The sequence below is a fragment of the Alnus glutinosa genome, chromosome 13 (genome assembly GCF_958979055.1).
Source record: "Alnus glutinosa chromosome 13, dhAlnGlut1.1, whole genome shotgun sequence".
NCBI lineage: Eukaryota > Viridiplantae > Streptophyta > Magnoliopsida > Fagales > Betulaceae > Alnus > Alnus glutinosa.
The window spans coordinates 18,473,462-18,614,123 of NC_084898.1; the positions used below are offsets into that span (position 1 = coordinate 18,473,462).

Here is a 140,662-nt window from a genome sequence, read left to right on the forward strand (position 1 = left end):
TGAATTTTTCTTCTTTTGTTGTTTTAGTCAGTTTTATTTTGAAGGAAAGAAATGCTTACATCATTAGATCAGATCGAATAAATGCCAGTTCTGTTCCACAGGAAATAACTCATTGTGTTAGAAACAAGCTGTGTACCATAAAAAGGGTGTCTACCAATCAGTAGAAGGTTTGGCCACAAAGAACCTGGAAGATTCTTGATTCTGTTTTTTTTGTTGTTGACAGTGGGATTTGTTCATTTTGTTAGTTGTAGATGTTGTTCAATGAGCAGCCCTTTTAGTATTTGGTTTAGTTGTTTTGCTATTTGAGCTTGTTTTGCAGTCTGGAATATGCCCCTGGGCTTTCAATTTTAGCTTTTCTTTAACACATTTTCCAGCCAAAAAAAAAAAACAACAACAACAACATAAAACAAAAACACTAAGATGGTTCCTTTAAAGCTGATTGGAAGGGCTGTTTGATGGCTTAAGGTCATGGAAAGTTTTGGGTTTAAAGGGTCTCAAGGCATATAAGAGAAGAGGAAGGGTTTGAGGGTGTAGTAAAAGAGGTATGCTGTAACGCCCCCAAACCGCTAAGGGTTAGGTTCGTCCATTTTTATACACCAAACTGTAAAGATTCTTAAGGTCTGCCAACAACCTAACTAATATGCTGAATTACATAAATTAATTAAAGAGAATAATAATAATTTTAAAATTCAGAGCTTTAATAAATGCGGAAACGTTTATTTCGAAAAGAGTAATACTGTTTGATACCATAAATGAAAATGCAAAGGAAAATTGGATTTATTGTGCGAGTGCACTTATTAAGGTAACATAAAAATAATATCCTACTGCTAGCCTAGATCCCATCCCGGCCGCCTAGGTCTCTCTGTTCATAACCTGAAAACAAAACAAAAATAAGGGGTGAGCGAGAAATGCTCAGTAAGACAACCCTCAACCATAAAACAGTTGAGTTAACTTCATTTTCTTTAAAACAATTATTAAAATACACTTGAAATCTAAATTTCTAGAACACAAATCAAAATTCGACATTTTACTTAACACATAAAATACCTGTTAACAATTAAGACTTCTCATATATAGGGCCCATGTACACTATTACGCCTTGTGTACTAGGGTTGCGCAGTCTACTGCGACCTCAGGCAGGTAAACTGTGGCCACAGGCCTGCCCCGTCAGCTAATTAATTGAAGTGCACTTAGCATGACATAGGGATGGATTACCGCCTTCTCTAAGTCCTTCAGCGGTTGTGCTTCCATCCAAACAACGGTATCGAGCTTAAACTCTGCAAATCTCTGTGAATATATCTAAGGCCAAAATAATAGTCTCCTCCACACACGTGCCTCATTTATAAAAATCTCATTCTCATAAATTATTCTTATTCCTTTGATAACTCTTGAGGCAACGTGTGGGAGGGTTTTTACTCTCTTTTTCTCATTAATTTCAAAAAGTTGTAACTTCCCGTCTCGGGAACCAACTAAACAATTTACTAATAATTAGAAAATCATTTATAACCAAAGCTTCTTTTAAAACAGTGATTTCAAGATTAACATTTATACCGACAATTTGAAGCTTCATGCATCAATATAATTTGAAATATAGAACAAGAACAATTAATTGCAAATATGCTTAAAAGAAAGGATAAAATAATATGACATAAAACAATTTGAGAAAGGGTAGAGGATCCCTTACCTCTCTGATTGCAATAAGTCGCTGGACTATCTTGACTGCTAACTAGTCACCTGGTACAGGTTTAAATAAATTAAAAACTTGTGCTAATCACTAGACTACACACTGACACCACTAAGATCCGTCTTGCTAACCTACTGAGAATGGATTCTCTAGGTATGTTTAACAACATTAATTATTCAAATAATAATTAAATAATTAAATAAGTAATAACACGTTTTCTTTTATTGACATTAGAAATACGACTCCATAAAGGTAATTGTCATCAGAAATATTTTATCTTATAATTATAGAGTTTAATAAATTCCGATATCACAAACTATACCCTTAAATAAAGTAATTTATAAAAATGATCCATGATTTTTGAGAAATTTACAAGAAGGTTTGAATGTTTACATTAAATTACTTTGTACCAAAAATAGAATTTTTAGGACTATATATCTTTTTGTGGAAGAATTTAGGGCAAACCCAAATCTATACATAAAAGTAAAAAGAAAAGAAACAAAACAAAATAAACAACAATTTATCATTTTCCCAAAATAGCCTGGCTGAATTGAAAAGTGAGAGGATTTCATAATCTAACAATTCTGAATTGAGTTCGGCCAAGACAAAGAGAAGAAAATATATATATATATATATATATATATATATATATATATATATATATATATATATATATATAGATATTTATACCTCTCGGTGGTATTAGAAAAAGGAAAGAATAGGGAAAAACAAAAAAAAAAAAACAAAAGAAAAGGAAGACAATATGTTATGGGCCTGGTTTAGGGATTGTGTTTGTGATCGTGTGAGGGGTTTGGAGAGGGGCAGAGCCGCCGGGTTGGTTTTCCTAGGGTTGCCTATGGTGGAATTGCGGATTGGATATGGGGTATTCGAGGTACCCCTGCCTCCTACAACTTAGAAGTTGTTTGTTGGTTAATTTCTGCCTGTCTTATTCCTCCTCAATAACCCCTATAAATAGGGTACAAATAATTATAGAAAGAGTACAGAAATAACCTATTCTAGGGAAAGTATAATTCCCTTATTTGATCTCCTAAAAGTCTGCTGCAAATCTGCTACTAAATGGGAAATATAATCCCTTATTCTTAGGCTGCTAATGGGCATTATCATCCCTTATTTCTAGGAACTTCCAAACCTGAAATCGTGCTCCCCAAGTACACGATCTCCTCCCTTACATTCCATACATATCTCAGCCGCCACCCTGATTTACTGCTAGGGTTTTGTTCCGTCTAGTATAGGTGCGTAACACAATACAATAAGGCATGTGACGTTGGTATTTGGAGAAAGACAAAGGAGAGAGAAAAAGGACAATTGATGCTACATCTCATGGTTAGAAAAGAGAAGAAAAAAAAAATATATATATATATTGAACATGAGGCACACGTTTTGAGAGGAAGGAGTCTAAAAGAAAAAGTAGCAATCCTTTTACTTGATTGTTATGCTGACATGATGGACAATAAAACAAAATAAGGTACACAAATGAAGGACAACAAGACAAAATACAATAAACAATGGTTATATCAACAAATGAATGCTACGGTTTCACCAGAAAAAGAGAACTAAGGAGAAGAAATAGGAGGTAAGAAGGTACCTTGTCCACAGAGCCGAAAACTGTGCAAGGGAGAGGAAGCTTGAAATCTCTTCTAAGACGATAGAAGAGAGCGACAGTTAAAATATTTATTTATAGGAGTAAGGTTTCATTTTTTGGTTGCTAGGATTTTATATACTAAAATAGATATTTTAATAATAATAAATCAGATATCTAATATTTTTAATATAAAATCTGATCCTCATATTTTAATATAAATATAAAATATAAAAGTGGAACTTAAATTGATATAAATTTATTAAATTTAAAAGTAGGTGTTTTAATAAAATATAGGAGTGGTTATTTAATATCAAGAAATATGAATTAATATCAAGAAATAAAAATTCATATGTAAAATTAGGTGTTTATTAATCCCGTCTAGTTATCCATTCTTATAGGTGGTAAAGACTATTCTACCCTCGAAAAGGGGCCGGGGTTATTACATATGCTTTGGGCTTGCAGAGAAGGAAGGATAGATTCAAGGACTGTTCTTTTGTTGTGAAAAGTAACCAATGAACAGCACACCAAAGGAGAGGAAGAAGAAAGAGGGAGAGAGAAGGAAGCACAAAGTAGGCACTCTTGTATCAAAGTCAAAACACTCAATATCTCATCATCAGAGTCCAAATTCTCGAGTACACGAGGCATTTTCATACAACTTTTTTACTTTTTCGTAACCGACTAGGACTAGGACTAAAATGTTGACTTTACGTGACAGATTAACAAGTCCTCACTCTTGGGGCTTGTTCTCTCTAGCATAGCCAAGAGGTGAGTGCGATAGTCCCTGGCATCTTCGTGCTGCTAGGAGATTATAGTCGTCTTCGGCCGGGTCAAGACCTCTGTCTTGATCAAGCCAGAGATGGAGGAGTTAGTTGAAAAGTTAGGGGAGGGTATGAGATTATTGGAGGGTGAGAAGGCGAGTATAGTGATCACAGAGGATGACACGGCTGACCAGAGACTAAGAAACGGTCGGTGTCTGGTTGGGCGCATTATGTCCGAAAGAAGAGTCCAAAAGGAGGCTTTCAAGGCCTTTATGGCTCGGCTTTGGAAAACTACAGGGAGAGTGGCTTTCAAGGAACTAGAGGACAACTTTTGGCTTTTAGAGTTCTCCTCAGAAGCAGACAAAAAGAGGGTCCAGGAGGGATGCCCGTGGCTTTTTGACAGGAATATCCTGGTCCTCAAAGAAGTGGAAGAAAGTACCCCGCCAGCCCAAATGGACTTTTCCAAGTCCCCGTGTTGGATTCAGGTTAGAGATATCCCTCTTATTTGCATGAATAAGGAGGTGGGAAACAAGATTGGTGAGACCATAGGGAAAGTCGAGGAGGTGGATGTCTCTGGAGAAGGATCAGGAAGGGGGAGTAGTCTACGGATCAAGGTACACATTGATATCACCAAACCTCTGGATAGAGGTCGTGCCCTTTGGCTGAACGGGAAAATGGTCTGGGTCAATTTTAGATATGAAAAGCTCCCACATTTCTGCTTCAACTGTGGGCGCATCTTCCACAACATGGAGCAGTGCAGTGAGAATAAGGGATCCAGACAGGAAGGCGAGGAAGCTCCAAAACGATGGGGAACCTGGCTCCGAGCGGAAGAGGTGCGGTCTACACAGGGAAGAATGTGGATTGGCAACGGGAGAGTGAGTAGTCCCCTCCGGCAGGAGGTTATCGATCAGAGGGGCGCGGATGGCGGAGGAGACGTAGCGTCAGACGAACAACAAGAGGTGAAGAGGGGAGAGACACCGGACCATCAAGGTGGGGATCCCAACAAATCTGTCAGGTTACACAGCATTGGGAATGACATCGAAAAGCAGGTCTTGCAGTCAATTTTGAGGAAAGAAGTGCGGGACACGAAGGCTGCTGAGACAGGACAACCACAGAGTCCTAATCGGCGATGTGATTTCATGGAGTTAATGCCCACTTCTGACCAGCTGGATAAGGTGATTTACCCTTCGGTCACTGAGGGTATCACTACGAAGACAATTGGAGACAAACCTCAGGTAGGTATCGAGGGAGACTCTACTCATAATGGGCCAAAGTGTGGGCTGATTGAAGGAAAGGCGGGCAATCCGCACTCAGAGGATGGGCCTGGGACGGATCTGGACCCTCAGGGGCTAGACAGTGGTTATGTTATGGATGAAAACAGAGGAGATAATCATGGGCATGGAAACGGGCCTATCCGCAGGTGGAAACGAAGGTTCCGTTCTCCTTCCCTGAGCCCAGACCAGACGAAGGGGGGAAAAAGAGACCCTGTGCAAGCAAGGCTAGGCGGAGAGGAGGACTCCTCTGAGGGTGGAAAAAAGGTGAGACTGGATGCTGAGACGGTGTTTGATATGGCTTGGGCGGAGGCTGGGCACCAGCCCCGCCAGCCACAATGAGTCTCCTAAGCTGGAACTGCCGGGGACTTGGGCAACCCCGGAAAGTTCGAGACCTTCACCAAATGGTGAAGGAGAGACGGCCCACTTTTGTGTTCTTGATGGAAACCATTAGCTCCAAACAGTATTTGGAAGACATTTGTAAGAAGATCGGTTTTGATAGGGTCTTTGTGGTCGATCCGATAGGGAGGAGTGGGGGATTGGCCTTTTTGTGGAATTCGGAGTCTATGGTAGAAGTGTATAACTACTCCAGACGCCACATAAATATTGTGGTTAAGGATGGAAATAACAACCCTTGGTGGAAGCTCACTGGTTTTTACGGTAATCCGGTTTGCGCCAAGCGGGCCGACTCGTGGGAGTTGCTAAAGTTTATGAGCACCTGCCATCTGATTCCTTGGATGTGTGCGGGGGACTTCAACGAGGTGGTCATGCAGGAAGAAAAGGAGGGCTCAAACCTCAGGAAGGAGTCCCAAATGACAGGCTTCAGGGAGGCTCTGGAGGTCTGCAGGTTAGGGGACCTGGGGTTTTCCAGCTCTCCTTTCACTTGGAGTAACCGGAGGTCAGATGGCACCTTCACAAAGGAGAGGCTTGATCGGGCGGTGGCCAATCCGGAATGGTGCTCTCTCTTTCCTTCCTTCTCTGTTGAGGTTTTAGCAGCGAGAACTTCTGACCACAGCCCCATTTTGGTTTCCTTCTCTTCCAACCAAAGAAGAAGCCAGAGCCGAGGTTCGGCGGGAAGTGGTTTCAAACTTGAAGCTAGCTGGTTAAACGATACTGAGTGTGGAGACATCATCCGCTCGGCCTGGCACAGTTTCCCGAGCATTGACTCCCCGAGTGAGGGGATCCAGCAGAGGCTCGCAGCCTGCCGTAGGGCCCTTCTGGATTGGGGGGGACATAAATTTGGGAAGGAGGAGGAGATTGTAAAGGAAAAAACCACCCAGTTGGCCGCTCTCCAAAGCAACGAATGTCCGGCTGTGGCTTCTCAGATAAAATCTCTACAAAGGGAGATAGACGACTTAATGGAGTTTGAGGACATGAAGTGGAAGCAGCGGGCGAAACAACATTGGCTTCGGAATGGGGACTGAAACACAGCCTTCTACCATTCCTGGGTTCAGCATAGAAGGAAAATAAACCGAATTAGGAGTGTCACAGATGAGCAGGGCAGAACGTGGAGGAAGAATAAAGATATTGGCAAGGTTTTCATCAAGTTCTATGAGGAGTTGTTTACCTCCCAAGGGACTGTCAGGGTGGAGGAGTGCATTAGTGGGGTTGATACAAGGGTCACGGAGGACATGAAGAGGAGGCTTCTTCACAGTTTCTCTGAGGAGGAAATCAAGAAAGCCTTGTTTCAGATGCATCCCCTCAAGGCTCCGGGACCGGATGGTTTCCCTGCTACCTTCTATCAAAGGAACTGGCCCACGGTGGGCAGTGAGGTGTGCAAAGCAGTTTTATCCTTCCTCAACGATGGGCAGATGGACATGGGGATCAACTCTACCAACATTGTTCTTATCCCTAAGGTGAACTCCCCCTCTAAGCCCTCTGAGTATAGGCCTATCAGTTTGTGTAATGTTTTTTACAAACTGATTTCCAAAGTCCTAGCAAATAGATTAAAGCCTATTCTCCCGTACATTGTCTCTCCGGAGCAAAGTGCTTTTGTTTTCGGCCGTTTAATTTCGGACAATATTCAGGTTGCTTTTGAGACTCTCCACACTAGGGCTTCTAGACTCTTGGGGAAGGAGGGGTACATGGCTCTAAAGCTAGACATGAGTAAAGCCTACAATAGATTGGAATGGGATTTCCTTGAGGCAATGCTTCAAAAGCTCGGCTTTGCGACTAGATGGATCAATCTCCTAATGGCGTGTGTCCGGTATGTTACCTATTCCATCCTCATCAACGGTAGACCTTTTGGGAGAATCTTCCCCTCGCGAGGTCTGAGGCAAGGAGACCCTCTCTCTCCCTACCTGTTCATTCTTTGCGCAGAGGCCCTGAGCTCTTCACTTCGTAATGCTGAAAGGGACAGAGGGATTACAGGGGTTCTGATCTCCAGGGGAGGCATCCGGATACACCATCTGTTCTTTGCAGACGACAGTCTATTATTCTGCAAAGCTAATATTAGAGAGCTGAGTCAGGTTGAGTCTATCCTAGACTGCTATGAGAAGGCTTCCGGCCAGAAAATCAACAAGGAGAAGACGTCCATCTTCTTTAGTAGAAATACCCCATCAGTAGCCAGAGATGAGATCCTTTCCAGAGCAGGGGCAGGGCAGGTTCAGTGCTTCGAGCGGTATCTTGGTCTTCCAGCCCTTATAGGGAGGTCTAGGGTCTCCTCTTTCAACTTCATCAAAGGGAGAATCTGGGCTAAGCTAAATGGATGGAAGGAGAAGTTCCTCACGCACGCAGGGAAGGAGGTGTTGCTGAAGGCAGTCATCCAAGCGATCCCGACGTACACGATGAATGTGTTCCGTATTCCAAAAGCTCTGACCAAAGATATCAATGCTATGATGGGGAAGTTCTGGTGGAGTTTCAAGGACAATTCAAACAAGATTGCCTGGATGGCTTGGAGGAGAATGGGCAGAAGTAAGGACTTGGGGGGTCTAGGCTATAGAGACATTGACTGCTTCAACACGGCTTTGTTGGCCAAACAATGCTGGAGGCCATTGAAGAGGCCGGACTCCCTGGCAGCTCGAGTGATGCGCGAAAAATACTTCCCCAATTTGGACTTTTTAGGCTCTAATCTGGGGAAGAAGGCCTCCTTTGCCTGGAGAAGCATCTGGCAGGCGAAGGGCCTCCTCCAGGAAGGGCTATTGTGGAGGGTGGGAAATGGCCACAGTATCATCCTGTGGGATGACAAGTGGATCCCTGACCCCCCTCACAAAGTTCTTGACCCAGTAAGGGAGCTTCCTAGAGAAGCAACAGTGGCCGACATTATCAACAGGGAAGCTAATTGGTGGGGTATTCCCCTCATTAAAAGTATTTTCTCGGAGGACACTGTGGATAAGATTTGTAGTATCCCCATCAACCCTAGGTTCCATGAGGACAAGCTAATTTGGAGAGGGACCAAAAATGGGGGATTTTCGGTCCGCAGTGCCTATCACCTCGAAATGGAGAGAAGAGATAGGGATTATGGGAGTTCTTCTTCGGTGTACTCTGCTTCCCACCTATGGCGGCGTCTATGGAGCCTAAAACTACCCCGACATATCCTTCTATTCCTATGGAGAGCATGCAATGAAATTTTACCTACGAAAAACAATTTATATAAGAGGAAAGTGGTCATTGACCAGTTATGCCCTATGTGCGGCGCCGAGGCAGAATCCGTCAGCCACGCTCTATGGAGTTGCGGCTCGGCTCAGGTGGTTTGGGGCTCCTGCAGGGGACCCATCCAGAAGTGCTCGGCCGGGGCGGAGGAGTTCGTTGGGGTCTTCGCCGCTCTCTGTGACAAGCTGGAAGATAGGGACCTTAAGCGTTTCGCTGCGGTCGCCCACAAGATTTGGTCCCGGCGAAACAGAGTGGTTTTCGGAGGTGCGGTTCTGCCTCCGAACATCCTGATCAGAGAGGCCTTTGATCTGGTGGAGGAATTCCGAAATGCTAATTTGCGCGCTGAAGACCTAGGGCAAGGGGAGCAGGCCCCCAGGGGTGGATGGAGCAAACCAGCGCCAAACTGTATCAAGATCAACTGGGACGCTGCTCTAGATGGGGGGAAAAAACTGATGGGGATTGGGATCATTGCCAGGGATGACCAAGGTGGAGTGAAGGCAGCCAAGTGTGAAGTCTTTCCCCACATCAGGGACCCAGTTGCTGCGGAAGCCATCGGCGCTCGGAGTGCTATCTCTTTCGGCCGTTTTATGGGGTATCAATCGGTTGAATTAGAAGGTGATGCCCGAGAGATCATTCTGGCTCTCAGCAATCCGGAGGAAGTCGATTCCGTCCACGGGCATTTTTTGACCGAGACAAGGCAGATGTTGGGGTCGTTGGCGTCCTGGAAGGTCTCCCACGTGAGACGAGAAGGAAACAAGGTCGCTCATAGTCTAGCGAAATTAGCGTTGTCCAAGCAGTGTAATCGGGTGTGGATTAACTCTTGTCCCAGTGAGTTGTTGTATGCAGTCAATGCTGACACTTATTAATGGAAGCTCATGTTTCCCTTCAAAAAAAAATAAAAATAAAAATAAATAAATAAATGTTGACTTTACAAAATAATAATAATAACAGAAAAGAGATATCCTATAAATATAGACCCATTTATGAAACTTCTTATATATCTTATAGACTAGATGGTCGAGATTTCATTGAAAACTTTATTTTATTTCGATAGATTTTTGTGAAAAGAAGAGCCACCGACTCCAACTAGCATCCATGCATGATCCTACTAGATCTGACCAACTGCCCATCCTACCTCCTCTGTGTTTCTATTTTGTGAACGGAATGGGGGGAGGGGGGGGATACAAAAAATAATAAAACTCAATAAAGATCTCTTAATACTATTAGACCAAACACAATCAAGAAAATGGCCCTAAAAGCAAAGTTTTATGCTGGACTTCCTGTAGAATTCCAGATCTGTCCATACACATAAAAACAGCTACGACTTTGAAACAAGTGACCCTAATTAAAAATTGTTTTACCCTAGACTCCTAATGACATGACCTTCAAAATCATATAAGACTAGTCTCAATACTGCGTTGCACATAAGCCCCATATATGACAAGCTTTAAGTTGTCAAAACTGAAAATTACTAAGGACAGCAACTTCACCCTTATTCCTTGGCTGCATCAATGAGTTTTGACTTCACATGCACATACCACCATATATGCAGCCCCAAAGTTCTCCACAGAATCACAGGATGAGAGACAAGATTTGTAGAGAGTTGGAAGGAAAGGAAAAGGCATAAATTACAACAGAATGAAATGCACTAAAGTAAATTCATGTCTCCAATTTTGCGTCAGGCAAACAGGACTCCGAAAATTACTTACCAATTGAAGTACCATGGAGATACTCATATGAAGATGCTCCCAATTCGAAAGGTTATCTCCTGTCCATGTTGCAGCATACCTTTGGCTACCAATAAATCCAGCTCTGGTCAGGACAAAAGGACGCTTATTTTCATTGGCTAACTTCATGCCTTCATATGTTGATCGTGCCATCAGCACGCCATACACCTAGAATGGGCAAAAAATTAAATGAGAAAACCTCATCATTTATTATGGCAGTCTAGTTCCTAGAAAGGATCCTGTAGGACCAAAGCGAACTCAGCTAGTATATATCATCTATGTCCAGAAATTATTATAAAAAACATTTTAACAGTAAAAACTCATCAAAAAGAGACTAGGTTAGCAACAAACATAATAAGAAAAAAAACATAAGACTAGGGTTACAGAGTAATGCGTTGTGGTAATAAGAGTGATTTTGACAACCTCCTAGTTCATCATCTCCCCTATGGATATTGCTCTCAGGCATCGTTTTCGTTACAGCCTGAAAAGAAAAATAATTAGATCAAATAAAAATGTAAAAAAGGGCAAAGTACCAACACAGAATTATTGAATTACCTTAAAAATAGCTGGTTCATTCATATCATTCCATATACCATCAACACCATTAGATATAAAATCTTTAACTAATCCAGCCCACCAGGAACGAACTTTTGACTGCGTAAAGTCAGGGAAAACACAAGGCCCAGGCCACAACGCCCTTGAAGACGGATTGGAAATATTGTAACACATCAACTATCAGAATTAAGTACCAGTGCATAAAGAAGATATACCAACAAAAGGATTTCCATCTGCTTTTTGAATCCAGACATCACTTTCTGAACCACTATCATAGACAGAATAACCCCCTTCATTTTCTATCCCTGGGTCAAGCATCCAGATAGCTTTGAAACCATTTTCGTGGAGATCATTTACCAAAGATTTTGGATCTGGGAAACGGTCCTGAAAGATATCATAATCGTTTATTTTCAGTGTCAAGAATTATGTTAAAGATTTAATAGAAGATGGCTAATTCATTCCCAAGCTCACAAGGAACTCTCTTTTGTAACTAAAAATTCTTCATCCTCAGTATGGAACACAACATAGAACCTAATATGAAAACACTTGATGTAATCTGTTGATGTGTTCATTTTATGTTATTTCATTATTATAATATTGGGGCATTTATGTACTTTCGTGTTCACTTTTGAGATTCTTTTCTCTCTATCTATTGTTTTTCTTCTCTCTTTTCTTCTAACTTCGTATCAAAGCAAAAGTTCTGAATTCTAATTCTGCCTTCATAATTCACCTCTCATTTCAATTAAATATTACACGTATTGACCCTCACTCATTAAATGTTTCATTATGCGAGTTTGAACCCACACATAAAGAGTGTTAAAGTGTTAATTAAATAATTAAATTTACCATTTCCTATAAGCTTAAGATTTTGGAACAATGGGTGGTTCCTTTATCTAATTATCAATGGTTCGTTTCTTTTATTGATGATTTTTCTCGAGATACCTGGGTTTATTGTTAAAGGATAAAAGTGATGTGTTCTTTGTGTTTCAAATGTTTCACAAAATGATTTAGACCCAATTTAATACCTCTATCAAATTGTCGATTTTGACAATGGGGGTGAGTATAAGTTTGGTGATCTTGGTACATATTTTGTGAACATGACATTATCCATCAAATCACTTGTGTCGATACTCCCCAGCAGAACGGAGCTACTACGTGGAAAAATCAACATTTTCTTGAGGTAACTCGATCCTTAAGGCTTGATATGCATGTTCCCAAATCTTATTGGGGTGATGCATTACTCACCATTGCATATCTCATCAATAGGATGCCCTCTCGTGTCTTGGATTTCAAAATACCTGTTGAGGTGTTGTCCGCCTGTCCTCACCATTTTCTACTTACATAGGTGTCTTCCCAAAGGTGTTTGGTTATGTTTGTTTTGTTCACATTCATGGTCCAACTTGGGGTAAAGTAGATCCCAGTGCTATCAAATGTATCTTTGTGGGTTATTCTCCTACTCAGAAGGGTAATAACTGTTATCATCTCCCATCGTGGAAGCATTTTGTTTCAATAAATGTTACCTTTTCGGAAATGCAACCATATTTTTCATCCACCAAAACTTCTCTTTACGAGGAGAGTCTGATTGAAGAGAAGTTTTCTATGAGTAGTCCTTCACCTATCCCTTCTCCTGTGCTAGAGCAGGACAAACAGCAACCGCTTACTAATGAGTCTCCTACTGATCCTATTGATGAGTGGTATAAGCAACCTATGAAGGAGTTGAAAGTTTACTCCAGATGCCAAAAAAGTAAAATTATTCCTCATGCTACTCGCCAAATATCTGACCATGACTCATGTAATACTATTTCTATCCCTGATTAAACTCTTCAATGCCTATTGACAATGATATGAATCTTATTATTGCAGAACGCAAAGGAGTTCTTTTTTTTTTTTTTTTTTTTTTTTTTATATTAGTAATTAAGTTACACATGCACACGGTGAGACTTAAACCCACGACCTCACCCTCCACCTTGCTACAAAGAGAGGAAGTACCATTTGAGCTAATGCTCACTGGCAAGCAAAGGAGTTAGGTCATGTACTCACCATCCTATATCTGATTTTGTTTCCTATTAGCATCTTTCACCATCATATTGTTTCTTTGTGTCCAAATTATCATCTGTGTCTATTCCTTAAACTCAATAGGAGGCACTTAGTGATCCAAAGTGGAGGGAAGAGATGCAAGAAAAGATGAAAGCCCTCACAAAAATAATAAATGGGATCCTGTTGAATTGCGTAATGGGATGCAAGTGAGTGTTTATTGTCAAGCATAAAGCCAATGGTTTCGTGGAATGATACAAAACCAGATTGGTTGCAAAAGGTTTTACACAAACCTATGGAATTGACTATGGGGAAATATTTGCTCCGGTAGCAAAGACGGACTCAATTCAAGTTCTACTTTTGGTGGCAGCAAAATTGGATTCTGCACCAATTTGATGTGAAAAATGCTTTCCTTCATAGAGATCTCAAAGAAGTATATATGAAAGTTCCTCCCGGACTTGAATGTTCATCTAAAACAATCTACAGTAGCATGTTTTGAGCAGTTTTTCAAGTTAAGCAAATATTTTATTACAAACAAAGCCAAGTTGATCATACACTCTTTATCAAACATTTCTCTCGAGGAAAGGTAATGGTTCTGATTGTGTATGTAGATTATATTGTAGTGACAGGAAATGATAAGGAGGAGATACAAAACTTTAAAAAGTCTCTTGCGGATGAATTTGAAATAAAAGACTTAGGCAGTTTAAGTATTTCTCTAGTCATTAAAGTAGCAAGGTCGAAAGATGGAATATTCTCTTAACGAAAATGTATTCTTGACCTTCTCAAACAAACAGGGATGCTTGGATGTACAGCCATTGATAATCAAGCGAAGGCGAATATTAAGCTGGGTGAAAAATAGAAAATGGTCATCTGGGGGATAAAGGTAGACATCAGCTGTAACGCCCCCAAACCGCTAAGGGTTAGGTTGTCCATTTTCATACACCAATCCGCAAAGATACATAAGGTCTACTAGGTAACCTAGCTAATATGCTGAATTAAATAAATTAAATAAAGAGAATAATAATAATTTTAAAACTCAGAGCTTTAATAAATGCGGAAACGTTTATTTCGAAAAGAGTAATACTATTTGATACCATAAATGAAAATGCAAAGGAAAACTGGATTTATTGTGCAAGTGCACTTATTAAGGTAACTGAAATGCAATGTCCTAATGCTAGCCTAGATCCCATCCCGGCCGCCTAGGTCTCTCTACTCATAACCTGAAAACAAAACAAAATAAGGGGTGAGCGAAAAATGCTCAGTAAGGTAACCCTCAACCATAAAACGGTTGAGTTAACTTCATTTTTTTTTATAACAATTATTAAAATACACTTGAAATCTAAATTTCTAAAACACAAATCAAAATTCGGCATTTTACTTAACACATAAAATACCCGTTAACGATTAAGACTTCTCATATATAGGGCCCATGCACACTATTACGCCCTGTGTACTAGGGTTGCGCGGTCTACTGCGACCTCAGGCAGGTAAACTGTGGCCACAGGCCCTGCCCCGTCAGCTAATTAATTGAAGTGCACTTAGCATGACATAGGGATGGATTCCGCCTTCTCTAAGTCCTTCCGCGGTTGCACTTCCATCCAAGCAACGGTACCGAGCTTAAACTCTGTAAATCTCTGTGAATATATCTGGGGCCAAAATAATAGTCTCCTCTACACACGTGCCTCATTTGCAAAAATTTCATTCTCACAAATTATTCTTATTCCTTTGATAACTTTTGAGGCAACGTGTGGGAGGGTTTTTACTCTCATTTTCTCATTAATTTCAAAAAGCTGTAACTTCCCGTCTCGGGAACCAACTACACAATTTACGAATAACTAGAAAATCCTTTATAACTAAAGCTTCTTTTAAAACAGTGATTTCAAGATTAACATTTATACCGACAATTTTCATCTCAAAACTATTTTTAAAACAGTCCTTCATGCATCAATATAATTTGAAATATAGAACAAGAACAATTAATTGCAAATATGTTTAAAAAATGATAAAGTAATATGACATAAAACAATTTGAAAAGGGGTAGAGGATCCCTTACCTCGATACTGTTACTAAAGGACTGATTTGAACTATCACACACCTGGATCGATAAAACTTAACTACGTTAGCCCTAGGCTAGAACGCAAATCATAATGAGAATCGGACTTAACGCATCCCAGATTTTCGATCTCTACATATACCATATATTGCTATTATAAAATTATTAAACTGTCTTTGAGTGTGCATGTTTTGGGTTTCATGAAATCTATTGGATCATAGCCATAAAATAGTATATTAGCACACTGTGAAAGATGTTCTCAAAAATTATTATTTGTTCAAGTCAAAAAAATCAAGAAGAGGTATTATAGTTGAGATACTAAAATACTATTGTTTGACAAAGTAGCTCCATAAAATTATAATTAATAGAAAATGATCAATTATATATGTCCAAAAGTGAAGAACAGGAAAGGAGCATAAAATCTTGGACAAGGAAAGAAAATTAAACAAGTAGGAGACCTGTATACTGTTGAAAAAAAATAGAAAAAAATAAATAAATAAAAGTGAAGAATGGGAAGACCATGCTGTCCTATAGAACCAAGGAGAAAAAAATCAATGAACACTATTCCTCCTATCTTTACGGCTATAAGAGAGAAAAGAAGAAAAAGAAATATATATATAATCAGCCAAACTTGCTGTAAAGAATGGCTCAAGGACAAGAAAAGAAGTATTGCGGAAAGAAAAGGAACAGTGCGGATCAGTCACGTGTGCCACGGAAATTCAGCAGTGAAAGAAAAAGAAAAGAAAACACAATAAGCAGGGTATGTTTGTGACGTCGGTATAGAAGAAAAGAAAAGAAGAGAACCAAATTCATACAAAGGCTACGACTAATCAATAAAAGAGAAGACAAGAAAAATGAAAAAGTACCTGCAAATAGAAGTGAAGGCAACTGAAAATTCTTGTACGTACAACGCGAGGGATAGAAGGCTTGAAAACTTTTTTTTTTGTGATGAGAGGAGAGAGTGACGGCTAAAAGATTTATTTATAAGAGTAGGGTTTCAATCTTTGGCTGCTAGGGTTTTATATACTAAAACAGGTATTTTAATAATAATAAATCAGATATCTAATATTTTTAATATAAAATCTGGTCCTCATATTTTAATATAAATATAAAATATAAAAGTGGAACTTAAATTGATATAAATTTATTCAATTTAAAAGCAGGTGTTTTAATAAAATATAGGAGTGGTTATTTAATATAAAAAAATATGAATTAATATCAAGAAATAAAAATTCATATGTAAAATCAGGTGTTTATTAATCCCGTCTAGTTATCCATTCTCATAGGTAGTAAAGACTATTCTACCCTCGAAAGGGGATCGGGGTTATTACATCAGCAATTGGTTGGCCAATTGATTTATTTCTCACGTTGTCCCGGCATTGCATATGTTGCTTGTGTGGCGAGTCACTTTGCATTTGCCAAATGAGTTTGATATGGAAGCAATTTTTCAAAATCTTCAGTACTTAAAATCCTCACCAAGTAAGGGACTGATGTTTTCACAATATGATCACTGGAAAATAGAAGCATATACAGATGCACATTGGGTTGGTTCTATTATGGATTGACGGTCCATGTTAGAATATTGCACACTTGTGAGTGGTAATTTGGTTATTTTGACCTAGTGAGAAACAATCAACGGTTGCTAGATCCAGTGCGGAAACAAAATTTAGAGCCATGGCTCATGGAGTGTGTGAATTGCCATGGTTGAAGATACAATTGAAAGAGCTTGGCTTTGATTCTAAAGATTTCACGAGACTGTATTGTGACAACAAAGTTGAAATTAGCATTGCTCACAATCCAGTCCAATATGATTGAACCAAACATATTGAAATTGACTAACATTTTATTAAAGAAAAACTACGAGTCAGTAGAATCTGCACATCATATGTGAAAACAGCGGAACAATTTGTTGATATTCTAACAAAAGGAGTGTCAAGTAGCGCCTTTCATGCAATTTTAAGCAAGTTGGGCATGCTAGATATCTTTGCTCAGCTTGAAAGAGAGTGTCGATGTGTTTATTTTATGTTATTTCATTATTATAATATTGAGGAAATTTAGGTACTTTTACAATATGCGGCAGCTATAAATAAAATATAAGCAAGAGGAAAATCCTAACTCTGGTGCTCTTTTCTCAAACTCATTTCCCTCTGTCTTCTGTTTTTCTTTGCTCTCTTTTTTTCCAACTTAAGCCTCAATGAAGATTAGATATTTGTAAATAAAACATGCAAAGAAGGTAAAAGCAATGGAACACTCAAGTAGAGAACATTGATTACTGATTAAACGAAAAGAAAGAACTGTAAACTTCAAAATCTTTGTTAAGGAGAAAAACCAAAGAAAGTAAAAGAAAAATAACTATTCAAATTGCCTTAGCAAGAACGATGACATGGATTTAATATGAAATGGCTCATCCATTTCCAAGTCACAACAAAGTATTTCCAATTTATTGTTCTTCATAATTTGAGTATCTAGCAAAATATAGACCCTAACATGAAACAAATTAAGTATTGCATTCTTCAAAGAAGAGTAGATAATTGTAAACCACACATTAACTATTCCATTTGAATTCATAAAACAAACAATCATAATCCTGGATTATATTACTAAAAAATATTACCAAAAAAAAAAAGTGATGGAACTTTATCAAACTATGATTTTGGTCCCTGATTTAAGTTCAGATTTCAATCCATGAACTATTGATGGTTTTAGTTTAGTTCTTGAAATCTTAAAAATATCTTAATTTTACATCTACCTTACCTTACAATATTGTGCCAACGATAATTACTTATCTGGTCTAGTCTAAAAACATTAGAATATATTGAGACCAATGAATTCATTATTTAAAGAAAAAGTAAAATAAATAACGAAATATTGTGGTTTCAAACATGTGTGTTACATGTCTTTACATATATTGATCTTTTTACGTCACCCTATGGCCTATTAGCATAGAAACAAATTATACCAATGATGACATTAAAATGGGGTAAGGGTAATACTAAGTCATTTTTAAAATTTCAAGTCCAAATGACCAAATTGAATAAATCAATAGTTCAAGGAAATATTGAAACTAACATAATTTAGGAATATATTAACCTAGAACTTTTGCTGAAGGGAAAACAAAAACAAATAACAAAAAAAAAAAAAACTCTGTGATTAAATTAAATTGAAATGGCCAAGAATTTGTGTCTTTTGGGATTGTCTTATGGAAAGACCATTCAAAGAGGACATGCCTTGTCAAATGTGAAACAACGAAAACCATCCATGTAATCGATATATATCCATCCATATGACATCACAAGGTAAACCTTTCTCCCGGAATGTTTTGGCAATCTGCAAAAATAAGTTGTACAATAATTAAGAAAAGTAAAGGATAAATACTACTTAAACTAGAATTGTTTGTAGATAGCCCAAAATTATAACACAATGAACTATTCCCTCCTTCCCACAACAGGTGAAAATTTGTGAAATGACAAGTATTTTAAAAAATGAACAGAAAACTGTTCCTTAAATGCCCAATATCAAGTGGCCAACACTACCAAACATACATGGTCCATCTAAAGGTTCTTTAGAAAGACGTTTATGTTTATTTTATTTCATTAAAAATCTCATCATTTTTAAAATCTCATCTATAATGGGCCGGCAGGAGTGACAACGATCAGCATTTTGCTTTCTCCTTATCAAAGAAATAGAGAACAAATTAAAAAAATCTGTCCATATTATATTTGTCAACATATAGTCAACCTTATTCACATATTGATCCAAAGAAAAAAATAGAAAATGGTGGGATTTTTTTTTTTTTGATGAAAAATAATTTATTAAAAGCGAAAGACGCCCTTGAATACACGAGCAGCATACACAAGAGGCTCCGAAACGAGCAAAAAACCTAAACCCTCCAACCCAAGACCCACAAACCTAAAACCCGACAAACCCTCTAACCCAAACCCCACGAAACAGCAAAAGCCCCCCCAAAAAAAACCCCAAAGCCCTCAACGCAAAACAGCTTGAAATTTGCCTTTCTCCTCGCCTATTGGATACACCCTTTGTATCATAGTTGATGGAGCACTCCAAGTTGTGAATCTCCCGTTTACCCTTTACCTTATGAGGGGTACACACAGCCTCTGCTTGCACTGTGTTAGAAGTCCCAGCTACGGATGGGCGAGGAAGCCAAATCTACCTTCCGAAACCAACCCAGAAACATTCAAGTGGACAGAGGGGGAAGAAGCCATACTTGGAGCTTTACCCATAACTACCGACTGCCGAGAATTAAGAAAGCCTCGTTGGAAAGTACTTACAACCGGTTTGTGTATCCCCCCATCACTGAGTCTCGTCGTCACTGTGGAAGGATAGACCAAGTCTTGAGATTCCAGCGTTGTCTGGCTGAAAACCGCCAACGAGGTGGATCCAACGACACCATTGGACCTCAACGGACCAGACCCATTCGAAGTACCCTCCAGATTTACCGAAGCTACACCAACCATCGGAGAGACCTCCAGCAGATGCTCCATCGACATCTCCAGTATTCTCAAAACCTGATCTGAAAGCTCCGGCGATTCCTCCAACAACTCCTTCGGCTTAGACCCATCCCTAAAGTTGGGATTGGGCTTACAAGTCCGTTTGGAAAAAATTCGACAAGCTAAGGCTTGCGGATGGTAACAGGCTTGCGCATGACCCAACCCATACTGCAACTCAAACCTTACTAGGCTAGGCCAAAATGAAGCCATGGTCCGGTCCAATTCCCCTAGAACCTTCTCGAATTTTCCCTTCCACGCCCACAAGAGAGAGAGCAGTACCTTCTTCTTGCTCTGAACCACCCTACACCCTTCCTCAACAGCTGAAGGAATGGCTTCAGCATGACCGTCTCCACCCCAGGACCAGGACCAGAAAAGGGAGGACCTTTCATGACTTCCAAAAAAGTCAAAACCTTGCTTGGCTCCCCAGGGAATCTACCCCATCCATGCCCATCTAGCAGCATGATAAACCCTTTCCGGCCCCCCTCCTTGAACCGCCATATCCAGAAAATGATCAACCATGTTACCTCCCCTCTTGATGATGACGACATTTACCTCCCTTATTTATTTTGATTGTAATATTATCTTTATTTCTTTTCATATTAGTCTATAGGTTTCTTCTATTTAAACCTATGCAATTATATGAAACGAACACAAGCAATAAGAATTTCTTTCTTTCTTGTTTGTTCGTTATTTTCTACTGATTTTCTGTGGGGCAGACCCTAATCAGCTTCGTAATCTACGGGGCTTATTCTTATGCTTTGAAGTTGTGTCAGGTTTGAAGACGAACTTAGCCAAGTCGGAATTGGTTCTCATTCGAAACGTTGATAATGTGCTTGAGCTAACAGGGATTTTGGGCTATGGGGTTGTGTCGTTTCCTTTGAAATATCTTGGTCTTCCATTTAGGGCTTCTCATAAGGCCAAGCAAATTTGGGATGGCTTTATTGAGAAGATAGAATGTTGACTAGCTAGTTTGAAAAGGTTGTACCTGTCTAAGGGTGGTAGGCTTACCCTTATCAAGAGCACCCTTTCCAATTTACCTACATATTTTATGACACTCTTTCCTATCCCCAAGGATGTTGCAAACCATATTAGCTTCAATGTGATTTCTTATGGGGTAGGCTAGGCAAAAAGTTCAAATATCACTTGGTGAGATGGTCTACGGCGTGTTTGCCGATCTCTAAGGCAGGGTTGGGGATTAGAAACTTGTTGAGGTTCAATCATGCTCTCTCAGGCAATGACTTTGGTGCTATGGGCTTGAGAGAAAGGCTTGGTGGAAAGTGGTGGTAGACGCAAAATATGGGAGTTCTTGAGGAGGTTGTTGCTTTAGGGAACCTGTTGGAGTGTATGGGGTGGGGTTATGGAAGAATATTATGAGGGTTTAGGAGAAGTTTTCAAGTCTTACTAGATTTGAGGTGGGAGATGACTCCAAGGTTAGATTATGGCAAGATCTATGGTGTGGGGATATGGTCCTTAAGGAAGCCTATCTGAATTTATTTAGTATTGCGCCCGCAAAAGATTCTTTTGTTGCGGATCACATGGAAATTCCTGGAGGTTCCATTCAGTGGAACATGAGCTTTGCTAGAATGGCTCATGATTGGGAGGTGGATGTCTTTGCCTTGTTATTCCAAGTGTTGTATTTAGGGAAAGTGAGATGGGAATGCGAAGATAAGCTGTGGTGGGTCCCTTCCAAAAAAAGGTCAGTTGGTATTAAATCCTTTAGAGTGTCATGACTTGTAGTGAAAGTTTTTGCTTCTCCAGGAGAGTGTTTGGCAGACTAAGTTTCTATTGAGGGTAGCATTTTTTGGTTGGTCGACGGCCCCTAGGAAAGATCCTTACTATGAACAATCTTCGGAAGCGGTGCATCATTGTAATCGATAGATGTTGCATGTGCGAAAAAAATTGGGAGTTTGTGAATCATCTTCTTCTTTATTGTAAGGTTGCTTGTGTTATGTGAGTAGAAAATAAAGAACGAAAAGAGTGAAATTCTTATTGCTTGTAATAGTTTCATACAATTGCATACGTTTAAATAGAAGAAACCTATAGACTGATACAGAAAGAAATAAAGACAATATTACACTCAGAATAACTAAAGAAGAATCATAGTACTAGACATTCTCTTTGTCAACATATCTGTCAGTTGTACTCCTGTCTTCACATATGGTGTGCATATGATACCTTCTCGGAGTTTTTCTTTAATAAAGTGTCAATCAATTTCAACATGCTTGGTTTAATCATGTTGGACTGGATTATGAGCAATATTGAATGCCGCTTAATTGTCACAATACAATCGCATTGAGTCCTTGGAGTCAAACCCAAGCTCTGTCAAGAATATTTTCAACCATAATGTTTCACACACTCCTTGAGCCATAGCTCTAAATTCTGCCTTTGCACTAGATCTGGCAACCACAGACTGTTTCTAACTCCGCCATGTAACCAAATTACCTCCCACAAATGTGCAATAACCTATCGTGGACGGTCGATCCATAATCGAGCCAGCCCAATCTGCATTTCTATAGCCTTCTATCTTGCATGCACCATGTGTACCTGGGGGCGCCTTACGCTTTTAATGATATCTTGATTACTTGTCAAAAAAAAAAATAGACAATGTAGCACTTGAACATACATTACCACAAATATATATATATATATATATATATATATATATATATGCATGCTAGAGGAGGGGGAGAGAGAGAGAGAGAGAGACTAGCATTCATTTGAGATATAACTAAAAAGTACCTACCTCAAGAACTCTCTTATCTGAATCATAACTCCAACGACATTGGTGATAGCCCAGGGACCACTTTGGTGGCATAAATATGGATCCTGATGAGAAATCACCAATTATTCAGCATAAAGCACTGATAAAATGATAAACTTCAAGAATAAAGAACGTTCAATACAAATCGATTATAGTGATTCATAGTCAGATTGTTCATTTTGACAATGTGATAATCCAAAAAGAATGAATATTCCAAAACCCTTGAAGTCTTAATGTCTTACACACAAATTTCGGCATGGCCAAATATGTGTTCAAAATTAAAAAATGATTTCAAATTTCAAACATAATCATGACGTAGGAAGAGAACTGCTACCACTTCAAATAAAATAAATAAATAAATAAAACTCACAATTGTGACCCAAAATTTCCTAAATGTATCTCACTCTTTGTTTCTTTATCCTAGTCGCACCATCAAAATTATCTCTTACAAATCGATTGTGGCTATCTCTCTCACAATCAATCGTGGCCCATGGTTTCAAAAAGCTTTGTTCTAGTGGGTCAATTAAGGCTTGTCATAAGGCATCTTGTTCGGGATCATGCATTGTTCTAGCCAATTTAGCTAAATGACAATCTAGACACACTATTCAGAAATAATAAAATTGGGCAGAAATTCTCCATCGGAAAAGGCGCTCGTTGAAGTTTGAGAGAATCTAAACTGTGAATTTGCTAAGACATTCTATTCTAGTGGCCTTACCAACCCGGTGGTCCTTCAACAGGTGTCCCAGGCAAGGCCAATTTGTAGTATTGCAAGCAGTCGTCGTCATGTGGGGAGGGAAGCTTGGTAAGGCCAAAACTCACCCATAGTTCTTCCTCCGATAAGGAATTTGTCAGCGGTCCTTCCCAGACATTGTCTCATCCCCATGTTCCAAACCCCGCTAAAGAGGTGGAAACGTCGGTTGGGCACCCAGAACTCGACAGTAGTTCTTCCTCTGATAAGGACTTCACCGATGGTCCTTCCCAAACGTTGTCTCATCCCCGTGTTCTAGACCCTACTGAGGAGTGGCAGCGTCGGTTGGGCAGACACTCAGGCTACCTGGTTCTGAAGTTGTCAGGGGAGGGTTGTAGGTGGTAATTTATGAAGCCCAAATTGCTATCATGGAATGTAAGAAGGTTGAATGAGGGTTACAAGCACTTGAGAGATCAAATATTTGATTAGATAGTGGAATTCGGATTTTATTTATCTAAAAATATAAATTGGAGCTCATTCTAGTAATGTGGTGTGTGGCTTGTGGGGGTGTCATCATGTGGATTGGTGCTACTAAAGGGGCCCCAGTGGTATCTTGCTCGTGTGGGATAGGAGGGTTGTGGAGAAAATCACAGAGTGTGGGGGATTTTTCTATTGCCTGCTCGTTTAGAACGTCGAAGATGGGTTTTCTTGGGCTTTTGCGGGGGGTTTTTGGGCCTAAATCAGATGGTGACAGAAGATTACAATTGGAGGAATTGGCCAGCTTGCTTAGTTGGTAGAATTTGTTGTGATGCATTGGGGATGCATTTGGGAGGGACTTCAACGGCACCCATTTTCTTAGTGAAAGATCGGGCGAAGCTCGTCTTAGTCCTACTATGATGCAATTCTTTGATTTTATCTTTGAGCAGCGTCTCATGGACCTTCCCCTTGTAAGAGAAAGTTTTACGTGGTCTAATAATCAAGAGTCCCATTTTTAGTCTAGAATTTATAGGTTTCTTGTTTCTCCGAATTGAGAAGCTAAATTTCCTGATTTATCTCAGAAAATGATGCATAGATTATGCTTAGACCACTTCCCCATTTTTCTTGATGGTGGTGGTATTTGGGGGGCAAAAGATCCTTTATAAAAGAACTTTACTTCTCTTTCGAATTATTTCAACTGTATCTCTATCGGGTGCTTGCACTTGTATTTATAATCTATGATTACAAGAGTTTGTTATAGGTATGACTTCTACCTATGAGAGTTACAAAGATGGAGATATATTCTAACTATGAGATATACATAGGTGAGGATATACATAGGTATAGGTTTAATCTATATCATATTCTGTTACAATTCAAGCTATCTCTTTTTACACTTTGATAAAGAGATATTTGAAGTATTTAATTGTGTGCTCTTATCTTTGGTTGTTGATAAGAGTCCTTCAATATCCGAACTCTTGGATAAAAGTCTGTGTGATTTAACATCTCCCCTTAAGATCAACGGGGGAGGATGCACGTTGAGCTTGGAACAGAACTATTGAAATTGATTAGAGACAATTGGTTTGGTTAGGACATCAACTAGTTGGTCCTTGCACAGGATGAATAAAATTTGCAGAGACTTGTCAGCAACATGGTCACGAACGAAGTGGAAATCAATTTCCACGTGTTTGGTTTGGGCATGGAACACGGGATTTACTGCTAAATATGTTGCCCCAATGTTATCACACCACAACTTTGGGAGGGAAGCAAGCTGCACACCAAGATCACGAATGAGAGACTGGACCCATAACAGTTCAACAGTGGTATTTGCAACAGATTTGTACTCGAACTCCGTACTTGACCTGGACACCACATGATGTTTCTCAAAGCTCCATGAGAATAAGTTGGATCCCAGAAATACGCAATAGCCGCCAATGGATTTTTGATCATCGGGGCACCCCGCCAAATCTGCATCTGAGAAGGCTTCAAGTGTGGATACACGTGAGCGAGTAAGTAGTAGTCCAGGAGAAATTGTGTTCTTCAGGTAGCGGAGGATTCTTTTGACTGCTTGCCAATAGAGTTTAGACGGTTTGTGCATGAATTGACCCACACGGTTTACTGCAAAGGCTAAGTCAGGTCTTGTGAGAGATAAATACTGTAAGTGTTAAAGTGTCCCACATTGCTAAGAGATCCTTGTCTTGTAGACTTTATAAGCCATGGACACCCTTCCTATCTCAAGGCGTCTTTTGAGAGTGAGTAAGGCTCATGGACTTTTACATGGTATCAGAGCAAGTTCCTTTGACAATGATGAGCCTTTCCCTCTCGTTGTTGAGCACGTGTTTGACCAAAGATGCCACACGTGAGGGGGTGTGTTAAAGTGTCCCACATTGCTAAGAGATCCTTGTCTTGTAGACTTTATAAGCCATGGACAACCCTCCTCTCTCAAGGCGTCTTTTGAGAGTGAGTAAGGCCCATGGACTTTTACAGTAAGGAACCCACCGTGTTATGATAAATCGCAGCATTCTCCATGAGGTTTCCAGCAAATCCCGATAAGGAGCTGGAAGATGACATCGGTGAAAAGATGGGCTTAGCTTAAGCATGTCCGTACGCTTAAGTAGATCCATAATATATTGGCGTTGAGAGAGTACAAGACCAAAGTGCAGTGGAATGACTTCCACGCCAAGGAAAAAGTTCACCCCACCGAGATCTTTTACTACAAAGGACGTCCGTAGTTTGCTGCAAGAGATCAATAATAGCTGCTGGAGTAGAGGCAATGATGATTATATCATCAACATAAACCAAGATAAACATAGTTAGTGATGTAAAGCGTAAAATAAAGAGGAAGAATCCGCCGTAGAGCCAACAAATCCCAGTTCACACAGTTTAGTGCTAAGGTACGAAATCATGCCCTTGATGCTTGCTTCAAGCCACATAAGACCTTGTGTAGCTTGCATACATGATTCGGTAGAGAGGGATGAGAGAATCCTAGTGGTTGTGACATATACACTGCTTCATCTAGAAATCCATGCAAAAATGCATTTTGAATATTGATTTGTCGCATTTCCCAACCATGGGAGTAAGCAATGGACAACACAGTCCGTATGGTGGTAAGTTTGACGACCAGGTTGAAAGTCTCTCCATAGTCGAGACCAACCAGTTGATGGAACCCTTTAGCGACAAGCCGAGCTTTATGCCTTTCAATAGATCCATCCACCTTACGTTTTAGTTTGAACACCCATTTGCTTCCTACAGGATTGGTAGCAGTTTGTGGAGGAACCAAGGTCCATGTATGGTTTTGGAGTAGTGCATTGAATTCAACTTTCATGGCCTTTCGCCTCTTAGGGATTTTGATAGCATTAGAGTAGCATGTAGGTTCATCAAGAGCTAAATCTGTCACAGCCAGCAGAGCACGAGAGACAAGATATTTTACTCTACCATCATGAAAGATTCGAGGCTTACCAATCTAGTTTTATGCAAGAGTAACCATGGGGTGAGTCCGAGAGGGTGAAGGGCAGGCATGTGGTGACAAAGAATGTAGAGGATCTAACACAGAGGTGGACTCATCGAGGACAAGGTGGACAAAGGCAAGTGGAGCAACAATAGAGGTGAAATTTGGTGTTGTAGGAGTAGGAGTAACATACTGAGGCAAATGCAAGGAGGAAGGTAACCAGGTAGAAGGAGACTGGGTAGATGGGATGGAGAAAGAGCAAGTTGATTTAAAAGGGAATTTAGATTCATGGAAAACAACATCACGAAAGATATACAACTTGAGAGTTGGAATATGATAGCATTTGTAACCTTTGTGATTACTGCTATAACCGAGGACCACACATTCTTTGGAACGAAAATCAAATTTGTGTTGATTATAATGACATAGATTGGGGAAGCATGCACAACCAAAAAAACGTAAAAACTTGTAATCGGGGCTGCAATGAAAAAGTTTCTGAAAGGGAGATTTGTTTTGTAAGATTGGTGTAGAGAGATGATTGATCAAATAACAGGAGGTTTGACATGCTTCATCCCGATAGGTTTTAAGAACATTGCTTTCAGTAAGAAGAACAAGGTAAGTGTCAATGATGTGACGATGTTTTCGTTCAACACAGCCTTGTTGATGCGTATAAGGACATGAGACCCAATGAACAATTCCAATTTTGTGAAAGAAAGTGGTGAGAGAGCGAAATTCCCCACCATAATCTGTTCGGACCTGTTTTATTTTAGTGTTGAAAAGGCGTTCAACCATAGTGTGAAATTTAAGGAAAACTGATAAAACATCAGATTTGCATTGGATTGGAAATAACCATATAAATTGACTAAAAGCATCAATGAAAGAAACATAATACTTATTTCCATTAGATGAAACAACAGGGGAAGGACACCATACATCCGAGAAAAGTATTTCTAGAAGACTACAAACATAGGTGGATGTCGTGAAGGGGAACTAATGACCTTTGGCTTGCTGACAGGAAGCACAAGGAACATCCAGCTTATTTGAGAAGACTGGAAGAGAACACTTGGAAATCACATGCTTAACAATGTGGAGAGTAGGGTGACCCAAGTGTTTATGCCAATGATCAGGGGAAGTCCTTTCACCAACAAGAGAATACCGAGAGGGAGAAGGGGTGGAGGTAGGCAAAAGCTAATAGAGGCCATTCTTAAGAGGACCCTAGTGGAGGATTGATCTGGTGTGGCAGTTCTTAATCACAAAGAAAGTTGAGTGAAACTCAAAGAAAATAGAGTGATCATGAGCAAAGTGACGGACAGAGAGTAGATTCTTACAAATAGAGGGAACATGAAGTAATTGATTTAGAATAAAGGATCGACGAGAAGAAGAAACAAGGACAGAACCAATATGATAAATTGACAAACTTGTGCCATTACCCACATGAATCTGGTCAGAACCCGTGTATGCATTAGAGGTCAAGTTGAGGTTGTGCAAATCACTTGTGAGATGGTGAGTAGCCCCTGTATTTGGGTACCAACTGTCATCAGTCGATAAACTAGGAGGGGAGTAGAGAACCTACAAGGAGGACTGAGGGTCATGCGGAGAGGACTGATCAAACCTCTGATAGCAAGAGATTGCATTGTGTCCCAGCTTGTTTCAAATCTAATAGATGAGACGTGAGGAGCATGAAGAATGAGAATTGAAATACTGGACACAACCATGTGCACCAGAGGAGGGACCACGTCTGCCAGAAAAAGAACCACGATAGCCACAGCCATTGGGAAAACCACGACCACAACCACGAGCAGCATTGAAACCTCTACCACGCTGACCAGAATTACCAGGAGTGCATGCAGTGAGATGAGCAGAGGGATTTGAGATATTAGTGGTAGCCAGTTGTTGCTCAAGACGCATCTCATGGGCGAGTAAGAGCCCATAAATATCACCATGGGAGATAGGATCCACCCGAGTAGTTACAGAGGTGACCAAAGGATCAAACTCTGAACCTACTCCAGCCAGCAGAAAAGAGACAGTCTCAAAGTCATTGAGAGGCTGCCCACACACAGCTAGGGTGTCACTGAGAGTCTTCATAGTATGAAAATAGTCAGTAACAGAGAAGTTACCTTTCTTCAAGGTAGCAAGTTGGAAGTGAACTTGCATGATTCGAACATCTTTTCCAGCGATTCCCACAATGCACGAGATGTGGTACAACCCACAGCATGAGAGACATACAAGTCTAATAATGTAGAGACAAGAACACTGATGATTTATTGATCCCATTGATACCATGAGAGGTAGTCAGGATTGGCGATCATTGTGGGAGCTCCAGGAGTAGTGGAGGGATTGAGAATCAATTGGATAGGAGGGAGGGTCGTGCCATCCATAAACTCATACACATCTTGCCCTCGAAGATACGCAAGAAGCTAGAACTGCCAAGCCATGTAATTGTCCTTGGCCAGTTTCATGGAAGGAGAGTGATTCATATGTGGGATAGAGGAAACAAGGGATTGCAATGTAGAACTCGAATTAGTAGTGACAGAGGACTCGGCCATTGAGAAGAGCAGACGTTAGTCTTTTAGAAGCTTTGATACCATAAAAAAACTTTACTTCTCTTTTGAATATTATTTCAACCGTATCTCTATCGGTTGCTTGCACTTGTATTTATAATCTAGCATTACAAGAGTTTGTTATAGGTATGACTTCTACCTATGAGAGTTACAGAGATGGAGATATATTCTAACTATGATATATACATGAGTGAGGATATACATAGGTTAGGTTTAATCTTTATCCTATTCTTTTACAATTCAAGCTAAGTTATCTCTTTATACTTTGATAAAGAGTTATTTGAAGTATTTGATTGTGTGCTCTTATCTTCGATTGTTGATAAGAGTCCTTCAATATTCGAACTCTTGAATAAGAAGTCTGTGTGCTTTAACACTTTAAGTTTGAGAATATGTGGCTGAAGGCCGATGGTTTTGTGGATAGGGTGAGGAAGTGGTGGTCTTCTTATCGGTTTCGAGGTTCTCCTAGCTTTATTCTAGCTCATAAACTTAAGGCCTTGAAAGCTAATTTAAGAGTCTAGAATGAGCAGGTGTTTGGTAACGTAGAGTCCCAAAAAAAAATCTCTTTTGGAGGAGTTGAGTGTTCTTAATGGTTTAGAGGAAAAGAGAGTATTTAAGTGTTGAAGAGAAATTGAGGAAGACCAATGTCCTTGGGGAATTGGAGAAAGCTAGATTATTGGAGGAGATTAGTTGGTGGCAAAAATCTAGGGCTCTTTGGTTAAAAGATGGTGATAAATGCATGCAATTTTTTCCATCGGGTAGCCAACTCAAATAAGATAAACAACTCCATTGAATCATTGTCAGTCACTAGCTCAGTATCTTCTAATCAACTGACAAACAAAGACCACATTGTACAATTCTATAACAGCCTTTTTTAAAAATAGTTTAGCTGGCGTCCCAAGCTGGATGGCCTTGATTTCGATTCCATTAATGTGGAGGAGGCTTCCTAATTAGAGAGACCATTTAAGGAGAGTGAGGTCCTTGAGGTGGTGAAAATTATGAACGAGAAGGCGCTAGGCCCTAATGGTTTTTCTATGGCAATCCATGTGGTTTCTTCAGTAGCTCTCGTGGTCTGAAATAGGGAGACCCTTTGTCGCCTTTACTCTTTGTCGTTGTTATGGAGAATAGAAATGAACACGCCAAGGCCCACTAAAGATTGGACCCTCCCTGTTAGGTTTTATGTTTTGGCCTATTTCGGTGATCAAACAAAGGTTGGAACTTTTTAAACACCTAAGTGTTTTGGTGTAAAAGTTAGGTCTAGTTAGCTTTACTCCTATGGGCTTATGAACTTTTGGGTCCGAGGTTAAAGCGCATGAAGAAGGTGATATGAGCGGGGCCTTAACCTTAGTCCGAGGCTCCTTCGCATGGTCAGCCTTAATCTCGGACCCATTTACCAGGTCCACCTCTAAACACTCTAAGCAATGCTCCACATCCATTTTACTAAAGATGCCTTCAGTCGTAGTTCTCCAAATTTTCCCCCAAAACATTGTTGATTTTCTCCGTACTAACACAGCCGAAAGGAATGGATTTGCCAGCTAGCCCAAATGCCCCTCTTCCACTATCATCCCTTCCCCACCCGACCAAGGTACCATTTTTGTTCTTATGCAATATGGCAAAGTCCAAAAGTTACCCCACCCCTAACATACTCCATGTAGGACCTTCGACCCCCACCCTCCACCAAACATGTACACATTCGCTCCGATGATGTGCCACCCAATATGAGTTACAGTGACCCACCGAAAGATTTTCAGTTCTGCAGCCTTACATCGCTAAAAGACACCTCGAAGAAGGCTAATACCTTTCACAACTCGACGGCACGACTCTTCCATCCCCTCCCTCAATGACCCTCTGGATGATAACAAGGCCTCTCCAACCACCGTCCCTGTACTACGCCAACGCCAGGAACCGTCCATGACTATTCGAGCACCTCTGTGCTAAGCTCTACATCCAACTCTAGAGGATTTAATAAACTTGTTCGGCCACTCCCCTTGAAACAACGCCTCCACACTAGCCAACAACCACTCCACAGTCACCTTGCCCATGTGCACCGCTTGGGAAACCCCTTTACTTCTCACAACAAACCACAACACCGAACGCCTCTCTACGGCTGAAAGCTCAAAGACCTTAGCTTCAGCATAGAACCACCTCAAAAATCTCATCACTGAAACCCACAACAAATTCTAGCAAGAAACCAAAACACCAATCATGTTGGGATTTGTTACGACCCAGCAGAGGAAGATCGTCTAGGTATAATGATGTCTCGGTCTTATCAAACCCGGTAACGGTATGAAATATCCTGAGATCTCCTAGTCTGATTGGAGCGAACATATCTTGGATATTTATGCCTCGGAGATTTGATAGAAGTTACGAGACCATTCGGGAAGTTGAATCACAACCCGGTATACAAAGATTGCCTCGGTGATAACACCTCGGATAAGATGGCCTCGGTATGATAACACCTCGGATCTTCCACAACCCTGTTACGGTGCGGCAATATTCCAAGATCTCCTAATCCTTTCGGAGCGAACATGTCTCGGATATTGTCACCTCGGGGGTTGGTCGAAGTGTGTTACAATTGTCTTAGAGTGAGATAAGGCCAGTATCCCGGAAGATCAGGGATAAGCCAAGATCAGGGATAAGCCTCTACCCCATTATTAACAGGATAAGATAGCTAGTAACGTGGAAATCAAGATTAAAGAGGTACGAATGCAATTCAATTTGGACTATGTAGCCTTATTCAAATTAACTGAAGATAAGGTTAAGGTTCAACCAGACTAGGACTCAAACTCCTAGTTCAACTAGGCTTTAAGTATTCCAGTAGGACTGCAACTACCAGCCTATAAATAAGACCATCATACCAGGTATTACATAGATTCTCTTTGAGCTTTTGAGATTACAAATACTTTCCAGGAAATTGATTTGCACTAACTTAGGCATCGGAGTGAGCGTTGTCGGCACCCCCGACTAGTTGTTTGTTGTTTTACAGGAATTAAGGTTGTGCGTTTGAGGTAGGCAGCGAATCAATTGGCAACACGTCACCATACTGGAAACTGTACCAACAGTTTGGCGCCGTCTGTGGGAACGAAGAATTGTTCTTACGAAAAATAAATCCGTAATGGTGACTACGAGACGTTCTAATCCGATTCAAAATGAAACCCAAGAAGAAGCGCGACGCCCTAATCAAGATGATGTCCACGGAGAAGCAGAGTCTGCCGGTTCAGAGGCCAGAATAACCCAGCTAAGCCAACAGCTGGCTCAGGCGCAGAAGAATGTGGAGGACTTGCTTGCTCAGAATGCTTTGCTGATAGCTGCTCATACTCCACCACCATTGAATCACGATGCAGTTGAAGGAACAAATCCTAATGGAAACCAGGAAGAGTCAGGGGAGAGAGTCGAGCCGCGGATCGAGGACCGTGTGGAGCCTATTAATCTGGCTCCACCTCCACAAACAGACTCCGAAAGAAGGCTGTAGCAGATGGTCCTGGACTTGGGCATAAAGTATGATGCACTATCAAGAACTATGGATCAGAAGCGAGATGGGAAGGAGTCTCTCGTGGACAACCTCTTTCAGCATAAGGAGTCTATATTTACCGAAGAAGTATCCAACTTCGACCTGCCAGGAAGGTTTAAGGTACCTGATATCCCTATTTTTTCAGGTAGTGAAGATTCCGGTGGAGCATTTGGATAATTTCCAATCTCACGTATCCTTGCACAAGACACCTGACGCTGTGGCGTGCTGAGCTTTTCCCCTCACCTTGTCAGGAAAGGCCCGAGACTGGCTCAGGAACCTTCCCCCAAGGTCGATTGATAATTTCGACACCCTTGGAAGGAAATTCCTGGCCTAGTTTGTGTCCGGAAGAGCCAGAAGGAAACCCAGAGGGTATCTACTCTCTGTGCAGCAGGGACCAAACGAGTCTTTAAAGGATTATTTATGGAGATTCAACCAGGAAAAGTTGGAGACAGAAAGTGCACCAGACGACTTTATTTATGGTGCAATTTTCCAAGGATTGAAGAAAGACGGACCGTTGATGGCAGACTTGGCGTTAAAACCACCGAAGGATCTTCATACTTTTATGGTAAAAATGGACAGGTACATTAATCAGGACGAAACACTCCGAGCCCTTCTCGGTAATTCCCAGCAGTAACAACAGCCTTCCACCGAGAAGCCCAAGAAGAAGAAAAATCCTGAGCCCACATAGGATGCTGGTCCCGGGGAGTACAAGAAGGTGAAGAAGAATTTCAGATATTACAAGTGGATTCCATTAAATGCCTCTCTCACCGAGGTGCTTATGGAACTCAAAAAAGATCCGAATTACCAGAGGACGAGACCCATTCCAGGAGATCCGCCTCCATGCCTGGCTCACAAATAATGTGCCTTCCATGATTCATATGGTCACCTGACCGAGCAGTGTGTATCACTGAGACAGTTGATTGAGAAATTTATCGAGAATGGGAAGCTAGTTCGATTTCTCGTTAATGAGAGAAACCCAAAAGGAGCGGGACCAATATCCGCGACCTAGAAGAGAAGAAGATCGGAATGAAAGGAGAAACTATAGACCGAGGTAGGAAGAAAGAAGAGGTAAAAGCAGAGAACCAGCACCTCGGCCTCGAGGAGAAGAAAGAAGAGAAAGGAGCAGGAGTAGAGCTCGGGTGGAGCAGCAAGGCAACCTTCCTAATATCCACACCATCTCGGGAGGATTTAGAGGAGGAGGCGAGTCCAATTCGGCTCGGAAGGCATATGCCAGGTAGCTAGATGATTTTGAAGTATATTCGGTCCAAAAACCCCCAAAGTCTCGGAAATGTAACCCTCTGATTATAGGGTTCTCGGATGATGATTATGCTGGAGTCTCACTTCCGCACACAGACGCCCTTGTGGTCACCCTAACAATAGCAAATTATCAGACTCGACGGATCCTTGTTGACACAGGGAGCTCGGCTGATATTCTGTTTAAGTCAGCCTTTGATTACATGGGAGTTCCACGGGAGAAGATGGTCCCGGTTTCATGCCAATTACAGGGTTTCGCTGGAGAAAAGGTGCTGCCTCTCGATTCTATCGATCTCCCTGTGACGACGGGGACTTATCCGAAGCAAAAGATCATCATGGTGAAATTCTTGATAGTTGATAGAGTCTCGGCCTATAATGCCATTATCGGAAGGACAGCTCTCCACGACTTAAAAGCTGTGACCTCAACACCGCATCTTAGTATGAAGTTCCCGACAGAAGAAGGAGTTGGAGTGGTTAAGGGAGACCAGAAGGAGGCTAGGAGTTGTTACAACTTATCCCTGAAAGACACCCCGAGGCAGCACAATCTGGGTGAGAAAGCTAAGGAGGACGGGAAATAGCAGTCACCGTTGGGGGAGCCTGTGGAAGGCTTGGAAGAGTTTGAAATAGGTGATCCGGGAAAGAAAGTTCGTATAGGATTACAACTCCCCCAACTCGTGAAGGAAGATATGGTGGCGTTCTTAAGGCGTAATAGTGATGTATTCGCCTGGAGCCATGAAGATATGCCAGGGATTGATCCCTCGGTCATTGTCCATAAGCTGAATGTGGACCCCAATCATCGGCTAGTGAAGTAGAGAAGAAGGACTTTTGCCGCCGAACGAAATCAAGTTGTTGCATAAGAGGTAGAGAAGTTATTGAAAGCCGGATTTATCCAGGAGGTGGATTACCCCAAGTGGTTGGCCAATGTGGTAGTGGTGAAGAAGTCTAATGGCAAGTGGAAGATGTGCATAGATTTCACTGACTTGAATAAGGCATGCCCGAAGGATAGTTTTCCTTTACCTCGGATCGACTTGTTGGTCGACTCAATGTCTGGACATGAGCTCCTAAGCTTTATGGATGCTTTCTTGGGATACAACCAGATCTACATGGAAGAAGCAGATCAAGAGAAAACTGCTTTCATCCCAGACCGAGGACTCTACTGTTATAAGATGATTCCCTTCGGTTTGAAGAATGCGGGAGCCACTTATCAGCGATTGGTGAACAGGATGTTTCGGAATCAAATTGGCAAAAACGTTGAGGTATACGTAGATGATATGCTGGTTAAAATTATTTGGGCAACCGAACACATAGAAGACCTTCGAGAAAATTTCCGAACTCTGAGAAAATACAAGATGAAGCTTAACCCTATGAAGTGTGCCTTCGGAGTTTCTTCAAGAAAATTTTTTAGGTTCATGGTATCACAAAGGGGCATCGAAGCAAACCCAGAGAAGGTCAAGGCTGTCCTCGAGATGGAGGCATCGAGAACAACAAAACAACTCCAACGGCTGACAGGAAGGATTGCGGCCCTAAACCGTTTCATATCACGGTCAACAGATAAGTACCTTCCCTTCTTTAAAATTTTGAGAAAAACATTTATGTGGAGTGAGGAATGTGAGGAAGCTTTCAGAAAGTTGAAGGAATACTTAACGAACCCTCCCTTGTTGAGCCGCCCTACTGAAGGGGAGATACTCTATCTCTATTTGGCAGTATCCCCCTCGGCGGTAAGCTCGGCACTAGTCAGAGAAGATTCGGGAATTCAGAAACCTGTTTACTTCACGAGTAAAGCACTTCATGGAGCAGAGGAAAGATATCCCTGGATCAAAAAACTGGCATTCGCTTTGGTTATCTCAGCCAGAAGATTGAGCCGTACTTTCAGGCTCATGTTGTTAGAGTCTTAAACGAATATCCGATGAAGAAGGTTCTGTAAAAGCCTGACCTCTCGGGAAGGTTAGTCAACTGGGCAATGGAACTCGAACAATTTGATATCGAGTTTCATCCTCCGACGGCTATCAAAGGACAGGTTCTGGCAGATTTCTTGGTGGAGTTTTGCAACATTCCCGAAGCGGAAGAACTTCCAAAAGAATTAACCTGGGTCGTGTTTGTGGATGGCTCCTCAGCACATGGTAGAAGCGGGGTAGGTGTTCTCCTCAAGAATCCTGAAGGACAAGAGTTCAGTTTTGCTGTAAAAATGGACTTTGTCACAACAAATAATGAAGCTGAATATGAAGCCGTAATAGCAGGTCTGGCATTGTCCCGAGAGATGGGAGCAACTAATGTTGAAATCTAAAGTGACTCTCAAGTAGTGGTGGGCCAAGTTCAAGGACAATTTGAAACACAAGAAGATCGAATGGCCAGATATTTGGAACAGGTGCGCCGATTCCAATCTTATTTCAAAAGGGTTGTCATCACGAAGATACCTCAGGATGAAAATATCTGAGCCGATGAATTCTCAAAGATTGCATCAGGAACAGATGAAGAGATTGAAGCATCTAGAAGGCAGATTATTGTTTTGACCGAGCCATCGATAACCCCAAGGACTGATGTCATGGAAGCAGATCCAACACAGGATGAACCAGAATGGGCTATGGAGATTATTCAATTCTTGAGAAACGGGTTGCTGCCCGAAGATAAGGTTGCGGCTCGGAAGGTAAAGATACAAGCAACACGGTTTTGCCTCCTCGGAGAAGTACTATATAAAAGAGGATACTCCGAACCCCTGCTCAAATGCCTCTCTAAGACAGAGGCGGATTATGTTTTCAAGGAAATCCATGAAGGTGTGTGTGGAGACCATTCGGGTGGAAGGATGCTGGCACAAAAAACCATCAGAGCAGGTTATTATTGGCCTACAATCAGAAAGGATTCGGCTCTTCTCGTCAAGACATGTGACAAATGCCAGAGGTTCTCAAGAATTATGAAATCAAGTCCCGAGAAGCTTACTTCTCTCACTTCTCCATGGCCATTTGCGAAATGGGGGGTAGACATTGTCAGCCCAATGCCTGTAGGGAAAGGGGGTCGGAAGTTCTTAGTTGTAGCTGTAGACAATTTTACTAAATGGGCAGAAGCAAAAGCATTAGCAGCTATAACCACAACAAATATCACAGGTTTCCTTTGGAAATCGGTGGTGTGTCGGTTCGGGATCCCTCATGCTTTTGTCAGAGACAATGGGAAGCAGTTTGACTGTGACCCATTCCAGAGGTGGTGTTCAGAACTTCGTATCCGAAACTATTATGCCTCGGTACTTTATCCAAAGGCGAATGGTCAAGTAGAGGCGACAAATAAGACCCTGGTAAGGACATTGAAGAAAAAGCTCGATAAGAAGAAAGGAGCATGGGTTGAATATGTTCCAGAGGTGCTCTGGTCGTACCGAACCACAAGAAGAACTCCAACAAGCGAGACGCCATTCTCACTTACATACGGGGCTGAGGCTGTGATACCAGTCGAAGTGGGATCCCCGAGCTTTCATGTAGCTTACTACAATCCTGGGCTTAACGACGAAAAGGCCAAGGTATATCTAGATCTTTTGCAGGAGAAAAGAAATTACGCTCAAGTTACATGGGCAACATATCAGAGTCGAACAGCTCAGTATTTTAATAAACAGGTGGTCCCTAAAAAGTTCCAGCTCGGAGATTGGGTACTCAGGAAAGTGAGCTTAATGACAAAAGATCCAACGGAAGGCAAAATGGGACCCAAATGGGAAGGCCCCTATAAGGTAGTAGGATGCCATCAGAAAGGGGCTTATCACCTGATGACCGAGACAAGGAAGATACTCCCGAGATCATGGAACGCCGAGCACTTGAAGAAATATTATATGTAATTCTTTGTTTTTCTTCACAATTTTATATTCAATAAAGAAGATCTCTTTTCAATTCATATCAACAATTGTAGAAGTCTAAGAACTAGCCCGATATCCCCCCTCGAACGACTCGAAAGAGTTATGGGGGGATACCCAGAAAAGAATCCACCTGCATCTTTTCCTCGGACAACCCGAAAGGGTTATGGAAAGGATGCAGTGGGAGAAACCCCTCATTTAGGGGTTACTAAAAGTATAACACTAAGAATGCCCGATTCCTTTCCTCGAATGACCCAAAAGGGTTATGGGAAGGATATCAAGGCAAGAAACTTCTCAGTTAGTCCAACACCAAAAGCAAGGAAGAACAGATAGCCCCCAGGTGTCGATTGATCTCTACTAAGAATAAAGCAGCAGTCTAAGACAGAATGGAAGCACTTCTTCATCAAACTTCTCCAAAGATGATCAAGCTACATCAACGTCCACCCGACTCCTCCCCTCGAACGACTCGAAAGAGTTATGGTGGGGATGCTTGGGGAAGAATCCGCCCGAATCCTTTCCTCGAACAACCCGAAATGGTCATGGCAAGGATTCAATGGGAAGAAACCCCTCGGTTGGGGGTTTCCGAAGGGATGAGGACTAGAATCTGCCTGATTCCTTTCCTCGAACAACCCGAAAGGGTCATGGAAAGGATACAAAGGGTTGAAACCTCCCGGTTGGGGGTTTCCGAAGGATAAGACTAAGGATATCCAAAAGAATCCTCCCGAATCCTTTTCTCGAACAACCCGAAAGGGTCATGGAAAGGATACAAAGGGTTGAAACCTCCCGGTTAGAGGTTTCCGAAGGATAAGGTTATGGATATCCCGATTAGAATCCGCCCGAATCCTTTCCTCGGACAACCCGAAAGGGTCATGGAAAGGATAAAAAGGGTTGAAACCTCCCGGTTGGGGGTTTCCGAAGGATAAGGTTAAGGATATCCCGAATCCTTTCCTCGAACGACCCAAAAGGGTTATGGAAAGGATACGACTGCGCGATTGGAGGTTTCTGGAAGGACAAGAACATTCAAGATAGAATCGGCCCAAGTCCCTTCCTCGAACGCCCCGAAAGGGTTATGGAAAGGATACCAAGACAAGAAACCCCTCGGTTGGGGGTCTCTAGATGCTATGAGTATGGATCATCTAAATTCAGAAGATGAGGAATTGAAAGGTTAAGATTACAATTCAATAATTTCATTTCAGTAATATATAAAGTCTTTTACAGGTTACAAAGATTTCAGAAAGAAAGAAAGGAAAAATTCATGCCCGAGAACAACCCTTAGCCTGCAGTTTCTTCAAGAGGATCCTCTCGGGGATCCGGTGTGTCGGCACCCCAACTCGGAATGTCTGGCATGAATTCTTTACCGAATTCTTCAATTCCTTGGACTGCTTTGTCAGGAAATCCTACCAGTTGCGGCCCAACAGTTTCAGGGTCAAACTTATATTTAGGGTTCGTCACCAAAGTTTGAAAGTTTTTGAACCCCAGTTGAATCTGCGAGCCCAGCTCTGGTCTTGAAGCAATGGCACATAGCTTAGCTGCTTCAGATAGCACTTCAGTTTTGCCTGGCCCGCGTCATATCTAGTTCTGAGCCTGATCAAAAGACTCTTCGAACGGTCCTGTGCCTTAACAGCTTTGTCCCTTTCAGCCTCGAGTCTTTCAACTTCAGCCTTCAGCTTCTCATTTTCTGTTTCGGCATTTTCGGCATTCTTGCACGCTTCGAAGCACTCGTTCTGCACGGCCGACAAGCGAGAGGCTAGTTGATCTGTACGATCAAGTTCAGCAGAAAGACTCGCGACAAAGCAAGTATACCGCTCATTTGCCTCAAGTACTTCCTTTTTTTAAACGAGCATTGGCAGAACGCTCCTCGGATATAATCAGGTCTCGGGAAGCAAGCTCTTCATCTCTAGATTGAAGGAGAGCTTTCAAAGTTGCCACTTCCTTCTCTAGGTTCGAGATTCGAGCTTGCACTTTGGGAGCTGGAGCAGTAGGCTGCACTTAACGATTTTCATATCTTTGCCAGAAGGCTGTCATCTTCACCAGAAGCTATAAAGAGGAAGGTAGGCAAATTTAAAATGAAGTGCTAAAAATTGGTTAAAACAAAGGTTTGTTTTCAGAAACTAAAACTCACCTGGTAATGGGAAATAAGAATGCCTTGAGCAATTTTCTCGGGGGAGGAAACCCCTGCTTTTCCCAAAAACCCTTCGGGGATTAGATTTTTTATGGCCTCCATTGGATGACCAAGAAGGCCTCTGCCCAAGACTTCAAAACCCGCTGAAACCCTAGAAGAAGAGCTAGGGCACACAGAAGGAGCGGCTTCCGTATTCGGGGCTGCCTCAGATTCATTTGGCCTTAATTCAGAAGTGCTGGCCTCAGTATGGGATCTATCCCTATCAGAAGCTTCGGGATACAAATCTGCCTCGGGAGTGGAGGCCTCGGTATTGACCCTATGTCCTTCAGGCTCTCCGAGATGTTGGCTCACTTCAGATTGATCCACATTTCTTACTTCAAGACCAGCACCCGGTGTATCCTGAACACCCACTTGCCGAGAACTTCCTGGCTCTTCGGTATTTACCCTCTCGGTTGTTCCCATTTGGGGCTCGGTTTGGTCAGGAGCTGTACATGGTTCTTGGGGGGTGGCATGCCCCATTTCGCAGTCACACTTGGGGGGTGGTGGAGTTCCAGGACGCTCTGATGAAGGAGTCCGAGGAGTTCCTTCTTCCACCAAGTCTTCGACGAAAGCTTCATCTCGGGGGGTGCTAACGTCCTCATCCCTCTCTTCAACAAATTCTTCACCCGAAGGGGCAGACTCTTGCCGTACCTCATCGGCATCAGAAGGCCTTATGACCGGCTTACCCCACATCCGCTCAGCCTCTGAAATTATTTCAACCAGACGATCTCGGACACCGAATTTCTTTTTCCTTACCGGATGCTTCACCCAACGTGTGACTTGCACGTTGTGGGCCTCAAGTATCGATTCGCCCTCCTCTTCAGATCTCTCTGGTGCCGGACTTGTTACTGTGGAGGCTCCAGCATTGGATTCCTCAAAAGGAGTATCTGGGCCCTGATATGATGGCTCAGAGCCAGACTCATCTCTTAAGACAAAAGGGGGCGTAGAACCAGCTTCTTGTGTAGGGGAGACTTCCGGAACGAAACCCCGAAAGCTCGCTGATCCCTCTTCAGTGTTGGTTCCAGCCATGGACACCCTCCGAGGGGTTCTCTTCACACCTGAGGCGGCCAGAGGGATTTTCTGCTTCTTCCTCAAAGGAACATCCTCAGGAATTTCTTCGGCTCGGCCAAAAGGTCTCTTCTTGATGACAGGCCTCGGAGATGGAGGCGCATCATTTCATTTCTTGACCGCCCCTCTTTTGGTGATCGTCCTCTTGTCTCTCGGAATATTGTATCCAAAAAATTGCCTTAGATTCTCCTCGGTCACAAGGTTGTCGAAATCAACTTCATCAAACTTCTTGGCTTTAACCCTGACTGCAGACCAGTCGCTTATCTTCTTGACATCTTCCTGGTCAGATATGCTAAGTGAAGGGGGTTCACTTCGGTCAGGCCGCAACAATTTCCAAGTCCGAGACATCCTACGGTTCTCGGGCAAAAGATTACCTTCGGGGCATTCCCATTCTCCAGATACTCGAAAGAATTGCTGCTCCCATAATTTATTATTTGTCAACCCACTCTTAAGTTTGATGAAAATAGGGGGGTGGCGGACGGACAATTCGATCATTCCCTCCGAAGTCTGCCTCGGCCTGTAAATGTTTAAGAATTGGAGAATCTTCATCTCTTTTTTCAACACAAGCCTCCAAAGGATATACGAAGCGAACAGATATCTCCAAGCGTTGGGCATGATTTGACTTGGAACAACCATCAGAAAGAGGACGAAATCCCGGGCAATCTCTGAAAAACGTAGCTGGAGTTCGGCCAAGAACATCCTTTTCAAACAGAGTGGTGTTGCCACCATCAATAAGTCGAGCTCCAGGTGTTTGATAAAACATCCTCACTGTCGGAGGAATGTCGTAGTTCAGACGCAGAACACCTTCATGCCTTTCAAAGAGGGCGGTTTCCACCCTGCTCTCCAGGGGAGAAAGGTCTACGTAGCCGTCGGCCCTTTTGGTTCGAGCCAGAGAGGTGGGAGGAATATTCGAGGTGGTCTTCTTGGGAGCCATTTCAGAAAGAGAAAGGAAGAGTAGAAGTTTCAGAGAAAGAAAAGAAACTCAGGAAGATGGCGACAATGGAGGATAAAGAAAGAATATGAGAATATGTCAAAGGATGAATAGTGAAAGTAGTCCAAACATTAAATACTCCCCCCACGAGTCCGAAATATGAAGAGGCGCCATCATTTCAGTATCTCTGAAAACCGAAGGGGCGTACGATTCAGATCCAGAAATTAAATGATATAACCTCGAGAATATCGCGTCATGATTATAAAGGAATAGCACGGCGTCAGGGCTTACGTCATTAGCAAAAAAAGAAGTGGTAAGATTCAAACATTCAAACTGTTGAAAAGACGCGCCATTTATGACAAAAGCAATAGCAGATACAGGTTGGCAGGCAATAAATAATTCCCTTAATTTCAATTTATTTTTGAAATTAGAGAATTAGGGGGGTAACTGATTGGGATAAAATTAACCCCGAGGACACGTGGATCCTAATCTTGAATCATCTCGGTGTTACATCTCGGAGTTACATCTCGACCATTTGTTACGACCCAGCAGAGGAAGATCGTCTAGGTATAATGACGTCTCGGTCTTATCAAACTTGGTAACGGTATGAAATATCCCGAGATCTCCTAGTCTGATCGGAGCGAACATATCTCGGATATTTATGCCTCGGAGATTTGATAGAAGCTACGAGACCATTCGGGAAGTTGAATCACAACCCGGTATACAAAGATTGTCTCGGTATGATAACACCTCGGATAAGATGGCCTCGGTATGATAACACCTCGGATCTTCCACAACCCTATTACGGTGCGGCAATATTCCGAGATCTCCTAATCCTTTCGGAGCGAACATGTCTCGGATATTATCACCTCGGGGGTTGGTCGAAGTGTGTTACAATTGTCTTAGAGTGAGATAAGGCTAGTATCTCGGAAGATCAGGGATAAGCCAAGATCAGGGATAAGCCTCTACCCCATTATTAACGGGATAAAATGGCTAGTAACGTGGAAATTAAGATTAAAGAGGTACGAATGCAATTCAATTTGGACTTTGTAGCCTTATTCAAATTCCCTGAAGATAAGGTTAAGGTTCAACCAGACTAGGACTCAAACTCCTAGTTCAACTGGGCTTTAAGAATTCCAGTAGGACTGCAACTACCTGCCTATAAATAAGACCATCACACCAGGTATTACATAGATTCTCTTTGAGCTTTTGAGATTACAGATACTTTCCAGGGAATTGATTTGCACTGACTTAGGCATCGGAGTGGGCGTAGTCGGCACCCCCGACTAGTTGTTTGTTGTTTTACAGGAATCAAGGTTGTGCGTTTAAGGGAGGCAGCGAATCAATTGGCGACACGTCACCATACCGGAAACTATACCAACAAATCAGATTAGTGAACTAGGAATAAAAAGCTCTCACACGCGCTGATGGGGAGGAAAAAGAGAGGGAGAGAAGGAGAGGTTTAACAGATTGGCCCATAGCATTAAAGAGTCTGAATAGGCATGACAAAGCATTTCGGGGGCGAAGAAAATGGGCACATTACAACATTTGAATTGATACATGGGCACATTCAATCATATAAGACCCTTCAATCAACAAATTTTAGGCCATTTTAAAGAATTTTTTTATCATGGGCACATTACAATATTTGATTTCATGGGCACATTTTTTTTTATAAGTAATAAACCGATCTCCTTAAAAGCATAAGGCGCCCCTTAGTTATCAAATTCAATCGTATAAGACCCTTCAATCAACAAATTTTCGGTTCCTTTGGATTAATTTAATTATCATGAGCACATTAAAATATTTGAATTGATACAGAAAGGGACTAAAGAAACAAAAGCTAGGATGGTTTAGGAAATTACCAATTGCATGAGATAAAGATATCAAGACCGCAATGGGTGAAGAAAATGGACCAAATGTAATAACAGGATATGAGGATGGAGCAATAAATCGTATTCCTGATTCCTTCTTGAGGTCAATTTGCTCATGAAAAGATAAATGTAACCACTAAATGAGTGAAAATATAAAGGTTTCTAAAAGGTAAATCTCATATGATTCATTTGTCACAGCGTCGTGCTGTGTCAGCAAGAACCCCCAGTGCCACTCCATTGGGAAGAATAGCTAGCACCCAAGGATGAGACTGGTATAAAGATGTTGTTTCAGGACCATAACCCCATGCAATCGTGTTCCAAGTAAAAACCTAAAACAAATGGAACCGCTCAATATTTAGAGAGCAAGGATAAAGCTTTCATGGATGGAATATCAAAAAAAGAAAACATTGCATACTCTCTTTCCTGTCCGCTCAAGTTGTCCACTAACTTCTCCAGTTCCATAGAAGGAGGTACCAGCAGGAAGCTAAATTATAAACAGATTCCATGGCATCAGTTAAGAGGGAAGCATGCTACACTTGAAATTGCAGCCATATATAAATTAGAATCTAATGGATAACAAATATTACTCAGGAGGTGAAGGACCAAATAAAACTTTTTTTATTGCTTATCAAAAAGCAAAAACAATGCAGCAACTGACCTCAATTTTAACGATCTACTGCCTAGAAAGACATTCAAATGTTGGGGTATATACGGGCACCTTGTGTGTCATAATTGGCACGTCCCTATCCTTGGTGTTTATGAAAGATAAACTAGGATATGCTGCATCTCTATCATTTGCAGAAGAATCAAATCGAAAGACTCCATCTTCCAATATAGGTTGAAAAATCATGTCCCCTGAGATGACATTTGCAGTGAGTGGCTTTTCTTTAGAACCAGCCATCTTAGATATCACCCTCTTCTTTCTGCATGCCAAAACTAGGATTAGGAATCCTTCTCTAACATAACATGTAGCATTCTCCTAAATTCTCTAATCTCTACTCCACTTGTTGTCATTCAAAACACAGTAGAAAATGATATTGAAAGTGAAAGTGACATTTACAAATACAGAAGCACGAGATCAGTGGCGCAGCCAGGAACTCATAATTGAGGGGGCCGAACCAAAATTTAATGATAAGATGATTTTTCTCTCTTTATATACTATATTTTTACAATAAACACAAAAAAAAAAAAAAAAAAAAAAAAAAAAAAAAAAAAGTTTGACAAATACAAGTCAAAAGAAATAAAGTATTTTGTACCACAATATGTGCATCACAAAATGTATATTTATCAAATTTCATAAATATTTTTTTTTATGAATAATAATAATTTTATTAAAAGATGTAAATTTCTCGTACGCGAAAAGTACACAAGAGAACCAAAATTCTAACTACTACTGCAATCTAGAAAACAAATCAAATCTACCAAATTTCCTAATGGAAAGTTAGGAACATGAACAATAGTCCAATCCAGAAGAGAACTCATAAAATAGGATTTAAAAAGAAGCACATTGATCTCGTTATCCTCAAAGAGCCAACGATTCATTTTTCTCCAAATGCTCCACATTAAAAAGGCAGGAATAACTTTCCATATAGCTTCTCTATGTGTCAAAATTAATAGATCAATAGGGTAACATGTGTCATGTAGGCACTAGTTCAAAAAGAAACAAAAATACAAAAACAAAGTGTTTAAAATTGTAGAATACATTCTTTTGGAGAACTAACATCATCAAGTTTCGAGTCTGAATTGAAGTTGTTAGCAAATTCTCTTTCAATATAGACAACTAAATTTAAATTTGCAAGAAACTCTTCCTCGTTTTATTTTTGCGAAGCCTTGTTTTTTGAATTTTCATTATTGAAAATGCCTGATCAGTAATGACTATACTTTAAAAGTCAAAACAAGACAAATCAATCTATTAATAAGATGGTATGCCTTTGATTTTTTTGTCTCTATCAGTCATCGACATAAATTCGCAAGGGAAGACAAATTTTATAATTCTGGATGATTAAGCACATCACATTGAAAACAAGTACGAATTTTGCTTTGGCTATGTGATTCAAAACGGCTATGTAACTCAAGTTTCCTGTATAAATACCCCATCATGTCGACATATTATAATCAAGTAAATACATAGAAATAAAAGTGTATTCTTCTCCATTTATCTATCACTAGCTATACCTAGTTTTCTCAAAACCAAAATTAATCTTACAAAATATTTCAACCAGCGTACGCATTTCCGTTAAAATCAAATACCGATCGGGAAGCAGTAAGAACCTGATGGAGCGAAACGGAGATGGCGATGATGAAAAAAAGAGGGCCTCAAGAGCAGCACCAGGAAGCTTCTTCAACCTCACCAGTGATGATGGTCCACTCCCAGTGTCGCATCTTTTATAGGTACTGTCCTGTTGATGCCCATGCATGAATCCGATGCTCCTCCACCAACCCTGTTACTCCATACTTGTACTTCTCCCATTGGACGGAGTACTACTCCTTTCCCTACTTTATTAGTTCCACCATTTTGTTATCGTTATTTTAATTGCAAGGTAAATAGTTGGACATATGGATGGATGAAGGATAGAAGCTCAGAAGCACGTGCGCCTTGTATCTCTTTTATGGAGCCCATGCACTGAGCTTCGACCACAGGGGCCAAATAAGACAAGCGGAGAGCACGTGAGTTGTTGGGATTGGTCGATAATTTTTTAAATAATTCGCAAATTCAATACAAATTCACCACAACCTTCGTAACCCATCAGTAGGCCTATAGTCAGGAGATCGAAGGCTTGAGTGAAGGAAGAATGGTTCCTGACTCCATGGAGATAGCTCCCTTACTCTTAGAGAGAGAAGGGTGTGTGTGTTAGAACATACCTGAGTCGGGGAGAGAGAATGAGACCTTTTATTAGGTTTCTCGAGCCCTCTTGGGCTCTTGTGCTGATGAGCCTCATATCATGCTCCTTTGGGCTCCTTTTGGGCCCTAGCAAGAGTGGTCCTTTAACCTACAGGTCGTGTCCCAAGTCTTAAGCCCATTTCTATCAATTGCCCCCATTCACATTTGGTCGGCTAGGATGGCTAGTCAGGCAGTGGAAATGTTGTTATTGACTTGCTCTTTTAGCATACAAGATTTTCGCTCGATCCCTCATTTCCCAATGCTTCTGTAACACCCTCATGTTTCTGGTTAGGAAATTTTGACCAAGGTCTTGAGTCTAAACTTAAGAATCATGTTATTAGGCCTAATAAATTTAATAAAAATGGGATCGAGCCTTATAAGCTTAATAAAGATGGGATCGAGCCTTATAAAAGAGATCATGAAAAATACTTGATTTCATAAATTAAGGATTAATTGATAACATATGCCATATAAAACAATATAAAATAAAACCTTATGATTTTAATGTAACATGACATCTTTTAATTATATGCATTAACTACTTCTAATCATGTTTAATTATAGATGACCCTTATTAGTTAAATTGTCTTGGAATCACAAACCACCTTATGCATAAGATCACCTATGTAGAAAGAAAAGTATGCTTTACATATGATCAACTAGTTAATAGGAGCAATTTTTCTTCATTTGGAAGAGCACGACTTCTTTTTAACTTCCTCAAAGTAAGGAAGCTTGTTCCTTGCCTTCAAATCCTTATACCACGTGTCTATGCCTCTGATTTTTCATCTCATCTCCTCTTGCATTTTCCTCACACTCTCAACTCTTCAAAGAGCTCATCCCACTCCTTCTTCATTAAAGAAGCCTTTCACTTCTAGTGTGATTTTGCCTTAACTTTGTAAGTAACCCATCTTCTCCTCTTTCAAGCTATTATTTATGTTATGCTTTAACTTGTATGTTATATTTTATTTGGGTGTTTAAAACTATGTAATATAATGCTTCAACCTAGATGAGATATTTTGCCTATGTTGTATAAATCTTTTCTTAAACCATGAAAATGTGACTATACTATTTTATTAGGTAACTTAACCCATAAATCGCCAAATTTCTTTTATATCATGAAAGCACCTGTTAGGAAGACCTCATAAAAGCATGTGTTGTATCCAAACCTTTGTACCTTATTTTTTATTTTCTTAAATCACATCTACATTATCTTAGATGACCAAGAGTTTTGTAAATGACCAAATGTATGAGCTTATGAACATCACATTGCTATAAAGAAGACTTCATAATGACCATTTAATAATATTCTTCATGGAAATGACCTAAGATTCATACCAAAAGTCCACAGTTGTAAAATGATGTGAAAAATAGTTTTAAAAATGAGTAGTGAGTTTGGATTTTAGATTAGCTCATGATCTTTTATAACCAAAAAGTCTTATAGTATGGTTCTTTTGAGTGATAAATTATTTCTAAATATTAACACTTAAAGTGATGTTAAACTATTTTAATAAAATATGTTATTTATTTATGCCATCAAGAACTGTTTTGATTTAAATCTGTAAAATTTATTTCCATGGCATGTTTAAGTGGGTGTTTGATCCAAAATTTATTTAGTGAATAGCTTTAGATGTGTTTTGGGCCAATGGGCCAAGTAGGCTATGTGAATAGCACTAGTTTAGACCAATTTTGTGAGTTTTGGGCCTTAGTACTTAACTTAGTTAGGAGGATGTCCAAATGGCCAATTCTTGACCCAAGCCCCCATAAAAACAATTTTGAGATTCTTGAAGAAAAAAAATAATAATAATAATAATTAATTAAAAAATATATTATTTTTTTTAAACAAACAAAAATCTCTTTGGAAGGATCAGAAAGGTTGTGTAAGAGACGACAAACTCCTAATTAGGGTCTTTGAGTAGCTAACTCTGGGCTAACCTAGATGAACCTTGTAATGTTCAATAAAATATTTAATGGATTTATTATGATCAAATAAAAAAAAGTCTATTTAGTGTGGTAAAATAAAATAATGTGTTTTATTTTTATCTTATGAACTTGTAAATGGAAGTCATGAAATAAAATATGAGTGATATTTCTAGGTCCAAAGAAAATATAAAAGAAAGGAAATAGAAAAGAAAAAGAAAGTAGAAAAGAAATAGAAAATAAAAGAAACAGAAAAAGAAGACGAAATTAAAAGTCCCTTTGATTTTTCACTTTGAAACGCCGATCTACAAAGATCCAACCATCTACACTCAAATTTGACTTCGGAAACGTGATCTACGCATAAAAATCTACGTTCCTACCGTTATTTTGAAGTAAATCATTAAACTCGTGTTTTAGAGATTTTGGTTAAACCTTGTAAATGTGAGTTTAATCTAGTGTTTTCTTTAGGTATTGGGTTATTTGGAACTTGCTTGAGGCTACCCAAACCTTGGGTATTGGTTTGACCAATTTTAGTGAGTTTTCCCTAAACCCTAAGTTTTGGGTATTTTAATTAAATGATGTTTTATGTGATTAACCCTAAGTAAATACTCATGGGTTAATATTATTGTGGTTAGATTAGTATTTTATAATTATGGGTATGTGTTTAGAAACCCTAAGTTTGATGGGTTGAATTAATTTAGGGCAAACTTGCTTGAGGCTACCCAAACCTTGGGCATTGGTTTGACGAATTTTGGTGAGTTTTCCCTAAATCTTAACTTTTTGGTGTTTTAATTAAATGGTGTTTTATGTGATTAACCATAAGTAAATACTCATGGGTTAATATTATTGAGGTAATGGTCCGTTTGGGTGTTGAATCCGAATATTATTCGAATTCACTGCACGAATTACGAGGTTTGACTTTGTGAGATAAAATTTGAAAAATTTTGAAAAAGTTGAATAAAATATAATTTGTTTTTGAAAAAAGTTGAATATTATTCAAAACAAACACACCATTTTATGATTATGGGTGTGTTTAGAAACCCTAAGTTTGATGGGTTGAATTAATTTTGGGCTTTTAGGTGCTTAAACTCTATAATGTTAATTTGTGGATTGATTGCATTTAAAGTGTTGATTAATCCCAAATTATCTATGGCTTCCATGAAAAATAGGTATTTATGAAATGAGGTCATAATGTTAGCAATTTGTATAAATTTGAGATTTTAATTGTAAACCTCAGAATATATCCATGTATAGGTCTAGTTAATTAATGGGTGACAAAGTAAACTCTATAATTTTATGGGTAACTTAATGATGTAACCTTTGAGCGATTCAAAGTGCTACTTAGTGTGGTTATTGGTTAGGAAACTAAATGGTGCAATGTGTTGTGTTTTAGCGACACTTTGCGAGTTTGACTTAGAGTCGTTGGAGTTCGGTGTACACGCGGCTTAAGGTGAGTATTTTACTCACTGAGAAAATACTATTTTCATATATTATATAATTGTAAAATATATGTGTTTTATAAATTCAAACCGACTGTATGTTGAAATATATGTTTTGGATGTTTTGAGTAGTTTCTCATTATGTTGAAATATATCAATGATTTTAATGAAATTGAAGTATGAATGAAAAGTATTATTTGAATTGTTTTAAGGTGCTTGATTGCCTGCTGTTGTTGGGATTTAAATTGTACAAATTGTGATTTAGAAATTGACATATTGGATTGTTTACTATTTTAAAGAACATTGTTTAAGAAAGCATGTGTTAAAGGCATAGTTATTAAAAAGCAAAAGTATATTGTTTTGAGCATAAAGTGAGTTGTAAAAGACCAATGGGCTTGCGTTTCCCTATGACAATTGTTTCTATAGACCAATGGGCTAGCATTCTCCTATGGCAATTGTTTGTAAAGACCAATGGGCTAGCGTTCCCCTATGGTAGTTGTTTGTAAAGACCAATAAGATAGCGTTCCACTGGGGCACTAAAGGCCAATGGGTTAGCGTTCCCCTACGGCATTAAAAGACCAAAGGGCTGGCGTTCCCCTAGGGCACTAAAAGCCACTAGGCTAGCAGTTTTCCCATTGGCATACCTTGTGGTTGTAGACCGTTGGGCTCGCGTCCCCAACCAGCATCTTTGTTGTATTGAATAGAATGCATGTATTTTATTGAGTGCATAATAGTGTTGGTTTTTTTGGGTTTTCTATAGTTGGTCATAATGATATCTTAGTATTGAAGAGTAAGATGCCATGTTTTCCTGCTTAAGACTTATCTGTAGGTGTAAATCCTATAATAAGGTGATCGTATGCACATATGTCCAAGCCACCGATCAAAGTAATATATTGTAGATGGGTCGATATATAGAAGCTTCCAAGGCAGGATTACTGTAACTTCTATATATGTTCACAGCTACATAATATGCTTTAAATGTTTTCTATTAGTTTGTGTTTGTTGTATCTGCTATTGGGATTTTTAAACAAAAGTTTATAAAATTGGTAGTTGTTACAGTGTATGCAAGACTAGAAAGAAAAGTCGGTTATTTGCGAAAACTCAGTCAGTTTAATATCACCGAGGTCTTAGTATTATGTACTGAGACAGTGAACTCATCATTTCACCTATACGAATGTGGCAAACCCCCTCCACAACAGTATAAATGATGTTCCTTTCGTTACATGTACTCCAGAGTTAGATGACGATCCAGTAGCACTGTATCTGAGATATTACGACTAGAGCTCGATGCGACAGTTGTAATGTGATGGACCACGGGTTATCTATTCTTTTGGGAATTTTTTGTATGGCTCGTGACATGTGTGTCACTTATTTTTTTGTATAGCCATTCTTTTGTGATAGTTATAACATTATTAAGCCTTAAACAGATAGAAATGTGTATAGCTCTTTTTGTGTAAACAACAGGTTTATTTTTAGATATGCTTTTCCGCTGAGTTAATGATTGTATCATTATGTTTTTCGCTGCATAGATATAACTCTGATTATCAGGTGCATGTTATGGGGCATGTGCCATATGTTGGTTGAACAGCATGTAGTTGTGCCACTGTGAAAATCCGTTTGTATGATTTCAAAAAAAAAAAGGGTCTTCACAAACCTTATTATTCAGGTCTTAGCAGATCCTCGCATACCTTACTGCAATAACGAGGTAAGTGGTACTCTTTATCCCTTCCAAATGCATTTCAATTCCAAGGACCTTCAATTTCATGCTATACATGTTATAATGGATTATTTTGAAAGTTTAATTACCCTACAAAGCAATGCTTCATTCTTACCTTAAATATTTTAATGACGTATACTTATTATGACATTTATCATAATTTGTTAGTGCTTTATATATGTTTTTTTTTTTTTAAGTTGTCACTCAACAGTGGATATAAATGCTCAGTATCAAAAGGACGATTTCAAATAAGGGAAGTTTCTATTTTAGTGATTTTTCCCAAATGAATAAAAGTTCCATTTATGGATAGTTTCTAAATAAGGAAAGTTTATATTTTATGAAACTTGCCGAATAAGGAAATTTTTACGTAAAGAAGTGGTACCATTTTTCACATGCTAAGTTATATGATTATTGAAAGTTTAAGGAAGTAAAGAATAAGCACGTGTAAGGTAAAACCAAAATATGTAAATGAATGTTTTAAGGCACTTGACATAAGGAAAAGTAACACGGTACCGCGTTAGGATGGAGTGCACCATACTATAGTTACAGTTGCGTGAATGTGTAGCTTTAGTGGTGTAGCCATCACTAAGTTGTCATGCTAAGTGCACCCATAAATTAACAGTTGACTTTGGCACCTCGCAGCCATGGGTGTTGCTTGATTCTCGAAAGTTGAATCACACAACTCCATGCATACTGTATGCGAGGCTATAAATGACAAGTGAAAAGATAAATTTTTACTCATTCAAGAATCACGTCTTTATATCAAGTTTGATGAAAGATAATGATTTATGAAATATTTCTAAACATATTTTTTTTTCAGTAAAACTAAGAAAAATGTTTTGAGGATAGAAAAATAAAGTTTAACCCAAGTAATTACTTTATGTTATATGCTTAAAGTCTCACATTCAAAATTGTAATGTTACTTTATTTCAAAAAGTTCCAACCTCAACCGTTTTAACTTGGTTGAGAATATTACTTACTAAGCCTTTCACTCACCCCTTACTTTCTCCCCCTTTTCAAGTTTTGAGGCAGATGGGTAGGTGGCCAGAATGCTTAGGCTTTTGGGGGTCATCATATCATCTACTATGCTACTTTATTGTATTTATATTCTGTCAAACTATGTTTTATGTTAGTAAGTGCATCAGGCACAGACAAAAAAAAAAAAGAAAGATAGATCACTTAACTTGTTAAGTCGTGTTGTTGTGTACTCTTTATGTTAAAAACTTATGCTTCCGCAAAAATATTATTTTCTCATTGTAGTAGTTTACAAGTCCTATGGCGTCCTAATATATAACCTTGTGCCTCTTAAGCTTTATGGCTAATGGACTATACTCTTTTGGGTCTTGGCGTTACAGAAATAATGGAAGATGTACAGTAATGCATTTTTTTTTATTTTTTTTTATTTTTTTATTTTTTTTTTTTATAGATACTTGAAAAGAAAATTACATCAAAACAAGGGCTAGTCAACCTAAAATAAACACTAAGAGTATAAGTATGTGAATGCAATGCATCATAAGACACAGGCTTATTAGTTTTTGATACGGATCCCAATGACTCAAACCACCAACAAAGAGGTTTAAAGGTGTACAGAGTTCATAGGACCCTAACACAGTTTGCGTAGCAACAATTACAGGGCATACAAAGGGGATACAGAAAATTAATAGCCTAGAAATACAAAAGCGGAAAACTAAAACCAACAACAACAACACAGCAGTTGTTGGACCTGGAGAAAGCACTAAACATAAATGAACGACAACCGCACAATGACGGTTTCTCGCCTAGCCAGAGACTCAGGCCAACGGTAGCTTTGGGGGTGGGGGGGGGGAGGAAACTGCGAGAAAGAAAGCCCCAAGCCCCAAGCCCCAAGCCCCAAGTGAACTAGCCGACATACTCTAGGTGCTTCAATTATTTTGTTAATTTTTTTATGCAGTGTTATGCGTACGTCGAAGTCAGAAGAGTTGAAGAGAAAAAGAGAAACTCTTTTATGTCCTTCCTGGAGAACAGGGGAAAAAGGGAAAGGGAGGAGAGACTTTGAAGGAGAAAGAGAAGGCTATCAAGGAGAGAGCGACCAAATAAACAAAGGAACCAAAGACTTGCCGTTACAGTTTGAGTTTAGAGGCCAATAATGCTTAAATGTATTGACTTGCATAAACACAGGATTATCTACTGATGCGATATAAACTTATTGGTCAACCAAGTTTGATACTCCCTTTCATTTCAGCAATAATTAGTAGTTATTAATGGACAGAATTGCTTTTACTTTCTTTTTTTTTTTTTTTTTCCACTAGTTTTGCTTGTAGTTTTCCTTTCTTAATAACAGTTGTTTATTTTCAAATTTACAAAAAAAAAAACAAAAACAATTATTCATGAAAACAACCTGATTTCAAAGCAAATTAATTATTCCTATAACTGCTTTTTGTTCAGTGTAGGAAAAAATAGTACTGAAACAACATATATTTAAGTTCTATATTAACATTTTTAAATTTATTTCCAGAACCACCATTTTGACTTTTCTTCAGCTCCTCAAGTATAGAAGTATATCTATAGCTCTTCAGATATAGAAGGATATCAGGTGTGAAAGTGAAAAAAAAAAATTGCTAAAAAGGTAGTTACAATATAAGATACATTCTTCAGGGGATGCAAGTTAAGTTTCAAGCTCATTAAGAGACATACCAGCTTAGAATCTCTAATCTACATATCTGATTACAAATTAAGGGATTTCTATCACCTCGTACACATGGGAGATCTGGAGAGGTGATTGCTTTGAAACAGGTCTATTTTCCGACCACAACTCCAAATTAACTGTCCCTGTTCCCCAATGGATGAGACACTTGAAAACCTCATTAACATTAAATCGATTGACAAGGCCCAAGCTCAGACATTTATCAATGAGCAGCCATTCACCTGAAACAAGAACCGCAATGAAAACCAACTTGATCAATGAGATAGGCAAATACACGTTAAAGTTTTAAAAAGGTTCCAAGATCACCTTTGTACGAATAATTCCTACAAACCAAGTTAAATAATGAATAACTTAGGCCTGGTTGGGGCTTTTTGTGGTTTCTTGAGGAGCGCTTCAGCTTTTGTAAGCTACCCTATACTCCGGCTGAAACTTAAATGGTTCTTTAGCTGTACAACATTTTTGTGAGGAAGTTTCGGCTTTTCTGTTAGCCTTTGAGAAGCAACCCATGGTAGCTTTTCAAAGTAGCTACAGCTTCTCATAGTTTGCAAAGTTACTGCCTTGCCATATTGGCCCTTAATACAAAGCCAACAGAAACTTAAATGTGAATGAAAAACATGCTTCTAGAAAGAAGACAAAGGATTAACTTGTATGACTTGTGTAAGCCATCTTTGGATATGATAGTAACATCAGCTATTAACTATAGATATTGAGTATTTGGGACACATCATAACATGCGGAAATGAACAGCATGTCCAACTTCTACTAGGACATTGTCACTCAATTTCATCAACCAAGTAATGAGTTTCTATCTTGGTAAGCATTAGCTAATACTTTCAAACCCCTTTTGATGCTGAGATGACATAAAGACCTGCACTTTTGATGGTTTTCATATTGTTCTTTGTTAAAACAGATTGGGGATTATGTCATCCCCAACAACGGATTTAAATCTTCTCTTACTGGATCACAAAATATCCGTTTGCCAAGCCACTTTCTGGACAACTACTGGTTAGTAAGAACTAAAAGGAAGCAAGCAAACACATTGCTAATCCACTACAATTTCTGTTATTTTCTTCGTTTTCTACAGCCATTTGCATGAATGTGTTAAACATTCAAACCCTAGGAAAGAATCCTAGTAACCCTAGAGCAAAGCTACACTTTACCTTGCCGTCTTCGCTTTCCCTTCTTTATTTTTCTGGTTATAGACGGTCTAATAAACCCACAAGTCCAACATTTTCAGCCCCCACCAGATTTTTAATCTATTTATTATATATATTAAATCTATATTAATTTCTTCATTTATTATACATTTATAAAATCCAAACCCGTAAATTTTATTTTGATTCCTTCATTAAGATCCCAGCATCTCCACCATGGAGACTGAGAAAAACTATTCCTAACACCCTTTCATCAAGTTAATTTTCTCATTAATCTGATAATGCAGCTCTATTCATAGACTGATGGGAGGTTTAGTATTTTTCATCAGGAAAAAGCTATGAATAATGGGACTTGGACCCCTCTAAAACAAGAAAATATAAAAGGTTTACAAAAAAGATTTTAGTGATCCATCTAAAATCTAATGATGATTTTCATGGGCACGTTAGGGAGTGTGCACTTGGAAGTGTAGGAGTGGGAGTATGTGTAGCTATTCTCTACAAAAAGAGCCATTACGAAGGAGGTCAAAATGCATGAGCACACAAATGATTGTGAACCTGTTCCTGCTTTAGGAAATTTGGATTTTATTGACAAAAAAAGGGCTATAAGCAAAAGGGCATTAATAAGTTCCTTAAAGTTCTACTTTAGGTTTGGAAATCCCAGCTTCTAACATTGCCAAAAAAGTAACTATGGTATAACAATTCTAGGACCTGGAAGACATCTATTTGTTTAGTTGTTTGTTTGTTTAAAAGCTTGAGCATAATTTAATAGTTTTAACAAATTGATAAATTAAGAAAAAGAATTAGCTAACAGTTTTTACATGGAAAGATCAATTTCCCATTCTTCAGGACAATCATCTTATGTCTCCTGGAAAACTTATTGGAGGAAGGACAAATATGTAATGACGATACTGTGAAGTGATGCAGTTTTAGGGCTAGTCTGGGGGTTTTTCCTTTGAGGGTTCAAGGAACAAAATGAAATCAATTGACTGCCAGATCTTTAAGGAAATAAAAAATAAAAGATAAATAGAGAGAGAGAGAGAGAGAGAGAGAGAGAGAGAGAGAGTTTGTCCAAGTTCGTCTTCATGCCCTCAATTTCTTGGTTTCTCAAGAGATTTTTTTACCTTCTCATCGTAGTAAACTAGCTTTGACTATGATGGCAATGAAGATTCTAAAGAAGTGAAAACAAAAAATTTACCATTAGGCAGTAGATTCCCTTCATAAACCTGCTCCCCAGATTCTGGCCACACTTCATGCTTTGACCCATCAATGGATGTGAATGACACAAAAGATTCTGTGGGGTGCAAGAGGTTGAACATCGGGTGTACTCTCAAGCAAACAAGTCTACAGCACAAAAGCATAACAAAAAATTATGTATGAATTTCAAAGAGGGAAATAAAGTAAAAAGGCAGAAGCAGAGTCAAAGTTAGAAAGACAAAGTATATGAAATAAAGTTAGTATGATGCAAAAGGCGAAGCAACGTTGTTAATATTTAATTTTATGTTTTATTAATTTTTAAGAGTCAATGGTGTTGTTTTTGGTAATTCAATAAATAGGTGATTACCCTAGATTATTTTGGGTAATTCAATAATGGGCATTGCCCTAGATCATGTTAGATAAGTCAATAAATGGGTGTTGCCCTAGGGTTTAGTCTGTTAGTCTATTTAAGTTTCTTGTACTCCAATGAAGACAAACTTTAATGAAATAAAATTATGAGAAATTGATTCTCTTCTCTCTGTTACTCTCCCCTAGCTTCTTCTCTCTTCTCTCTCTTTCCCAGACTTCTCACTTTCTACCTTCTTCCTTCTCTTCTTTAGCTTCTTGCCCCTACTTTATCTATTTTCACAGTGTGAGTTCTGTGTTTATTGTTTCTCCCACATCAGCTTCACTTTGCATAAACGGATCAGTCATGGGCACCTCCTTTTACTAGTTCAAGTGTCTTGAAATGAGAGTTTCCAAACAGAATTAACAATTGTAGAAAAGAGTGGATCATGGGCAACCTCTAACAAAGGATAGAGTTAGAGAATCTGTTGTCACCGGAAGAAAATGAATATTTCCAAAAAATGACAGAAAATAACTTAAAATAAGGATTCAGAGGTGAAAACGATTGGATTTTGGGCCTGAAAACTCACATTGAGCGTAGCTGTGTGGCCATGACGTGCACGCCAAAAAAAAGATTTTCAAATTTGGGTCATATGCGCGATTCTGATACTTGTAGCAAAAGTTATGCCTAATTTACTTCCACATGCGCAAGCTGTAGCATTTTTCGTTTGGACGAGGATCTCGTTCAAACGAAAAGAGTTTCGTATGAACAAGAGGTGTTTTTCATTGGAACGCCACATGTTAGATGCCACAACAACGTATCACGTCAGCATGCCGCGTCCGATGCCATGTTTTAGGTCAAATGTTGCACCAGATGCCATGTGTCATGCGCTGAAAACTTCCTTAATGGCTAAGAAATGAATCTCGTTGAAATGAATCTCATTCGAATGAGACATGTGTCACGCATTGAAGCTATGGAGTTGGAACTCACTACCTGCATGGATGCCACGTAACATTCAAACGAGCCCAAAATTTTCCAATAAATACCTCCACTCAGAATGTGAAATTTCATATTCGCCATTTCCTTGTCTTCTAGTTTCCATAGAGAGATTTTAGACTGTTTTATAGTGAGGGAAAAGGAGAAAACCTTAAAAGAGGAAATCCGAGAAGGAAAGCTTGGAGGAATTCATAGAGGTAAGGTTCTACCCAGTTTTCTCTCTATTTATCTTGAGTTATAGTTTAGTTCTATTGATGCAATTTGGAAGATGATTCTATCTTGCCTAATGTGGTGTCTATGGAGGGAAAGAAATAGTTGTAGTTTTGAGGACCGCGATAGGACCTTAGTGAAATTAAGGGATTTATTCTTTAAGACTCTTTCTTTGGCAACTACCTCAGATTGTAGTTTTCGAATTTTCATGCTTTTTTAGATATCTTCTCTGCTACTAGCTAGGATTCCCTCTTAAATACTTCCTGTGTACTTGGGTTGCGCCTTTGCACTTTTTAATGAATTTGCGGTTACTTATAAAGAAAAAAGAATATCGATGACTAGAGGTTATGATGATTATTTGCATTATGCTTATTGATAGATGAATAAGAAGGGAAAATTAGGTTTTTGATTCATATGAGTAATTTTGACGATACATTGGATATTTTAGAATGCATGTTCAGTTAATTATGATTGTATGGTATGGAGGAAAAGATTGGTGATAAGAAAATTAGGGTTCAGGTGATTTTGTACGTGAAAATCTCGAGGCAAGAAGTTTACATTCGAACGAGAATGGTTCTTGTTCGAACAAGGTAAGAACAATATGTCTCATTCGAATGAGAAAATTAGGTTTTTGATTCATATGAGTAATTTTGACGATAAATTGGATATTTTAGAACGCATGTTCAGTTAATTATGATTGAATGGTATGGAGGAAAAGATTGGTGATAAGAAAATTAGGATTCAGGTGATTTTGTACATGAAAATCTCGAGGCAAGAAGTTTTCATTCGAACGAGAATGGTTCTTGTTCAAACAAGGCAAGAACAATATGTCTCGTTCGAATGAGAAAGTTACAGAGTGTCTTGGTCTAACCTCGGTGAGGGCTGTTCGAACAAGACAATCCAGAAGTGGAGAATTAGGGTTTTCTCGAGGAAAAGATGATGTTTAAGGTTTAGACAGAGTGTTAGGGTTTTCAAAGAAGGGGAATCCTAAATAATAAGCATAATGTGTTGCAGACGAATACGTGATACGGGGTTGAACGTGTTAGCCAAGATTTAAGCAAAGCAAGTAAATATTCTTACCATTTGGATTGTTAAGTATGTAAGTAAACCTCTATCATGTGTAGTTAAATTTTAGTGCATGATTTATGCAAATAAACTCATTTCTCGAGTAAGTAAATATTTATTACATGATTTATTTTATATGAAAGAAAAGGTTTTCCTTGAAAATGAAAGCATATGATTTTTGACATGTGAGCCTAAGCTGCTATGAACTATTTTGAGTTATTATATTATGATTGAGATATGAAATTATGTAGGGAAATATGTTAATCTGCCCCGTTACCTTCTTAGAACACCAACCTCCCCATAGACTATCTTATTTAGTCTCTATCACCAATCTCCATAAAGCCTCTCACTCCATAGCATACCGCCACAACCATTTTCCCAAAAGAGCTCAATTAAACTGATTACATTGCAGTGCAAATTCTTGACCTGATCACTAAATGAAATTTAAACTCATCCCCAATTCCACCCCATAAAAATTCCCTTTGAAGTTTCTCAATCTTATTAGCCACACCCACTGAAATAGGGAAAAGAGACAAATAATAAATAAGTTGGAAAGCGTACTCTTGATCAGAGTAAATCTACCACCCTTAGATAAATAAAGTTTTTTCCATCTAGCCAACCGACGTTCCATTTTTTTCAATAATGTCATTCCAAATAGACATAGCCATATAAGAAGCACCCAATGGCAAACCCAAATACTTCATCGGCAAAGAAGATACTCTACAACCAAGAATACGGGCCAACCCTTCTACATCTCCCACTTCGCCTACAGAAACGATTTTTGATTTTGCTTAACTAATCTCCAATCCCGAAATAGATTCAAAAATATAAGAAAATACACCGCAAGTGTCGTAGTTGTTCAGAATTTGAATCACAAAAAATCAAAGTATTATCGGCAAACAGTACATGATACACTAACAGCTCTTCATTGTTCCTCGAACCCATTGAAAAATCCAGACAAAAGTCTCATTTCCACTGTAGAAACCATCATCCTACTCAATGCCTCCATAACCACCACAAACAGTACCGGTGATAACATATCCCCCTATCTCAATCCATGAGAACTAGTAAAAAATCCAAACGGTGAACCATTAACAAGAATGGAAAACCCCACACTATAGTAATACAATGCGCAATCCAATCCCTCCATTTCTCCCCAAATCCACATCTCTTCAACAAATAAAGCAAGAACTCCCAATTTACATGATCATGCACCTTCTCCAAATCAAATTTACCCAACACTCCAAGTTCCCCAGATCTAATCCACCTATCCAAATATTCATTAGCAATCAGCAATGAATCTAAAATTTATGTACTGTCAATGACCACATTTTGTAAATTAGAAATAATCTTTCCCAACACTGCTTTTAGCCTGTTCACTAAGACCATAATAATTTTATAAACCCCACCCACTAAGCTAATTGGATGGAAGTCCTTAATGTCCACAGAACCAACATATTGCACTAGGTAGTAGACTTTATGCAGGTTATCTTGTACTATGAATGTTATCGTTGAGAAACAGTCGTGGCCTTCAAATTTTAAACATTTGAGTCATGCATGCCTGTTCACAAAATGAGAATGCACATTAGCACTTGTGTTCACAGCACCATGACACCCACAATGAAATGCTATGAAAACTGCAAATGCTATCACAGAGATGGTTATTAGAACTACAACACCATGACAGGTCTAGATTGTTAGTGTGTACTTTAATACACATTAATAGCTCACTTCCAAAGGTTTTAGGCTTGATAGTCTGTGACTAGTATCAGAGTTTTAGTTGTACAACAAGTCTTGTGTTTGACTACTGGGAAACCCCACATGTTTTGGAATTTTTATTTCGTTGTTGTGTTTGCTTCTATTTCCATTTCAACAGCACCATGACACCCTTTTGTGGTAAATATGTAGTCAGGCCTACACCGGAGATGGGGTGTTAGTGTGTGCTTGATACATTGTTGGTGCACTCCAAACAGCCCTATTATTTTGGGATTGAATTTGTGATTTTAGATGCATGTCAGTAAAAGTGGACTGGGGAACTCTACCAATGGGTCTTATAACAATGAAGCCCAAAGGCAAACATGGTGTGCCCAAGAAAGCACCTAGATGCAAACTTGATATTGTTGAAGTAAATTAGATAATATTTGTCAATGGACAGCTGTGCTGTCCATAATTGTTTATTGTTTCCTTACGTTTCAGCCTCCGATTCTTTCCTTATTTCTCCATCTCTTATTTTGTATAGTTGGCATATATTTGACCGAATATAGTTTATATGTATAGGGCTAAAATCATGCGGGACTTTATTTTCTTTCCATGTATGGCATTCGTGTAAAGCTTTTATAATAGACAGAACTCAAGGCTCAAAGGCAGCCATTCTCATAATATTTTGTCAATATTTTGGTATTAAAATTAACTCCAAAGGGTTGACTCAAGTGATAAGGGCCTTGGTCTTGGTGCCATTTCCATCAGGCCTAAGGTTCGAATCTTCTTGGGTGCAAACAATTCTTGGGGTCAGCCCGCTGGCGAAACCAGAGTATTATTTGATCCGTGTGAAGGGAATGCTTTACACAGGTCTAAGGTTTAACCAACAGGGGTGAACACACAAAGTGACCCTGCCTTGGAGGGGTTCCTCATCATCAAAAAATATTTTGGCATTAAAATCAAGCAGTCGACATTAGTCTACTTAAGTAGGATGATAAGTAGCTCAAAAACTTCAAGACAAGACAACATATGCATATTCACAATTGCAATTGGTATAGTATTAGAAAAGCTACCAGCCTTCTTAACAGGCCAAAAAGGAGAAAAGAGTTGGAGAGAGAGAGAGAGAGTAGTTGTAGGACCAAACCTTGAAAAGCCACCAGAACCAGCACCAACTTGGCGGGCAATAATGCTAGAGTCAATTTGGAAATACTTGGGATAATTAGTTGGAATATATATTTTCCTTTGAAGAACCAACCCACCACCAATATCACCTTCTAACATAATTGACTCGTCCTCTCCTGCATGCTCAAGATTACGCCTACAAGGAAAGAGAACTCAAGAGAATAAATTTGTAGAAGTACTCAAGGAGCACAAAAGAAAATAAAAGGAAGAACTGTTGCAATAATGCTATTACTGCCATTCCTCCCTTTGAGGCAGTCATAACAAGTTTATTAGTCTTGAAATTTTCAATTTAAAATATATATATACAGCTACAGTGTAGCTATCCATCCAGACCATTAACTTCGATATCATGCAAGACTGTTGGTAATAAAAACAGAAGAATGAGAATCACCAGAGTGGGTGGAACCACTTTATGTATATTATTGCTTAACTTGAAGTACATAATTGTCCCTGACTAACACAACTCTCTTCAGATTTTCTCTAAAATAATCAAGAATCTCATGCATAAGAAACACATTAGAAACCACACTGCCCAAGAACCAAATTGTGTATTTCACCCACTGAATACGTAAAAGAGTATTTTTCAGAATACCAGCTTGGAAAGACCCACAGTATTGGTTTTGAGCCCTTCTGAAAATAATAATTTCTTCCCCTTGATCGTATAACCTGTGTCCATGGATTTCGGAAAGGAAAGGGAAAAAAAAAAAAAAAAAAAACCAAAAAAAGAAGAGGAAGAAGAAGCAACGAGTTCACCTCATGACCTTCAATACCCAATTGATATGCTTTCCTTTCAGAGCTCGAGCAAAATTTGAGTTTGAAACAATTTTGGGATAATTTTTTGGGTACCCTAAAACTAGAGATTTATTATCTATAGTTCCAACTTCAACCACGTTGCCTATCTTCCTATAACCTCTTGTGCTATTTCTGGAAATTCTTCGTAACGCCTCTGTTAATTTCAGTTAGCCAGAAGGGTGACACCTTCCTGAACCATAGCCATATCTAAGCTTCACCATGTCAAGTGATATCAAAGCAAGAGATCCTAGATCAATGAGAAGAATATCTAGATCTATGAAAAAAAATCACGGATCTGAGCTTGATGGGCCAGATAAAAGCAAAAGATCCAACATCTAAGCTATCTTAACCAAATCACACAAGCAGGCTACCTCATGTAATTATCGGTGTACAGTGTATTCAAACATTACAATGGCTGACCTTATTTTTTTGTTATATTATTTTAACCACAAAAGGTGAGATGGTGAATGCTAAATCACTAGAAAGATAGTTTTCTACTTCAAATATTCACCCAGCTTCTGCCCCACTCCCAACCTCCCCCCTCCCTCTTTGCTGGACATACTAAAAGAAAAAAGTAAAAAGAGCAGGTAGACAAACATAGCATTAGTCGTATAAAATAAAATAAAATAAAATAAGCTGAGTCATAGATCCCCTTGACAAACTTTGGAGTGAATTTCTATGTTTGATAAGTTAATGTAAGGATGTATTTATCAGATTCTATATCGTTTTGTTAAAATTATGCTTCTCCAATAAATATTTTGGTGCTAACAAGTAATTCAGCAACTCACTCAATGACATTGTATTCCTCAGAACAACCAGCAGATCGGTACTCAATGCCACTAAATTCTTCATACCCATTGATATCAACCCTGCTGTGAAGCCACTGTGTTCCTGCATCCATCATTACATGGAAAAACAAAGCATTGACCATGAAGAACAGATAATGCAGATTACATTCTTAAAAAGTAGTTCATTCGGGGTGCTGAACAATGATTGCAGTATCTCAAATGAACAATTTGATGGGTATTGATTGTTCTCTCCACTTAATAAGCTACTTTAATCAGTTGAAAGTGCGAACACAGCTTGGGTTGGGGAGACCATGATTGAAGTTTCATATAAACCAATTACAATTTACAAAATTGCTATTTGGAAAAAGTAAAATAAAATGGACTATTTGATGCAAACGTTATGTAACGATTCAGGGAAAAATGTTAGCCACATTGGCGCTATCACTCCAAAAGGACTAGTCAATTTGAAGCTTTCCTATAATCCATTATAAAGCCAGTTTCACTTAGTAACTAGGCAATGTGGGACTCAACACTCGTGATTATCTTTATCAACTACCCACTCTATGTGGATTACTCCTCATCTTCCCAATGAAGGATAAGGGTGTTACAAACTATCCCTCTTAAACCCTTGACGTCCTCGTCAGATCCACATCATGCAGTACTCCAGTACCACATGGTCTGGCGTTACTAAATGGCTTTGATACCATTTGTAACGCTAGAGCCCACACGGGTAGTGCCTTGTGGTTAATCTTCTGCTCATAGTGTCACCGGAAAACATATCAAGCGAAGAAGAAAAAAATCTAGTTTACCTTGTTCTCGTTGGTGGTTTCTTGTGTTTTTCAGTGTTGGTATTTTCAATATTTTCTCAGTGGTTGTACCGGTGCTTTTTTGTGATTTTCGTGGATTTCGGTGGGTGGCATCAATAGATGCTTTCCTAGTGGTCGTTGGCCTGTTCTCTTCGTTTTCTGGCGTGTTCTGATCGTTTCCAGCAAGGTTAGCCTCTCTCTGGCAACATATGTGGTCTTCTGTGGCGTCTTGGGGTGTGAAATCAAATGCCCTAATATATTCTAATAGATAGTGCCAAGCAATCAGATAAACATGTAATAATTTTAATTGAAATGGCTACTAAAAGGGGCAACTAAGATGGTGACAGGTGGTCTCATGGTTTGAGATAGGGTAGCTGCAACGGTGACTACTGTAAAGGAGATAGTGACAATTATGACATTATCACTTTCCTCTTCTTCTGTAAGTATATTGATATAAACATCTCTTTCCAAATTCTGGATTGCACCCAAAAGACAAAGTCAGATTGCTGGATTGCAACCGAAACACAAATTCAGATTAAGGCTGCCATACCAAATTCCTACCCCAAATCAATCCCTTTGACACATTGTGATTAGGGATGACAATTTTTTACACGACCCACGAATCCGACACGAACATGACACAAAGTTTGGGTAAACCCGTTTGTGACAAGTTTATTAATAGGTCAACCCAAATTTTTTTATTTTTTATTTTAAAAAAAAAAAAAAGAAAGAAAAAAAAAAGAAAAAAAGAAGAAGATGAAAGTGTGAAACTGAAACATCAAACAACCCTAAGCCGAGCATCATTTTCTTTTCTTCCAACTTTTGATTTTTTCACTCCAACAGGGCCGCTCTCCACCGCCGTTCGTGACTCTCCTCTCCCATATAAAAGAAAGAGAACGAGCAACAGAGAGAAAGATTTTGATTTCTTGCTTTACGCCTTGGGCAGGCAAGTCATCGAAGCTAACTAGTGAAAGAAAAATGTGGGCTATCGTAACGGGCAGGGATTGAAGGACTTCCCACTGAGCTTTAGGGGGATGATGTAATCTTTTCTTGGGAGTTAAGTTAGAGACTAATAAGGAGTAAATCTCCATTTATTTGGTAGCCTAGTCTAATAAGGAATAGATATTCCAAATAAGGTTATAGGCTATTCGTGAGTATTCTTTCTTATTAGGGTCTAAGTCAATGACGGCTAAATCTAACCTTGTAACATGTAGCTATTATTCCTCTAGGGTTCCTGCATGATGTAAATGACGACTAGATCGACCTAATGGTTATGTCTTATGACCTAACCGTCTCCTATTTAAACATAATCCTAATGAATAAAATATCATGTTTGAGTATTATCAAAACCTAGAACATCTTTTGATGTCTTGGAGGTCACGGCTCCCTCGAAGTAGCCCATATCATTTTTCCTTAGTTCTTGTGCTATTTGATTGCATAAGGGGAGGGCCGAAGCTGGGAAGGACCCGACATGACCCGTTAGCTAAAAGGGTCAATCGTGTCGGGTTACCGGCTCATAAACGTGTCGTGTTCGGGTTTAGGGTGGCAACCCATTTAGCTAATCATGTTGGATTCAAGTTGGCGGGTCAACCCGAACCCGACACACCAACCCGTTTTGCCAACCCTAAATTTGTGATCTAGGTTATACCTCCAAAACGTACAAATCCTTTAAAAGACGTCCACCATATTTCGCAATACAAACATTAGTTATTATGTCAGCTTATCTCAGAAGTGACATTAAAACAATCAATAATATAAGCAAAACTTCCATTCTCAAATATTTTCATGAAGGAAGGTGCATCATAAAATGCTTGTGGAAATAATTCCATTCAAATGAATTACCTGAAGGAAGGTGCATCATGGAAATAATTCTTCCCCCAATCCAAGGAACTATTTTCAGAATCCAGTCACCACTTTTCAGTTCAATAGGAGCCCTTGAAAGTTCTACTCCCCTTTGTCCAGAAACCTCTTCTACATCTGGAATTCGCTTAGCACTTTCTGCAGTTAACAACTTCATTAGCAAAAAGCATGATAATCTAAATATTAACAAATTGCATTCAAGGAAACTTAAATTAATGATCAATGTTGTTCAACCTATCAAGTTTATGGATAAAAGAAAAGCATAAAGACATAAGAAATCATATTGAATGGATTATGTACTGTAGAAAGAACTGCAATTCATCGGAGAAAGATGAATAAGCTACTAAATAAAAATCAAATCAAATAACCTATGCGGAAGGTTTCAGTAAAGACATTGAGGTCAAAACAAATTAGAATATAGCCAGATTAATATGTAAACGTAACCAGAAAAAAAAAATAATAATTGCAAGCTAGCACAGAGCCTTGAAGAAGCTGTATTACCCAAACTAGTCCTGTAATGCTTTTCCGTGGTAGAAACCAACTTATTTACTTCCTCTTCTGAAGGCATTATAATTTGCAGAACTTCTCCATCCATGCCCCACATATCAAGCTGTTAGAGGTACCCAGATTTCATATGAAAATTTTGAAAACAGAGAACAAAGTATCTTAATTTACTACAATATGCTGTCTTAGACTCTTCAACATTGTCCCTCAAAAAAATATGACATACCATTGCGCCTCCACCAAGCAATAACTGCACATGCAGACGACGCTTTGCCCTCTTCCATAATCCTTCAGTTTCGGAAACTCTAACAGTAACAACTGATGAATGAAGTTCAGCAACATAGTGTGTCAACAGATATTCACCTCTAGTGAATTCATATCCATCACCAACATCTTCAAAGAGAACACCTTCAGCTTTTCCTGCAAATAAAAATAGAAGTATGTGATGCAGCGGGGTGTAGTGGGAAGCTGAAGCTACAAACACAATAACTCACAACTCTTCCAAAAATCCAAGAAAAATCAAGGAAATGTGGGAAAACTGAAAAATCACTCCTTGAGTGTTTCTTATTGAGAAAACTGAAAAATAAAAAGTTCGGACAGCCAGACCGTCCTTATTAAACTTAAATAGGAGTGGGGTCGCAGCCCTAAAAACCAAAATATGAAAATACCCTTATCGTAGGTTCGATTAATTGAACATTAATTCCAATTGATAAAAAGAAAAATTGCATTCTCGATTGAACCTCTCTAAATTACGACTGAAGGACCTCATCACTTCGACCGATCGAGTTACAATTGAACTGGCAATCGAAGCTCTCGAGAATTAGTATTGTGCAGCATCTCATCCTTTCGATCACTCAGACCTTGCCTTTCGATCGATCGAACTCTCCATCTCAAACTTCATGAAATTATTGCCTATCTGATCTACATCAGTATGTCCCTAGAGCAGGCAATTATTTTTAAAGCCAACCTAGCATCTTAAACAATCCGTGCAAGACTGTAAATATGGTGGGCAGAAAATCCAGACCAAAAACAGTTCAGGCAACCAATCATGCTTCAAAATATGACCTGAATTTGGTATAATGAGTTCATTGGCATCAACAACTGAAAAATTAAAGTCTATTCTGAAGAATACTGAAAGCATCAAACTTACCATGTTCATCTAAAGCCACAAGAAGTGTCAAGTCATCTGAAGGATTGGCTTCACCAACATGCTGATGAGGAGGACCCAAAGGTATAATTGATCCACCTTGTAAATATAAAGCTGGCAAATCCTGACATGTCCAAAAAAAAATAGAGAAAACAAAGAATAAAAAGTATTAATAATCGGTAAACATTGACTTTCAAAAAGCAAAGCAAAATGTGCAGTATAGATACCGGATGTGAATCATCAAAGTCAAAGCGTAGCCAAATTCCCTTAGGAAAGGTACAGTCCAATTTATCCAACCCTTGACCACGCTTAGTGCTAATCACGATCGCAAGGATATTAGCACAAATTCCATATGTCAAATCAATGTATAGCTTGAATGCAATGAAATCAGACAGCACCAAACAGACATTTATTCTATACAGGCTTATGATTACATATTCAAATTCAAGGGGGTTATAACATCATATGTGCACTTTATTTTTACTTGCCTCAGTAATGCCAATAGTATACATTGCACAATGTGGAATAAACTTATGTGCGAGATACAAGAATTAGAGGAATCACAACAATCTGATAATGGAAAGGCTAGTAATTTCTCATTGTAATGGCTTGAATACAATAAGGCTTCACTTTTTTCATTAAAAGATGAACTCTTGAAAAAGAGGGTTGACATTGTTGGAAGGAAGGAGATCATCTTTAAAAAGAAATTGAAATTTGTATGGTATGCCACTGGATAGATACATTAATGAGAAAATGAGAAGACGTTGGCCATCCTACTTCCTGAAGACAGCTACTGAACAATATATGCAGAAATTGCTTTCACTAGGTTCACAGATTCTAGAAGTTATAAAAATTAGTTCGATCTTAAACCGCAACAAAAAAATAAAAAAGTAATGCCAGAGGAAACCAAGCCATATAAACACATATGAAGTTCTACAATCACCTAGTACTTTATCTGTGAAGGAATTGAATGAGAACCTTGCATATACTAAAATTGAACCCAAAAGAAAAGAATTTTCAAGCTTCCTTAAGCTGGGATCTTCTGGATCTGCAAAAGAAATTAACATAACTTTACGAACCCCATAAAAAAAAAAAAATAATACATTCATGAAATCAATCAAATGGAATTTGATTATTCAACAGCAGGAAAACCCACCAGCAAAAAACGTAGGTGTTGCCACTGGAGTACCCTTTGTATGAGCCATATAAAAAAGAGTGTATATATGTGGTATAAGGCGGTAGCGCCTTTTCAATGCTCGGCGGCAAACTTCTTCACACTAACAAATAAAACTGGATTAAGTTCTAAACTAATTGTGGGTAGAACAGAAAGAGAACATTTTAACAGGGGCAATCAGTAATGATTTAATATAAGTAATACTGCAAAGAGTCATTTCTACTCATTCAGTATAGAACAATTTAAGCTAATCTAGTACAGTATTCAAAAATGCATGCACTCTAAATAATTCCAACTATATAGTATAGCAGTCATTTAATGTTCAAGAGAAAACTGTGGCATGCTAAGACAATTATACATCATGTGCAAATTATTAACTACGCTTCATATGGGATGACATTTATACAATTCATACCACTTTGTATTGCAGAAAATGCTAAATTCTCTTTTCAATTCTTGAAAGTAAGAAAATATTATTGGTAAGTTTTTATACTTGTATGGAATATTGAATATATATATATATATATATATATACGATTTGTCGTATCTGATAGGGGTATGACACCCTTTTTGAATTACAGATTCTGAATATTTAGTGTTTTTCTATACCTCGCATGTACTAACACTCTAGCATATCAATGAAGAAGGAGAAGGACGTTGAGTATCTTCATTCGTGGAAAAAGCTATTGGATCAAATTAAGAAAGTGGATCGGGCCATTGGGTGTGTGGTCGAAGGGATGAAAGGTTTTGGGCTGGGCCAGAAGCCCAAATTTGTTACTAACCGCAAGAAAGGTTTTTGGGTTCGGGCTGGATCTGGTCGGTTAGTTTTTAAGCCCAATGCCAAGAGGGACAATTATGTGGGTTCAAGTAAGGGCCTTGGGCCTGTTGCGGGCTTTGCGGACATGGGCCCTGGCCTTTTAACAGGTTCTGACGCAGGTCTTGGGCCTTCAATGGGTTCTGATTTGGGTCGTAGTTACCCGAATCCTTTCGTCTCTCCGGAGGTGTCGTCGTCGGCAGTCAAGGATGGTGTCTTCTAGTATGAGGGGGTATGATCCAACTAGGCCAAAGATGCCAGATGTCGCCGATGGTTATGTCCAGGCATCTCCTAGGTCTTGTTCGCCAGTAGGTATGGTTACGATGTATTCGTCGGCAGAAATCTCCCAGAATACACCTAAGCCCAAGAACTTCTATAATTGCAAGCACAAGGCTAAGAGGGCTTTGAAGTTGGATATGCGTCTTCTTGCGGGAGAGGCTTTCAATGTCCCCCCCGGTGTTTTGCCTTTGGTAGGCGGTCAGTGCACGGTTCCAGGTGGGTTTTCTGGGCTTTTTTCAGCGTTTGAGCCGAATGGCTTGCCCGTGGTCATGCCGGCGGATGTCTTGGTTTCTGTCCCGACGATTTCGTCTAATGAGGTCCGGCATGTTGGGTCTTCTCCGGCAAGCCTAAATGACGTCGGTGTGTTCCCTCCAAGGCTGGAAGTCCAGCCAGTTGTGGTCTAGAGTCCGTCGTCTGTTACCATCGTAGCCCAGTCTAATGTTCGGCTCGAGGGGTCTTCTCCGACGAGGGGTTTTTTCTCAGTCCGAGTTGTCCTCTGTTGCGGTTCATGGTTGTTCTCCTAAGTTGGCCCATCCCTAGTCCTCGAAGGTAGCACTAGGCTTGGCTTGTTGCCAGATTTTGCCGTTTTGTTAGTCCCCTACGGCAGCTTTCTCCGCGATGGATAAAGGAGGTGACATAAGTCTAATAGGATTGGCTCATGCCCAGAAATTGCCAGTTAATTTTGTTTTGATGGCATTGATTGTGAAGGATAAGGGAGGTGATCAAAGGGATGAGGAGGATGGGGAGGATGGGGATTTTCCCTCCCCTTGAGGTTTTTTTTCCCTTGCCACTCCTTTGGATTGGCTCTGTTTTGTGTTCAAGACATTTGTCCTGTGGTGGGGATCTCATGTGAAGGGCATGAGGATCAGACTGTAGCTCTCTTAACAGTCATTGAAGAGGGTCATCTTCGGGAGGAAAAGGGTGCTTGCTCTAAGTCAAGAGGAAAAAGGGTGCTTTTGAATTTAGAATGCACCATAAACTTTGAGACTTCAGGCATGGGAAAGGCAAGGCTCACGTTCTTTAGCATCAAACATTTTGTGGGTTTCGGGTTTTAGGTGTTTTGTGGTGTTTCTTGTTTGGGTTTTGTATGGTGCTGGGTTGTTTGGGTCTTTCTTTTGCTCATTTTAGTTAGGTGTTTCCTGTAGGCAGTATACTGCTTGTATACTTAGGGGCGCTTTTTGCCTTTTATGAAATTCTCCTTTACTTATAAAAAAAACACTTTAGCACCCTTTTTCTTCAATAAGATTACTTAGATAGTACATAGATCATTTAATGTTCAAGGTCCCATCCTATTTTTAATGCACGTCAACATTCTGTTCAAGGTGCTTTGATGCATTGGCACTTGCCCAGGAGTATCCATGACATACTACGTAAGTTTTCTAACTTAAAAATATCATTCTAAAATTATGGGCACGTCTATGAAATTGTAGTATCCAAGAGGTATCAGTTTTTGTTATAGATATTTTATCAATATGGCTCCCTTTATAAGTATCAGAACTAAAGTGGTACAGTGCTCCATGATCAATAAGTTAATATGCTCATTCACATACATACCACAAGTTGAAAATTAGTATAATGTTATTGTTGTATTGCTAAAGGAGGACAAACCTCTTCCCCAAAAGACCAGGGTTCATGGTCAATGGTGTCAATTTCAGAATGTCCACGGCAAAAAGGAAACATAGCACCTACGCCCATCCACCTTCCAAAAAGCTTTGGCGTTGCATTTCCAGCAAACCCACCAATATCAGGTCCTGAAAGTGGCTGACCACTAAGTCCCTGAACAATAAGTAAAACCCAAATTAGCCCAGACTTACACTGAAAACTGAGCATGAACACATATCTCTAAAGTTACTAATCGGGAAAAGAAAAACATTTCACTACTCCCAAAACCGAACAGAGTCAAGGAAGAATTTAGAAAAAATATCTAAAAGAAAGTTAGGATAAGTGAAGGAAGCTATACAGGAAAGTAGAAAACACAAGAAAACAGAAATAGCACAACTCTCACTTTTTTTTTTCAAATGAAAAAGAAAACAAGGCCTAGTACAACACAGAAAAGCGTGACAATGTTTGCAGAAGTTTGAACAAGAAGGTCAAGAGAAACAAACGTCACTACAAATGTCATTGCTTCCTTCTTTCCATGTGGGACAAACATAAACACGGCTGTCAGTATTCAAAAAAGGAACTGTTTCACAGGCAGTCAACGGCACTATCACCATACCCACACAAAGGTGAGTTACAATCTACCCTAGGTAATAATTACATTCACCTCCTTCTAATTGCCAAACACACGGCCTGAATTTGGCCACTATTATACTCTTTCGGAGAAAAATTCTATTGTAAGATACCATAGAGTAATTTTTATTGGCTGCTATGTCTAATCCAAGTTGCATGGGTCCTACTTTGTTAAGGTAATCTTTTAGAGCTTCATCCATTTTACTTTCCGCTAAAAAGACTCGATCTAATTATGGAACAGTAGATATAAAGCAATCTCTTGATATTTTCAACCATGAAGCATTCCCTGAAACAGGCAGCGAGAAACTCTGGACTGATTCCATTAATGGCTTTCCACCGTTTAAGGCTATGTGGGAGCTTATTAGAGCAAGGGGAAGGCATGTGGCTCGGTCTACTTTTGTCTGGTTTCACATGGCAATCCATAGACAGTAGACATGCTATGATTCTATGGTTGGCTATCAGGAGAGGCTTATTTAGGATCAACTTTTGAGTCACGGCATCATCTCTAGTAATTGTTGCTCTTTGTGCCACATACACATGGAGTCAAAGCCCCATGTATTTGTAGGGGCTGGAAGGACTATCCAATGGATATGCCATACTCAGAAAGGGAAGAATCTAAAATCCTCTGAATTTTTCTTCTTTTTTTGCTGTTTTAGTCTGTTTTATTTTGAAGGAAAGAAATGCTTACATCATTAGATCAGATCGAATAAATGCCAGTAATTGTTGCTCTTTGTGCCACATACACATGGAGTCAAAGCCCCATGTATTTGTAGGGGCTGGAAGGACTATCCAATGGATATGCCATACTCAGAAAGGGAAGAATCTAAAATCCTCTGAATTTTTCTTCTTTTTTTGCTGTTTTAGTCTGTTTTATTTTGAAGGAAAGAAATGCTTACATCATTAGATCAGATCGAATAAATGCCAGTTCTGTTCAACAGGAAATAACTCATTGGCTGTGTACCATAAAAAGGGTGTCTACCAATCAGTAGAAGGTTAGGCCACAAAGAACCTGGAAGATTCTTGATTCTATTTTTTTGTTGTTGACAGTGGGATTTGTTCATTTTGTTAGTTGTAGATGTTGTTCCATGAGCAGCCCTTTTAGTATTTGGTTTAGTTGTTTTGCTATTTGAGCTTGTTCTGCAGTCTGGAATATGCCCCTGGGCTTTCAATTTTAGCTTTTCTTTAACACACTTTCCAGCCAAAGGAAATACAAAACAAAACAAAAAAAACCAAAAAACCAAAACAAAAACAAAAACACTAAGATGGTTCCTTTAAAGCTGATTGGAAGGGCTGTTTGATGGCGTAAGGTCATGGAAAGTTTTGGGTTTAAAGGGTTTCAAGGTATATAAGAGAAGAGGAAGGGTTTGAGGGTGTAGTAAAAGAGGTATGCTTTGGGCTTGCAGAGAAGGAAAGATAGATTCAAGGACTGTTCTTTTGTGGTGAAAAGTAACCAATGAACAGCACACCAAAGGAGAGGAAGAAGAAAGAGGGAGAGAGAAGGAAGCACAGAGTAGGCACTCTTGTATCAAAGTCAAATCACTCAATATCTCATAATCAGAGTCCAAATTCTCGAGTACACGAGGCATTTTCATACAACTTTTTTACTTTTTCGTAACCGACTAGGACTAGGACTAAAAAGTTGACTTTACAAAATAATAATAATAACAGAAAAGAGATGACACTATAAATATAGACCCATTTATGAAACTTCTTATATATCTTATAGATTAGATGGTCGAGATTTCATTGAAAACTTTATTTTATTTCGATTGATTTTTGTGAAAAGAAGAGCCACCGACTCCAACTAGCGTCCATGTACGATCCTACTAGATCTGACCAACTGCCCATCCTACCTCGGGGGGGGGGATCAAGAAAATGGCCCAAAAAGTAAAGTTTTATGCTGGACTTCCTGTAGAATTCCAGATCTGTCCCTACACATAAAAACAGCTACGACTTTGAAACAAGTGACCCTAATTAAAAATTGTTTTACCCTAGACTCCTAACAACATGATCTTCAAAATCATATAAGACTAGTCTCAATACTGCATTGCACATAAGCCCCATATATGAAAAGCTTTAAGTTGTCAAAACTGAAAATTACTGAGGACAGCAACTTCACCCTTATTTTATTTTTATTTTTTGATAAGTAATTGCAATTTACAAAAATAGCGCAGAGAGGCGCAACCCTTATACACGGGAAGTATACAAGAGAACCCCAAAAAGGGACGAACAGAGAATAATTTTAAAAAGTATACATAAGTAAAGACACTCAAGCTATGATAGGACGCTATTCAAATATATAACGTATTGAGCAACCGCTTCCGTAGCTCCACCATAGATGTCTCTACATCTTCAAATAGCTGTGCATTCTGCTCCCTCTAAATACACCACAATAAGCACAAAGGAGCTAACTGCCAAGCTTCTTTAGCACGACCACACCCAATCGCCGCCCCCCAACTATTCAACAACTCTAACACCATTCGTGGCATAACCCACTGTACCCCAAATAAAATAAGAATGTAGCTCCAAAGATCCCGAGTGATTTCGCAGTGAAGCAACAAATGATCAATAGACTCCCCACTCTTCTTACACAAACAACACCCCTCAATCACTATAACATTCCTCTTACGCAAGTTATCATGTGTCAATATTTTGCCCAAAGCAGCTGACCAAACGAAGAAAGCCACCCTTGTTGGAGCCTTAATATGCCATATATTTTTCCAGGGAAAAGAAGGAAAAGGTGGGCCATCTTTCCTAATAAGCTCTTCATAGAAGGATCTCACCTCAAATAAACATTTTTTATAGGGATTCCACACAAACCTGTTACCCTCTCCATGTCGAGCCGAAATGGAGTATAGTCGATTGAAGAAAGAAAGGACCATATCCATCTCCCAATCCTGGATTTGTCACGTAAAAAGAACATTCCACTGAATTACATCATTATGAACAACCAAATTATCCCCCACCATCGCATCTTCGTTCCTCACTATACTAAAAAGAGCTGGAAAGCATTGCTTCAATGATCTATCCCCACAACACCAATCATGCCAAAAACTAATATTTGATCCATTCCCCACTTCTTTTTTTGATAAGTAATTGCAATTATATAAAAAGCGCAGAGGGGCGCAACCCTTATACACGGGAAGTATACAAGAGAACCCCTAACAGGGACGAACAGAGAATAAATTTAAAAATTCTACATAAGTAAAAGAACTCAAACTATGATGGGGCGCTATCCAAAAATATAAAGTATTGAGCAACCGCTTCCGAAGCTCCACCATGGATGTCTCTACATCTTCAAACAGCCTAGCATTCCGCTCCCTCCAGATACACCACAGCAAGCATAAAGGAGCTAACCGCCAAGCCTCAATAGCAAGACCACCCCCAAGCGCCGCCCCCCAACTATTCAGCAACTCCAACACCGTACGTGGCATAACCCACTCGACCCCAAATAAAGTAAGGACAAAGCTCCAAAGAGCCTGGGCTACCTCGCAGTGAAGCAACAAGTGATCAATAGACTCCCCACTCTTCTTACATAAACAACACCACTCAATTACTATCACCTTCCTCTTACGCAAGTTATCATGCGTCAAAATTTTGCCCAAAGCAGCTGACCAAACGAAGAAGGCCACCCTAGTTGGAGCCTTAACACGCCAAATATTCTTCCAAGGAAAACACGGGACAACAGGGCCACCTTTCCTAATAAGCTCTTTGTAGAAGGATCTCACCTCAAATAGACATTTTCTAGAGGGATTCCACACTAACCTGTCACCCTCCCCATGTCGAGCCGAACTGGAGTATAGACGATCGAAGAAAGAAAAGACCATATCCAACTCCCAATCCTGAATATGTCGCGTGAATAGAACATTCCACTGAATAGCACCATTATGAACCACCAAATTATCTTCTACTGTCGCGGCTTTATTCCTTGCTATATTAAAAAGAGCTGGAAAGCATTGCTCCAAGGATCTATCCCCACACCACCAATCTTGCCAAAAGCTAATATTTGATCCATTCCCCAGTTCAAACCGAACAAAATTACGAAATTCCTCCCACCCCCTCCTAATATGCTTCCATACACCTACTCCAAATGAACCCGAAGCCTCTTTCGAACACCACCCCCCCTTTAAACTCTCAAACTTGGCATCAATCACCAAACGCCATAAAGCCTCTCTCTCCCTACCATATCTCCACAGCCACTTACCCAAGAGAGCTCGATTGAGCTGGATGAAATTGTGAACTCCCAACCCACCTGTAGGCAAAGGTGTGCAAATCTTGTTCCAATTAACTAGATGAAATTTGGTCTCGTCACCAATGCCACCCCAAAGAAAATCCTTTCGAATTTTATCAAGACGATTAGCCACCCTCACTGGAATAGGAAACAAGATAAATAATAAATGGGGATGTTGGAGAGCGTACTATTAATAAGAGTCAACCGAGCACCCTTCGACAAGTACATCCGCTTCCAACCCGCCAACCTCCTTTCCATTTTTTTAATAACACCATTCCAAATAGAGGTGGACTTGTAAGAAGCACCCAACGGCAAACCCAAATAAGTCATAGGCAGAGAAGCAACCCTACATCCAAGAAGATTAGCCAGCCTTTCGACATCCTCTACTCCACCAATAGGGACGATTTCTGATTTTTCTAAATTAATTCTCAAGCCAGAAACTGCCTCAAAGCATAAGAAAATACATCTTAGATGTCGAATCTGTTCTTCTTGAGCGCCACAAAAGATCAAAGTGTCATCCGCAAACAGCAGGTGATTCACAACTACGGCCTCGGAATCCCTGGAGCCCACTGAGAACCCAGTCAAATTACCCTGATCCAAAGCGGCAGTCAACATCCGACTCAAAGCCTCCATAACCACCACAAACAACAGAGGAGAAAGAGGATCTCCTTGTCGCAACCCACGAGAGCTACTAAAAAAACCGGCTGGGGTTCCATTTACAAGAATAGAAAATCTCACTGTAGAAATACAAAAGCGTATCCACTTCCTCCATTTTTCCCCCAAACCACATCTCTGCAACAAATAAAGCAAGAAGTCCCAGTTCACATGATCATAAGCCTTCTCCAAATCCAACTTACACAGAAGTCCAGGTTCCCCCGATCGAATATGACTATCCACACATTCATTAGCAATAAGCACAGAGTCTAATATTTGTCTACCACCAATAAACGCATTCTGAGTGTTGGAGATAATCTTGCCCACAACGGACTTAAATCTGTTTGCAAGAACCTTTGAAATAATCTTGTAAATCCCCCCAATCAAGCTAATAGGGCGAAAATCTCTCACATCCATGGCACCAGTCTTCTTGGGAATCAAAGTGACAAAAGTAGTATTCAGACTCTTTTCAAGCTTGCCTCGAGCATGAAATTCTGCAAAAACATTCATAATGTCAGATTTTAAAAAGCCCCAACACTTTTGAAAGAAAGCCGCAGTGAATCCGTCAGGGCCCGGCACCTTATCTCCATTCAAGTCCCTAATAACATCCCACACCTCCTTCTCCTCAAAAGCTCTTTCTAGCCAGGTGCTCTCCTCCTCATCAATGGATAAAAAAGATAGGCCCTCCACCCTAGGCCGCCAGGAACAGTTCTCTGAGTACAGCTTGTTGTAAAAGTTAACTAAATGCTCCTTAATCTCCGTAGGATTTCTTGAAATTATACCGTTAATATTCAAAGAATCCACTTGATTGAATTTGCGATGTGAGTTGGCCACCCTGTGAAAAAATTTTGTATTCTTATCCCCCTCCTTTAACCACAACGCTCTAGACTTTTGCCTCCAGCTCATTTCCTAAAAAAGAAGGGTCTTCTCCATCTCTCTCGCCATATCCACCCTACGAATTTTTTCGTCCTCCTCAAGACAGCGGCATTCTTCGATTAAATCCAGCTCTCGAATACCCTCCAATAATTCTTTCTTCTTTTTCCCTAGATCACCAAACACTTCTTCATTCCATTTCCTCAAGTCAGCTTTCAAAGCCTTCAATTTATTGGCCAAAACGAAGCTTGGCAAACCAGAAAAATCATAAGACATCCACCACTTTTGAACCTGCTCAACAAAACCCTCGTATTTCAGCCACATGTTTTCAAACTTAAAATACCTGTTTCCTCCTCTATTTGTCCCACAATCCAATAACAAGGGAAAATGATCAGAGAAAAGCCTTGTCAATCTCTTCTGAGACACATCAGGATAGCGTTCCTCCCACTCCGAAGAAATTAAGAATCTATCAATTCTAGACCAAATAAGATCTTCCTGACCATTAGACCAAGTAAACTGACCATCCTCCAGGGGTAAGTCCACCAGATTATGCAAGAAAATGAAGTCTGAGAACTCTTCCATAGCTGCCGAGAAGCTAGCACCACTAGATCTCTCACTGGGAAAGCGAACCACATTAAAATCTCCCCCAACACACCAAGGCATCTCCCACCAACTCATCAATCCAGCTAACTCATCCCACAACACCCTCCTCTCCCTGTCATCATTCGGACCATAAACACCCCCAAACGCCCAAATTACATTATCACCAGTGTTGCGCAAAGAACAAGCAACAGAGTATCTACCTATACACTCCTCCACTTTCTCCACCACCCTTCTATCCCACATTAGCAGAATCCCACCCGATGCTCCGTTGGCACCTAAATAACACCAATCAACGTGAATGCAGCCCCAAAGACTTTGCACCACCTCTCTAGAAATAACTGCCATCTTCGTCTCCACCAAGCAAACAATATCCGCCTTCCAAACCTTTAGAAGCCCTCTAATCTCCAATCTTTTCTCGATCGCATTAATCCCTCTAACATTCCACGACAAAATTTTAGGCGTCATAATATCGAGATGTGCCCCTACCCTTCTGCCTACCTCTCTCAGACTGAGCCCCTTTCTTCTCATAATTAACAGACCAAGTCAGCCTATTTAATTCTCTCTTCCCCTTCACCCCTTTAGCAGGCGTAAACTTAGACTTGGAATCTGCCAAAGAGAGGTCTCTAGCCACTTCAATTTCCTCAAACAAAGCCAACAATCTGTCCTCAAAGTAACCACAAGAAAGCCCAATGCTTGGATAATACCTCTTAATTCTTTCCAACACCCATCTAGGTGATACTCTCTGCCTGTCTGCATCTTCCACTGCCAGTGGAGCAATAACTAACGGCTCATAGCTCTGAAATTCCCCCTCAAAACGAACAAAATTGCGAAACTTCTCACATCCCCTCCTAATATGTTTCCATACACCCACTCCAAAAAATCCCGACACCTCTTTCGAGCACCACCCACCCTTTAGACTCTAAAATTTGGCATCAATCACCAATCGCCATAAAGCCTCTCTCTCCCTGCCATATCTCCACAACCACTTACCCAAGAGTGCTCGATTGAACTGGATGAAATTGTGAGCTCCCAACCCGCCTGCATGCAAAGGAGTACAAATCTTGTTCCAATTTACTAGATGAAATTTGGCCTCGTTACCAATGCCACCCCAAAGAAAATCCTTTTGAATTTTATCAAGACGATTAGCCACCCTCAGTGGAATAGGAAACAATGATAAGTAATACGTAGGAATATTGGAGAGCATACTATTAATTTTTTTTGATAAGTAATAATCTGACTTTATTAAAAGCGTCAGGCGCCCCTTAGTACACCGGCAGTATACAAGACAACGCATTGCTTGAAAATAAAAAAACAGCCCTAAAAAAGGAAGAGAGAACCCACCCAAGCCATCCCACGATAGCATCAAACCCCAACCCAAACCCTCAAAGAGCACACCACATACCCATCCAAGAACCCTCAAAACCCAACACCCTAAGACACGACACCCGAACCCCACCTCCGACCCACACACTACAGAACCTGAGCCTTTCCTCTCCTACTCCAAGGACGCACACTCGCACCGTCATAGTTAATGGAGCACTTCAGATTCTGCAGTTCCCTCCTCCCTTTGTTCTTCTGCCGCTTCCCCATAGTATCCCGATGGAAATCCTCCTCAATGGCATCCAACAATGCCAGGGCCGAATCTTCATCCTCAGCACCATCGGACTCCCACTCCAAAAGTAGATCAGGAGGAATTACGCCCAAGGGGTAAGGAGAATCACCTATCTCTCCCTGATCCCACAATACAATCTCCCCGGTTGGGCTAAACCCAACCGGCCACTCCTGAGATTGGATTAATCCATTCACTTTGGGATTCTCACCCTTGACTTCTGTCTTTGATATACAGTCGCTCAAAGGATTTCTCGGGAGAAGGAACCCTCGCCGAAGGCCCACTCCCCCATTTGGCTTCGGCAATTTCTGACCCACAGACCCGTCCAACGCCTGGGATCATCGGCGAACACAAAGCAGTCACTGCCTCTTCAATCAAGGGAATATCCAGCTTACTCGCTTTGGCTTTCCGCTGATACCTCATGACTGATTTTGTTTCGGACGGGTAAATGAGCGACCCACTGTCCGTCATCACTGGAAGAGACAATCGAATCCTCTCTCCCAACTCATCCGCCCCCACAGAGGGAAACTCAAATCCTTTAGGGCCCGGCTCCATTCCCCCAAGCTTACCCGAGGATAAGCCACACCCATACCTTTCTAGACGCTTGATGGGCTTCACCGCACACACTGAGATATCTTCAACCATCGCCGTGCACCCGCTAGGAAGCTCTCCATTTTCCGACATCCCCCCATCCACGCCAATCGTCATCTTCTTCGGCCTAGACCCATCTTGCCAGTCCAAAACGTGATGAGCGGAAAGAGCCGTAGTCTCCACCGGGGCAGCACCCTCCATCGACGACGAACCTCCCTTGAGCCCCCCACCGGTAGAACTCGACCCGTCCACGGCTTCCGGCGCCAAAGAGCCCAGTCCCGAAGATCCAGATTCCAATCTCGCTTCGTCGAGACCACAAATCTGCTCCGGGGAAGTCCTCTTAGCCTTCTTGAGCTTGGGCTTAGAGCCCAACTTCTTATAACCAACCTTCCAACGTGGCCTACTAACTGAGGATATCTTGCACTGGCCCATTTTCAGCCCAACAGAAGATCTCCTTCTCCAGCCCACGTTTGACCCACTCACCCAATCCAGCCAAACTCCAACCTGTTCAAGAATCTTTCTACAGACTCTGACATCGCTGTCCCTGCTACTGCACTTTCTGACTTTTCGCACGTTGAAACCATCGCCACCGAGGTCTTTCCCGGCCGGAACCAAACGGCTCTTCTCCCAGACGTAACAGTCCACCGCCTGCCGAATAATCTCGCAGGACCGGTCCTTTAACGTGAGCTGCTCCTCGCACCAGGCCGCCTCCTCCTGCGCGACCTTATTCCTGCCACCAGATGCAGAGATGGATGGCGACGAGCGAACCGCCTCCGCGAAAGACAGAGATCCCGCAGCCTTCCCGAACCAAACCCCCACCTTCTTCCCCCTTAACTTCTCTTCCGGCGAGGAACCACCGGGCCCGCGCCCAGCCGCATACTATTAATAAGAGTCAACCGGGCACCCTTTGACAAATACATTCGCTTCCATCCCGCCAACCTCCTTTCCATTTTTTCAATAACACCATTTCAAATAGAAGTGGACTTGTAAGAGGCACCCAAAGGCAAACCCAGGTAAGTCATAGGAAAATATGCAACCCAAAATCCAAGAAGATTAGCCAACCCTACGACATCCTCTACTTCACCAATTGGAACAATTTCTGATTTTCCTAAGTTAATTCTCAAACCAGAAGCTGCCTCAAAGCATAAGAAGATACAACTCAGATGTCGAATTTGTTCTTCTTGAGCACCACAAAAGATCAATGTGTCATCAGCAAACAGAAGGTGATTCACAACTAAGGCCTCGGAATCCCTGGAACCCACTGAAAACCCTGTCAAGTTACCTTGATCCAATGCGGCAGCCAGCATCCGACTCAAAGCCTCCATAACCACCACAAACAACAAAGGAAAAAGAGGATCTCCTTGTCGCAAACCACGAGAACTACTAAAAAAACCAGACGGGGTTCCATTTACAAGAATAGAAAATCTCACCGTAGAAATACAAAAACGTATCCAATCCCTCCATTTTTTCCCCAAACCACATCTTTGCAACAAATAAAGCAAGAAGTCCCAGTTCACATAATCATATGCCTTCTCCAAGTCTAGCTTACACAGGAGTCCTGGGTCCCTCGATCGAATATGACTATCCACACATTCATTTGCAATAAGCACAGAGTCTAATATTTGTCGACCACCAATAAACGCATTTTGAGTTTTGGAGATAATCTTGCCCAAAACTGATTTAAATCTGTTCGCAAGGACCTTTGAAATAATCTTGTAAATCCCCCCTACCAAACTAATAGGGCGAAAATCTCTCACATCCATGGCATCAGTCTTCTTAGGAATCAAAGAGACAAAAGTAGCATTCAAACTCTTTTCAAACTTGCCTCGAGCATGAAATTCTACAATAACATCCATAATGTAAGTTTTTAAAAAATCCAACACTTCTGAAAGAAAGCCAAAGTGAATCCGTCAGGACCCGGCGCCTTATCTCCATTCAAATTCCTGATTACATCCCACACCTCCTTCTCCTCAAACACTCTTTCTAGCCAAATGCTCTCATCCACATCAATGGATGAAAAAGATAGGCCCTCCACCCTAGGCCGCCAAGAACAATTCTCAAAGGACAAATTGTTGTAATATTGAACTAAATGCTCCTTAATCTCCGCAGGATTCCTGGAAATTATACCATTAATACTCAAAGAATTCACTTTATTGAATTTACGATGCGAGTTGGCCACCCTATGAAAAAAATTTGTGTTCTTGTCCCCCTCCAACCACAAAGCTCTAGATTTTTGCCTCCAGCTCATTTCCTCAAACAGAAGAGTCCTCTCCAACTCTCTCGACATATCTACCTTTTGAACTTTTTCATCCTCCTCTAGGCAACTTCACCCTTATTACATGGCTGCATCAATGAGTTTTGACTTCACATGCACATACCACCATATATGCAGGCCCAAAGTTCTCCACAGAATCACAGGATGAGAGACAAGATTTGTAGAGAGTTGGAAGGAAAGGAAAAGGCATAAATTACAACAGAATGAAATGCACTAAAGCAAATTCATGTCTCCAATTTTGCTTCAGGCAAACAGGACTTCGAAAATTACTTACCAATTGAAGTACCATGGAGATACTCATATGAAGATGCTCCCAATTCGAAAGGTTATCCCCTGTCCATGTTGCAGCATACCTTTGGCTACCAATAAATCCAGCTCTGGTCAGGACAAAAGGACGCTTATTTTCATTGGCTAACTTCATGCCTTCATATGTCGATCGTGCCATCAGCGTGCCATACACCTAGAATGGGCAAAAAATTAAATGAGAAAACTTCATCATTTATTATGGCAGTCTAGTTCCTAGAAAGGATCCTGTAGGACCAAAGCGAACTCAGCTGGTATATATCATCTATGTCCAGAAATTATTATCAAAAACATTTTAACAGTAAAAACTCATCAAAAAGAGACTAGGTTAGCAACAAACATAATAAGAAAAAAAACACAAGACTAGGGTTACAGAGTAATACGTTGTGGTAATAAGAGTGATTTTGACAACCTCCTAGTTCATCATCTCCCCTATGGATATTGCTCTCAGGCATCGTTTTTGTTACAGCCTGAAAAGAAAAATAATTAGATCAAATAAAAATGTAAAAAAGGGCAAAGTACTAACACAGAATTATTGAATTACCTTAAAAATAGCTGGTTCATTCATATCATTCCATATACCATCAACACCATCAGATATAAAATCTTTAACTAATCCAGCCCACCAGGAACAAACTTTTGACTGCGTAAAGTCAGGGAAAACACAAGGCCCAGGCCACACCGCCCCTGAAGACGGATTGGAAATTTTGTAACACATCAACTATCAGAATTAAGTACCAGTGCATAAAGAAGATATACCAACAAAAGGAGTCCCATCTGCTTTTTGAATCCAGACATCACTTTCTGAACCACTATCATAGACAGAATAACCCCCTTCATTTTTTATCCCTGGGTCAAGCATCCAGATAGCTTTGAAACCATTTTGGTGAAGATCATTTACCAAAGATTTTGGATCTGGGAAACGGTCCTGAAAGATATCATAATCGTTAATTTTCAGTGTCAAGAATTATGTTAAAGATTTAATAGAAGATAGTTAATTCATTCCCAAGCTCACAAGGAACTCCCTTTTGTAACTAAAAATTCTTCATCCTTGTAGTATGCAACACAAGATAGAACCTAATATGAAAACACTTGATGTAATCTGTTGATGTGTTCATTTTATGTTATTTCATTATTATAATATTGGGGGCATTTATGTACTTTCGTGTTCACTTTTGAGACTCTTTTCTCTCTATCGTTTGTTTTTCTTCTCTCTTTTCTTCCAACTTTGTATGAAAGCAGAGTCCTGAATTCTAACTCTTTCTTCGTAACTCACCTCTCATTTCAATTAAATATTACAAGTGTTGACCCTCACTCGTTAAATGTTTCATTATGGGAGTTTGAACCCACACATGAGGAGTGTTAAAGTGTTAATTAAATAATTAAATTTACCATTTCCTATAAGCTTAAGATTTTGGAACAACGGGTGGTTTCTTTATCTAAGTATCAATGATTCGTTTCTTTTATTGATGATTTTTCTCGGGACGCTTGGGTTTATTGTTAAAGGATAAAAATGATGTGTTCTTTGTGTTTCAAATGTTTCACAAAATGATTTAGACCCAGTTTAATACCTCTATCAAAATTGTTCACTTTGACAATGGGGGTGAGGATAAGTTTGGTGATCTCGGTACATATTTTTGTGAACATGGTATTATCCATCAAATCACTTGTGTCGATACTCCCCAGCAGAACGGAGCTACTAAGTGGAAAAATTAACATTTTCTTGAGGTAACTCAATCCTTAAGGCTTGATATGCATGTTCCCAAATCTTATTGGGGTGATGCATTACTAGCCGTTGCATATCTCATCAATAGGATGCCCTCTCATGTCTTGGATTTCAAAATACCTCTTGAGGTGTTGTCCGCATGTCCCCACCATTTTCTACTTACATAGGTGTCTTCCCAAAGGTGTTTGGTTGTGTTTGTTTTGTTCGCATTCATGGTCCAGCTTGGGGTAAAGTAGATTCCCGTGCTCTCAAACGTATCTTTGTGGGTTATTCTATTCTCCTACTCAGAAGGGTAATAAATGTTATCATCTCCCATCATGGAAGCATTTTGTCTCAATAAATGTTACCTTTTCGGAAATGCAACCATATTTTTCATCCACCAAAACTTATCTTCAAGGGGAAAGTCCGATTAAAGAGAAGTTTTCTATGAGTAGTCCTTCACCAGTCCCTGCTCCTATGCTAGAGCATGACAAACAACAACCGCTTACTAATGAGTCTCCTACTGATCCTATTGATGGTAGTATGAGAAACCTATGGAGGAGTTGAAAGTTTACTCCAGACGCCAGAAAAGTAAGACTATTCCTCGTGCTACTTGCCAAATATCTGACCATGACTCATGTAATACTATTTCTATCCCTGATTAAACTCTTCAATACTTATTGGCAATGATATGAATCTTATTTTGCAGAACCCAAAGGATTTTTTTTTATTATTATTGGTAAGTTACACACACACACGGTGAGACTTAAACCCACGACCTCACCCTCCACCTTGCTACAAAGAGAGGAAGTACCATTTGAGCTAATGCTCATTGGCACGCAAAGGAGTTAGGTCATGTACTCACCATCCTATATCTGATTTTGTTTCCTATTAACATCTTTCACCATCATATTGTTTCTTTGTGTCCAAATTATCGTCTGTGTCTATTCCTTAAACTCAATAGGAGGCATTTAGTGATCCAAAGTGGAGGGAAGAGATGCAAGAAAAGATGAAAGCCCTTCACAAAAATAATAAATGGGATCTTGTTGAATTGCCTAATGGGATGCAAGTGGGTGTTTATTGTCAAGCATAAGGCCAATGGTTTCGTGGAATGATACAAAACCAGATTGGTTGCAAAAGGTTTTACACAAACCTATGGAATTGACTACGGGGAAATATTTGCTCTGGTAGCAAAGACGGACTCAATTCAAGTTCTACTTTCGGTGGCAGCAAAATCGGATTTGTCTCTACACTAATTTGACGTGAAAAATGTTTTCCTTCACAAAGATCTCGAAGAAGTATATATGGAAGTTCCTCCCGGACTTGAATGTTCATCTAAAACAATCTACGGTAGCATGTTTTGAGCGGTTTTTCGAGTTATGCAAATATTTTATTACAAACAAAGTCAAGTTGATCATACACTCTTTATCAAACATTCCTCTCGAAGAAAGGTAATGGTTCTGATTGTGTATGTAGATTATATCGTAGTGATAGGAAATGATAAGGAGGAGATACAAAACTTAAAAAAGTCTCTTGCCGATGAATTTGAAATAAAAGACTTAGGCAGTTTAAGTATTTCTCTGGTCATTAAAGTAGCAAGGTCGAAAGATGGTAGATTATCTCCTAACGAAAATGTATTCTTGACCTTCTCAAACAAACAGGGATGCTTGGATGTAAAGCCATTGATAATCCAGCGGAGGCTAATATTAAGTTGGGTGAAAAATAGAAAAAGGCCCTCTGGGAGATAAAGGTAAATATCAGCAATTGGTTGGCCAATTGATTTATTTGTCTCACGTTGTCCCGGCATTGCATATGTTGTTAGTGTGGCGAGTCACTTTGCATTTGCTGCATGAGTTTGATATGGAAGCAATTTTTCAAAATCTTCAACACTTAAAATCCTCACCAAGGAACTGATGTTTTCGCAATATGATCACTGGAAAATAGAAGCATATACAAATGCGCATTGGGCTGGTTCTATTATGGATTGACGGTCCATGTCAGAATATTGCACACTTGTGAGTGGTAATTTGGTTATTTTGACGCAGTGAGAAACAATCAACGGTTGCTAGATCCAGTGTGGAAACAAAATTTAGAGCCATGGCTCATGTAGTGTGATAGAACATAGAAATTATGGAAGCTGAAACCTTGCTCTTTACTGAGCATTCATTGATCATATATAGAGTTTCATTACAGAGTTTGAGATAAACACCAACTCTAGTCTTGCAACCGGTTTCTACCTCTAAATACATTCAAACTATAACACTTGAAACCTTATCTAGCTATGATACTATTGCATTAGGACTCTATAACATGACTCGGCTTTTGGATAGAACTAGAGGACTTCTTAGTAGAGTCCCGGTTGGACACCTCCACAGATTGAGCCCCACAAGTCCTAGAGGACTTCTTAGTAGAGTCCCGATTGGACACCTCCACAGATTGAGCCGCACAAGACTCCTGCTGGGACTTTGAGTCTTGTGCGAGAGGTGTTCTAATACCCTCCCGCAAGTTCAACAGGGGAGATCGTACGTTGAGCTTGAAACAGAGTTGTTGAAACTTGGCTGAAACAAGTGGTTTTGTAAGGACATCGGCAAGCTGATCTGAGCTAGGAACAAATCGAACCACCAAGCACTTATCACCAACGCAATCTCGGACAAAGTGGAAATCAATTTCCACATGCTTGGTACGAGTATGGAATAACGAATTAATGGACATGTAGGTGGCGCCAATATTATCACACCAAAGAGTTGGTGGAGAAGAGGTCCGAACACCAAGTTCTTGAAGTAGTGCCTAGATCCATAAGAGTTCGGCTGTGGTGTTGCAACAGCCTTATACTCTGCTTCTGTAGATGACCGAGAGACAGTAGGTTGTTTGCGTGAGCTCCAAAATACCAAATTTGAACCAAGAAATACACAATATGCACCGGTGGAGTGACGATCATCTGGACATCCAGCCCAATTAGCATCCGAGTAAGCTTGAAGAACATTGGAAGATGAGCGATGAAGAAGGAGCCCATGAGACAATGTATACTGCAAGTATCTGAGAATTCTTTTAACGGCTTGCCAATGTGGTTTAGGGGTCGATGCATGAATTGGCACACGCGGTTTACAACAAAGCTTAAGCTTGGTCTTGTGAGAGATAGATATTGTAGGGAGCCGACTGTACTGCAATAGAGAGACGGATCTTTCATTGGATCCCCTGAAAAGGCAGAGAGGACAGACAAGGAAGCCATTGGAGAAGTAATAGGCTTTGCTTCATGCATGTTTGTCTTCTTTAAAAGATCCATGATATAGCGTCGTTGAGAGAGAAGAAGACCCGAGTTCAGTTTGAGAACTTCAACACCAAGAAAATAATGTAAATCACCCAAATCTTTAACAGCAAAGTCAGCATTAAGGAGATGAAGCAAATCAGGGATGGCAGCTGGATCCGAAGTTGTGATGATGATGTCATTAACGTAAATAAGCAGAAATAAGGTGACCGACTTTGTTTTGTAAAGAAAAAGTGACGAGTCGGCCTTGGACCCGACAAACCCAAGTTGGATGAGCTTGTTACTTAACCTAGAAAACCAGGCTCTAGGCGCCTGTTTGAGGCCATATATAGCCTTGAGAGGCTTGCACACATGATGAGGAAAGTTAGGATTGATAAATCCCAGTGGCTGGACCATATGAACATCCTCGGATAAAAGACCATGAAGAAAAGCATTATGTATATCAATCTGCTTCATTGACCATCCAGCAGAATATGCAAGGGAAAGCACTGTTCGGAGTGTAGTGGGCTTAACAATTGGACTATAAGTTTCTCCATAGTCCACACCTGCTTGTTGATGGAATCCTTTGGCTACCAGCCGTGCTTTGTGTCTCTCAATGGATCCATCGGCTTTTCTTTTCAGTTTGAACACCCATTTGCATCCTATTAGATTTTGGGAGCCTTGTGGAGGTACAAGTGACCATGTCTGGTTATGTAGAAGAGCATTAAACTCAAGTTGCATTGCATTTCTCAATTCTGGAACATTCACAGCATTTGAGAAACAAGTCGGTTCCTGAGTGGCTGATGCATGCTGTGTTAATAAACCCCAAGGAGCAAGGTATCGGACAGTGCCATCTGTGAGCTGTCTTTGCTGAACGATATTGTTCATAGACCTAGTATGCATGGGATGTATAATCGGGCAGGAGGAGTTTCCTCATAGGAACTGGAACAAGAGCCGTGTGGTGCTGCAGAATTGGAAGATATAGATGAAGGTGGCGGTGAAGGAGGTTGTGTTGAAGATCGAGTGGGTAGAGGTAAAAGAATAGGAGGGAAAATAGGAGCTTGAACAGGAGTAGAATTAGGAGGAGTTGCAGAACCTTGAGAAGTATAAGGAATCGGGATTCATAGAATATGACATCCTGAGAGATGTATACTCGGCCATATTCTATGTGAAGGCATTTATAGCCTTTGTGATGTTGATTGTACCCAAGAAAAACGCATTCTTTTGAGCGTTGGGAGAATTTATGAGTGTTGTAAGGCCTGAGATTTGGAAAACACGCGCACCCAAATACTTTAAGAAACTTGTAATCAGGGACTTGATGAAATAATTTTTCAAAGGGTGACTGATTATTGAGCAATGGAGTTGGCATTCGGTTTATGAGATAACAGGAGTTAAGGCAAGCATCTTTCCAGAATTTTTGAGGGAGAGAACTCTTGGCCAGTACGGCTAGAGTGGTGTCAATTAAGTGTCTATGCTTGCGTTCGGCACACCCTTGTTGTTGGTGTGTATGAGGGCAAGAAAGACGATGTGTGACTGTGAGACTAAAAATAAGAGTAAAGATTGCGGTATTCACCCCCCCAGTCCGATTGCACATTGATTATTTTTGTGTTTAAGAGCCATTCAACCATAACTTGGAACTTAAGAAAGATAGACATGACATCTGATTTGGCTTGTAGAGGAAAAACCCAAGTAAAACAACTAAAGGCATCAATGAATGACACATAAATACGACTTCCGTTTATTGATAATGTTGGAGAAGGTCCCCATACATCGGAGTAAATTAATTGTAAAGGACTAGAAATTGAAGCACTAGATGAACTAAATGGCTGTTGATGACCATTGGCTTGTGCACATGCAGAGCAAGGGGATGAAGCCTTATTTGAAGAAACTGGAAGGTTGAATTGAGAAAGAACATGCTAAACTGTGCGAAAGGCAGGATGACCCAAGCGCTTGTGCCATGAAGCTGCAGAAGTGCGTTCACCGACAAAGGCTTGTTTTATTGACGAAGAACTGGTTGACGGGAGAAGTTGATAGAGACCATCTTCAGTTTGCCCTTGGTGGAGGATGGCCCTAGATTGAATGTCCTTAATCAAGAAATAAGATGAGTGAAATTCAAAAAATACAGAGTTGTCAAGGGCAAATTTCTGAACTGAAAGAAGATTTTTAGAGATGGATGGAACACAAAGGAGTTGGTTGAGGATAAATTTTTTTTGATAAGTAATAAACTGACTTTATTAAAAGCGTCAGGCGCCCCTTAGTACACCGGCAGTATACAAGACAACGCATTGCTTGAAAATAAAAAAAACACCCCTAAAAAAGGAAGAGAGAAACCCACCCAAGCCATCCCACGATAGCAAAAAACCCCAACCCAAACCCTCAAAGAACACACCACATACCCATCCAAGAACCCTCATAACCCAACACCCTAAGACACGACACCCGAACCCCACCTCCGACCCACACACTACAGAACCTGAGCCTTTCCTCTCCTACTCCAAGGACGCACACTCGCACCGTCATAGTTTATGGAACTCTTCAGATTCTGCAGTTCCCTCCTCCCTTTGTTCTTCTGCCGCTTCCCCATAGCATCCCGATGGAAATCCTCCTCAATGGCATCCAACAATGCCAGGGCCGAATCTTCATCCTCAGCACCATCGGACTCCCGCTCCAAGAGTAGATCGGGAGGAATTACGCCCAATGGGTGAGGAGAATCACCTATCTCTCCCTGATCCCACAATACAATCTCCCCGGTTGGGCTAAACCCTACCGGCCACTCCTGAGATTGGATTAATCCATTCACTTTGGGATTCTCACCCTTGCCATCTGTCATTGATATACAGTCGCTCAAAGGGGATGGATCTCTCGGGAGAAGGAACCCTCGCCGAAGGCCCACCCCCCCATTTGGCTTCGGCAATTTCTGACCCACAGACCCGACCAACGCCAGGGGAGTACCCGAACACTGTGTCATCGGCGAACACAAAGCAGTCACTGCCTCTTCAATCAGGGGAATATCCAGCTTACTCGCTTTTGCCTTCGATTTCCGCTGATACCTCATGACTGATTTTGTTTCGGACGGGTAAATGAGCGACCCACTGTCCGTCATCACTGGAAGAGACAATCGAATCCTCTCTCCCAACTCATCCGCCCCCACAGAGGGAAACTCAAATCCTTTAGGGCCCGGCTCCAGTCCCCCAAGCTTACCCGAGGATAAGCCACACCCAGACCTTTCTAGACGCAAGATGGGCTTCACCGCACACACTGAGATGTCTTCAACCATCGCCGTGCACCCGCTAGGAAGCTCTCCATTTTCCGACAGCCCTCCATTCACGCCAATCGTCATCTTCTCCGGCCTAGACCCATCTTGCCAGTCCAAAACATGATGAGCGGAAAGAGCCGTAGACTCCACCGGGGCAGCACCCTCCATCAACGACGAACCTCCCTTGAGCCCCCCACCGGTAGAACTCGACCTGTCCACGGCTTCCGGCGCCGAAGAGCCCAGTCCCGAAGATCCAGATTCCAACCTCGCTTCGTCGAGACCACTAATCTGCTCCGGGGAAGTCCTCTTAGCCTTCTTGGGCTTGGTCTTAGAGCCCAGCTTCTTATAACCAACCTTCCAACGTGGCCTACTAACTGAGGATATCCTGCACTGGCCCATTTTCAGCCCAACAGAAGATCTCCTTCTCCAGCCCACGTTTGACCCACTCACCCGATCCAGCCAAACTCCAACCTGTTCAAGAATCTTTCTGCAGACTCTGACATCGCTGTCCCTGCTGCTGCACTTTCTGACTTTTCGCACGTTGAAGCCATCGCCACCGAGATCTATCCCGGCCGGAACCACGCGGCTCTTCTCCCAAACGTAACAGTCCACCGCCTGCCGAATAATCTCGCAGGACCGGTCCTTTAACGTGAGCTGCTCCTCGCACCAGGCCGCCTCCTCCTGCGCGACCTTATTCCGGCCACCAGATGCAGAGATGGTTGGCGACGAGCGAACCGCCTCCGCGAAAGACAGAGGTCCCGCAGCCTTCCCGAACCAAACCCCCACCTTCTTCCCCCTTGACTTCTCTTCCGGCGAGGATCCACCGGGCCCGCACCCTGCCGCAGTACCAACCACATCTAAGGCCTTACGCAGCTCAGTGATGAACTTGATCCAACCCCATCCACCCCGCCCCTCAGGAATGCGAAGAAACCCTCTATGAACGCCCACCCCATAGACCGCTACCTCCATAAACCTGCCATTAATGTTACCTCCAGTGCGTACTATCGTCACCTTCTCCCCTTCCCGGAAAGATTTGACAGAATCGGCCATACCATTTCCCCCCCTCAGCACCTCCATAGTCGAACCCAGCCATTCGATGCACTGGTTGCTCAGAAATACCGCACCGGAATAAAATTTCCGATTTTCTTCCACCCTTAGCACTGACGCCCCTTCATAAACCGAGAAGACAAACGCTTTTGCCTCCACCAGAAATCGTCTCTCCATCCCTCACAGCCCTAGCGTGACTCGCCTCAGGAAAAGATGAATAATGCAGAACCAACATGAGAAATAGGCAAACCTGTTCCATCCCCTACTTGGATCTGCTCCTGGCCGTGATATTCCTCATGAGATAAGTTGAGGTGCTGTAGCTCGTTAGTGACATGATGTGTAGCACCTGTGTCCGAATACCAGACATCCTCTGCTGGTAGTGTTGGTGTTGAGTAGTAGGCCTGTGGAGAAGGGGGAGGTTGCTAATCTGGAATAGACTCCTGTCAATGGTAGCAACGAAAGGCAATGTGGCCTATTTTCCCGCAAATCTGGCAAGTAGGACAGGAACCGGTAGCAGCATCAAGAGAAAAATAGGATCCACGGCCACGGTAACCCCTGCCTCGAGGTGGGAAGGAGTGGTTTGTAAAATTTGCAGCAGCCGGAGGAAGATCAAGGGCAGAGGTCTACTGGTCCAGGCGCATCTCGTGAGCCAGTAGATGACCATAGAGTTCATCTATGGATAAGGGGTCAACCCTGGTTGTGACAGATGTCACAAACGGGTCATATTCGGAGCCAAGACACTTGAGGAGAAAAGAGACGCTCTCAAAGTCATTAAGAGGTTGTCCGGCAGCAGCGAGAGTGTCACTGAGAGTCTTGATGGTTTGGAAGTATTCTGTAATGGAGTTGCTACCTTTCTTTACTGTGGCAAGCTGAAAATATATTTGCATGACTCTAGCACGGGCTTGAGATGCAAACATGGAAAGCAGAGTGGACCAGAGAGCTGCCGAGGAGACGCTGCCAACTGCATGGACCATGTAGGGTTTGGTCAATGTGGAGATAAGGATGCTGAGTATCATCTGATCACGCTGGTTCCACATAAGAAATTATGGGTTGACAATTGTGGCAGGGGCTCCAGCATCAGTTGAAGGATTCGGAATCGTTTGAGGAGGAGGCTAAGATGAGCCATCAAGAAAGCCATAGGCGTCCTGTCCTTTGATGTAGGCGAGAGTCTTGTGTTTTCCACACCATAAAGTTTCCTTTGAGAGTTTGATATGAAGATTCGGATTCATGTTGGGTATGGTAAAGACAACTGGTTGCGGTTGGGGAGGTGGGAGATGAGGTTGAGTAGCTATGGAAGCCACCGAACTAGCAGAAGCACTGGATTCGGAATCAGAATGAACCATAGCTCAAGACGTGTCTTTGAGATGGCTCTAATACCATAATAGAACATAGAAATTATGGAAGCTGAAACCTTGCTCTTTACCGAGCATTCATTGATCATATATAGAGTTTCATTATAGAGTTTGAGATAAACACTAACTCTAGTCTAGCAACCGGTTTCTACCTCTAAATACATTCAAACTATAACACTTGAAATCTTATCTAGCTATGATACTATTGCATTTGGATAGAAGTAGAGGACTTCTTAGGAGAGTCCCGGTTGGACACCTCCACAGATTGAGCCGCACAAGACTCCTGCTGGGACTTTGAGTCTTGTGCGAGAGGTGTTCTAATAGAGTGTGTGAATTGCTATGGTTGAAGATACAATTGAAAGAGCTTGGCTATGATTCTAAAGATTTCATGAGACTGTATTGTGACAACAAAGTTGAAATTAGCATTGCTCACAATCCAGTCCAACATGATTGAACCAAACATATTAAAATTGACTGACATTTTATTAAAGAAAAACTACGAGTCAGTATAATCTGCACATCATATGTGAAAACAGCAGAACTTTTGTTGATATTCTAACAAAAGGAGTGTCAAGTAGCTCCTTTCGTGCAATTTTAAGCAAGTTGGGCATGCTAGATATCTTTGCTCAGCTTGAAAGGGAGTGTTGATGTGTTTATTTTATGTTATTTCATTATTATAATATTGAGGAAATTTAGGTACTTTTACAATATGTGGCAGCTATAAATAAAATATAAGCAAGAGGAAAACCCTAACTCTGGTGTTCTTTTCTCAAACTCTTTTCTACCTATCTGCTGTTTTTCTTTGCTCTCTTTTTTTCCAACTTAATCCTCAATGAAGATTAGATATTTGTAAATAAAACATGCAAAGAAGGTAAAAGCAATGGAACGCTCAAGTAGAACAATGATTACTGATTAAACGAAAAGAAAGAACTGTAAACTTCAAAATCTTTGTTAAGGAGAAAAACCAAAGAAAGTAAAAGAAAAATAACTATTCAAATTTCCTTAGCAAGAACGATGACATGGATTTAATATGAAATGGCTCATCCATTTCCAAGTCACTACAAAGTATTTCCAAAATTTCTTCCCAAAAACAAAGTATTTCCAATTTATTGTTCTTCATAATTTGAGTATCTAGCAAAATATAGACCCTAACATGAAACAAATTAAGTATTGCATTCTTCAAAGAAGAGTAGATAATTGCAAACCACACATTAACTATTCCATCTGAATTCATAAAACAAACAATCATAATCCTGGATTATATTACTAAAAAATATGACCAAAAAAAAAAGTGATGGAACTTTATCAAACTATGATTTTGGTCCCTGATTTAAGTTCAGATTTCAATCCATGAACTATTGATGGTTTTAGTTTAGTTCTTGAAATTTTAAAAATATCTTAAATTTACATCTACCTTACCTTACAATAGTGTGCCAACGATAATTACTTATCTGGTCTAGTCTAAAAACATTAGCATATATTGAGACCCATGAATTCATTATTTAAAGAAAAAGTAAAATAAATAACAATTGTGGTTTCAAACATGTGTGTTACGTGTCTTTATATATATTGATCTTTTTACGTCACCCTATGGCCTATTAGTATAGAAACAAATTATACCAATGATGACATTAAAATGGGGTAAGGGTAATACTAAGTCATTTTTAAAATTTCAAGTCCAAATGACCAAATTGAAGAAATCAATAGTTCAAGGAAATATCGAAACTAGCATAGTTTAGGAATATATTAACCTAGAACTTTTGCTGAAGGGAAAACAAAAACAAATAAAAGAAAGAAAAAACTCTGTGATTAAACTAAATTGAAATGGCCAAGAATTTGTGTCTTATGGGATTGTCGTATAGAAAGACCATTCAAAGAGGACATGCCTTGTCAAATGTGAAACAACGAAAACCATCCATGTAATCGATATCCATCCATATGACATCACAAGGTAAACCTTTCTCCCGGAATGTTTTGGCAATCTGCAAAAATAAGTTGTGCAATAATTAAGAAAAGTAAAGGATAAATACTGCTTAAACTAGAATTGTTTGTAGATAGCCCGAAAATATAACACAATGAACTATTCCCTCCTTCCCACAACAGGTGAAAATTTGTTAAATGACATGTATTTTAAAAAATGAACAGAAAAATGTTCCTTAAATGCCCAATATCAAGTGGAACACTACCAAACATACATTTTTTTGATAAGTAATTGAACACTACCAAACATACATGGTCCATCTAAAGGTACTTTAGAAAGACGTTTATCTTTATTTTATTTCATTAAAAATCCCATCATTTTTAAACTATCATCTATAATGGGCCGGCAGGAGTGACAACGATCAGCATTTTGCTTTCTCCTTATCAAAGAAATAGAGAACAAATTAAAAAAATCTGTCCATATTATATTTGTCAACATATAGTCAACCTTATTCACATATATCACCAAAAAAAAAAAAATTTGATGAATAATAATTTATTAAAAGCGAAAGGCGCCCATGAATAAACAAGCAGCATACACAAGAGGCTCTAAAACGAGCAGAAAACCCAAACCCTCCAACCAAAGACCCACAAACCTAAAACCCTCAAACCCAAACCCCACGAAATAGCAAAGCCCCAAAAAAACCCCCAAAGCCCTCAACGCTAAACAGCTTGAAATTTGCCTTTCTCCTCGCTTATTGGATGCACCCTTTGTATCATAGTTGATAGAGCACTCCAAGTTTTGAATCTCCCATTTACCCTTTACCTTCTGAGGGGTACACACTGCCCCTGCTTGCACTGTGTTAGAAGTCCCAGCTACGGATGGGGAAGGAAGCCAAATCTACAGTCTTGCCAAGGCCCGTACCTTCAAGAACCAACCCAGAAACATTCAAGTGGACAGAGGGGGAAGAAGCCATACTTGGAGCTTTACCCATAACTACCGGCTGCCGAGAATTAAGAAAGCCTCGTTGGAAAGTACTTACAGCCAGTTTGTGCATCCCCCCGTCACTGAGTCTCATCGTCACTGTGGAAGGAAAGACCAAGTCCTGAGATTCCAGTGTTGTCTGGATGAAAACCACCGACGAGGTGGATCCATCGACACCATCGGACCTCAATGGACCAGACCCATTCGAAGTCCCCTCCAGATTTACCGAAGCTACCCCAACCATCAGAGACACATCCAGCAAATCCTCCGTCGACATCTCCGGTATTCTCGAAACCTGATCTGAAAGCACCGGCAATTCCTCTGTCAACTCCTTTGACTCAGACCCATCCCTGAAGTTGGGATTGGGCTTACAAGTCCGTTTGGAAACAGTTTGACAAGGCTTGCGGATGGTAACAGGCTTGCGCATGACCCAGCCCATACTGCAACCCAAACCTTACCAGGCTAGCCCAAAATGAAGCCATGGTCCGGTCCAATTCCCCTAGAACCTTCTCGAATTTTCCCTTCCACGCCCACAGGAGAGAGAGCAGTGCCTTCTTCTTGCTCTGAACCACCCTACCCCCTTCCTCAACAGCTGAAGGAATGGCTTCAGCATGACTGTCTCCCTCTTCGTCGTCTACACCCAACTGTTGAAATGGATTATGTGACGGAATCTTCTTCGCGAGAGGTTCAGAAGACAGCTCCACCCCAGGACCAGGACCGGAAAAGGGAGGACCTTTCATGACTTCGAAAAAAGCCAAAACCTTGCTTAGCTCCCCAGAGAATCTACCGCATCCACGCCCATCTGGCAGCATGATATACACTCTCCGACCCCCCTCACCTTGAACCGCCACTTCCAGAAAATGATCGACCATGTTACCTGCCCTCTTGACGGTGACGACATTTGAAGCCTCTCGAGTATATCTCATAAATTCCTCGACTCAGATATGCCTCAACACCTCTTCCATCGTCTCTATCAGCCAAGCCACACACCTCGGGCCCAAAGAGACAGCCCCAGCATAGATTTTCCTCCTTTCTTGTAGCCGGAGCTCCGTCATACCTATAACCCCCAAGAAGGCAAAAGATTTCGCCTTTATGAAGAATCAATTCTCCATGCCCAAACTCAAACAGCCAACCCAGAAGAAACTCGTACCATCGCCAAAGAAGAAAACCACCCAGCCACAAAACCCGCCAGCCAAAGCCACTTCACGATCTAACCAGAGTGATCCAAAATCACACCTCTGCTGCTCAAACTCTGACCTCGCACAACAGCCGAGCTCCTGGATGACGAAACGTAGCAGACCCCTAGCTTGACGCGCTTTCACAAGTCACCGCTAGGGGGGCGAGAGAAAAAGGAAGATGAGAGTAGAGAGGAGAGAGAAGGGAGCGTTCAGACCTAAAACTGCTCGACAATGGTGGGTCTCTTATCTTTTCCAAGGCTCGCTAAGCTTCATTTTTAGCTTGCAAGCTTAAGGCTTTAAAAGTTGATTTAAAGAGATGGAATGAGGAGGTGTTTGGCAATGTAGTGAAGATGACGAAGATCCTTTTGGAAGAGCTACGTATTCTTGGAATCATAGAAGAAGGGAAGACCTTAGGGGCTGAGGAGAGTTTGAATAAGACGGAAATTGTTAGCAAATTAGAGAGAACTATTCTTATGGAGGAAGTGAGTTCCAGGCAAAAATCTAGGAACTTGTGTCTTAAAGAGGGTGATAAGAGCAAGAAGTTTTTTCATAGAATGGCCAACTCCAACAGAAGAAGGAAGTACATTGACTCCTTGTTGATTGGCGGTACAATTTCTACTAACAGTCGGAGATCAACAAGCACAGTGTCCAGTTTTATCAAAGTTGTACACCAAGCAGCTCAATTGGAGGCCTAGGGTGGATAGCCTTCCTTTTGATTCCTTTGATGAGGCAAAGGCTAGGTGGTTGGCAAGAGATTTTGAGGAAAAGGAGGTGTGGGAGGTAGTGAAAGCTATGAACGGTGACAAGGCGCCAGGCCCTGACGGTTTCTCTATGGCTTTCTTCCAAACATGTTGGGTTGTTTTGAAATAGGACATCATGAAGGTCTTTCATGAATTCCATGCTAGTGGTAAGTTTGACAAGAGCCTAAATGCTACGTTCTTGACCCTCATTCCGAAGATTCCAAGGGCTGTTGATCCTAAAGATTTTTCGCCCAATCGGTCATGTGGGTAGCATTTACAAGATTAGTGCTAAGATCCTAACAAACAAGCTCAAGATGGTGTTGGAGAAGATTATTTCTAAGTCACAACATGCATTTATCCGAGGTAGGTAGTTCCTAGATCCTATTCTTATTGCCAATGAATGTCTTAATAGTATATTAAGATATGAAGATCCCAGGGTTATTTGTAAAATGGAGTTAAAAAAAAAGCATATGAACATGTTAATTGGGATTTTTTGCTATATATGCTGAGAAGATGTGGGTTTGGGGGGACATGGTGCTCTTGGATAGCTCATTGTATTTCCTTGGGCGTTTCCCAATGTTGGTGAACGGCTCTCCCACACACTTTTTTAGCAGCTATCGTGGCTTGATGCAAGGGGACCCTCTGTCTCCTCTGTTGTTTGTTATTGTGATGGAGGCATTGGGTAGATTGATCTCAGCTGCTGCGAGTGGAGGTTTGTTTCCAGGCTTCTCTGTAGGGACAGGATTGACATCTCTCACCTTCTGTTTGCTGATAATACCCTGATTTTGTTGAAACTACCGACATACTGTGATTCTCTCTTATTTATTTTGATTGTAATATTGTCTTTATTTCTTTCCATATTAGTCTATAGGTTTTTTCTATTTAAACCTATGCAATTGTATGAAACAAACACAATCAATAAGAATTTATTTCTCTCTTGTTCGTTCGTTATTTTCTACTTGGTATCAGAGCCGAATTAGGGTTCCTTTGTTTTTTGGGTTCTTTGTTTGTTTTCTCTACCCGCGGTCGTGCGACGTCTTTGTGATTGTGCAATGGTTGGGGATTAGAAACTACGGCGTGTTTGCTGATCTCTTAGGCAAGGTTGGGGATTAGAAACTTGTTGAGGTTCAATCATGCTCTGTTAGGTAATGACTTTGGTGCTATGGGCTTGAGAGAAAGGCTTGGTGGAGAGTGGTGGCAAACGCAAAATATGGGAGTTCTTGAGGTTGGTGCTCTACGGAACCTGTTGGAGTGTATGGGGTGGGGTTACGGAAGAATATTATGAGGGGTTAGGAGAAGTTTTCAAGTCTTACTAGATTTGAGGTGGGAGATGGCTCCAAGGTTAGATTATAGCATGATCTATGGTGTGGGGATATGGTCCTTAAGGAAGCCCGTCTGGGTTTATTTAGTATTGCGCCTGCAAAAGATGCTTTTGTTGCGGATCACATGGAAATTCCTGGAGGTTCCATTTAGTTGAACATGAGCTTTGCTAGAACGACTCATAATTGGGAGGTGGATGTCTTTACCTTGTTATTTCAAGTGTTGTATATAGGGAAAGTGAGATGGGAATGCGAAGACAAGCTGTGGTGGGTCCCTTCCAAAAAAGGGTCAGTTGGTATTAAATCCTTTACAGTGTCATGACTTGAAGTGAAAGTTTTTGCTTCTCCTGGAGAGTGTTTGGCGGACTAAGTTTCTATTGAGGGTAGCCTTTCTTGGTTGGTCGACGGCCCCTAGGAAAGATCCTTACTATGGACAATCTTCGGAAGTGGTGCATCATTGTAATGGATAGATGTTGCATGTGCGAAAAAATTGGGAGTTTGTGGATCATCTTTTTCTTTATTGTGAGGTTGCTTGTGTTATGTGGGTAGAAAATAAAGAACGAAAAGAGAGAAAGAAATTCTTATTGCTTGTAATAGTTTCATACGATTGCATACGTTTAAATAGAAGAAACCTATAGACTAATATGGAAAGAAATAAAGACAATATTACAATCAGAATAACTAAAGAAGAATCATAGTACTAGACATTCTCTTTGTCAACATATCCACCAATTGTTCTCTTGTCTTCACATATGGTGTGCAGATGATACCTTTTTTTTTTATAAGTAAGAATTCATTGAAAAGCGCAGAGGGGCGCAACCCTAGTACACAGGAAGTATACAAAAGAGCCCCTAGACAGAGAAAATAAAAGAACAAGAAAGTAAAAAGTCAGCGAACAACATACTACCCGGGCTATGCGCCGACACCCAAAGATATAACATATTAAGCACATTTCTACAAAGAGCCCCAATCGAAACCTCCACATCCTCAAAAAACCTAGAATTTCTCTCACGCCACAAGCCCCACAAAACACATAAAGGAACCTGCTTCCAAATACGGAAAACAGGACCATGACCTAGCAAAGTGCCCCAACCAGTCAATAAATCCAAGACACTACTAGGCATAACCCACTCCACCCCAAACAAGCTATAAAAAAAAACTCCAAACAACCCGTGCCACATCACAATGAAGAAGAAGGTGATCAACGAACTCCCCATGCTTCTTACACATAACACACCACTCTACCACCACAATACCACGCCTACGCAAATTGTCATGAGTTAAGATCTTTCCTAAAGCTGCTGTCCAAGCAAAGAACGCCACCCGCTTCGAAGCTTTAACACGCCAAAAACCCTTCCAAGGAAAAGAGGCCGCCTCGTGACAAACTAAAGCTTTGTAGAAAGTCTTCACTTCAAAATTCCTCCTCTTGGAAAGATTCCACACCACCCTATCAACCTCCCCATGCCAAACCCAAGTAGAGTATAACTGATCAAAGAAGGACATCACCATCTCCACCTCCCAATCCTGAGCATAGCGCGTAAAGAGAACATTCCAATGAACCACGCCTCCTAGCACAGACAAATTATCCACCACCCAAGCATCAGGAGAATGCGCAATAGAGTACAAAGCTGGATAACAGAGCTTGAGAGGCTTGTCCCCACACCAAAGATCATGCCAAAAGCGAATATGAGACCCATCACCCACCTCAAACCGCAAAAACTTGGCAACACTATCCCACCCCCTTCGAATAAACTTCCAAACACTGACACCATAAGGCCCCGTAACCGGTAAAGAACACCAACCTCCCCTCACACTCCCATACTTCACCTCAATCATCGATCTCCACAAAGCATCGCGCTCCTGAGAAAACCTCCAAATCCATTTCCCCAATAAGGCTTGATTAAAATTAATAACATTACGAACACCCAATCCACCAGCCTTAATTGGAGTACAGACTCGACGCCAATTGACTAAATAAAATTTAGTCTCATCACCCAAACCACTCCACAGAAACTCCCTTTGAAGCCGCTCCAGTTTCTTAGCTACACTCACAGGAATAGGGAACAAAGATAAGTAATAAGTAGAAATGCTAGAAAGAGTACTGTGAATCAAAGTCACCCTTCCACCCTTGGACAAATATAGTTTCTTCCAACTAGCCAACCTTCGTTCCACCTTCTCAATAACCCCATTCCAAATAGAAATAGATTTGAACGACGCCCCCAACGGCATACCCAAATAAGTCATCGGCAGAGACCCAATTCTACAACCCAGATTATGAGCCAAAGACTCCACATCTTCCACCTCGCCAATAGGGACCAATTTGGATTTGTCTAAATTGATCCTCAACCCTGACACTACTTCGAAACATAAGAAGGTACACCTCAAATTTCAAACATGCTCGACCTGTGCTCCACAAAAAATTAAGGTATAAGATGATACATTTTTGGGGTTTTTCTTTAATTAAGTGTTAATCAATTTCAACACGCTTGGTTTAATCATGTTGGACTAGATTATGAGCAATACTTTTTTTTTTTTTTTGATAAGTAAGAAGACTTTATTAATGAAAGCGTAAGGCGCCCCTAGGTACACAGGCAGTATACAAGGAGAAACCTAAGCTAACCCACAAAAACCCAAAAAAACCAACAAGAACCAAAACAATCCACACCCCACCCAAGAACAAACCCAACCAAGAACAAGGCAAGAGTCACAATACAATTGCATTGAGTCCTTGGAGTCAAACCCAAGCTCTGTCAAGAGTATTTTCAACCATAATGTTTCATACACTCCTTGAGCCATAGCTCTAAATTCTGCCTCTGCACTAGATCTAGCAACCACAGATTGTTTCTTGCTCCGCCATGTAACCAAATTACCTCCCACAAATGTGCAATAACCTAACGTGGACGGTCGATCCATAATCGAGCCAGCCCAATCTACATTTGTATAGCCTTCTATCTTGCATGCTCCATGTGTACCTGGGGGCGCCATACGCTTTTAATGATATCTTGATTACTTGTCAAAAAGAAAAAAAGAAAAAAAAAAGACAATGTAGCACTTGAACATACATTACCACAAATATATATATATATAGACACACACATGCCAGAGGAGGGGAAGAGAGAAAGAGAGAGAGAGAGAGAGAGAGAGAGAGAGAGAGACTAGCATTCATTTGAGATAACTAAAAAGTACCTACCTCAAGAACTCTCTTATCTGAATCATAACTCCAACGACACTGGTGATAGCCCAGGGACCACTTTGGTGGCATAAATACGGATCCTGATGAGAAATCACCAGTTATTCAGCATAAATCACTAATAAAATGATAAACTTTAAGAATAAAGAACGTTCAATACAAATCGATTATAGTGATTCGTAGTCAAATTGTTCATTTTGACAATGTGATAACCCAAAAAGAATGAATATTCCAAAACCCCTGAAGTCTTAATGTCTTACACAGATTTCGGCATGGCCAAATATGTGTTCAAAATTATTTTTTTTTTAAAAAGAAAAAAAAAAAAAGAAGATTTCAAATTTCAAACATAATCATGACGTAGGAAGAGAACTGCTACCACTTCAAGTAAATAAATAAATAAAACCTCAAAATTGTGACCCATAATTTCCTAAATGTATCTCACTCTTTCGTTTCTTTATCCTAGTCGCACCATCAAAATTCTCTCTTACAAATCGATTGCGGCTATCTCTCTCACAATCGATCGTGGCCCATGGTTTCAACAAGCTCTGTTCTAGTGGGTCAATTAAGGCTCGTCATAAGGGATCTTGTTTGGGATGATGCATTGTTCTGGCCAATTTAGCCATATGACAATCTAAACAACACTATTCAGAAAAAATAAAATTGGGCGGAAATTCTCTATCGGAAAAGGCGCTCATTGAAGTTTGAGAGAATCTAAACTATGAATTTGCTAAGACATTCTATTCTAGTGGCCTTACCAACCCGGTGGTCCTCTAGCGGGTGTCCCAGGCAAGGATAGTTTGTAGTATTGCAAGCGGTCGTCGTCGTGTGGGGAGGGAAGCTTGGTAAGGCCAAAACTCACCCATAGTTCTTCCTCCGATAAGGACTCTGTCAACGGTCCTCCCTAGAAATTGTCTCATCCCCATGTTCCAGACCCCACTAAAGAGGTGGAAACGTCGGTTGGGCACCCAGAACTCGCCAGTAGTTCTTCCTCCGATAAGGACTTCGCCAGTGGTCCTTCACAAACGTTGTCTCATCCCCGTGTTCTAGACCCTGCCAAGAGTGGTAGCGTTGGTTGGGCAGGCACTCGGGCCATCTGGTTCTAAAGTTGTCAGGGAAGGGTTGTAGGTGGTTATTTATGAAGCCCAAATTGCTATAATGGAATGTAAGAAGGTTGAATGAGGGTGACAAGCGCATGAGAGATCAGATATTTGATTAGATAGTGGAAGGCGGATTTATTTGTCTAAAAATATAAATTGGAGCTCATTTCTAGTAATGCTGTGTGTGGCTTGTGGGGGTGTCATCATGTGGATTAGTGCTACTAGAGGGGCCCCAGTGGTATCTTGCTCGTGTGGGATAGGAGGGTTGTGGAGAAAATCGCAGTGTGGGGAATTTTTCTATTGCCTGCTCGTTTAGAAACGTCGAAGATGGGTTTTTCTTGGGCTTTTGCGGGGGTTTGTGGGCCTAAATCAGATGGTGACAAAAGATTACTATGGGAGGAATTGGCCAGCTTGCTTAGTTGGTAGAATTTGTTGTGATGCATTGGGGGAGACTTCAATGTCACCCGTTTTCTTTGTGAAAGATCGGGCGAAGCTCGTCTTAGTCCTACTATGATGCAATTATCTAATTTTATCTTTGAGCAGCGTCTCATGGACCTTCCCCTTGTAAGAGGGAGTTCTTTACATGGTCTAATAATCAAGTGTCCCCTTTTTAGTCTAGAATTTATAGGTTTCTTGTTTCTCTGAATTGGGAAGCTAAATTTCCTGATTTATCTCAGAAAATGATGCATAGATTATGCTTAGACCACTTCCCCATTTTTCTTAATGGTGGTGGTATTAGAGGGGGGGGGGGGGGGGGGGGGAAAGATCCTTTATAAAAGAACTTTACTTCTCTTTTTTTTTCCTTTTTTTTTTTTTGATAAGTAAGAGAAATTTCATTAAAAGCGCAAAAAGCGATCAAGTACACAGGTAGTACACAAGAATGGCAACTAAGAAGAAGAAGAAAACAGTATAAGAAAATCATTAAAGCTAATCACTAAAGGGGCAAGGAACGCAGCCGTCCAAGAGTACAAAGAATAAAAGAAAAAAGAAATGAGCTCCTCAATGGTTCTTTCTTTGTCCTCGAACTGTCTGTCGTTGCGTTCCCTCCACAAGCACCATAAGACGCAACAAGGAACCATCTTCTACACAACCGTACTCCAAGAACGACCACCTGTCCACCAGCAAGCGAAAAGATCAACCACCCGACGAGGCATAACCCAAAATAGACTGAAGCGGCTAAAGATGGCATTCCATAGAACGCAAGCGACATCACAATGGAGAAGAAGATGATCCACAGACTCCCCATTCTTTTTGCACATACAACATCTATCAATCACAATGACACGCCGATTTCTAAGATTGTCCACAGTAAGGATCTTCCCTAGCGCTGCTGCCCAAGTGAAAAAGGCCACTTTCAAGGGAACCTTGGTACGCCAAATACTTTTTCAGGGGACATGAATTATCTCCTTATAGGCAAGAGTCTTATAGAAAGATCTAACATCAAACTTCCCTTTGCGAGAAGGAGACCACCAAAGCTTATCTTCCCCATCACGATCTAGACTGATGGAATACAATAAAGTAAAGAAAGAAGCCAAGATGTCCACCTCCCAATCGTGTACCGCTCGAATAAATCTGACATCCCATTGAAAAGATCCGCTCGAATCAAATGAGCTGCCACGAACGAATTCTTGTCGCAAGCTATGTCATACAAACCTGGAAAAGCTTCCTTGAGAGGCATCTCTCCGCAACACACATCATCCCAGAATCTGATCCTGGATCCATTTCCCAAAAAAAATCTGGTATGGCTACTAAACAGACTCCACCCCTTCCTAATGTGCTTCCATAGCCCCACTCCGTGAGACCCATGGGGGTCTAAGGAACACCAACCAACCCACGAAGAACCATACTTTGCATCCACAACTGATCTCCACAAAGCCTCTCTCTTATGCGCATAACGCCACAACCACTTCCCTAACAAAGTCCGATTGAAGATCCTCAAATTCCTGATACCCAAAATAGGGGAACAAACTGTGGACCAACTAACCAGGTGATATTTGAATTCTTCACCTAAACCTCCCCACAAGAAATCTCGATGGAGCTTCTCTATACAACTAGCAACACTGGATGGAATAGGGAACAAAGAAAGGAAGTACGTGGATAAATTAGATAAAGTACTCTTTATAAGGGTAACTCTACCACCCTTAGACAGATACATCCGCTGCCAACTAGCCACCCATCTTTCAATCTTACCAACTACATCATCCCAAATGGATTTAGCCTTAAAAGGGGCCCCCAACGGAAGACCGAGATACTTTAAAGGTAGAGAGGAAACACCACAACCCATGATGCAAGCCAATTCATCCATATTATCTACATCACCCACAGGAACCAGTACTGACTTGGCCAAATTGATCTTTAAACCTGAAACAGCTTCAAAAGACAATAATAAAACCCAAAGAAAACGGAGATGATCATGATTAGCCCTGCAAAAGACTAAAGTATCATCTACAAACAACAGATGAGAAATATTAAACACCCCGTTGCTACCAGAACCCACTGAGAAACCTGATAGAAAGCCCCTGTGAATAGAAACAGTGAACATCTTACTAAGGGCTTCCATCACAATGACAAACACGAGAGGCAACTGGGGATCACCCTGTCTAAGTCCGCGAGAACTACTGAAAAAATCATAAGTGGTGCCATTCACCAAGACAGAGAAATGTGCCGAGGAAATACAATGCGCTATCCACAAACACCATCTCTCTCCAAAACCACATATTTTCATCATATACAATAAGAAGTTCCAGTTAACATGATCATAAGCCTTCTCAATATCCAGCTTGCAAATCAACCCTGGTTCACCTGATTTAATACGACTATCCAAACACTCATTAGCAATAAGAACAGAATTAAGAATTTGCCTAACTTTCACAAATGCATTTTGAGGTTTCGAGATTATCTTTTCCACAACCTTTCTTAGTCTATTAGCAAGAACTTTTGCAATGATCTTGTAAACCCCACTCACAAGACTAATAGGCTGAAAATCTTTAAGATCCACAGCCCCAGACTTCTTCGGAATTAGAGCAAGAAAAGTGGCGTTAATGCTTTTGACAAACTTGCTATGAGTGTAGAAGTCTTGGAATACTCCCATGAGGTCTGACTTAATCACATCCCAACAATCTTGGAAGAACGCTAAGGTGAACCCATCAGGACCTGGGGCCTTATCACGATTCATGCCTTTAACCACCTCTAAGACTTCATTTTCCACAAAAGGAAGTTCCAAGGAAGAGGCCTCAACCGCATCCAAAGAGTCGAAAGCAAGGTTGTCCAACCTAGGCCTCCAAGTGTAAGGTTCTGTAAAAATGGACTCATAAAAATGAGTAACATGATCCCTAATAACCTGCTGATCGGAAGAAATAGAGCCATTGACTGAGAGAGACTATGGCATTGGACCTCCTGTTCGAGTTAGCTATTCAATGAAAAAATTTAGTACATTTATCCCCCTCTTTAAGCCAAAGAACCCTAGACTTCTGTCTCCAACTAATCTCCTCCTGCAGAATAGAGTTCTCCAGATCTCTAATGACCTCATATTTGCTTATCTTCTCTTTGGGAGCTAAACCACGTTCAACCAACCTAACAAGAGCACATAAATCTTCCATAAGCATATTTTTGCAAACCTCCACATTGCCAAACTCCTGTTAGTTCCATCTCTTAAGATCAATCTTTAAAGCCTTAATCTTTTGAGAGAAGATAAAACTAGGAGAGCCTTGAAAATGGTAAGACGTCCACCAAAGTCGCACCCTTTCCACAAACCCTTCAGCCTTCAACCACATATTCTCAAACTTGAACGGTCTTGGACCCCAGTGAATGCCTCCACAATCAAGAAGAATCGGAAAATGATTAGAACACAATCTAGGAAGCCTTTTCTGCAAAGTACCTGGAAACTTGACTTCCCAATCAGGAGATACAAGAAATCTATCAAGGTCAGACCAAGAGGGATTCTCCTGATTATTAGACCACGTAACGACCCTCCTGCAAGTGGAAGATCCATAAGACCCTGCTCAAAAATAAAGTCTGAAAACCCCATCATGGCGGCGTACATCTCTCGATCTTTCGGCAGGAAGGCGAGTGACATTGAAGTCGCCCCCAATACACTAAGGCAACTCCCACCAAGATGAAAGGCCAGACAACTCATCCCAAAGAGAACTTCTGAGGGCGTCAATGTTAGGACCGTAGACCCCAACAAAGGCCCAAGAAAAGTCATCAACAACACTTCTAAAAGAGCAGGCAAGAACAAACTCAGCCACGAACACGTCTATCTTCTCGACAATCCTTTTATCCCACATGATCAACATACCACCAGAGGCACCACAAGAGGCTAAGTAACACCAATCAACAAAGGGACAACCCCAATGGCTTCTCACTATGTTGTTTGGAATAATCTCTAATTTAGTTTCTTGCAAACAAATAATATTTGCCTTCCATTGCCTCAATAAGTTTTTTACTCTTAACAGCTTATCACCCTCATTTAACCCTCTAACATTCCAAGAAAAGATTCTAGGCTTCATAATAAACTGTTGTGCACCCTCCCTTTGCGCCTACCACTGGAAGAGCTTCCACTATGTGCATCATAGTTAACAAAACAGAATAATCTGTTTAGTTCCCTCGTACCTTTGTTACCCGATTTCGGACTGAAACCCGTTACCTTCTTATCATGACTGGCGATGAGATTCTCATACAAGGTCGAAATTTGACCCTCGGAGCCATCACACGTAATTCCCAACAGATGATGATACTCTAGAGCCATCTTCAACAGCAACTCCGAAAACCCCTTACCAGAAAATATCATGACCTTGTCACTAGGACAGCAGGATAGAGGACTTGGCTTTGCCTCAGGGATCGAAACTAATTCGAGCCCGTTCCTTAACCCCAAACCAGAAAAAAGTTCGTGGATAAATGGGCCGGACACCAACGAAAAGATAGAGGCAGCAGGATCTGACTCAACCAAGAACCAGAAGGACCCAACCCAACCTAGCCCAGACAACCATCACACCATCTATCTGTCGGAAAATCGGCCAAAACGCCCGATACTAAGATTTTAGCCTCAGGACCAGGGAAGGAAAAGTCTGCCTCAGAACTCTGTTCTGGTTGGGAGACCATGCTTACCGGTGCAGGGACTACAAGGGAGGAAGGCGATCTCTAAAACTGCCGGAATGCAACCCGTCAACTCAGGCAGACCCTTTCCAACCTCCAATATCACTTCAGCGTCTGGTTTCCCGAAACCCACCAAGGAGCTAGCTGGAGACCTCTCTGAATCGCTAGAAGCCTTCTCCGACGTCGACCATGTCTCTGGAAACACTGCCAACTCAGAAGTAGAAACACTAGGGTTGGGCTTTGAAATTTTTTCCCCTTTTCTTATTCGTATCCTTCTTCCTCTTTCGTCTAATACCGTTGGGCTTGGAGCCCGGCCCAAACAAAAGGAGCCCTTCACTTACAAGACAAAGGGCTCGGTCCACGTCAGCCTTCAACTTTTCCAGCTGGCTACGCCAGTGCGACAGAAGGGAGAACGTGTCCTCTTCACTTGTCAGCTGAAATCCTGCAGAGATATTGGGCTGAGCAGAGGCATGGGCGTAGACTTTGCAACTTCTGGTTTACCTTGCATCTCAGGATGGGATTGAGCAGCCATTTCAGGCAACCGACTAACACCCATCACTTTATCTAAGCCCCAACGTTCACTAAGGTCCTTGCCCAGTGAATGGACCGGTCGAAACCATTTCTTCCCTTTCTTCGGACGAATACAGTGGTCCTTGCTCAGAGCAATCACCGGTTGGGGGAGCTGACTCTCCTTCTCCGAGCAACTGAGGCCTTTGCGCAGAACTTCCGCATATGACGGTGCATCCTCTTTGCCATGAGAACCAGTACAAACACCAGGGTTAACTCCATCACCAACAATCCAGGACCTCAATGAAAATGGTGTTGGACATGCCATTCCTTGCCCAGCCGGAGCTTTGAAGAAATCTCTGACCTTTTCCAATTCCATGACGAATTCGAATATTATTTCAACCGTATCTCTATCGGGTGCTTGCACTCGTATATATAATCTAGGATTACAAGAGTTTGTTATAGGTATGACTTCTACCTATGAGAGTTACAGAGATGGAGATATATTCTAACTATGAGATATACAAGAGTGAGGATATACATAGGTATAGGTTTAATCTATATCCTATTCTGTTACAATTCAAGTTATCTCTTTTTACACTTTGATAAAGAGATATTTGAAGTATTTGATTGTGTGCTCTTATCTTCGGTTGTTGATAAGAGTCCTTCAATATCCGAACTCTTGGATAAGAGTCCGTGTGATTTAACATCTCCCCTCAAGATCAACGGGGGAGGATGCATGTTGAGCTTGGAACAAAACTATTGAAACTGATTAGCAACAATTGGTTTGGTTAGGACATCAGCTAGTTGGTCCTTGCTCAGGATGAATAAAATTTGCAGAGACTTGTCAGCAACATAGTCGCGAACGAAGTGGAAATCAATTTCCACATGTTTGGTTCGGGCATGGAACACAGGATTTGCTGCTAAATATGTTGCCCCAATGTTGTCGCACAACTTTGGGAGGGAAGCAAGCTGCACACCAAGATCACAAATGAGAGACTGGAGCAATAACAGTTCAACAGTGGTATTTGCAACAAATTTGTACTCGGCCTCCGTACTTGACCTGGACACCATAAGATGTTTCTCAGAGCTCCATGAGATTAAGTTGGATCCCATAAATACGCAATAGCCGCCAGTGAATTTTCGATCATCGGGGCACCTTACCCAATCTGCATCCGAGAAGGCTTCAAGTATGGATACACGTGAGCAAGTAGTAGTCCATGAGAAATTGTGTTCTTCAGGTAGCGCAGGATTCTTTTGATTGCTTGCCAATGGAGCTTAGACGGTTTGTGCATGAATTGACACACACGATTTACTGCAAAGGCTAAGTCAGGTCTTGTGAGAGATAAATACTGTAAGGAACCCACCGTGTTACAATAAATCGTAGCATCCTCCATGGGGTCTCCAGCAATGCCGATAAGGAGCTGGAAGATGACATCGGTGAAGATATGGGCTTAGCTTCAAGCATGTTCGTGTGCTTGAGTAGATCCATAATATATTGTCGTTAAGAGAGTAGAAGACCAGAGTGCAGGGGAATGGCTTCCACACCAAGGAAAAAGTTCAGCCCACCGAGATCTTTTACTGCAAAGGACGTCCATAGTTGCTGCAAGAGATCAGTAATAGCTGCTGGAGCAGAGGCAATGATGATTATATCATCAACATAAACCAAGATAAACATAGTTAGTGATGCAAAGCGTAAAATAAAGAGGGAAGAATCCGCCTTAGAGCCAACAAATCCAAGTTCACACAGTTTAGTGCTGAGGCATGAGAACTAGGCCCTTGGTGCTTGCTTTAAGCCGTATAAGGCCTTGTGTAGCTTGCATACATGATTCGGTAGAGAGGGATGAGAGAATCCTGGTGTTTGTGACATATACACTACTTCATCTAGAAATCCATGCAAAAATGCATTTTGAATATCGATTTGTCGCATTTCCCAACCACGGGAGTAAGCAATGGACAACACAGTCCGTATGGTGGTAGGTTTGACGACTAGGCTAAAAGTCTCTCCATAGTCGAGACCAACCTATTGATGGAACCTTTTAGCGACCAGCTGAGCTTTATGCCTTTCAATAGATCCATCCGCCTTATGTTTTAGTTTGAATGCCCATTTGCATCCTACAAGATTGGTAGCAGTTTGTGGAGGAACCAAGGTCCATGTATGGTTTTGGAGTAGTGCATTGAATTCAACTTGCATGGCCTTTCGCCTCTCAGGGATTTTGATAGCATTAGAGTAGCATGTAGGTTCATCAAGAGCTAAATCTGTCACAGCCAGTAGAGCACGAGAGACAAGATATTTCACTCTACCATCATGAAAGATTTGAGGCTTAACAATCTGGTTTTGTGCACGAGTAACCATGGGGTGAGTCCGAGAGGGTGCAAGCCATGCATATGGTGACAAAGAATGTAGAGGAACTGACACAGAGGTGGACTCATCTGAGGACAAGGTGGACACAGAGGCAAGCGGAGCAGCAATAGAGGTGAAATTTGGTGTTGTAGTAGGAGTAACATACTGAGGCAAATGCGAGGAAGGTAACCAGGTAGAAGGAGACTGGGTAGATGGGATGGAGAAAGAGCAAGTTGATTTAAAAGGGAATTTAGATTCATGGAAAACAACATCACGAGAGATATACAACCTGAGAGTTGGAATATGATAGCATTTGTAACCTTTGTGATTACTGCTATAATCGAGGAACACACATTCTTTAGAACGAAAATCAAATTTGTGTTGATTATACGGACATAGATTGGGGAAGCATGCACAACCAAAAATGCGTAAAAACTTGTAATCGGGGCTGCGATGAAAAAGTTTCTAAAAGGGAGATTTGTTTTGTAAGATTGGTGTAGGGAGACGATTGATCAAATAACAGGAGGTTTGACATGCTTCATCCCGATAGGTTTTAAGAACATTGCTTTCAGCAAGAAGAGCAAGGGAAGTGTCAATGATGTGACGATGTTTTCGTTCAATACAGCCTTGTTGATGCGTAGAAGGGCATGAGACCCGATGAACAACTCCAAGTTTGTGAAAGAAAGTGGTGAGAGAGCAAAATTCCCCACCCCAATCTGTTTGGACCTATTTTATTTTAGTGTTGAAGAGGCGTTCAACCATGATGTGAAATTTAAGGAAAATTGATAAAACATCAGATTTGCATTGGATTGGAAATAACCACGTAAATTGTCTAAAAGCATGAATGAAAGAAACATAGTACTTATTTTCATTAGATGAAACAACAGGGAAAGGACCCCATACATTGAAAAAAAGTAATTCTAGAGGACTAAAAACATAGGTGGATGCTGTGAAGGGGAGCTGATAAACTTTGGCTTGCTGACAGGAAGCACGGGGAACAGCCAGCTTATTTGAGAAGACAGGAAGAGAACACTTGGAAATCACATGCTTAACAGTGCGGAGAGCAAGGTGACCCAAGTGTTTATGCCAATGATTAGGGGAAGTCATTTCACCAACAAGAGAATACCAAGAGGGAGAAGGGGTGGAGGAAGGCAACAGTTGATAGAGGCCATTCTTAAGAGGACCCTAGTGGAGGATTGACCTGGTGCGGCAGTCCTTAATCACAAAGAAAGTTGAGTGAAACTCAAAGAAAATAGAGTTATCATGAGCAAACTGACGGACAGAGAGTAGTTTCTTACAAGTAGAGGGAACATGAAGTAATTGATTTAGAATAAAGGATCGACGAGAAGAAGAAACAAGGGCAGAACCAATATGATTAATTGACAAACCTGTGCCATTATCCACATGAATCTGGTCAAAACCCGTGTATGCATCAGAGGTCAAGTTGAGGTTGTGCAAATCACTTGTGAGATGGTGAGTAGCCCCTGTATTTGGGTACCCACTGTCATTAGTCGGTAAACTAGGAGAGGAGTAGAGAACCTGCAAGGAGGACTGAGGGTCATGCGGAGGGGACTAATCAAACCTCTGATAGCAAGAGATGGCATTGTGTCCCGGCTTGTTGCAGATCTAACAGATGAGACGTGAGGAGCCTGAAGAATGAGAATTGAAATACTGCCCACAACCACGTGCACCAGAGGAGGGACCACGTCCGCCAAAAGAAAAACCACGATAGCCACAGCCATTGGGAAAACCACGAGCAGCATTGAAACCTCTACCACTCTGGCCAGAATTACCAGGAATGCATGCAGTGAGATGAGCAGAGGGATTTGAGATGTCAGTGGTAGCCAGTTGTTGCTCAAGATGCATCTCATGGGCGAGTAAGAGCCCATAAATATCATCACGGGAGATAGGATCCACCCGAGTAGTTACAAAGGTGACCAAAGGATCAAACTCTGATCCAAGTCCAACCAACAAAAAAGAGACAGTCTCAAAGTCATTGAGAGGCTGCCCACAAGCAGATAGGGTGTCACTGCGAGTCTTCATATTATGAAAATAGTCAGTAACAAAGGAGTTACCTTTCTTCAAGGTAGCAAGTTGGAAGTGAACTTGCATGATTCGAGCACGACCTTGGGAGGCAAACATCTTTTCCAGCGATTCCCACAACGCACGAGAAGTGGTACAACCCACAACATGAGAGACATACAAGTCTAATAATGTAGAGACAAGAACACTAATGATTTATTGATCCCGTTGATACCATGAGAGGTAGTCAGGATTGGCGATCATTGCGGGAGCTCCAGGAGTAGTGGAGGGATTGACGATCAGTTGGATAGGAAGGAGGGTCATGCCATCAATAAACTCATACACATCTTGCCCTCGAAGAAACGCAAGAAGCTAGAACTGCCAGGCCATATAATTGTCCTTGGCCAGTTTGATGGAAGGAGAGATTGCAATGTAGAACTCGAATTAGTAGTGACGGAGGACTCGGTCATTGAGAAGAGAGAAGAAAAACAAAGAGCAAACGTTAGTCTTTTAGAAGCTCTAATACCATAAAAGAACTTTACTTCTCTTTTGAATATTATTTCAACCATATCTCTATTGGCTGCTTGCACTTGTATTTATAATCTAGGATTACAAGGGTTTGTTATAGGTATGACTTCTACCTATGAGACTTACAAAGATGGAGATATATTCTAACTATGAGATATACATGAGTGAGGATATATATAGGATAGGTTTAATCTTTACCCTATTCTGTTACAATTCAAGCTAAGTTATCTCTTTATACTTTGATAAAGAGATATTTGAAGTATTTGATTGTGTGCTCTTATCTTCGGTTGTTGATAAGAGTCCTACACTATTCGAACTCTTGGATAAGAAGTCTGTGTGCTTTAACACTTTAAGTTTGAGAATATGTGGCTGAAGGCCGATGGTTTTGTGGATAGGGTGAGGTAGTGGTGGTCTTCTTATCAGTTTTGAGGCTCTCCTAGCTTTATTCTAGCTCATAAACTTAAGGCCTTGAAAGCTAATTTAAGAGTCTAGAATGAGCAGGTGTTTGGTAACGTAGAGTCCCAAAAAAAAATCTCTTTTGGAGGAGTTGAGTGTTCTTGATGGTTTAGAGGAAAAGAGAGTATTTAAGTGTTGAAGAGAAATTGAGGAAGACCATTGTCCCTGGGGAATTGGAGAAAGCTAGATTATTGGAGGAGATTAGTTGGTGGCAAAAATCTAGGGCTCTTTGGTTAAAAGATGGTGATAAATGCACGCAGTTTTTTCTATCGGGTGGCCAACTCGAATAAGATAAATAACTCCATTGAATCGTTGTCAGTCACTGGCTCAGTATCTTCTGATAAACTGACAAACAAAGACCACGTTGTATAATTCTATGACAGCCTTTTTTTTTTTTTTTTTTGATAAGTAAAGTATATTCAAAAAGAGCAAAGGGGCACAACCCATAGTACACAGGACGTATACATCAAGCCCCTAATTCAAAGAAAAAAGAGAGCATCTATCTATAAATGTAGAGGAGGCTTCCTAATTAGAGAGACCGTTTAAGGAGAGTGAGGTCCTTGAGGTGATGAAAATTATGAACAACGAGAAGGCGCTAGGCCCTAATGGTTTTTCTGTGGCAATCCGTCTATTTTCTTCAGTAGCTCTCGTGGTCTGAAACAGGGAGATCCTTTATCGCCTTTACTCTTTGTCATTGTTATGGAATAGAAATGAACACGCCAAGGCCCACGGGAGATTGGACCCTCCCTATTAGGTTTTATGTTTTGGCCTATTTCGGTGATCAAAACAAAGGTTGGAACTTTTTAAACACCTAAGTGTTTTGGTGTAAAAGTTAGGTGTAGTTAGCTTTACTCCTATAGGCTTATGAACTTTTGGGCCCAGGGTTAAAGCGCTGGAAGAAGGTGATATGAGCGGGGCCTTAACCTTAGTCCGAGGCTCCTTCGCATGGCCAGCCTTAATCTCGGACCCATTTACCAAGCCCACCTCTAAACACTCTAAGCAATGCTCCACATCCGTTTTACTAAAGTTGCCTTCAGTCGCTCTTCTCCAAATTTCCCCTAAAACATTTTTGATTTTCTCCGTACTAACACAGCCAAAAGGAATGGATTTGCTAGCTAGCCCAGATGCCCCTCTTCCACTATCGTCCCTTCCCCACCCGACCAAGGTACAATTTTTGTTCTTATGCAATATGGCAAAGTCCAAAAGTTACCCCACCCCTAACATAGCCTCCATGTAGTTTCGACCCCACCCTCCACCAAACATGTACACGTTCGCTCCAATGATGTGCCACCCAATATGAGTTACAGTGACCCACCAAAAGATTTTCAGTTTTGCAGTCTTCCATCCCCTCCCTCAATGACCCTCTGGGATGATAACAAGGCCTCTCCAACAACCGTCCCTGTACTACGCCAATGCTAGGAACCGTCCATGACTATTTGAGCACCTTTATGCTAAGCTCTACATCCAACTGTAGAGGAATTAATAAACTCGTTCGGCCGTCCCCTTGAAACAGCGCCTCCACACTAGCCAACAAGCACTCCACAGTCACCTTGCCCATGTGCACTGCTCGAGAAACCCCCTTACTTCTCACGACAAACCGCAACACCGAACGCCTCTCTACGGCTGAAAGCTCAAAGACCTTAGCTTCAGCATAGAACCACCTCAAAAATCTCATCACTGAAACCCACAACAAATTCTAGCAAGAAACTAGAACACCAATCAGATTAGTGAACTAGGAATAAAACGCACTCACACGCTAATGGGGAGGAAAGAAAGAGGGAGAGAAGGAGAGGTTTGACAGATAGGCCCAAAGCATTAAAGAGTCTGAATAGGTATGACAAAGCATTTCGAGGGTGAAGAAAATGGGCACATTACAACATTTGAATTGATACATGGGCACATTCAATCGTATAAGACCCTTCAATCAACAAATTTTAGGCTCCTTTTAATTAATTTAATTATCATGGGCACATTACAATATTTGATTTCATGGGCACATTTTTTTTTTATAAGTAATAAACCGATCTCCTTAAAAGCGTAAGGCGCCCCTTAGTTATCAAATTCAATCGTATAAGAACCTTCAATCAACAAATTTTAGGTTCCTTTGGATTAATTTAATTATCATGAGCACATTAAAATATTTGAATTGATACAGAAAGGGACTAAAGAAACAAAAGCTAGGATGGTTTAGGAAATTACCAGTTGCATGAGATAAAGATATCAAGACGGCAGTGGGTGAAGAAAATGGACCAAATGTAATGACAGGATATGAGGATGGAGCAGTAAATCGTATTCCCGATTCCTTCCTGAGGTCAATCTGCTCATGAAAAGATAAATGTAACCACTAAATGAGATAAATGTCATATGATTCATTTGTCACAGCACCTCACAGCGTCGTGTTGTGTCAGCAAGAACCCCCAGTGCCTCTCCATTGGGAAGAATAGCTAGTACCCAAGGATGAGACTGGTATAAAGATGTAGTTTCAGGACCATAACCCCATGCATCCGTGTTCCAAGTAAAAACCTAAAACAAATAAAACCGCTCAACATTTAGAGAGCAAGGATAAAGCTTTCATGGATGGAATATCAAAAAAAAAAAAAATTTGACATACTCTCTTTCCTGTCCGCTCAAGTTGTCCACTAACTTCTCCAGTTCCATAGAAGGAGGTACCAGCAGGAAGCTAAATTATAAACAAATTCCATGACATCAGTTAAGAGGGAAGCATGCTACACTTGAAATTTCAGCCACATAAATTAGAATCGATTTGATAACAAATATTACTCAATAGGTGAAGGACCAAATAAAACTTTTTTTTATTGCTTATCGAAAAGCAAAAACAATGCAGCAACTGACCTCAATTTTAACGATCTGCTGCCTAGAAAGACATTCAAATGTTGGGGTATATACGGGCACCTTGTGCGTCGTAATTGGCACGTCCCTATCCTTGGTGTTTATGAAAGATAAACTAGGATATGCTGCATCTCTATCATTTGCAGAAGAATCAAATCGAAAGACTCCATCTTCCAATATAGGTTGAAAAATCATGTCCCCCGAGATGACATCTGCAGTGAGTGGCTTTTCTTCAGAACCAGCCATCTTAGATATCACCCTCTTCTTTCTGCATGCCAAAACTAGTATTAGGAATCCTTCTCTAACATAAAATGTAGCATTCTCCTGAATTCTCTGATCTATACTCCACTTGTTGTCATTCAAAACACAGCAGAAAATGATATTGAAAGTGAAAGTGAAAGTGACATTACACTATATGAATTTGATCAAAAAATAACCACAGAATCACCTACAAATACAAAAGCACGAGATCAGTGGCGCACCCAGGAACTCATAATTGAGGGGGCTGAACCAAAATTTAATGATAAGATGATTTTGCTCTCTTTATATACTATATTTTTACTATATACAAAAAAAAAAAAAAGTATGATAAATACAAGTCAAAATAGAAATAAAGTATTTTGTACCACAATATGTGCATCACAAAAAGTATATTTATCAAATTTCATAATTTTTTTTTATGAATAATAATAATTTTATTAAAAGACGTAAATTTCCCGTACGCGAAAAGTATACAAGAGAACCAAAATTCTAACTGCTACTACAATCTAGAAAACAAATCAGATCTACCAAATTCCCTGATGGAAAGTTAGGAACATGAACAATAGTCCAATCCAGAAGAGAACTCAGAAAATAGGATTTAAAAAGAAGCACATTGATCTCGCTATCCTCAAAAAGCCAACGATTCATTTCTCTCCAAATGCTCCACATTAAAAAGGCAAGAATAACTTTCCATATAGCTTCTCTATGTGTCAAAATTAATAGATCAATAGGGTAACATGTGTCATGTAGGCACTAGTTCAAAAAGAAACAAAAATACAAAAACAAGTGTTTAAAATTGTAGACTACGTTCTTTTGGAGAACTAACATCATCAAGTTTCGAGTCTGAATTGAAGTTGTTAGCAAATTCTCTTTCAATATAGACAACTAGATTTAAATTTGCAAGAAACTCTTCCTCATTTTGTTTTTGCAAAGCCTTGTTTTTTGAATTTTCATTATTGAAAATGCCTGATCAGTAATGACTATACTTGAAAAGTCAAAACAAGACAAATCAATCTATTAATCAGATGGTATGCCTTTGATTTTTTTGTCTCTATCAGTCATCGACATAATTTCGCAAGGGAAAGACAAATTTTATAATTCCGGATGATTAAGCACATCACATTGAAAACAAGTACGAATTTTGCTTTGGCTATATGATTCACAACGGCTATGTAACCCAAGTTTCCTGTATAAATACCCCATCATGTAGACAGATTATAATCAAGTAAATACATAGAAATAAAAGTGTATTCTTCTCCATTCATCTATCACTAGCTATACCTGGTTTTCTCAAAACCGAAATTAATCTTACAAGATATTTCAAGCAGCGTACGCATTTCCGTTAAAATCAAATACCGATCGGGAAGCAGTAAGAACCTGATGGAGCGAAACGGAGATGGCGATGATGAAAAAAAGAGGGCCTCAGGAGCAGCACCAGGAAGCTTCTTCAACCTCACCAGTGATGATGGTCCACTCCCAGTGTCGCACCTTTTATAGGCACTGTCCTGTTGATGCCCATGCGTGAATCCCGATGCTCCTCCACCAACCCTGTTAGTCCATACTTGTACTTCTCCCATTGGACGGAGTACTACTCCTTTCCCTACTTTATTCGTTCCGCCGTTGTGTTGTCGTTATTTTAATTGCAAGGTAAATAGTTGGACATACGGATGGATGAAGGAAAGAAGTTCAGAAGCACGTGCGCCTTGATTTCTTTTATGGAGCCCTTGCACTGAGCTCGATCTGACCACAGTGACCAAATAAGACAAGTGGAGAGCACGTGAGTTGTTGGGATTGGCCGATAATTTCTTACATAATTCATAAATTTGGTATAAGTACATCACGAAACTAATGGATTAGTGTTTAGTATAATCGGATTCTAATTACTAACCAGTCGATCCCAAATCAACCTACTTAACTCATGAATGACCCATTTATAAAATCAAATTTTTTCTTTTGTTTTTTTTTACAATAAGCTGTAGTTTGGTAGATCTTTGGCGTGCGCATGTTTGATTTTTATAAGTCAACTTGTGTACTAATTTTTCCAATCTCATTGGGCATAGGCCAGAGAGGACATTAAATGTGGTTGATATTGTGGATGATTTCAACTTAAATCATCTGATATTGCAAACAAACTTACAAAAATATAACGCAAACCCTAGAGGTAGAACAACACTAGTTGATTGTTCACTAAATCAACAAATCAATATATTCCATCTGTCAAATCCAAAATCTTGCACATACAGATTAAGCCGATGCATCACCTGCAAGATAGGGAAAGGGTCATCAGTAGGCCTATAGTCAGGAGACTGATCGAAGGAACTCTGACTCTGACGTCCAAGGTAGTGTCTCTGGCTTGAGGGGAGGAAGTATGGAGATAGCTCCCTTACTCTTAGAGAGAGAAGGGTGTGTGTGTTAGAACATACCTGAGTTGGGGAGAGAATGAGACCTTTTATTAGGTTTCTCGAGCCCTCTTGTGTTGATGAGCCAGCTCCTTTTGGGCCCCAGCAGGAGTGGTCCTTTAACCTGCAAATTGTGTCCAGACTCTTAAGCTCATTTCTATCAATTGCCCCCACCCCCTCCCCCCATTCACATTGGTCGGCCAGGATGGCTAGTCAGGCAGTGGAAATGTTGTCCTTGACTTGGTCTTTTGGCATACAAGATTTTCACTTGATCCCTCATTTTCGAATGCTTCCTTGTAGCGGTTTGGCTTTAATTCCTGAGCTTTTTTCCTCAGGGTGACTTATAATAAATGTTGACACAGTTTCCAATATGATGACGTGGAAAATAATGAGCTCCAAACGTTAGGACAACAAGGCTAAGTTCACCGAGACTGGTTGTTCTACTCGAGTTAGTTGATGACTTCCAACACCTGCAAAATGACAAGGACACGCCGAAATTCTCCGGTGATCCTCCTCCGATGTTTAAGTTAGTCCGGTAGTAGGTGAGAGTTCTATCTATATATCTTAGAGAGAGGAAAAAATACCTGATGACTTGTTATTTATAGATCTCTCGAAATAACTACTAGGTAAGGTGATTCCTTATTTTCTTGGATTCTTGCCACCTCAATATGAACAATATTTGGGTACGCTTTGCATAGTGACTTTCGATATGATTTGACAATGGCAATATGTGGGAATCAGATTTGGAGTGTCGTAATCCCGAATTTTATGGAGTTTGGTCACCTAACCGCATGTTGTTCTGACAGCCCCATAACCCTTATTCATCGAGGATGTTTAACTCCCGACTATTAGTCAGTTCAAACGATCCTTAATTATTCCCGTACCCAAATCTTCTAAAATCTCGGGTCTTCTCTCTCGTGCACTACCATAAATGTCGGGAAAGGTAATTTTCCCAATAGTTACCCCCCAATTCTCTTGTCTTAAGTTTAAGACTAAGATAATTTTTCTTCAACTTTTTCTCTTCCCAGGAGATAATTCCTTGGTCGCCTGCTAATCTTTCTCAGGACTTGAGTCGGAACCATCCTCTTTTTCTTTACCTTTAACCATTGGACTTTTAATGATATCATTCGTACTGGTTATCTCAGATTCTGTGCCATTATCTGAGCGATTGATAACCCCTTGACACCTGTGTCGTCCGGATTTCAATGTACGGCGATTGTGTTTGGTGGGAATATCTATAGGAATCACCTTAATACACGGGTAAACACAGTCTTCCATGGAACCACCGCCTTGTGACCCTGGGATAATAACTTCTTTCCACTCTATAAATACCTTCCCTTTGCCATCATTTTTATATCCTCTTTCAATATACCCATCAATAAGCTATCCACTTCTCAGAACATTACAATTTTTCATGTCTTTCTATGTCCAAAATTTCATTGTTATCTCTGGGAGATTCAATTTGCCAAAATAGCTTTTGTTATGATGATGTGCTCAGGCTTCAATTGGGAAGGAATTTGTCCTCAAGGACTGGGACTATCCCTTTTCAAAACTTATCCCTCACAAGGGGAATTTGGATGTGTAATTTTTCGCTTTAAATTAACAAGGACGTGTAATCTTCAACTTTACGTCCTTTGGCTCCGCTCATTGCTAGGGATAGACATAAAGCTTATGCTTATGCAAAACCTCAGTGATTGGCTGTCTTTATGTCGTTCCCGAGCTCAGAAGGAGTTGTCATTTCAAGTTATGAGCCTTAAAGAACGATCCTTAATCCTTTGGCTTCAGATGTATATTTGGTCGTTCCCGAGTTGTTTGTCTTTGTATTTGACACTTGATCATTCAATTTTGTAACCTCTGAATTTCCAATTGAATAAAATGTTATCCCGTTATCTTTGTTTTCTTCACAATATGAACACTTATAAGAAAGTAGATTTTGTCGGTTGCTCATATAGTCGGTATCCTGGTGTATGGTATCCATTAAACATTACCTCCCGACCTTCAAAGAGCAATCTCCCAGCCAAATTGGCTTGAACCTATCGAGAAGAATGGCGGGTGAGTTTTGACCTAGAATTGTTCAAATTCAAAATTCAAAATTCAAAATTTCAAAATTTCACCTGTCCCGACCGTCAGCATTAAATTCTTCTGACGCCTCGAATCCTGTGATGGAAGTGGTAATTATTGTTGTCGTTCCAATACTTGTACAACATGTCATAATCGAGTCGATTGGACTTCCGGTCAGGAAAACCGGCTATGTAACGTAACCCGATTGAGCTTCCGATTACCAGGACTGGCTAGTCCCAATCACCAATAGGTCTATAAAAGCCCATTTTTACCTCTCATTTTTCACTTTTACTTTCACATTCTCTCTCTCATTCCTTTGTCCTCTCTCTCTCATTTTCCAGATCCTTCCATAATGTCTTCTAAAGGTAACCCCGGTAACTCATCCGACCCCGTTCACGAGGTTGAGGAAGACATCGTCGGGGAAGAGGAAGAGAACATTCATGGGGACAACCTTCCCTTATTAATTCCACACGAGAACCGCCATGTCTCACTACTGTCGGTGAAGAACGAGTGGGTTCTGTGCATAAACTATGACATCGGCAACTCGTTCCGCCTTCATTTCCAAAGTCCAACTTCTTTAAGCATCAGCGACAGCGACATCTCTCTCTTCGAAAGGATGTTCATGGCGGGATTGAGACTCCCATTTCCTGATATTGCTCGGGAGTTACTTCTTCACCCGAGAGTGGCTCCGAGCCAGTTATTCCCGAATTCATGGAGATATTTGTTTGCGTAATTCATCCTCTGGAAGACCGTGGTCGGGTCTAGGATGACAATTTCCCAATTCCTTAACATATACCGACCGACAATGGACTCCGAGGGAGTTGTGAAATTGTGAATTCGTCAAGGTGCCTCATTTATCTTTTTTAAGCCCATTTATTCAAACGATAAGGAATGGGAAAGATAAGTTTTTCGAGTCTTGGGTGAATGGGAATGCCCTAACTTTGTAACACTTCCCGAGTCCAAAAGGATTTCTAGAGAATGGAGGGTTTTAGATGAGGATCTAGCTGATCCTCCCGAGATTACCAATGCCAAGCAGAGTGAGGTGGTTCACATGGTTAACTATTGCAAAAGCCACCACAAGAAGGAAAACGATTTTGACGTGATTGTCACCGTCAAAACCTTGAATGATCATCTCAGGTACAAGATTCCGAAGGATAAAGTTCCTCTTACTAAGATCGGAAAGCGAAAGGCTACAAAGGCCAAAACTTTGGCGCCTCCTCATTCAACCAAAGCCGGGAAAGGGGCTTCTACAACTAAGCAACCATCTTCCCGACCTTCCACTGCCGGAGGACTTCCTATAAATACCCTAGGGAAGAAAACTCCCTAGCCCAAAGTTCATACCATCCCGAGCATGATCTCTAGCGTTCAGGCAAAGAGTGTGCCTGAGAACTCTCGAGTTCAGGAACACAATGCCGCTCCCGAGCAAAGGGTTGTCGCCGAATCAGAAGCCCTTCTGTTATGAGAGGTCGGTGGGGTGGTGATCGAGACTGGCATTCCAAATTCTCCCCGAGCAGCCATCGAAAACTTAGAGGTTAGGCAGAGTTCGAACTCTCAAGAGGATGCCTTGGATGCTAAGTGTAAAGACCAAGAAAATAAATAAAGCATTTATTGATTAATAAATTGTATCTATTAAATAAAATGATTTTAGATAAAATAATAGAATTAGAATAACAATAATAATGGGTCCCAATGAAATAAATAAATAATTGTGTGGATAGAGTGTAGTTAAATCACATGTGGGGTTATATTTTAATTGTTAAGAGAGAGTTTTAATATGGTGAAGGTCTTGATGTAAATAATAAAACTTGGGGCATTTAAACAAAATGAGAATTGTCCTTGTGCCATGTGTCAACCTATGGTTAGTTGGGAGAAGATAACATCATTTTCTCTCCTCATTTCTCCAAACCACATGTTTCTCTCTCTCTCTCTCTCTCTCTCTCTCTCTCTCTCTCTTTTCTCTTCTTTTTCCTTTTCTTTCTCTCCCTCTCTTCCCTGGACCGCACTTCCATCTCTCTCCTTTCCTTTTCTTTCTTTTCTTCTTTTTCCTCCCCCTCTTGGCCGACTCTCTCTATTTCTCCTTCTTTTCTCTTCTTCACGCACTTCACCCAGCAGCCTTCATCCTCCATTTCTCTTCTTCCCTTCTCCCTTCCTCCTTTCTTCTTCTACCCACAGCAGACCATGAGAGACATTGAGATTGTGAGAGAGAGAGATCCACCCGTGAGAGAGAGAGAGATGAATTGAGTGAGACCCAACCCGAGTGTGGAGAGCAGTTCTTGGCCGGTAGTGGTGCGATTTTCGGAGCTGTGGTGGCTGGGCCACCGTCGGGTAGTGGTGGCAGTAGCTGGGCCGTGAATTCCGGCCCTGTTCCGGTGAGATTTCTTCTTCCTTCTCCTTGATTTCATTCCCATTCCTTTGATTTTTCTGTAGAACCGAATGGGTTCTTTGTTGTAGGTTGAGTTTCACCGATTGCTTTGATGGTTCTCCGTGGATTGGACTAATTTACTTGGGATTTTAATTACAATTTCTGAATGGGTATAAGGGTAGGGATATGTGTTGGTTTTTGATGATTTGGGGTTTCGGTTGTTCTGATTTTGGGGCTCCTTTCCTATTGTAGCCGGGTGTGTGTGTATTGAAGTTGTGGATTGTATTGTGTTTGTGATTTGTGATTTCGGTTGTGGATTGGTTGATTTGCATGCTTGATGTTGATTTTAGTGGCTTTTGTTGGTTATAGACGATTGGGTTGATTTTTAGTGGATTTTGGAAGTGTAGATGATGGCTGGATTTTTGGTGTTAGTAATTTGGGTTTATGGCTAAATGGGTGAGAATGAGGATTTTGTTAGAAATGACTTGTAATTCTGGTTGTGGTTAGTGATTGCATTTTTATGTTGGAAATTGTGGGTTTTGCTTGAGATGAAAATATAGGGTTTCAAGGGAATTTTGAATCGTTGGCGAAACGATAATGTTCTCTTGGGGTTTCGGTCTTACTGATGTTATATATGTGTTTTGGAATGTGGTAGGCGGGTTGTAATTAATTGATGAAGGTTATAATTGATTTCAAGTTGTTTAGTTAAGAGATTGACCCTATGAGTTGAATTTATTTATAGACTTTGGGTTGAGACTTTATTGTGAATTTAGAGAATGTAATTGTCAATTATTGATGATAGTTGTTATAGAATTTTGGTATAAGGTAATTCCAATTAGAGGAGATTGATCTTGTTATGTAAATAAGGATTTTGAGAACATGTAGGATAAGATTGACTCAATTGAGTTAGATTCTTTATTATGGTTTATTTGGATGCTTAAAAGAGCTAAAAAAAGAATTAATAGGTTAAATAAGATAAGGCCCCATAATTTAAATTACCTAGATGGTTAGTAGCCAATATGAGTAAAGCGTTGAATACATAGTAATGGTGTCTAATGGATAAGAAACGAAATAAGCTATAAACCTAAAGTCTAAGATCAATATCAAAGGTGGACAACAATTGTAACAAGAATGTTGAAGAGTTATAGATTACTTAAATAACCTTAAGTTAATAAGTATAAGTTAGTAAGCTATAAGAAACACATAAATATAGTATGAATCCATTAGGTGACAACTTAGTAATTAATTCAACTATCCATGTACACATAATATTTGTGTACTAATGAATTAGGCTTAAGCGTTGAATATGTATATATATATATGTAGACATATACATGTATATGGCTTAAGTATAAATATTATTAACTTAATAAACGAATGACAAACTATAAAAATGGGGGTTAGTAATAATAATGTAATACAACAATAATATATAAACTAATGAAAAGAGTATATACATTTTATGTTAATAAACAAGATACAATTGGAACCAAGAACCAATGGAAAATCTAATAGTAGCAAAGGATACCTAGCTAGCTTTAGACGCGCGTGATGCGACGCATGAGCACGCGGGTTGTTTATACCTCATAGAGCATAGGTTCAATAGCTTAGTCTAATATCATATATGTTTGCAGGCACGTAAGGTAGAGACTTCAATTGCTCTCCAACGGCGAGTTCAAGGTAACTAGAACATGGGGGATATTCGAGTACTTAGTCCAATGCAGCCAGGTGAGTATTCTACTCACTGAGGAATCCTAAGAACATAGATTTACGTATTGTTGCATTTGGTTGCATTTATGATTATAGAATTTGTTGGTGAAGATGCATGTAATTGAATTGTGAGTTATTGGATTGGGAATTGTAATGATAAGTTGATATTGATAATGATTGGTTGTATTTATGATTATGGAATTTGTTGAGAAAATTGTTTATGATTGAGATGGGATATATTGGTTTGTAATTGTATGGATAAATGGATGTTGAAATTGTAATGTATTTATAGTTATGGAAGTGTTGGTAGAAATATATGTGAATGGGTTATGATATATTTGGATTGAGAATTGTGATGATAAATGGATGTCGTTGAAATTGGAATGTATTAATGGTTATGGAATTGTTGATAAAAATGAATGTGGTATGGTTGAAAGAAAAATGTTTGGGAATACACATGTGATGATATGTATATAGTGTGGATGCTTTAGTATTATGAGAACTTGGTAGTTGATAGATGGTAAGTCCAGTGTTGTAGTATCTGGCACAGTGGTAGGCCATAGTGTAGCAGCTCTTGGCTGAGATGAGTGGTAGGCCAGAGGGTAGCAGCTCTTGGCTGAGATGTGTGGTAAGCCTAGCATTGAAGTGCTAGCACTAGTGAGATATGTGGTAAGTCTAGCATTGAAGTGCTAGTTCACGTGAGATGTGTGCCCTGCGGGTCGTAGCTTTACGGGTGGTGTTGATGGTAAGCCTAGCATTGAAGTGCTAGCACTAGTAAGATATGTGGTAAGCCTAGCATTGAAGTGCTAGTTCACGTGAGATGTGTGCCTTGCGGGTCGTAGCTTTACGGGTGGTGTTGATGGTAAGCCTAGTATTGAAGTGCTAGCACTTGTGAGATATGTGGTAAGCCTAGCATTGAAGTGCTAGCTCACGTGAGATGTGTGCCCTGCGGGTCGTAGTTTTACGGGCGGTGTTGGCGGTAAGCCTAGCATTGAAGTGCTAGCACTGGTGTGATGTGTGAAATAATGTTTATGGTACGCGTGGAATATTGTTAGTGGAAACCGGGATAAAATAATGTGTGATGAACAACGAGACTTGTACTTGATAATGTGCTGTTGCGGGAACTTAATAATTTGTGAATAACGTTGTTGTACTCTACAAGCAATTATGTTTGTGTATATTGTATACTTAGTGAGTTTTATACTGCTGAGGTGGTGAACTCATACCTTCACCTGTACGGATGTGATTAAACCCACAACCGTACAGACTTTAATGCTTTGACTGCAGGTTCAATGGATCTAGTGAATGACGTCATAGCATAGCAATTGGGATGTTATGACTGAAGCCCGACGCGACAGTTATAATGGTTGGACTATGGGTTGTTCGCCTTTTGGTAGACTTAGTTTATGGCTCGTGTCGCCTGTGACACTTGTATTTACGAGCTAGTCTTTTGGTATGTATTTAATAGTTATGTAGAAGTCTTAAATAGATAAACATTAATGGCTCTTTTAATTGTAATTAACTATTGTTTATAGATGGATCTTCCGCTATGTTGTTAATGTTATTATTTGTTATCTGTTGCGTAAATGGAACTCTGATTACCAGGTACATGTTATGGAATGTGTACTGTATGTTGGCTGAGCGACATGTGGTCGTGCCACTGTGATGACTCATTATATGTTTTTTTTTTTTTTTAAAAAAAAAAAAAAAGAGGGTCGTCACACTAAGGCACGGGAGATCGGAGTTTCTCTAAGGTTCTCAGATCAAGAACACATTCCCAAGACCCAGGGGCAACAAACTAATCGACAGGAGGCGAGGCATCCTCGAAAAACTCTCGTCACCAAGCATAAAGCTAACAGGCTTCAAAAAGGCAATGCTTCCAAGAGGTCATGTATTGAGGAAGGGGAAGATTTCTTACTTAACAAGATCTCCATTGCCGCTCAAAATTTTGATCGCCCGGCATTCACATTGCGGGACGAGCCCCTCTCCCCCCCCCAAACACTTCTAACGAAGGTCAGGAGGAGGCTGGAACCTTCCCGGGGTCCACGGCGGCTTTGGGCAATCAAATTCATGAGGAGGAACCTACCGGGGATCTCAAGATGACTCCTCCCAACATCCAACCAGAAAGTCCCGTTATTGTTTCCAAAAAAGATCTTTGCAACGAGGAACCAAATCAAAACATGATTTCGGATTCTAACATTGGGATTCCAGCTGGTTCCGACCAGGACGCCTCCGTTTAAGAGAATGCAACTCAATGAGGAACCTCTCAAGCTATCCCGAATGCTTCTGGAATTGGTTCTTCCCGTCCTCCTTTTTCCTTCGACTTCCTTGGTGCTTGCCTACTCGGAGATCCTCTGGAGGCCCTTACTTCCGTTCTTCCCGATGGGCTTTTTGAAGATATCGGGAGGACTACCTCTTTTAAATTCGCTCAAGACATTATCGAATCTCAGATTGCGGTACTTTTTCCTTAACCTCTATATGAATATCCATTTTCTTTTCTTTCTTCCTTTCTCATTCATTTTCTTGTTTTAGGATTCCCTCCGATCTGTTGCTGCGTGGTCCAACTTTTTGGAATACATGCGTGCCAATCCCGACATCGAAGTTACTTTCCATACTAAAATTAGCCAACTCGAACACACAGTGGTGTCCCAGGACGAAGTCATCGCCCGACTAACCCAAGATTCGATCGATCTGCAGGACCGATGTAAAGCCCTCGAAGCCAGGACCCAAGATTCTGAGGTTGCTCTAAATCGGGCCCTAGTAAATTCCTCCGAAGTTCAAGGTGAAAGGGAGTTTCTCAATGCTGAACGGGTGAGGTTAACAGCCGAGTTGGCCAAAGCCCAACATGAAGTGGAACACTTGACCGCCGAGCTTAGTTCTTCTAGAGATGAAAACTTAACTCTGGTGGCAGACCTGAATTCAGCAATCTTAGCCAAAGATAAGTTGGTTGCCGAGAAGGATACAGTTGTTGCAGAAAAGGATGCGGTTTTTGTTGAAAAAAGGAACGAGCCTTGGCTGAAAAGGACAAGATTTTATCTGAACTGGACAAAGTCATGTCTTAGAGAGATCTCGCTGAAATTGTCAAGGGTGTTAGTTTGTGATTGGCTTCATTCTATTTAGGACAAAATAATTTGTATGTAAAGATGCTCTTCACAGGGAGTCCACTATTCAGAAGTATTTCAGAGATTCTGCATTGGTTACAAGTCAGAAGAATCGATTCCCTGTCAACCGTCCGGACAACGTGTCATCCCGTCCGGACGCTCATCTGTCCACTGTTCCATCCGTCCAGACGACGTGCCATACCATCCGGACGCTAGACAAATCAAGCATCATTCGTCCGGACGACGTGTATTTCCGTCCGGACCCTTCACTGTATCGAGAAGCTTCTGTGCCAGCTTGCATCTGTCCGGACGATGTCCAGTGATCAATCAGCTTCAGATTTTCTTTCCAAGTTCAAATAAGGGAAGATTGATGCAACCGTCTGAACGACGTGGATTCCCGTATGGACGCACTCATGCATAAGGCAAGAATCGCAATTCAAATACATCCGTCCGGACGACAGCAGCTTGGTCTGGACGCGCGTTCAACAGATATGGAAATTGCGTATTCAACTTCAACCATTCAGACGCCTGCCTATCATGGTCCGGACACGCGCTCATCTGATATGAAAATTACGTGTTGAAGATTAACAGTTCGGACGACCATCCCCCTTGGTCTGAAAACGCGAAGCCTTATATGGAAATTACTTACAGCGGACGTGCGATCGTCAGGACGACTATGCCTCACCGTCCAGACACAGTTCTCAAACAGGAAAGATTTTCAGCGAAAATCTCAGAAATTCTTGTCGCACAGTTGTCCGTCCGGACGGCCCTTGTCCACCGTCCGGACGACACCCGTATATTTCACTGCAGTCGCCCATTTGAACATCACCCTATAAATAGAGGCCCCTGGGCATTGAGAACTGCAAGAATTCGGTTGTGAATTCCATCAGAGCTTATAGAGTTATTTTCTGAAGTTATTGGAGCTGATTTGTTCTCTCTCAAGCCATTGCAAGTGTGCTGTTGCTGCGCTACAACTGAAGTCTATATTAGGGGTCGGCCCTAAGATAAAGGATTCCATTGAAGACCCCTTTAGGTAGGAGACCTGGTTGGGAGGCGTTCGTGTTGGGTTTCATGTTAGAGAGCAAGGTACGACCACTGCATCAGGGTTATGTGAGTGTTACTACTTTGTATCTAGTCTTGTCTTCTGAATAGTGGATATCCTAGGTTTGGCTGCCCCGGAGTGGTTTTTCTCATCTTGAGTTTCCACTTCGTTAACAAAAATTCTTGTGTTGTTTATTTTCCGCATTGTTTATTTTTGTTAACACCTTGTGCACACACTTGCTGTTTATTTTAGAAGTCAATTCCATTTTTCAATTTGTATCAGAGCTTGGTACACTCTGAGAAGATTTATTTCTTGAGTGTTATCATTTTGACTTCTTTTTGTTAAAATGTCTCAAACTCTTAATTATGTTCCTGCCTTTGATGGTACGAACTATGGCTATTGGAAGACACGTATACGGTACTTTCTAAAATTTATTGATTGTTGGAGTATTGTTGAAACTGGTTGGACTAAACTAGAGGATGCAACAGTCGAACTAGTCCCTCAGAAGAATGCTCGTCTTTCAAATGATAAAGCCCTCCATGCTCTGTGCCAAACACTGTCTCCATCAGAATTCGCAAAAATTTCAAATTGCGAATCAGCCAAAGAAGCATGGCAAATTTTGGAAACAATGTATGAAGGCACGAAACTTGTAAAATTTGCCAAACTTCAAATGTTGATTTCAAAATTTGAAGAAATTAAGATGTTAGAAGATGAGACATTTGGAAAGTTTTACTTCAAGATGAGTGACCTGAGAAACTCCATGGTGAGTCTTGGGAAACCTATTTCGGATGTAAAACTCATCCGAAAGATTCTAAGATCTTTGCCTGAGTGTTTCAGGATCAAGGTAACCACCATTGAAGAAAGAAAAGATCTAGAAGAGATGAAGATTGAAGAGTTCGTGGGATCTCTTCAAACGTATGAGCTATCTCTGCCCCCTGTCAAGAAGTTGAAGACCATTGCCCTGAAAGCTTCATCTGAAGATGACTCTGAGAAGGAAGAAAAAGCTATGGCTATGTTAGCCAAGAATTTCAGAGGACTGATGAAGGATGACCGTTTTAAAAAGAAGTTTTCTGAAAAGGTGAAGAAAGCTCCCAGAAAAGCTGAACCTGAGGAAGAAGAAAATAAGGATTCTAGAGGGCCCAGATGTTTTGAATGCTCAGGTTTTGGGCATATCCGAGCCGATTGCAGGAATCTTAAGAAGGGCATGGGGAAGGCTTACAATGTGACTCTCAGTGATGAGTCAAAAGAAGAAGCTCCAGAGTCTGAAAAATTTATGGCCTTTGTAGCCCCACACGTTGAGGAAGAAGATTCTTATTATTCGGAGCATAGTGATAATGGGAAATAGCTCAAGGAGGCTTACAAAACACTCTATATAGAGTATGAGAAGCTGAGGGAAGGTCGTAAGCAGCACCTCTATGATCTGAACAGTCTACAAACTGAGAAGAGTTCATTGCTGCTTAGAATACAAGAGCTCGAGGAAAAGCTACTAGAGACGCAGCTCTAGTTAGAAAGAGTCACTGATGAGAAGCTGACTCGCATGCTGTCTATCCAGAAGAGCCCAACTGACAAGACCGGTCTCGGGTATGTAGCTCCCTCTTCTGATGCTCACTCTACTTCAAAGACTGTATTTGTGAAAACTGCAGTCCCGGAGCCTCCTCCCACTGTTGAAGATAAAGGGAAGGACAAGGTTAATGATGGTGTTCCAGGCACTCAGAAGCCTCATTCCATCAGAAGACCTCCCATATGCCATCATTGTGGTCTAAGTGGGTATGTTCGTCCTCAATGCTCTCTCCTGAAGGCTCAGAAAGCCAAGGCCAAGAAAGAAGTGCCCCGACAGGCTAATCATGGCACTAGACCTCCGGCCCAGTTTCAGACTCCATGGTATCAGGCTCCTTATCATAAAGCACCAAGATATCAAGCTCCTTGGTCTCATGCATCACGATACTTGGCATCTCAGCATCAGCGGCCTCAGCAATGATTTGTACCTGCCAATCACAGTGGCAACTCCAAGAACAAATTCAAGCAGTTTAGGCGGCCTCAGAAGGTGAAGGAAGATCAAGACCACAGTGAGCCACCTATCTGGATGCAGAGCATGATGGAGTAGATAAGGTTGGCAATTTTTGACACGACCCGCGAACCCGACACGAACACGACACGAAAATATAAGGTTTGGGTTTGGGGTAATCCGGTTCGGGTCATAATCGGGTCGACCCGATTATGACACGGTTATAATCGTGTCTGGCAGGTCAACCTACAGGTTGACTCGCCATACCCGATTATAACACGTTTAATTATTTTTTTTTTTTTAAGTCTAAAAAACGGCAATTCAAGGCCTCAAGCTTCAGTAAAAGCAAAACTGAAATGAGAAAACCCTAGCCGCACAGCCCGCACCGCATCACTTTTCATTTCACTTCACCTTCTTCACAGTTCACACGGCACACCTTCTTCATTTCACCTTCTGGCTTCTTCATGCCGCACCGCTCCTTCACTTCACGATTTACCTTGCGCCGGGGATCTAAGTGCCAAAAGCGACGTGTTCAACTTCGGGATCTTGCTGTGGGAGATCATCAGCGGCAGGCACGCCATCGACGTGAACTACAACCCGCCCACGGAGGTCGATTGGACGGTGCCGTTGATCAAGCACAACGAAATCTGCGACCGCCGGATCGATTCTCGGATCCAACTGTCCAAGCCCAGTCGAACCTGCTCTACCTCATTAGCTCGTGTCCTCCGTCCTCATGGCCTGTGGAGTGAGGCGATACCGGTGAGAAGTGCAGTGACCCAGTGACTCAGTGAGCATCCGTTTACTAAACATGTCTGTGGGTTCGTGTCGTGTAACCCGGTTCAGTATCGGGCCGTGTTCATGTTCAATTTTCTGACCCGATTAATAATCGGGTCAGGTTCATGTCGAACCCAATTGTCTTTTCGAGTCAACCGGGTTGACACGAACCCGACCCGCCGACCCGAATTGCCAACCCTAGGAGTAGATGATGCAGTCCTGTCAGCAACCACTCACAGGAAGGCATGCTTGGGTCAAGAAGGACAATCACCCTATAAAGGGTAACAGACACACCTAGCAGGTTCAGGTGTTCATGCCTAGGATTTGGTTCCTAATCCTACGGCATCAGGTTTGATTGCGTATCTTACTTGCTGTATTATGTAGGCAATCTAGGAACCAGCTTTTTGCTTTGCCATTTCTCTTGAGAGAATTTTGCAGGTACTTGTTGGGGAAGACAGAAAAAGAGGTCGAGCGACTATTATTCTGTATTGGCATCTTCGAGCATTCACAGGTTTGATCTTGCCTTGCATATGATGTCATTTCCATATTGCATCTAAAAAAATAATAATAATTAGGGAGAATTTGCAGGATATTTTTTTTTTTCTCTTGGCATATTAGATATTGTATGTGTTTTCACTTGATATCTCAATTCTGTGTGCATTAATTTACTTTTCTTAGATATAATTGAGAGTTTATGACTATATCTGCCAAGTGTTTTCCTGTTTACACAAAAGTAGGATAGCTTCTTTCCTCATGCGATGAAAATGTGCACTATCCAAGACTCCCCTAAAGGTACATATTTCCTTCTCTGACGTTTTGTTTCTGGAAATTTTGGATAAGAGAAGAGGTCTTTGATGAGATGGCCAAAATGACCACATGCTAGTTGAACCTTGAACCTAGAACCTAAAAACTCTGGCATTCTTTCTAGTTTGCAGCACCATAAGAATCAAGCAGTTAATCATATGAATTAAGTGCTTTAAATTGTATATTCACTTCTTATGTGCTAAATTTGTCATATGCCTTGCCCTCTACGTGCAAGTAAATTTTTTTACTTTGTCCTTCATGGTACAAGTAAAACAATTAGGTGCTGCATCTTAGGGGGAGTGTATCAAATGAGGGTGGCTAGGCCCTAGTACTGAATAAGGTTTGACTTTTGACTAATCTTTCACTAGTTTTCTCTCTTGTTTAGAAAATCTGGTTGCTTTTTGTCATTTCAGTGAGAGTCATACTGAAAAATTAAATGGACTTCTAATTTTAACAAATGTGTGTGAACAGTGTGCAACAAAATATTAAATGCGGAATTAAAGGAGACAAATATTTTGTTGACGAAGTGGAAACTCAATTAAGAGAAAAACCACTCTGGGGCAGCCAAACCCAGGATATCCACTATTCAGAAGACAAAGCTAGATACAAGATAGTAACACTCACATATACCAAATGCAGTGGTCGTACCTTACTCTCTAACGTATAACCCAACACGAACGCTTCCCAACCAGGTCTCCTACCTGAAGGGGTCTTCAATGGAATCATTTATCTTAGGGCCAACCCCTAAGATAGACTTCACAGCTGATCAAATCACACACTGGCAAAGCTAGAGAGCTAGCAGATCTTCAATATCTCCCTAAACATCCTCTCTAAGTTGTAGAGAATTCACCACCGAATTCTTGCAGTTCTCAATGCCCAGGGGCCTCTATTTATAGGCTAAGGTGCAGAATGTGCGACTGCTGTGATATGTACGGACACCGTCCGGACGGTGAACTTGAGCCATCCGGATAGACAACTGTGCGACAGGATTTTCCGAAAATTTCGCTGAAAATCTTTCCTGTTTAAGAGCCGAGTCTAGACGGTGAGAGACTGACGTCCGGACGGTCGCAAGTCCGCTGCCAGTAATTTCCATATCAGTTATGCGCGCGTCCAGACCATGAAGGGCAGGCGTCCGGACGGTTGAAGTCGAATCGGCAATTTCCATATTAGTTGCACGCGCGTCCGGACCAAGGCTGACTGATGTCCGGACCGTGATATTTGAATTGCGATTCTTGCCTTATAGAGACGCATGTCCGGACGGGACACCAACATCGTCCGGACGGATGTATCGATCTTCCCTTATTCTGAACTTGGAAAGAATTTGAAGCTGGTCGATCACTGAAGGTCATCCGGACAGGATGCTGAGATGTCCGGACGGATGCAAGCTGGAACAGAAGCTTCTCGATACAGTGGAGGATCCGGACGGAAAGATACGTTGTCTGGATGAATGATGCTGGTCTATCTGGCGTCCGAACGAGATTGCACGTCATCTGGACGGATGGAACAGTGGACAGATGGGCGTCCGGACGGGATGGCTCGATCGTCCGGACGGCTGACAGGGAACTTGAATTCTTCTGACTTGCAGGCAGAATCTTCTGACATCACTCTGAATAGTAGAATCCTTGTTTATAGCATCTTTTACATACAAGTGTTTTTGTCCATACACAGAATGAGGCCAATAAAACTAACAAACTCCCCCTTTGTCCATTCTGGGACAAAAAATACTTGACCGGTTTGGAAATACATTTTCGGTCCAAATAAAAAATTACTCCCCCTTTTTGTCACAAAGGGACAAAGGGTAAAACAGAGTAATGAGAAAAACCACACAACAATTACTCCCCCTCAAAGTCTCAAAAGTATAAGGGTAAACAGAGTAATAATATCCACAGACAAAAAACTTTCTAAAATCCAAAACAACAGGAAAATAGAGAAAAGTCTACAAGTGACTAAAAAGAGAGGAATAGAAATCCTCCAAGTATCAAATCCTGATGATCCACTGAATGCAAGTAACAGACAGAAATCTGTACCAGAAGTTGGATTTGTGCTACTTCGGCTTCTAGCTCCGGAAGCCGTGAACCATGGACTGAAAAACCTTCAGTCGTTTGATTTTGCTAAGTCTGAACCTGGTTATCCACAGATTGACATCCTCTAAACAACTGGTCTGCAAGATAAAAGACAAGATTCACCACTGAACCTCTAACTGATGCAGATCTGAGGGAGATGCTACGGAAGGCTATGCATGAGCTAGGGGAAAAAGCTCATCTCAAATCCCAAGACCTTTGGAAATTGAACATCCGACTTCAACAACAGTCGTTTTCCAAAGGATCCATCTGTCAAACATTGTGATTGGAGCCGCTGGATGTCATATTCCTGAATCAAAACCAACCAGAAATACTTCCAAAAATACCATTAGATCCTGTTAGTTCAAAAAATAATGTGGTATTTAAGACGGCTGTCAAATGGATACCAAAGAGGAATATAAGCAATGCAACTACTCATAAGGCATAAATATATCAAGATCAGCCCAACACACAGACAGAGAAGGATTTTCATGCACACTATCTCAAGAAAATATCCCAACAAATATTCCAATATTCTAAAAGCACAAAGACTTAAAAGAATAACGAAAGACACAATGAAGATCATGGGATGAGAAGAGATGTGTAAAGAATGCCAAAATCTCGGGAGAAATCCACGAGAAAAACACACAACATGCCATGAGAAATCAATAAAAATGCAAAGATGTGTATATGACAGAAAAAGGAACGCAAGTCTTAAACCTGTTGAGAACCTGTCCGAACAAGTCACTTAACCATCCAGACGACTACTGCTAGAACAGCGTATGGCAAGACTACGCTCGTCCGGATGTAAGAATAGGTCTGTCCGAACGCTTCACACTGAAAAACAGAAGACTGAAGAAAAATTTACAGAATTTTAATTTTTCTCAAGTTAGTTTTAGAACACGTATGTATAATCCACTGATAATACAATCAGAGAGCATATCAAAACTAAGCAGAGATATAAAAGAGAGTTGAGAGTTCAATCAGCACAAACATTTTCCTGGACATAGAAAATTCAAATAGACAGCTCAACTCATGCAATGTGTGTGTGTGTGTGAAGACTTAACCCACAAGGTATGACTATCACAGAAATGACAAAGAGCAACCAGATTTTCTAGACAAGAGAGAAAATCTATGACAGATTAGCCAAAAGTCAAACCTTATAACTTACTAGGGCCTAGCCACCCTCATCTGATACACTCCTCCTGAGATGCGGCACCTAATTGTTTTACTTGTACCATGAAGGACAAAGTAAAATTTTTACTTGCACGTAGAGGGCAAGGCATATAGCAAATTTAGCACATAAGCAGTGAATATACAATTTAAAGTGCATAATTCATATGATCTACTGCTTGATTCTTATGGTGCTGCAATCTAAAGGGAATGCCAGAGTTTTTAGGTTCTAGGTTCAACTAGCATGTGGTCAAATTTGGCCATCTTATCAAAAACCTCTTCTCTTATCCAGAATTTCTAGAAACAAAAAGTCAGAGAAGGAAAGATGTACCTTTAGGGGAGTCGTGGATAGTGCACATTTTTCATCGCATGAGAAAAGAAGCTATCCAATTTTTGCATATACAGGAAAACACTTGGCAAATTATAGTCAGAAACTCTCAATTATATATAAGCAAAGTAAATTAATACCCAAAGGATTGAGATATCAGGAGAAAATACATGCAATTATCTGATATGCCTAGAGAAAAAATATCCTGCAAATTCCCCCCAATTTTTTTTTTTTTAACTTAAAAAAAAAAAATGCAATATGGAAAAGACATCATATGCAAGGCAAGATCAAACCTGATGATGCCAATACAGAAAAACAGTCGCTCGACCTGCTTTTTCTGTCTTCCCCAACAAGTACCTGCAATGCTCTCTCAAGAGAATAGGGGGCACAACAAACTAGTTCCTAAATTGAATTCCACTGTCCGGACGGACAACTGTGCGACAGGATTTTTCGAAAATTTCGCTGAGAAATCTTTCCTGTTTAAGAGCTGTGTCCGGACGGGATGGCACATCGTCCGGACGGTCGCACATCCACTGCAAGTAATTTCCTTATAAGGCTTCGCGTCTAGACCAAGGGGGATGAGCGTCCGGACGGCTGAACTTCAACACGCAATTTCCATATCTGCTATGCGTGCGTTTGGACGATGAGAGGCAGTCGTCCGGACGATTGAAGTCGAATCGGCAATTTCCATATTAGTTGCACGCGCGTCCGGACCAAGGCTGACTGACGTCCGGACGGTGATATTTGAATTGCGATTCTTGCCTTAAGGAGACGCGCGTCCGAACGGGATACTACATCGTCCAGACGGTTGAACGATCTTTCCTTTATTAGAACTTGGAAAGAATCTGAGACTAGTCGAGTACCGAGAGGCGTCCGGACGAGCTGCTGAGACGTCCGGACGGATGCAAGCTGGATAGAAACTTCTCGACTCAGTGGAGGGTTCGAACGGAAGTGCATGTCGTCCGGACGGATGATGCTTGGTCTGACTGGCGTCCAGACGGTATAGCACGTCATCCGGACGGATGGAACAGTGGTCAGATGGGCGTCCGGACAGGATGGCTCGATCGTCCGGACGGCTGACAAGGAACCGAAATCTTCGATCTTTCACTCAGTGCAAAGTCATCTGAGAGTGCTCTGAAAGTGGAATCCCTGTTTACAACATCTTTACACATACAAGTGATTTTGTCCAAACACAGAATGAGGCCAAAATACTAACACGGTTGATTCGTCTGGACGAGCGTGTTTGTGCGATCTCTTACGTGGCACTACGTCCGAACGTCTTAAGTTCCGTCTGGGCAGTGAACCCTGTAGGGTTAAATCGCATTCTCCCTGGCACCGCACGTCACTTTCTCCTTTCTTATTGTTTTGTTTGTCGTCTTGTACTTTTTCCTTCTGATTTTTATGCGTAATTCTCAAGTGCACGTGTCATCTTTGCAATTTATCTCCACCCCAGGTATGTTTTCAATACTCTTTTACTAATTTAATTTAAGTTTCTATGCTTAAAATTGTTTGTTTTTGGGTTTCTATTATTTTGAGTTTAATATGTATTATTGCTCAAAATTCTTTATTATTTGGGTTGAGATTCTGCATATTTGGTTCTCGATATTGTTTGAGTTGTATTTCTTGATGTTGTAATTTCTGGGATAGTCCATTTTACAGCCGTTATAATGCCCAAATTTTTTTGGACTAACAAGAATTAATGCTTTCATGAATTTGTGTCTGTGTTTTTTTAGTCCAGGAATTATGTCTTCAGACAACTCTCCTCCCCGAGTTAGGCAAAGAACTGAAGAGTCAGTTGCTGACAGGTTGCACCGCATGCACTCACGACAGGTCTTATCAGAGCGGAATCTTCTCCGCGCAGATTTGAGGGATCCAATTTTACTTGCCATTG

At 40.7% G+C, this 140,662-nt stretch overlaps 1 protein-coding gene and 1 long non-coding RNA gene across 2 annotated transcripts; both read right to left on the bottom strand.

The window, feature by feature from the left end:
• Positions 1-44,038: 44,038 nt before the first annotated feature.
• Positions 44,039-46,324, bottom strand: LOC133854802 (uncharacterized). The gene is made up of 4 exons (XR_009896861.1): positions 46,112-46,324; positions 44,499-44,763; positions 44,256-44,324; positions 44,039-44,169 (listed from the first exon to the last, which is right to left on the bottom strand). It is a non-coding gene; the product is annotated as an uncharacterized LOC133854802 (long non-coding RNA).
• Positions 46,325-54,369: 8,045 nt separating this feature from the next.
• On the bottom strand, positions 54,370-121,330 carry LOC133854067 (uncharacterized). Its single transcript, XM_062290098.1, has 24 exons — positions 121,214-121,330; positions 120,330-120,692; positions 118,695-118,959; positions 118,453-118,521; positions 118,227-118,364; positions 118,041-118,158; positions 103,794-103,876; positions 96,348-96,443; positions 84,617-84,785; positions 84,402-84,544; positions 84,241-84,327; positions 83,829-84,014; positions 72,095-72,262; positions 69,376-69,496; positions 69,198-69,267; positions 68,447-68,534; positions 68,223-68,343; positions 67,299-67,492; positions 67,070-67,178; positions 66,551-66,706; positions 63,903-64,005; positions 62,285-62,458; positions 56,827-56,972; positions 54,370-54,698 (listed from the first exon to the last, which is right to left on the bottom strand). Exons 2-24 carry the CDS (start codon positions 120,527-120,529, stop codon positions 54,505-54,507), a joined length of 3,198 nt encoding a protein of 1,065 aa, XP_062146082.1. The 5' UTR covers positions 120,530-120,692; positions 121,214-121,330; the 3' UTR covers positions 54,370-54,504.
• Between the last annotated feature and the right edge of the window lie 19,332 nt (positions 121,331-140,662).

Excerpts from the sequence above, each read along its gene's own strand:
- LOC133854067 (XM_062290098.1), bottom strand. The coding sequence starts at position 120,529 with ATGGGAGAAGTACAAGTATGGACTAACAGGGTTGGTGGAGGAGCATCG. Across the intron at positions 84,786-96,347 it reads GTTGTTTCACATTTGACAAG|GACCGTTTCCCAGATCCAAA; the intron begins GCATGTCCTCTT and ends GATATCTTTCAG. Across the intron at positions 68,535-69,197 it reads TCAATTTTAGTATATGCAAG|CACTAAGCGTGGTCAAGGGT; the intron begins GTTCTCATTCAA and ends GATCGTGATTAG.